This window comes from Vanellus vanellus (assembly GCF_965231255.1).
Source record: "Vanellus vanellus genome assembly, chromosome: 16".
NCBI classification, from domain to species: domain Eukaryota; kingdom Metazoa; phylum Chordata; class Aves; order Charadriiformes; family Charadriidae; genus Vanellus; species Vanellus vanellus.
The window spans coordinates 5302455-5421565 of record NC_138921.1 but is presented as its reverse complement, the minus strand read 5'-3'; the positions used below and the strand labels follow the sequence as shown (position 1 = coordinate 5421565).

The following is a 119111-nucleotide window of genomic DNA, read 5'->3' as shown; positions in this document are numbered from 1 at the left end:
CATCAATCGCTCATGATAAATCATAGATTAACTTTTCCTATTCAGCCCACAGCCAGCACTTCAACATCACTGCACCACTGTACGCACCAACACGAGTTTTGCCCACCCTCAGGCAGCTCAGCATCAGAGCCCCAGACCGCAGCACCCACTGAACCTCTCATCCCTCCTCACCCCAGAGAAGAGGGCAGAAAGCACGTTAGCATGCACTGGAGGCAGGGGACCCAGGCCAGTCTCACTCATGGCAGTGGCACTGGTCTCCCACTACCCCCAGTACTCTTGCACTGCTGCAGTCAAGTAAATCCAGTCCCTTCTGTCAGCCAAAAGATTTTAGCCTTAACTCTGACATTGCTGGCTTCTGCACATTAAGCCCTAATGTAATTTAAAATAAATGCTGCGGGCAGTTTTAAAAGGGACTAGATGAATATTGCTGTTTTTTTTTTTTTAAGACTTAAATGAATATTATGACAAATAAGAATAAATGGTAATTACATGTAATAAAGCATGTAAGATAAAAATTACACGCAGCAAGTTATAAACTGATTGCCAGAACATTCAGGAAACAGCCCTCTGCAGCACTGCGAAGCACACAGCTGTACGTACATACCGGCAAGCTGCACAGTGCCTCTTTCCTAACAGGATTTTATTTTCACTGTTTCTAAGAGAAGACAGTGACATACAAAACCTTTTAAAAACATATAAAACCATAATGGATCCCAGGATCTGTCTAATTCATTGTCACCAGTAGTGCAAAACCTGTATTGATTTTACCTAAGGATAAAGTTTTATGTATGGACAGCAGGAACGTGTTCTTGAAAAGGTATGATTCAACGTAAAAATATAGATTGTAAAGTATGTAACACTTATGCAAGAAAAGCGAGAGATGGGCCAACCCAAAATGCCCAATACCCTTCTCCGGTTTGGAAACTCTCCAGTTATAACAACTTCTTAGTAGAGATCAGTCAGTCTGCAAAGTGCTCCAACAGTTCTGAAAACGTGTAGGGTCTACCAAAAGCTTTCTAGTCTCATACAGCAGTTTCAGACTCCCGAGGGAAACAGATTATGAAGTATTTTTAAAACCAGTTATTCACCCACTGAACCAGACAATCTGCATTAATCTGCCAAATATATGCAGATACATCTACACACACACAATAACATTAAATGCTTCTGGTTTTCTTAATTGAAGCTTCTATATAATGGCTATTTCTCAGTCTAAAGCATCTCAAAAATTCTTAACCTGGAATCCACAAAGTGGTATGTCACCTCATTGCTCTAACAGCTACATGTCTAAATGCAACAGTTGCAAGGAAAAGTGCTAATAAAATAAGGCAACCTTGTATACAGCATTTCTACAGTCTGACTATAACATAAAGAAAGTGAAGAGATTGCATTGCTCACGTAGGTGGTCTGCGGGCAAGTACCTATATTCTCCTGTGTGTACAGTGCCTACCGCTCTGGATCTTCAGCCATAACAGTGGCGCCACGGATCTATAGAGGTACAAAAAAAAAACCAACAAATTAGAGCTCAGGCAATGAGTTTTAATCTGCTACAATATTTATAAGATGAGTTACAACATCTTAAAAATAAAAGTGGAAAGGAAATGGAAATGTCAGCAGACCTCTCACTAGAGTGCTCAATGGGGTGCAAAACACTACCTAACTCCGTGGTTCTGCTAACAAGCTCAGATGCCAGGCATCATACATGACGTTACAGAGCTCCGCGATTCCCAGCAAGGCTCAGGCAGGAGCTCAGAAATACTGCTCTCATGAGGCAGGATTGCGAGTTGTTGGCAAAGTGACCACACCCAGCAAGAATTTGGAGATGGAGAAACTTATGGTACTGAAAACTGCACCATGACCTAAGGCAGTGGCTCTGCTCCACAGGCATATCTGATTATTGGACGGCACCGATGTTCCACAAATAGCTCCCTGCTGAAATGCCGTTCTAGTTCACTGCTCGGCTCCACACAGGGGCACTGGGGACACCAAAGCAGTCTCAGAGGGCATCTCCCCAGTGCTGATGTTTAGCTGAGGGGACAGAGCTACCAGGTGAAGAGGAAATGCAAGGAAATTACCCCATGCTTTTCCCAGCCTTTCCCCAAGGCAGAAAGCCTCCCCCTTTGGTTGTCTTGGTAGCAGGGAAGGAGCACGCACCTTTTGCAGCACTCTTGCTGAGGCTCATGGAACTAAAGCAGTGGTACTACAAAGTCCCTGCCACTAACATCCTCCTCATCCCTGGAGCAAACAATCTTCCATCTCTACAGCAAGTAAATGTTTTATGGAGGGAACTGCTAAATGATAAAAGTCTTGGGGACAGGACAAGACACTGAAAAACTGAGAGAACAGAAGCAACTCCCAATTGACAGGGGAGGTTAACCAGCTCCCACATCACAGCAAAGGAAGCAGAGAAGCCTATGGTAGAGAGAGAGATGGAGAGTTTGTGGGCATCTGATCTTGGAAACGCTGTGACTGGCACTTACATGGGGCATGATGTTCAGATGGTGCTGCAAGGACAGACTGTTTCACAGGCTTAGGACTATCTATAATTTTTATTGTTAGAAACCTGGCAGCACCTCCCCCCCCAATAAAGTGTGATCAGTGTGCATCAGGGAGGAAAGGGGTTGTAACCAATGATAAGATCCGAGTACAAGATAGGAGTGGGTGTAGCTGAAGTGTGATGATTCTTTCCCAAACCACAAGGGACTATAATTTCAATGATACACCACAGTTTAAGGAGCAACAGAACTCTCTAGGCTGTCACTGTGTGTGTGAAAATATTCTACTATTTGTCATACTTCAATCATTCTCACAGAACCTCCCTCATAACTCAAAGGTAAAACATAGAATGAAGGGAGAAAGATTACACTGCCTGAATGCTGCTCAGCAGCAGTAGGGTTCATGCCATGAATTGTGGCAAAGTACACTGGATATCTATTCAGCAACAGGGAAAGATCCGTAAAACAAAGGGCAGTGATTTGTACAAAACCCATGAAGCTCTCTGTCCCTCATGGGAAAGGTTAGGTCTGAATACTGAAACCTATTTTGGACCACTGCAGTATATTTAATACCACTCAGCATTCACACACAGCTGCATGTTCAAAATCCTGTGCAGACATGAGTTGATAAATCCTCAGAACTCTCTGGCAAAATGTGCTATTTTCAAGCACTTGCTCATTTCAGAGTCCAGTGAAGAATAAGTGCTATGTCTGACTAAAAGATTATGGCAGTGTTTTCACTTGCCAGAATGATTCAGGGATATGCACAGGAGGCTGTGAAGCATGATCAGTTGTGGGGGTTTCTTTAAGTGGCAAGAACATGGTAGCTAATTGGAAGCAGCTTTAACTCTTCTTGAGCTGCTTCAGACCACAGTGTTTGCTAGTTCTGTCCAGATATAAGAATGTGTTTTCATTCTTTAGGTAATCAAAGGAAAGTAACCAGAACTCACAAGCATAAACAGGGAAACATGAAAAAGCCTGCTTATCAGAAGCTGTCACCAGAGAACCATATTGAAAAAAGGCTCTACATGTAAGAGGAAAAAAATCAAACCTATGTTAAGTAAATACTGAAAGTAAAAAAATCAAAACAAAAAACCCCACAATCCTACTAAATCTTCCCCGACCCCCACCCCCCCGAAGTGCTGAGAATTTGCAGCCTACAGATAAGATCAGAATGTAGATGTTCAGCATTTCTGGAACCACCCCGAAGACACCTCATGCTAGGCACGCACAATTAAGGACTCAGCATCGGCAGCCACATTTAAAAAATAAGCCCAGATCTGTCTTAACAAATGAATTTTTACTGCTCTTCAAACTTTACCAAAGTGGATTAGTTTGACTTAGAACTGGATTAAATCCCACTGAAAATGATTGATCTGAAACAATGACCTTTCACTGTAGAACATAACTTAAAAGACTTTGGGGATAAGACTAATGAAGTGCAGAGATAAAATGCCTTTGCCAACATTTTCAAAAGCGGCCTCTTATTTTGGGTGCCCTACTTGAGTTGCTGCATAAATGCTCGTTTCCTCTGAAAATGAGGCCCCTAGCAACCTGAACCTCCAGAACAAATGCATCCAGGCATCCATCCTTGAAGTTGCATCTCCTGACATTTGTCCTGAGTGGGCCTCAGATGTGCCCACTCAGTAACTGTGACAGCTAGGAGGAGCTGTGAATGCTGAAAGCATTGACACTGAAAGCAGGGGAATTCGCTTCTCATGTCATTAATCCTTTCTAGCACTGTGGTCAATTAGTTTTTCACCAGCAGCTGCCATGCAGATCCTCCATGCAGCCATTTCTGTACCACACTTCCAACTTAGAACTACTGGTAAGCAACAGTTCAGTCTCTGACCTTGCCAGTCTTAGGTCTGCCCGTTGACCTGCCAAGAGGAAAGCTGCCGCTAAGCAGCAGTGCTGGAAAATACGGACGCCAGGCTATTGGGAAAGTGTCCTTGTCACCTCAGGGACAGCTAAGTAACAGAACTTCTGAAAGTGCTCCTAGATTTCCGTCCCCTTTCTGTGATCCATTAACACATATCAGTACTGTTCTTTGGGCCCTTATATGCATTTTAAGACAAAAATGGCTTTGTTTTTTCTATCTAGGGCAAGCTCCTTCCTTTGATAGGCCATGCCATGTTGAGGAGGAGGAATGACAACAGCAGGTACAGCACATTCAGCTCAGGGCAGGTCAGCCACGTGCTTGGAGTGCTTCTAATTACAGCTCCAAGGAAGAACATCATAAACACATCCAGAGCTTGCTACATATGGTAGGATAGGGAAACAGAACATGATGGGGATGTAAATCACACCTAGGAAACGAGAACAAGGTAAGACGCAAACTGAACAATTCAAACGCCAGCCCAATGTGAACACAATAAAAAGAACTCCACCACACTGCCCTTCAAAGCCTAACTCCATCCTGCAGCACAGGCGAAGGCCAAACACAAAGCATCACTGATGTTCAGCAGAGATTCACTTGAACTCTTGCTCTACTGCACGGCTATGCAGCCCATCTGTTCTAGCTCACGGATGGGGAAGTAGCAGCCTGCCTCTGAACGCTGCTCAGCTACCTGTAACTCAGCATGGTCAAGTCCTCTGAGATCATCTGTAGGCACAGTTTGCAAATTCTTGTCCAAATGCAATCAGGTGCTCAAAAGTGTTTTGTGCAGATTCAATATCCAGGTGGCACAGGGCAAAGATGCTAGTGGGCCAGAATACACTGTACTTCAACCACTTGACTTTACATCTCTTAAAGAGGATTACTTTTAATCTGCTGGATTTCTCATATCAAGCTTTGAACCATCTAACATAAATTTCTAGAGAAGTGGTAAGTTATTCCATCTGGGAAATGACCTAGAAAATTCAATTGTCCTCCAGAGAACAACTGTGCCAAATTTGGAAATGAAATTCATTAAGTGAAGCGTAAGAGAAAAAGCTTTAATTCTGCTTTAGCTGCAAAGCCTTTTTCAGATTTAAGTTTGGAAAAGAGACTTGTTGTTCTAGTACTCCTTAGGAATTCTAGTGAATTGAGCCTCTTTAATTAAAAAGTCAAAACAACTGTGTTCTTGAACTATTAAAAATAACTTACAGGGCCTTAGGACACTGATATTGTGAACACAGTAGAACAAAGGTCAGTTATCTCCAAAACCAAAATACCTGCATTCGCTAGCATGGGTTGTTTTCTCAGAAAATAATCTATTTAATTGAGTGATAGGTACTTAAAACTTCTATATAGGTGGAGTAGCGTTAATCTAATCTTTATCATCTTCCCTGGCAGGGAATAGCACTAAGTATTTGAAAGGAACTGAAAATATGTCTTATTGTAAGAGGCATCGTTCCTCTTTAGTCCAACAGCAGGGAAACGTAACCACCCGGGCTTTCATCCACATGTACTACATACCACTGACTAGCTAAATCATAGTAATCATAGGGACACGTCGTATCATTAGGCGTGAGAAATAAGGTATCTTATTTGGGATCTCATAGAAAAATCTATCAAGATCCACTGTGAATTTTGCTACCGGGCTGCTGCTTCTGCACGACAGCTCTTGCAGGAGTTGGCACACGACGGTGTCGCGTTTTCTTTCCACCACAGGCCGGAGGGAAGACGCAGCTCTTGCCCACCGCACTGCAAACGCCCAGTAAATGGATTTTACGCGGCGTTGCGGGGATCGCGGTACCTTTCGCCTCCCGTCAGCAGCAGCGGCGGCGGGTATAGCCGGCTCCTGCGCCCGGAGGATTACCGTCCCCGCCTCTCCCGCAGAGCCCCGCGGCTCCTCAGCGCAGGGCCCGCGCTCGCTGCCCCTCCTCACCCCGCGCCGGCCGCCAACCGCCGCCGCGCGCCCCCTCAGGCCCCGCGCGCCCGCTCCCCTGTTGCTATGGCTCGGCGGGAGGCGGACAGCCAATCAGAGGACGGCAGGATATATTTGTCGCTGTTGCTACCGTCGCGGTGGAGCGGCGGACCAATGGGGAGGAAGCAGGAAGGAGGCGCGCGGCCGCCAAGGCGGGAAGGGCGCGTGGGCGGGTCTGTCACAAGCGGCGGCGGCAGAGCGGAGGGGGGCGGTGGGACGGGAGCCGGGACCGGGCCCGCCCGTCCCGCACGGCCTTCTGGGAGGGCCGCGGTTGCCCGGCGGCTGTCCTCGGCTCGCCCAAGGCCCCACTGCTGGAGAAAATAACCGCTAGCGGGTGCATGACCCATCCCAAAGACTGCTGCTCTCAACACAAAACCTCTTGACAAGAAAGTGGCCTTCAAGTGAGATCCGCCCAAATAAAGAAGTATCAGGGTCTCAAAACACACAAGCGTACCCAGGGCAGCTGGTGCTTGGGTTTTAATCTACAATGAAATACTGTGTATGAGTAATCACACCCTTAACTTGAAAAATGAACCCTGGAGAAAGAGTCATTCACAACCTTTATTGATTAACTTCATTACAAAAAGGTACTGGAGGGATCTACTTCTGTGTGCCTCAGGGCTGGAGTTTCAGCAAGGGACTGCCCCTTCTGCAATACGGATTTTAAAAACAGCAGTAATACTTAGGGGAAACACCCAAAAGACTGTCCAATGACTTGTAGTGTTAGTTTTGTGGTCTGCTCTGCTGCTCGTGCCCTAACGCTCACGCACAATTCTGTTTTTTCGTCTCCCAGAGAGGACCCAGGGCTCCCGCTGCCGCAGCGGCGCAGGACAGAGGAGCGTGCGAGGCGGCCTCCAGGCTGGGCTCTGTACGGAGAAGCACCAGGCAAAAGGCAGGAGCTGCGCAGGCTCCCCCGAGGGGCGAGCAGCCTCCGGCCACATACAGGATCAGCTCCACACTTGCTCCACTGTGTAGGAAACAGAGCTGTACAGGGCACTTGTCTGAAGAGGCCGTGCTCTCCTGCTGCCTGGTGTCAGGCTGCCGCAGACCCCTGAAGGGTGACACAACAGCCCTGGCAGTTTCTGTCCATCCACATCTGGGGACTGTAAATGGATCAAGAGGGTTTAGCAGCTCCCGCTTCCTCCGTTCATCCTTCTTTCCTGGGCAATTTGAGTTGCGGGGAGTATTAAATACCGACAACACTGGTATGCCTTCCCCCGATCCTTCAAGAACATTGACTTTAGCACTGAAAATTTTGCCGTGCTCCAGTTTGTGTCATCTGTGGCAGTACAGAGTATGGAACGCCCCGGTGCACCTAGCAGTACAACTGAAATGCAGGGATGAAAAATAGCAGTATTTTACCAGCGCTTAGCCGAGACCTTATTTTCCAGGCCTGAGAAAAAGTTATCCAATATCTACTGCTAGGCAATGTAACTAAATTTTACTCTTTTTAAGTACAGGAGCTTCATCTACCTTCATGATATAATGAAGGACTCAGATCTGACTGGTGCTACAGGTAGAAATATGTAACTGCCACAGAACTAGTGACGATATTCTTAGCATCTACAGTGCAGCTTCAGACTGCTCCAGTAAAAACCTACAATTCACAATGCACCTTTGATTTCTTTCAATCTTTTGCAAAATTCTCAGTAAAACTGTAACTAAAACAAACTTTGTAACTATTAGAAAAAGCCTTCATCCTTCTACATCACTCTCTCTATTCATCTGCGTGTCAAATCCCTCATTCGTCTTAAAAAAGGAAAAAGCCAGGAAAGGATGGGGCGTTTCCTGGGGGAAGCACAGACCCCGTTGAGCATCTCTGCAGGCAGGTCACATTCGTCCCCCCGCCGAGAATTCAAAGAGCAGCCATGCTGCCCAGAACGTGTCGCTGGTTAATGGGTCACCAGCTGGATCCTCCAGGACCTGAAAGACACAGGAAAGAATCAAAGCTTCACCACATACGATCTTTAACGATGCAGAGCCCCTTTGGGCAGATGCACAGCAGCACAAGGCTGCGCGATGCGAGGGAATGTCAGTGGCAAGGGCCGTGCACGTGAAGGGACAAAGTCCTTGTTCCCTTCTAAGTTCAGGCAGAGTCATCCATCTGTACAGCATGTGGGTGTAAAAATGACAAGCACAATCAGTGCACAATTCAACTCTTAGTAATTCAAAGAAGAGCAATTCCTTCCCCTTTGCCCAAGGCATTGGCTCCTATAAAAGCAAGTAAATGACACAGGGTAAGACCAGGATGAAATAATTAAGAAGGGAGTGATCACCTGAACAAGGAAGCTCTGTTCAGGGAGGGAAAGAAATGTCTCCAAAATGAATGAACTTTTTTTGTTTGTGTGCTTGTTTTGTTTTACTCTCATTTTAGCTCCAATGGGATGCCTGACCTACGAAAAGCAAATTGAAAGTGATGGGTGGACAAAAGGAAGTCTGCACCCCTGTTGTTCTGACACAGGAACCAAACATCTGCATATCCCTGCAACAAACCCAGGGCAAGTTGATTCAGCAAGAAACAGAGCGCCCAGGAAGTCTGTAGAAAGCTGTAAAATCATTTACCCATTCAAGCTCTTCCTTTTCCTGCAGCACACATTAAAATATGCAAAAATTGCTTTTCTGAATTCCTGAACTGAGTAATTGTTACAAGGATCTGAAGATGTCCCCTTTTGACATCTGCAGGCATCACACGGTATCCTGCTCCCCAGCCCACATTGCACTGAGTGTCATGTTTCTATACCACTGCAAAATCAGTGCAAGAATGCAAAATAGCAGGATGTACACTTCAGCGACAGACTGCATGCTCTAGAAATCTCAGAAAAGGCTCATTCATTATTAATGCCCAAAGCTTTCCTACTCATCTGGCTCACATTATGGCTGGTAAAAAGGCCACTTTCCAAGATACAGATCTTTATATCGATGCTTTCAAAGACTCAAAAGAGGTTCTGTTACTGCCCTCAGAGCTGCAGCCGCTTCCTATAATGAGGCTGGCAGATATGGTCTCCTGCTTTTCAAAATCTCTTTTAAAAAGGTTTTCTCCAGCAGCTTACACTGCAAGAGAAACAGAAACGGATGCTAACTGACTGAGAGACCAACGCATGTGAAGCCAAAAAATAGCTCAAGGTACAGTCTAGATAGGGCTTTCTTGGGTCCTGTTTGTAAGTAACACTTAATTCACAGATGCATTCCCATCCCCTTGAAAGCACCAGATTTCTAACATCTATTCTCTGCTGCCTTAAAATCACCATAAGAAGGCACACAGACTGCATCCAGCTCATGGAAGTAACTTCTTTTATCGCTTCCTACAATAACACTGCTCTGTGCACTGCTATCAGCCATCTTGGAACAGTGCAAAATCCCTTTTCCTCAGCAATAGCACAGGCTTGGAAATGAAAGATTTTAAGAGGTCTGAGAGAGCAGAGTCAAATTCTGCAGAACCCCTCAGAGGGGAGGACCCTCCAGCAGCCATCTTCCCGTTAGCGTCTTTCCACAGTGCTCAGTGAGCCCTCCATCGCTTAAAATTTAAATGACACTTTGGATCTGCACAGGTTGCCTTGGCCATTGTTTCAATGACACATTTAGTAAAATCAAGGTCTGATAAGCAATCCAAGTGGAAAAAACAACAAAACCACCTCTCCTTCTAGCATCTGCAGGATGCTACCCAGGGAATGCCCAGCTTGCTCTGAACTGGATTACAAAAGGTATGCTTAGATCAGACACATTTCATACTAAACACAATGTGAGATTTCATATCTCCTGTGTGAGAGCTACAGCCGGACAGTGTGTCTGGGGCTAAGCTCCTTGCTCTGAACATCAGGTGTGTCCTCTTACCTGGCTTTGTCCCAGGGCTTGGCTTTCTCCCATGCAGGGTGCAGAAACAGGTGGGCACTGAGGGTTGCCAAGCACAGCCTGACAGGAACTGCAGAAAATATGATACACAAATGCATTTGTATTTATGCTCTACTCACCAATTACTGTACTGTTTTGCAGCAGGACAAGAGGGGCTGCTGGCAAAATTATTCATTCAACAGAGTTCTGCTAAGTTGTCTACAAACCTGCCCCATTTCTCCAAATTGTTACGGCCTAAAAAATACAGATTCTGCACTGGGAGGACTAGCCTGACCAGGAGCAGTATACAGGAGTGACACGTCTATTTGCATCTGTCCTTATGCCTGCAAAACACTCGCCATAAACAAGGAGATGTCTACCAAAGTGTGTTTTTCCTGGAATGTATTTTAAAAACACAGATCTTAAGAGTCAAAACACACAAACGCGGCTTTAGACATAACCACAACACTGGCTATGATTCTGCTATAGCTTTTCAAGGCCGCCAGTCGGGAGTCTGGGGACATGGCTGCCCCATCCATACCTCCCTCGGGGGCTCTGCCAACCTCTGGAAAGAGGTCATGGTCTGGAGCACTGGGTCAAGTAGGAGACACTGGGTACCTGATGATGGGATGTTCTCTCCCTTCATCACCAGCTCAAAAGTATCTGTTCTCCAACAACACTGCCCGTACTACTCCCAGGAAGAGCGCAGGGCCATACAGCCCAGACCAAAGGTGCCAACTAATAAAGTGTAGGAAAAAAGTAAAAGAAACAGGGCAAGCATCAAGTTGCTCTTCCTTGGAATGTCCCCCAGATTCCAGCAATCAGTCTCAGGACTCCTCTGCTGGAGGCTGCATTCAGGCAACTACATGCACTAATGACAAATGGACCTGACCCCCTGCCCCGCCAAGAATTTGTCTCATCCTTTTTTCATAGCCCACTTACACTGACAAGCACAATGCCCTTAGCAACAAATTCTGCAATTTAATTAGGCAACATGCCCAAAAGTAGCCTCCTTTTGCACGTTTTGGACTTGCTGCCTGCCAGCGTCAGGGTGCTGGGTTATCCAGAGGGGAGAGCCTGACAGCAGGAGGATTCCTACCACTCTGAGCTGGAATCTCAAAAATGCAGGCAGAAGCAATAAGCTGCAATGACCGTCTCAGCATTGATGTTTTCTAAATCAATACGCTGGCTCATAAATGCAGTCTGTCTTGCTCCAGAGAGTTCAGCGTGCTTTTCTGTTTGAAATGTGAGGCACAAGAGCGTTATATTCTGCATGAGCCATTAGCTGGGCTACGTTCCACCTGTCCCAGCTTGAGGAGTGAAGAGGATACAACCCCACTATCCATAAAGGCGAGCATCTATTTGGTGTCCCACAGGGACTTCCAGTTCGCTAGCTGGATCAAACTCTCCTGTCAGGCAGCAGGAGCAGATGGAGACAGTCAGCTTCCAGCCTGGTTCCCCCTCACACTCCCACCTCACAGCCCTGTAGATCATCAGAGGTTTGGACACAGCCCAAGTGCGTAGGACTGACTGTAAAAAGCCTATGAAAGAAATCAACAGGAACTGTTCTAATAAGGCCAAGTCCTTTCCAGGTGACCACCTTTAAAAAGAGACAAGCAGATTAAGGGTCCTTCGGCTGACTTGTAGCCCTACCTCTGCACTTAGGAAGCAGCGAACCACAGGTGCTGGCAAGGCAATGAGAGCATAACACTAAATCCACTCCAGGTGGGGGACCTTGGATAAATAATTTCCTTCTCTGTGCTTTACTCTTATCTGTAAAGCAGGGATAACTTCACTGCCCTGTCTTTCCAAGATAGCAACACTCACTTGCCTTACAGCTTAAGCTGTTGACTCCTTCATGAGTCCTCAGATGAGTGATACTCACTGCAACATTATTGCTAAAGATGACTCTGGCGACATAATACTTCTCTCTAATCCAGTAACTCTGTTAGAGGGCTCTGCCTGATGACAAAGGTGATCCTCATTCATTGCCATGCACTGAGCAGTGATCTCACCCAAGACTACCCACGTGAGGTCTCCTGGCTCTCTAGAGAGACACTACAAAAAGGCCAAGATGAAATGGCAGCCTAAGCATCACTCATTTCTAAAGAGACTGCTGTTCCACACCATTCATGGCACTTTGAGGAGTTCAAGGTTTTGGGGGGAGCTGAACCAGGCCACTAAACAGGGTTCAAATAACTATATCCTCACCAGAAGGTGTCAACGAAGCAACAAGTCCTGCCTCTGCCAGGAATATGATAAAGGGTGTGTGGATTCCTGGCACAACTGACATACCCAACAAGGAGACATTCACCATAGATTTCTTCTACTGGCGGAACATATTTTAAAAATAAACATGAGCTCACTCTAGAGTCAGAACATGCAATTTTAAATCCAGCCAAAATATTACCAGCAAGCCTCGCTGATCTTTCATGATCGTTAGCCACTGTTTAAAACTGTGAATCCCAACACACAGAGTGAGGTGGGCTTACAATGCCCAGACCTGGGCTGCCCTCAGCATTTCAGAGCGAGGAGTCTGACATCAACGTGAACAACTTGTAGGCACCAAGCCGACTGAGAAACAGAGGTAAAAGGCAGAAATGCTTTTAGCAGGGAACTGGGAGGCAAAAAACCACTGATCTTTATCTCCAGTTAATCACTGCCTCCCCTTGTTGCTTGACAAGCCACAAAGCCTCTCTGTGCCTCTGCTTCCTCATCTACAAAGTGGGAATAAAACTGCTTCTACCTACCTCTAACACAGTACTGACAGTGTCACGCTCGCACAAAGGCTGGACAGTGTCAAGCAGAAGAGTTATGAAGCGGGGCTACTGCTCCTGTTCTGTCTTGCAGATCAGTAAATTTAAGGAACCTTGTCACGTCTGTTTGGCAGTGTTTATTTTTATGTAACATTATGGAAGTTGTATAACATATGGAAGATGGCACAGATTTTTGTTGTTTTGCATTCTGTTAATTTATCTCAAGTCCCAGAGAAAACCTGCGGTCTGAAACATTTGTTACAGGTGGAAAACAAAAAGACAGAACAGTGCCTATCTTTCTGTCTTCCAGTTTGGAAAGCCGCACTATGGAACAATCTTGTCATGAGGTTATGAAGCTACAAAAACTATTTTAGGATTAAGTACAGGCCCTACCAACCCACCCCACAGAATCAGCTCTCACTGCATCAGTATAGGTTATGATTTTCTGCCAAAAAGAAAAACAGGCAAATAACTTAGAAGCTAAACCTGCTTTAAAGAGGGGTTCATCTTTTCTGATGAGGCTGATCCTGAATCTCCTTTGTGCTACACTGAGACATATACACTTATACAGCATTTCCCATTTCCAGTGCACAGATATAAACATCTGCAAAACACGATGGACACAGGGAAAGAATCAGGCCCCTGGAATGAGATGCATCACCACATTCTTTCTGTAACCCTATTCAACAGGGGCATCACAACAAGGCTAGACCAACAGCATCATTGTTACTCCTGCCTTTAAGAAGCCCTGTGCTTTCCGCTCCCTTTACCTGTGGGGAAGAATAGATTCCAGGGTCCCTAGCTGTCCTTCTCTAAGGATGAAGCTTTCAACCTCTAAATCTGACTGCTGAATGATTCTTCCTGAACTGGCCTCAATACAGCCACCTTGAGGGACTCTGCTCAAGGGAGCTCTGATACCTGCTGAAATAAATGCTTGTATTAAAGACAATTACAGATAACATGACCCCAACCTCCAACCCAGCTACTCCTCTGCTCCTTGCTCCACATTCACCAGAGGCTGGGTGAATGGCAGTCACAGCACTTTCTGCTCTGTAGATGTAAAGCAAAAGCAAATGGACGTCATTTAGGTATCCTATCAAGCCTATTCTGAAGAACAAGGAGAAGAAAAGAGATGGCAGGAATGCTGAACAAGACTGGGCAGGAAGGAAACAGAGAGGGAGAGAGAAAGAATAACAGGAAGAGAAAGGAAAGTGAGAGCGCGTTGCTGAAGACGAGCACTGTGTCATAGTTAAGAAGTTCCTAGCCTCTGCTCAGGCAATCTCTTAAGAATGACAGGCATTTAAAAACCCATAAGCTTGCAAACTGACAAGGCAAGCAGACAACACCTGAAGGGATTCTTCCAACAAAAATGCTAAATGGAATCCACCTTGCTGGAAAAGTACTATCTTATGGAAGCAGTTACAGTTTAAGCACAGGAGTAAGAAAGAACGTCTGTTTCAACACCTTAAACCAACAGGTTTTCTCACTGAGCTACTATGGGAGTAGAACTCCAGAGCTCAAGGTAAGCTCTGCTCCCATTTGTCATGACATCAGAAAGCCACGCAAGTGAGCAAGAGTGTTTACAACAAAGGGAAGAGAAGCTTGAAAACTCTTAAGGTCAATGATCTGGGTGCAGTTTTACTGACCTTCTATACTTGGGGTCCACATGGAGCCAGAGACTCCTCTGGTGCTGCAAGGGGCCTGCCACATGGGCAGCTGTTCATCTGGGAAGGTAAAGGAACCACAAGAGCACAGGACAAAGTTATCCAGCTGGGGGATGGCATCAGTACTACTTGCTCCTTCTTTGGGCTGCAGGACAGCAGAGTTAAAGCAGGCTCCTGGTTCCAGCATGCCCTCAGTGCAAAAAGCTACAGGTTGTTCCGTGTTGTAAGTGGTCAACAAAGCCTTGCTTGTCCTCGCTTCATACAGCTCACTGCTCTGCATAAAGCTGTAATGATGGAGAAAATAAATCAGCCAGACATATTGCTTTGCAAAGAGGGAGGGAACCCCCAGCTAAACCTTTGAATCCTGCCCTTGACAGCTGGGAGATTAACTGCTGGGTGCTCTGACTGCCTGATGCTGGGCACGGACCGTTCCCATCCACGGAGTCAAGGCTCCTAAGTGATGTCCCCTGGGAACTGACATGAAAGTCAGTTCCATGAACAAGTTTAAAGGTTGCTTCATCTCTGAACTGTCCCTGTAAAGACTTTTTCATACATCACCTGGATTCCAGCATCTTTAAATATGTTCCTTCAGGAGGCTTATCCAGATCTGCAGCTGACTGCTCCCACCCTGGGTCACAGGGCATGAGTGTCATCTCCATTTGCTCAGAGCCGATGCCTGCACAAGATCCATCTGAAAGGTGCAGGCCGGGCAGGTGAAGGAACACTAACAGTTACTCCAAAAAGCAATGAAACAAATCTAATTTGCCCAATGCAGCAAGACCCTCTTATTCCCCCGGACTAAAATTTGTTCAAGATTCTGTGAAGGGCCATGGAACTACTGGTTTTTACTGGAGTACTGTCCTTAGCCCAGAATTTGAGAGCTAAAACCTGCTGCCTCCCATGTATTTGCTTTCATTTGGTGCCCCTTCTGAGATGGGCATCTCTTATCACCTGTCCTTGCACAGGCCTTATCAATGTTTGCTCCTTCTATGGAGCCAAACAACTCTCTAGCCAAACACTGAGGCACTCCACTGAAGTACAGTCCTCCAACGTCCACTTTATCCATCAGCATATAGACGCTGTTCTGGAGAAGGAATATCCTTCCCTTCCAGAGGGAATTTTAAATTGTTTTTCAGCTTTCTGGACCACATCCTAAGCCCATTAGGAAGTGACAAACCTGCAGTTTCTGGAGTGTAGGATCCTTTATCCTGCTGCTCCTTTGTGTGGTAAGTCAAAGCCCCCTCAGGACACAAGTTGTTGAGCTTTTCCTTACGAGGGAGGCAGGATTTTTGACGCCGTCGATAATTCGCAAACCAGTTATAGACCTGAGTTGGCTGCAGGTTCACATCCCGAGCCAATCCCTCCTGCAAACCCAGATGTAGGGAGAGATCAAGGGAAAAAGAATAAACCGCATCCAAATAATCAGGCTTCTCCCTTCAATTCCAAAAGCAGCCCAGCAAAAGAGCTTTCAAACCCAGAGGCATTTGTTCACTAGGTCTCTGATAACTCCACATGGATCCCATTGAGACCAATTTACAAACTCAAGAGTTGCTGGAAAACACACATTCCACCCTGCTCCCCTAGTCAATTTGTTTACTAAAGGAAACCATATACTGTTATTTTAGATTGCTATATGTAAATTTAAAACCTCACCAAAGTATGCTCTTCCCACAGAATGACAGCTTCCCATCCCTAACATGACACTAATAGGATAAACACTAATGCATTTGCCACATTAAATATTTCTCACAAACTGTGAGCAGTATAAACATCTGTATCATGTTCACAGAAAAATTTCTGCTGTATTAAACTTAAATAATGAGATCATGTAAGTGAAGAATGTATTGGGAAATTAATGCATAAGTGATCATCGTATCCTGACCTTTTAGGATTTAATTATGCAACTTCATTATGCACCCAACTCAGATTGGTTTTCTAAAATGAAAATTTGGAAGTTGTTGCTGCTTTGTGAAAAGGGTAAGAAATAAACCCTCTTCACATTGCAGAACTATTCACTAGTCCATCCTGCCTCATATAAAGAGGGTGTTGGAAAAATTAAGCACCGGCGAGGCAGACTTTAAAGTCTGAAGCCTTCACTTTGCAAGTTAGTAATCAACAAGGATTACTGAATTAATTCACGTCACTTTCATTACAGATGTGTCCCCGTCCAAATAAGGCGGATACCCTGTGTGATGTATGCATGTATCCTGTTTTGAAGTTTTGTGAATGTAGCTGATAAGTCAATACAAAATATATGCTGGTAAGCAAAGTGCAGTTTTATACAGGCTATAACGCAGTCAAGTCAGAACTATTTATCACTGTAATAAAGCTCTTCTGAGTGAGGGTTGTTTTGCTGCCTATGCTCAACCACTACAAAATCAGAACTGTTAAAAGCCCAGTGAGTAACTTACTTCCCCTGATCTTTTTGTCCAAAGCAAGTGAAATTACTTAGCATAAACTCAATGATTTTTTAAAGAAACCTTTAGGGAAAGATAAAATAGCAGGAATCCCAGCCCCACCAAGGCTTCTGAAAACAAGGATTTCGAATGAAACCAGTTATAGACCTCTGATCGCAGAGTTCTGCTTTTGTGTGACAAGGAGACTTGACTGGAAGTAGCATATCCCTACCCGCTGCTTCCTATTTGGATTTGTTGTCACCTCTGCAGCAAACCTGTGCAGTTGCTGGCGTACTTCATCTGAGTAGTTTCGATTCTTCAGACCTTCAGGACAAAGGGAAATAGGTGGAGGATTCCTGTACACAGGAGAAAGCAGGATTAAAAAGGACCCAAAAAGAGTCATTCACATTCGTGGGAATTTTCTCACGTCGCCACAAGTGGTCAAAACACCAAAAAAAACCCCCAAACTATCTCCAAGAAGCAGCCATCTTGAGATGCAAAACCAGCCTCTGCACCTCTACCCCCTGCATCTGATAACTACAGCAGAGAAAAACATTTCGGTTCCCCCACGCCGTGGTACCTCTTCCTGCAACGGAATTTCTGCAGTGGTGTCAGGAAATTCGTACGCTGTTTCTCCATAACCCTCTGGTAGTGAATCTCATGCCAAAGTTGCACCAGCTCCTCTTTCTCTTCTGCCTTGCAATACTAAACCAAAACAGTATGTAAGCAAACCCTTTCCAGATAGTCCCTCAGGCTTCCTAAAGGAGAAAACCCCCAACAACTAGAAATTTACTCAGAGATTCCTACTGGCGTGACAAAGCTGGTAGCATTATCCAAGTATATGGCTCACTGTACATTCTCCAATGTACACAGGGAGTTGCCTGCCTAATTCCTTCTTTTCCCCTGGTGAAAAGGGCTACATTATCAGATCTAGAGGCCAAAATTCACCCACCTTGAGTGGTGCCATCCAGCCTTCCTCATATCATCCCATCCTGGGAAGCCCTCTAAACCTGGCCTCCCCAAGGCTTTTACGTCCTGAGCCCTAAGTTTGTGAAAAACTCCAAGAACCACCACATTATAGAACAAAAATCCTGCTTTCACAAACTACATCCAGCCCCATAATCACCCAGTTACCGCTCTTCCCCTTGGCTGACTAATAGTAACTGCCTGTAGCAAAGGCTTTATCCTGTGTTTCAGGGTCAACCAACGCACACATACCACCTTCCACTGCCACACGGCAGCTGGAAATGCTCCACGTGCTGCAGTTTGGGTTCCTCTGCACCAGCAGCTCTACTGTTTTTCCAAATACTGAAGAAACAAAGAATACATCCCTACCTCCAGGAGTCTGCAGGCTGTGTCATACTGCCCGTTATGGATATGAACAGACACACAAGCTCGGACAACTTGGATGTTAGTGAGAAAATAAATCTTGTGTTTGCACCCCATCATGGCCTCAACCAGCTTCTCCAGACTAGGAGATGAGCTCCGGAGGTCCTGGCAAAGCTGTCCTGCGAGATCCAGCAGCTTGGCAGGTGGAGGATCCTTGTTTTTATTCCTGTTTAACATGGCCATGAACCGCTTCATCCTCACGTCCTGTTGGAAGCCTTTTCTATGCAATGCACAAAGTTGTGGTTAGATAAAAACTATTATCTCCTATTTTTAGCTTCTCTGGTATGTGGTTGTTTTTTTTTGTTTTGTTTTGTTTTGTTTTTTTTTTTTTTTAAAGGAAAGAAATTCACTGTGCTGTTAAAAGCAGCCCGAAGACCTCAAAACACTTAAAATAAAACTAGGCCTAAAGCAGCCCTGAAAGGCTAGAACCACACCAGGTCTGCCGTTGAGAAAACAGAGCTCAGAAAGATGCATTAAACTTGCCCCAAAGCTGGGAGGGTGAAGGAGGACGCCGAAGTAGGAGGGCTGCTGCGGGGAACCGCACACCGGGCTGGTCCCCGTGGTTGGGGACACTGGGAGGGCTGGCAGCCCTGCAGCACCCCGCACACACACATACCCCCGCACCCTCCACTCCCCTTTGGAGCAGCTGCCCCTGCACCCAAATCACGACATGAAGCTTTCTGTCCACAGCTCACCACTTAAAACTACCAGAACGTTAAGCCCAGAGACATTCAGGTGAAATTAATGAGGTTTTTTCCTCCAAAATGGCGTGGGGCAGACAGCGGTTACAGCAGTAACTCAAGTGACCGTCGGGGCTCTTTTTTCACCCATTTTCCCGGGGAAAGGAGCGGGGCGCGATACCCCCCGTGCCCGGCGGGTCCCTCCTCGGGGACACCCCACCCCCTGGCCTGGAGAAAAAGGCTGGAAAAAGTGTAAAATACCTGCGAGGTCGAGGAGCAGAGACACCCCGGCAGCCCCGGCCCCTCCCGAGGCAGCGGGAAACGCAGCCCGGGGCGCCAGAGCCCGCCCCGGCCCCGGCTGCCTCCGCCGCTCCCCGGTACGTGTCGGCCGGGCCCGGGGAGGGCCTTTCTCCCCCTCTCCTCCACAGCGCAGGAAAGGCCGCGTAGGGCTGCGCTCGGCGGGACGCTGCGCGGAGCCGACTCTGCCCCGCGCGGCCGCACGCACAGTGCCGCGGCCCCCGAAACCCCACCCGTGTCCGCGGCCCCTGGCGGGGGCGGGGGAAGAGGGGTGAGGGTTTACGGGTGCGGAGCCGCCGCCGGTGTTTCCCCCCCACCCCCGTCCTCGCACCCGCGGGGTGTCGCCGGGCTGTCCCTGCCCTGCCCCGCTCACAGCGCTCCGGCACTGCTGCGCTCACAGCTCCCTTCAGGGTGAAACCCCGTGGAACAGACGGCAGCAAGTTGCTTTCGTGGGAGAGAGTATTTTTTTAAGACATTAGTGGGGAACGGACACGCACCGGTAATTCTGACACAGCTGGATGAACTGAACAACGCGGCACACAGCTCAAACCCACCTTCTCTCGGTGGGTACTGGCTAAGAGCAGACGCATTATCCAGGCTCAGTTTAGGGGATAAAACTAAAGCAGCTGTGATTTTCCTTGAATCAGGTCCAAACACCACGGTGAATGTGCGAGCCCTCTTGCTGACTTCAGTTTAGCAAGGACAGATAACAGTAACGATCTCACAGCAGCAGTCCACAGCCCTCCCACGCACAGCGCTACTGGGAGCAGGTCCTGAACCCTCCCTGAATCCGCTCCTGAATAACCAGCTCAAACTGAGTCCACACACGAGCTCTCTCTGGAAAGACAAAGACTACATACTTAGCGTAGGCACCTTCCTTTTGTCCTTTTAGGGTACGTTGCAGACGTACCCTAAAAATCTGCTTGCAATCCCCCTTGTTTCTCCAACCAGCAACATCTTGTGTTCGGTTGCCCTCGATTTCTCCTTCAGCTTGACGCTGGCCTCAGAGACAGCAACTGCCTCCTTGCTCCTGCTGCATGACACTGTTCTAGATCCAGAGTTGGAGACAGAAAGTCCTGTATGCTTAAAGGACAAAGCTCCACCATTACACTTTGAGCATTTCATTATCATTCTGGACATAAGAAACAGTATTTCCATTTGGCACTTATTGTCCTTTACTCCCCAGTTCTGTATTGCTGTCTAGAGTTACAACAAAACATCAGGTCTCTCGATTTCTGCATTTTTACTTATTTACATGTACAAAATTTAACAAGTGTCTTGCATTTTATCTTACATATTCACACAACCAGGTACACCTCAAAAGGAAGGAGACAGGCTGCTGTCAGGCTCATCAGATGCAAATGGCACCAATCATTTCCAATGATGGTAAGCCGCTACCATCACACCCTGCGCTGAATGTAACTGCCCTTGAAAACCATTTGCGCGCTCCCTCCTTTACCTCTGCTCTAACTGATGTTTTGGCAATCAGGGACTGCAGCTACTTGAAACCAAGCTGAGGTCGGGTGATAGAAATTGGCAAGCCAAGAGCTCAGATTCTTTTTCCAAGGGCTTAATCAAATTCTGTTGAATATCAACAGCAATATTGATCAGGTCATCTTGGAGCCTCAAGATGAATCCAACAGAGAGGCTCTTTTCCTGTCATCCTTCACCTTTACTTCCTTGCCACAAGGTAAAGCTTCTAGCTGTCCCCCTACGAGGTACAACCCTACCTCATGGAGCACTGGCGTGCATCTTATCTAGACAGTCAGTCCAGAACAAAACAAGCCGGCTATCTTTGTTCCAGCAAAAGTCTGTAAAGTCTTTCAGCAACCGGTCAGCAAACTTCTCATCTCCAGTGGCACTGGACCGCCACGTTTTTGTCAGCATGGTGTTGTAGGCCCAGTTGTAGCCAATGCGCTCTTCACAGAACATGTTCTGGTTGGTGGAGCTAGTGGAGTTGCGCCGGCGTCGCTGCTGCCCACAAGAAAATTTCCGCTTGGAATATGGTAGCTGCAAAAACACTGTCCCTGGAGGAAACAGACAGGACTTTAGTCTTAGGCAGACCTAAGTCCCTACAACTGGTAGCTGATTCATTAAATTCTGAAAAGGAAACTGGACTGAGTTTCATTTAATTGCCTTTTAGCAATACACTTTTCCTCCTTTGCTTTTACATGCAAATAACAACACTGGGAGAGAGTACACTTAGTCTCACCTTTCTCTCGGTAGAAGGGAACGAAGCAAAGACTTAAGGCTCTGAGCCATCTTTCTAACTTCACATCAATTTCCATTCTCTTCTGCAATTTCCCAAAAGCTCTCTTCCTGTCATTGTCTTCACATCTCAGCAACCCCTCTGAACGTACTAAGTTATTTTACTGTAATATGCCATGCATGGAGCTTAGTTCGAAGTGCTGACAGATCACCAACACTTATGAAGAATAATAATGAGAGCAAGTGGATCCTAAATGCTTTATCTATCTCCCACACAGTGTGTATGGGTAGAGTTGCATCTAAAACTGACCTTAAGCACGAGAACAGAGCACTGACTTGTCCCAACACCTTTCCCTCCTTCTAGCTTCACATTTAATTACACTGCACTTGGAATAAGCTCTGCCTTATTTTCTTTTTTTTTATTTTTCCATGTCCTGGAAATAAAAGTTTCAGAGATGCAATAAAGCAAGATTTCAAACCAATGCCACTGATTAGCAGCAACACCTTCTGCTTTTCCTGCTGCCTCGAGTTTTTTGGTTTGTGTTGGCTGATACAGCTACTTGTCATCTGACTAGGAACAAAATGGGGACCAACATCACTGACACAAAACACAAACTGCCTGTAAAATGGTTCTTTTGTTTATAATAGCCTCCTCCTTGCCCCAATGCCTGCCAAATATTGCTCACCTGTGACATGGATATACTGGGGCTTGTTCTCAGCTGGGAAGTTGAATGCAGAGGCTGAGTACTTGTCTTGCACGAATCCAAACCTGGAGAAACAAACACCAGGGGAATTAGAGAAAAAAGGAAAAAAAAAAAAAAAAGCCACTTCAGCTAGGATTCCTTCAGCCCAAGGTAGGGGCACCAGGGAAAACCTTTCACTATCACAAAGGCTCCCTTTTCTTAAGACCTGAAAGCAAGGGGAAAAGGGATGAAGAGAGCTGAGCTTCTCCAAATATTCTCCGCCCCTGCTAGGCACAGTGTGAAAGCTTATAACTCCACACTGATCTCTGTCCTAACTCGTGCCGGAAACAAGAGCGCCAACAGCTCAACTCTGCAGTCTCTGACAAAACAGGGCAGCTGCACACAAATGAGGGAAGAGCGATAGTCAAGACAGACATTCCTTGGGTATGTTTCAAGCTATAACATAATTTTTTTTTCATGCTGGGCAATATTCTACGCAGAACTTCAAGCAGCTCACTTGACCATTCTTTGCTGTTTGGAGAATACTTGTATGTCTTCTGCTTTCTAAGCTCATGAAAGCTTATTTCTAGGCTAAAATCTATTTCAAAAAGCAGCCTCTCTATCATGAAAAAGACTTTGGCAGCAACACCGTAAAACAAACCGGCAGCTTAAGCAGACAAAGGGGTAAGGCTAGACAGTCTTCAAAGTTTCCAACAATTCCTTCTTAAAGTGGGTCCAACCTCCTATGTTCAACTCACATCCCAGTCCCCTGCCTATTAGCAATCATTTGGTTGTCATTCAGTTCAAGATTATGTTAAATACACACGAAGGAAATAACTGTCCCTTCTCAAGAAGAAATCTATTTACAGTCTAACTGCTTCTAACTTTGAATAACAGGGCACCTTCCAAAGGCGACGCCCGCCCTAGGAGAACAGTATGGTTTGCTAATGAATGACAGACTATCTACCTGCCCCTTGCACACACAGAACCACCTCCAGGCATTCTAGGTACATTTTAGTGCAATAATCTGCAAGCGGACTTCAGAGAGGCAGATGGCACAGAGCCCACACGACTCAGGAGTGACTGTTCAGCATAGGTCTTCACCCTATATTATACAGGGAGACACAACCTTTTTAGTCATTCTGCTCTGCACACACCTGTATGCTATCGCTTCCTGGAGGAGATGCATGCGGTCCCAGTATGTTTCTGGTTCGAAGCCTGAAACAAACAAGCAAACAGGTAACAATTACCCAGTAAAGCCACTTTATTTCCTTCTTTTTCAAGACTTCAGTTTTCCTCGGAAGACCCCTGCGCACTTTGTGTTTTCTAGCCATTTCTTTTAGTCACACTTTTTTCTGTTAGCTGTCCCTTGAATGCCATCTTGTTAGAGACGTGTCTCGTACACTCCAGTAGCAGATTCATCCCTGAATTTAGCTTTGGTGTCTCTTGAGATGAAGGAGATAAACATGATGGGGTGTGTGGGAGGGGACAAAGAGGCAGAGTGCGCTGCTGTGTATCATCACAGACTGCTCTGAAAATACTTAGTTCAAAGTCAGTGGTGCTACAGTGACCTCACAGCATATGGATTTGTCACTAATTGTTTTACGTTTACATCTGGGTGCTGGGTCAAGGGTTAACAAAAATACAGAAAACTATCATCTTTACTATTATAAAACAGAACCTTTTGCTAATTGTCCCTTCTCACAATGCAATTTTGCCCCTCTCTGCATGGGGACAGAGTTCTCTGATCTTTGAGCTTCCACCTGAGACTTACCACAACAGCGTCACTCAAAAGGGTGAGGTCACATTGCAGAAAAGGAGATTGCAGTTTCTAGCTCTTAATCTCATGTGCAAACACCCTTACTGTGAATGTAACCATGGCAACAAGAAGAGAGGATGGCAGTCCTGAAAGCCTAATCTCACTGAGGAGGAGAATAAACAAATGCAGGATACAAATGCAGAGCAGCTGTGGGCAGGGTCTACCAGCAAAACAGACTCTTACAATATAACATCACGTCAAACAGAATAACTGCTTGATACAGGCTCTGTAACAGTATGCAACGTTATGGCAAGAGAGATGACTTGGGAGACCACCTCTCCTGTGCCTTGGCACTTCTTGCTGCCAACTTCAAACACTGTTGCATGCGGATTCGCCTGCCAGCGCAGCTTCCCCCAGCACCGCCTTCCTGAGGGCGGCTGCTGAAATGTAAAAAACAGGCCCTTCACCCAGCTAATGCATGTCTGGTAAATGAGGTTCTTCATGTCAGCCACATGCCAGAAGGGACCTGCTTGCAGAATAGCATATCAAAGGGTAAAACAAAGAACATTTCTTACCATCAAACAAATGCTCACTACCTTCCTTCAACAAGCAGCTAATGTTGAGCGGGATGAACAACTGAGCTCGAAGTGGGTCTCCGTATAAGTAACTGGGCAACGCAAATGGCCCTTCCAAGACTGGAACTAGCAAGAAACCACAGGACGTGGCTTTCCGATGCCAACCCTGAACCTGAGAAAAGATTCAAACAATGAATCATACGACATATGTCAAACTGAAGAAGGGCACTTATGTGCATAGGAGCAACTAATTCCCCTAGAATAGATCAGACATGCTCAATTCTCCACAGGCTCAGCTTGCTTTGCACAGCAAGCACACAAGCGTCCTTGTAAGCAAAGCAGTACAAGCACAAGACACTAGGCTTTCCTTTTTTAAGTGCCACATCAATCAGAAAGCACTTTAAAATAGGACATTTTTCAGGAACTGATTCAGCCTACTTATCATCAGTGGCTAAGCACTGCTGCTTTACTGGAACAGTGCAATAGATTTTAAATAAAAGGAAAAACAATCACCTAGTGCTATTTGGCTGGGTGTGGTAAAACCTACAGAAGCTACACAAGGGAAAATAAAACAAAAAAAATCTAAAAATTAAACAAAGAGTGACACAAACTGCTTGCACTTTCAATTAAAGATGTTTTCAGCGAGTTTGGTTTTTTGGGGTTTTTTTTTTGTTGTTTGTTTGGTTTTGGTTTGGGGTTTGTTTTTTTTTTTTTAAGAAAAGCTAAAAAATATTGCTGAAGAGGAAGAACACATTGCCCAGAAAAGCCCTGTCATGAAAGCAATTCCACTGAGCTTTAGAGTTTTCAGGTTTGGGAAGAGAAAGAATGCAATGTGAAATAGATTCCTTTCCAAAGACCCAGCTTAAGGTTTGCCTAAGGGGGACTTAAATGTCACCTTGACCTGTACTGATCTCTGCATACTCTGCATGAAACCCACTAAAAGCAGGACACTATCCTGCAGACAGAATGACTATAGATAGCATGATAAAGGATGAACATATGCAGCAATGCTAACGACTATCAGTAAAAATTACTTATGGAAATAAGGGCAGATCCAGCCCACTGTCTCTCTCCTAACACTTCCCATCAATTTCACATGACAGTGTCCCCAGTAGTCTAAGGGGTACGGAGGCCAGAGGGGCATTACTGCGGCCACCCAGAACACTAGGACTCTTACCATCTCAAAAAGAACAGCTGCAGTCACTGCCATCCAGTGTAACTTGATTTCAAAGGCAGCATTCAAGGAGAAATTGCCATGGTAATAACAACTGCACCACTCCAACCGGTCAGTGCGGTTATTCACATCCACATCAAGCGTCACTGTCCGTTGCTCAGGCACAGTGGCAGCTACGCAGCCGAGGAATAGGGGTACATTTAAAAGATGCATTAGAGAGGGTGGGAGACAGGATGAAGAGAACAGAAGAAACAAGACAAGCCATTTGAAATGAATTTGTCCTCCCCACTCCTCCCCAAATATTTTTCGGGCTAGCAGAATAGTCCCAGAATGCCGCTCATCCCAATCACAAAAGACAAAAAGCTTAAGTACTACTCGTATCAGGGATCTGTGCCACAGAATTACTTCCCCAAGCAGTCAAAAGACATTTCAGCTGCAAAAACAAGACAGAACAAGGAGTCAAGCAGCTAATCAATAAGCCACCGGTGCCATAATTAAATATGGCTGGATAACATCAGCTCCTTCATACTCAAGATATTCCAAATTGGTTTTAGTATTTTTATATGCCCTCACTAGAAATCATAACAGGGTGCTGTTACACAGTGCAGGAGCATTCCAGGACCTTCCACAGCCAAAGGAGATCAGAAGTTAAACTTCTTGTTTCTTTAACCACATATCAATATCCCACATTACCGCACTGCTAAAACTGCACATCCAACGCTTTTTGTAAAAGCATGAAAAGTCAGCCAAGACTCATGCAGCAGCGTTAGGATCACTGCAACACCTTCTGTTGCTTTGCAGTAAGTGCTGGGATAGTGCCCAAGATCCAGGTCCCTTTGTGCCCTACACCCCAGCATCCCGCTGAAAGAAAATCTGAGCTATCAGGCAAGAGAGGAAGAGAAGCACAGAAAGTGGAAGTGACAGGGCTGGTGTCATACAGCAAGGCCAGGGATAGAACCCAGATCTCCTGACTTTGAGATCAAAGCCCTGCTACTAACCACGCTGTCACTTTCAACTTTTCTTTAGGCAAATACATATTTTCACATTTCTATAATGTTAAAAATCAGCACAAACCAAAGGGCTGCAATACTACTATTGAAAAACCTTTGCCTTTTTTTTTATTGAATGCATGAGGGATGGGTATTGTTATTTCTCGCTTAAATAGAGGAAGATGTGCACCCTTTTATGTGGTCAGCTTTTAAATGACCTTATAATTTAATGGCTTAATGGCGTTTAAAAAAATACAGCTGAAGTTCTTCCTCAAGGTAGATGGAAAGTTTCCACCTTCACTTCTACTGCAAGTTAGCTGGAGACAGTTTTCAAGGTTGTAAGAAAATCCTTTTTATTGCTATTACTGCACCTTAGGAACTGAAAAAAGAAAAAGAAAACCCCCAATAAAAATGGAAGAACATCACCCAGTTTTGTTTTGTAAATAAGATCCATTTTTGTCTTTGGAAAAATGTACCATCTGCAATTTCTGAGTTGGTCTGGTATTAGACAGACCACCATCTTGTGATTTTCTTTTTTTTGCTCCTTTTCAGTGGAATATCACTGTGAATACAATGCTTGTGGTTAGAAGGTTACGGTGCCAGTTTTGTAACAAAGTACGAACCCAGGTACCACTTTTTGTAATGAAGTGTGTTGGAAAACAATATCCCAAAAGCTGTAAAGCAAAAGCAGCTCTGTCAGGTAGATGTTGGTCATTAGCTAAGAGGTCAGTGACAACACCACAGTCCAGTGCGCCCAAACTAGCACACTGTGAAGAATGAGCTCCCTGCTCCCTTAGACTGTTTCTTTTTTCAGGTAATGCAGACTCCCCATTAGGGCTGGAGCTTCTCTCTCCACCTTGCCTGCAGCTGTAATTCACAGGCAAAGCACCAGGAACACAGTCCAACCAGATGAGCTCATCAAAAGGACCTTGAAAAATGATGAGAAATATCCACGTGTCTGAATTTAGAAGCTTCAGATTAAAACCACCTTAATTTTAATAGGATAAACTCTGGCTTCTGTAGCTCTGATTTTAAGAGGACTCACCTGCTTCCCAATTGTCTTGTACCATTGAGTATTTAACTAATGATTTATTCAGGAAATCGGAGAGGAGCAGGCAGGTTATTCTCCAGTCACAGACTACACTACATACATGACTACAATTGCTAGTGCATGCATTGCTATAAATCAAAAGGGACAAGATTAGGTATATCACAGGTCAGACTTCCACTGGGAATGGAAAGGGGACAATCATTGGGCAAGTGATAGGGAATTGGGAGGGATAAAGATTTTAGAGATACATGGAGCTTGTTCCAGAGCTCCCAATGCTTGCATGCAATTTTACGTCACAGCCTGACATTTAGGGAAGGTGGGGAGGGGAAGAAATCAAAACCACAACCAAATCAAAGCCAAGAGAGGAACAAATGAAGTCACGTGGACCAGAGGTCATCTGGGTTTAGTAAAGCTCCTTGCCTCAGATGAACTGGTAAAGTTTTTTTTTTTGGAATATTGTTTAGAAGAGGAACAGCATAGAAACATCAGTTAAACCAGTTCCTTCGTAAGAAAAAAGTTCCACACTGGATCTTTCTCCAAGCAACCATTATTCCTGGAATAACCAGACTGCATGTGAGCAATATGGAGGCATTTTAAATCCATCCAAGGACTGAAAATTAGTTGAATAGCAGAATGGAGATAATGCCAACTGAAATGAAAAAGGACAGCTACACAGGTGTGTAAGTACATCACATGCTGGGGGAACACATTCTTCCCCGGCTGGCGTTAAAGAAAAGGTAAGAGGGGCACTAAAGCACCTTTCTTTGCCATTTCCCCAGGTGCAAGCTTACTGAGTCTCAGACTGCTCACCTCACAAAAGAGGACAGATATAGAAAAGTGGTTTTCTTGGGCTAAATAGTAAGAGGAACAGGATCTGGCCCAAGCGCCTCCAGCCTTCACAGTCCGTTCAGGCTTCAGCTCTGGCCAATCATTGAGCTAATGAGGTTGTATACTAGCCAAGGCAACAGATTTATTGCGTGACAGGGAATAATATCTTGCATATGTTGGCTTCAGGGAATTAACCATTAGTTCAGACTTCCGGTCCTTAACACTATCCCATTTCTGATGCTGTTCGTCTTCAAACGAGGCTTTTCAGAAATACATGACAATTACTGTAACTTCAGGTTTAAGAGATGCTACACCAGCATGAAGTCACTTCCCTTCAGAATGTCAAATATACAAAACAGGAGAATAGCAGAATTTTCTTTTTATCCTTAATTGATAGGCCTTTAAAAGATGCAGCTAAATAAATCTGAAGTTGCAGTTCCATAGCAATGATTTTTCTTGTAATTTTAAACTGGGAAAGAGGAACAAAAGCAAGTGACTCAGGCTGGCCTGGAAACGCAACAAAAAGCTGACGCAGCAACACAGTCAATCACGCAGCCAGTATGTTTCACGGGCTGTTAGTGGTAGTCAGTGTTATACTTCACACATTACAGAACTTTAGATATTATAATGGTATCTTGCCCAGCAGCAAGATCTTCCATATGCAAACCCTACTGCTTCCACACTGCAGGGATCTTTTGTAGCTGGGCTTCCCAGACTTTAATATAAGGAATCTGCCTATACACGGCTCAGATTAGAGAAGTGCTGGAGGCTTCTCAGCTAACACACCTGGATCCCACTGTGGCTTTTGCCAAACGAGAAGCAATTAGGCACGTCACTTTAGGTGCAGTTTGGTTGCTCTGTTCTCACAACTTATCCCTCCACGCTCATCACAGGTTGTGAAGAGTCTCTCTAGACCCACAGGGAGACAAAGTCAATATTTTCCTCTCTGAACTCTAGAGGATATAGGGGGGACGGTCAGGAACAAGGAATATTTAAAAATACTTTTTACTGGATTGCAGAACTCAGAAGCAAAAATTGCTTGCTCAGCCAGTGAAACACACCTCCAGCATACGCGAACAAGTCCACGTGCAAGACACATGTAAGGCCAGCATGAAATTTGCAGCTTTATTGCTGGTCCACGTGAGATCATACCCTTGGCTGGCTGCTCTTCCCCTTTCAAACTATCCCCTTGAACTTCCCCAGCTGTCACCTGTGCTGTGCATCTACCTAATAGTGCAGCTGCCTGGCTCCGTCCTCCGAAACTGCGGCTAAAGGAACTGTGCCTACTTGCATAGGAGGCTGGGCGGCTGGGCAGCCAGGGCAGGAAAAACGCTGGGATTTCTGAGTGCAGGAGCTCTTCCGCCACAAACGCCACCTCAAACCATTTCCTCTGGAAGGCAGAGAAGTCATCCATGGCAGCTGTGTGCCACATAGCAGGCTGCTGCATGCCCACTGAACAAAAAGCAAGCGGAAAGACAGATCACAGTTAGAAACAAGTGTTCAAGACCAAGAAAGAGATGTAGTTCTTTCTGAAAAAGGGGAAGAAAAAAAAAGGTTATGTCTGCAATTCCCTTTTTAAAAAAAAAAAAAACAAACAAACAACAACAACAAACAAACAAACAACAAAAAGGCTGAGTTTCTTTGACTCTCTTTACAGCAGAGTTTTTGGTTGCTCCCACAGTGCATTTCTGCTGCAGCATCCGTAAGAATCAAGCACAGCTCGTGATTATGCAAAGGGATAATGAGGTAAGTCTTGTAATAACACAATGCTGACCTCGGTCTGGTTCTTTGTCCACAACAATCTTGTAAAAATAAAAGCCATAAATAAAGGTTCGTAAAGCTTCTCCAGATGCATGGACAATAAGCTGCTCTTCTAGCATTTTCTGAACAAAAAAAAGAGAACAGAGCAAACATGATAAAAAAGAAGTCACTCTTCCAGTCACATAAAAAGCTTGCTAGAGAACATTAGGAAATAATTTTCTTTTTCGTGACATCTTTTTGTCCAGATACGTGCCTAACGAGAATGTCAGCAATATTACCTCTTGATATTCAGTAAATGTAGCAAGTCCTTATCTCCCTGAGAAATTGCGTTTGACCTTTCCGCAGATGTCTGCCTTCCTGCCTTAGCCTGCTCTGGTTTTACAGATGGATTTATAGGAAGGTAAGGATTTGAAAACATTGTAGGCTCTCTGTTAATTGATATGGGATCTCAGCAGAGGAATGGACTCCAAAACTTTTCCAACCTTCTGCCCCTGACACAGTTCAATAGGGAAGAAAAAAATTCATGAACACAAGCAGCGTATGTTGCATAGTGTGTATACTTCAGCATCCTTAAAAGACAGGTCATATGCAGTTTTTATTACAACTTCATTTATCTAATTTTCAAAAGAAAAACCAAAACTAAAAGCAAAACAAATCACACCGTAGTGCCTCATAATTCTAACGCAAAGGACAGTTCTTGGTAACTACTAGCTAATTGGAGGTTATACACAGAACTGTCACCATATATAAGTGGAAAAAAATAATATATATTACTACTGAAGAGTACGCTGCTGTTTTGTGATAGGGAATCCAAAAAATGTCATCATTACCTCATATTCTGTTGAACACTGTTTTCAATACCTATCAATAAGAGGATTTTAATAAGGAATAGAAATTATTGCTGTTTTCCTCTACAACTCTACTTTCTTCACAGAGTGAGGTATTTCTGGCCCTTTGTATACCCCTTGATAGTTCTCTTACCTGCATTATGTCAATCGCCATGGCTTGGGTTTGCACACCTTCCACGTTATTCACCAGCCAGTGTACAACTTCTGCACTGATGAAACAGTACGGAGAGAGGCCCTTTTGTTCAGAGAGAAGCTGGATCCCTGTGCTGAATCACAAAGTCACACATGTTAACACGGAATGCTGGAGAGTTCTTTTACAAACCCAAAAATCGCTGCTGGGAAAAAAAAAGGCCGGGGGGGAGGGGGGTAAAGATACAGGACCAGAAACACACAATGCCCCCAGAGTGACATATCATCACCTTCTGGTAACAAAATGAAAAGCTGACACTGCCAGCACTTCAGTGTCTTCCTGAGAATTCTTGCTTTGACAAGATTCTGGGATTCTAACAATTGAAGTCTCTGCAGCAATACTTGTACCTCAATTTCTATTAAATTCCTTATTGGAGATCGGAACGGAATAACAAAAGGAAGCTTACAACTCCTCCACAGCTGACACGGAGCTCTCTTTTGAGTAACTCCATGCCTCGTCTCATCTTACAAAACATCTAGACAGATGTTAAGCATATTTATATTAAAAACTTACGTGGGGTGTTTCATGGCTTCGAGAATCTCTATTAAGGTGGAAGAGGAAGTCAGAGTGCTTGCTGAACACTGCTGAGAGCTGGGAAGTAAACAGAAGCATGTTCAAAAATCAAGGAAGCTGCCAGATTTGTTCAAATATGTACATTTAAGAAAAATGCTCTCTCTTTTCTTCCCAACAATGGCTTTTCTTTCCTTTTTCATCTCAAGAAAGACAACTAAAAGCACGAGACCTGTATTTTCCCCCTGAGGTTCTCAGGTCACGGCTATATTGACCCAGTGCACACTATATTATATACAGCCGTACTCAGGAGGAATTGAAAGCAATCAGTTTGAGGTTGGCTTCTTTTTTTACTGTAATATACAACCACAGGAAACAGGTGCTAATATAGTTTATTTTTAATGTTGCTTCCTCCCCAGCGTCTCGCCTCCAGGTTAGAACCTCTTGGATTTCATCAGCCTACTCGATCGAATCAGACCTGCAGGCCCCCCCCTTTGCTAAAACAGACAGAGGACAGATGTCAATTCAAAGCCTGTTTTTCCGCTAACAGATTTCAGAAATGGAATTTCTTCATTTCTTGAAGAATGAAACTCTTTTTGTGGGTGGGGAAATGAGGCCTCGTGTTCATTTAATTCTGGAAAACTGGGTTGCAAGGCTTATTTTACTACCATTCTTTCTGCATATGGAAATGCTGCATTAAGGTCTTGTGACAAGTGCCTTCTAGTGCTGACAGACACAGCACATCTTGCTCTCAGGTTTCTGTATAAGTGCCCATTCCTTGACACCAGAAAGGGGGATGTAACTGAACAGAACTGCAGTATAGCACCACTGTGCTTTTCTTACCCGCCCTCTGCAGCGCCAGCTGTGGCATACCCTTGGTCTGCAACATTCTGGGAGCTTCCCAAGGTCTGCGTGTTGCCCCTATCAGGTAACTGCCCTGTGTTTATCAATGTGTTGCCATCTGAGGTTGCAGGAACCGATTGATCTATAGAGACCTGCGAGGAGTAAACACAGCAACATCTTTATGAATGTATGATGTAATCTGTTTCCCATTTTCTCCCCTTTCCGCATCATCTGTACTTCAGCTCAAGTTAGTTAACAACAAGCAATACTGTAAGTCAAGCACAAGCAGACACAGAAAGGATAAATAGTGTCTTGCTTTTGTCATCGCTACTGAGCTACTGACAAACACAAAATTCAGATCCCCGTAAAGATGAGGATAACCAACCCAGCAACAACTGTGTTGAGAGAACTACTGGCAAACCAGCAACACCAGTCCCAACCTGACATTTTCCACTTGAGTGAATAACTGATTATAAACACACAGCAGACAGAACATGAAACTTAATCACTACAGGAAAGTAGTAAGCAGTTAGAAAAATAGTTTCAACTCTAACTCTCAGATGAAAATATGCAAATGTATCACACAATTCAAGTTTCATAATGCACAAAATCAGCTCATCTTCCTTCCTTTCTTAGGGTAGTATCAGGAGGCTGGTTGGCACCCACCCACACCTATGTCGCCAAGACAACAAGAACACTTTCCTCCCGCAGGAACACTTGCACTATTCCAACGGTAGACTGAATAGTTCACAAAAATTAACATAAAATCATTTCAGAAAGAACACGAATGCTGAAAGATTCAGCAAAGTACAGGCTGTAATTGCCATCTGTCATTAACACGTATGGTTTAGGAAAGGCATATTATATAAAAGCTAGAGAGGTGGGGGAGAGGAACACGAACAGCAGAGTAACTCAGCAACTCAAGCTGGTGTAAATATGAGGGCTGATCTGCCATGATGAATCCACAGCACATGCACAGCTAAAAATCACAAAGCTGGTAGGTCGACTTACATCTGATAATCAGACCAGAGTCCTTTCTTTGTGTCATTTCTCACATCCCAAAGATCTCTCACTCTGCAATGGCAGATGTCCCTTTTTGGGCAGCCAAAAACGCCAGATGCTCCAATGTGGAATCTACAGTCCCCAGAGCCAGCTAAATCCACTCTCCCCCCTCAGAGCTCACTTCAACCAGCAGTATTGTCTATGGACACACTGCGTTACTGCTAACTCCTAACTGGTGTTAAGTGTACAACTTCTGTCACAATGATTCTTTTAAATCAAGACGACACCAATATTTTCAGCGCTCAGTTATTTAAGAATCCAAGGACACAATTTGACTTGGACCTCCCCAGAGCCACCTGTCAGTCAAATACCACAGAAGAAATTTAGCCAAGAACGAGATGAGTAAGCTGTTGCCATTCTGTTTAGCAAGGGAAGATGGAAAACGAGTACTTACTGAAACACAGAAAGAGAAGCTTCAGTAGCTGACAAGACAGCACTGCAAAGGACAGTAAGGCAGGGCACACGAACAGCCAAAGCACATCACAAATATTGAATGGTGGAAGGAAAGAGTCACATTCACCACCACCAGCCGTTTTGTCCTAGTAATGCTGTGCATCTCCCTCTTAACGAGCAGGTCTGAAAACTAACACAGGTTCCCTACACGGCAAGCTCAGGACAAAAATGCTCTCGATCACCTCAGTTCAAAAGCCAGAGATGACAAGACCCCATTCAAAACTAACCTGTGAGTAGAAGGTTGAAGCCGTGCGTGGGCTGCGAACAAAATCCATAAAGAAGGCCCCATCCTGAAGGCATCAGAGGAAGTAGGCCCGTTAATGGCAACAGCAACAAGGAGTTGAAGAAAAGCAAATACAAAGTTGTGCAAGTATGAAATGAGCAGAAAGTATGAGGAGAATGCAAATCTCAAACAGACCCAGAACGTCAGGTGCAGCAGAATGCAGAGCATCAGGATCTACTCACACACATACCCTTACTTTCTCTCTCTGTAACAAGACATTGTTCTTCCTTAGCACAGATGCTTTTCCAAAGTTTTGAAAATCACACTGCTCAGAAGCCAACTGAAACTACAGCCTTCCCTCCACACTTCACAGCAGAAAGACTAAAGTATGTGGGTTTCCATCCCAAATGCACAGGTGAATAGTGATACAGAAACCTGTAGAACTTCATGTGTAATGACAAATGTCCAAAGAAGAATACGTCTTTTTCTCGTCTGTTAGTCACTCAAATGATAGAGGGAGAAGCAAAGAATCTCTTTTCAGGAAGCACACTCCTGTGTAATGACAAATATCCAAAGAAGAACATGTCTTTTTCTAGTCTGTTAGTCACTCAAATGATAAAGATGGAGAGGCAAAGAAGTTCTTTTCAGGAAGCACACTCTTCCTCTCAAATGCAGGTCTGGTACGGTGCAAAGGAAAGGGAAGAAAAATTCATCACAAAGATCTTCCCAACATTGTGTTTAATACTTCATGCACAATTAAATAGACACAGCCTGTGGTATGTTCCCCGCCTGCTTGCAAACCCTGGATGAATTTATCCCCAGCTGCTATTCAAAGATGTGTCAAGATTCTCTTATCACATAAGACAATGCAGTGGAACTCAACTAGATTTTCATTCCCTATTTGCAATTCTTCATTCTGTTCCCTAGGCAAAATATTTTGTATAGCCTGCAGTTGAGACCATGCTTACCTTGGTACGTACTTAAACATTTTCTGGAAAGAATCGAGACCAAGGTTACATGGCTGACAGTTCGTGCAGTGCAGAAGCAGAGCCCTGTATCCATAAGGGCAAAGACTTCCCCAACAGATTACGCATCAAGCTAATTCACTGTGTTAAAATCATACTGTATTGCCCACAAACTGACTTGTCCGTTCTACTCTTGAAACAGAGTAAAGGTGGAGCCAGTGGCTCAGTTTTGTTTTGGAATAACTCCAGCACTGAATAGCATCCTAGAAAAGCACTTGCTCCCTTGGCTGCTGACAGAGTGCACAGCTGTGACAATTTGTCAATACTTCAGCTGCAGTCTCTGGACAGCCAATAGACACACCCATGCTGGCGAGCCCTAAAGGGGTTGTGTTGTCCTGGAAACATGAGGCACACACTTGCTGATGTTTCCAAGTGAGCACAAAGTCATATGACAAGGCTACCTGTCCACCAGCATCTTTCCAACAAGTGTGAGCCATCAATTTGGAGATCCCAACTGCTCCTCTCCGAGACCCCACGCATCAATACTTGTTGGAGTGTTTCCTACTGTAGTGTGAAAGGCTTTGAGTTGACAATGCACTCCTCCAGATTCTCCAGCCAGCCCTCCAGAGAGGCTTTTGAATACAGTTACTTTTAAAATTACACAAGATCGCATTTGCTTATTAGCTTTGCTGGTAGCACAAGGTCTGCTACTTTGTTTCCAACACACTAGGGTGTCATTGCTAAAGAAGCAAATTTTGCCTTTTTCCCTCTGCCTGCAGAGAAACCAGACACAACATTCTTTTGTCTTGTGTCCTACCTGGAATTTTCAACAGTTTTGCCAGTAGAAAGAGATTGTCTACAATTTCTGTATTTAAAGATGGAAGTTTGATGAAGTTGACCTTCCAAAATGGTAGAAGAGGCCAACGCAAAGCCTGAAGTTTGCAAACATGCCTCAGGTCAGTTTCTGCACCTACTTTTTCCAAGCCTAGCAGGACCTGCTCCAGAGTCTCATCTGTGTTTTGGGAACACTCTCATTCTACAGATAGGTGTCTATTACTAAGATGACTACAGTTACAGGATCACTTCAACTAACGATATCCAGGCCTCCAGAATAACACAACACTTGTCCCTGGTGGTGGCAAGAAAGGGTGGATGTCGAACCACTAGCTGCTAGGAGAAAAATACCAAAAGAGATGGGCAAGTTGATAGTGGGGCATCTGAGAACTTTTTTTTTTGCAATACTTCAGCTGTTGAACCCAAAGACGCTTAAATGCTGTATCTTCATTCAGTTCCGTGTTACTTCTGCTGAAAGACCTTCATGCTAGAATACAGGAAAATAATCAAATATTTCTGATTAGACTTGGAGGTGGAGTTTCTGCTCTCCTGGCACTCACAGGACAGTGACAGGAAGGCTGAGGGATAGCACAGTCTTTTCTTTAAGTGTCTGAAGAGAGCGCCAGGAAGACAGCTTTCTCCAGCCTGGAGTCCAGCCAGTGAAGGAATGACATCTAAATCACTACTCAGGAACACATCCTCTCCTCTACGCAGACGCAAGTGACTGCAGTTCCTGCTGTTACAATTACACTGAAGCTTCACACAGTCACGGTCTAGAGCTTGATTTTGCTCTTAAAGACAGCCTTCATCTAGATGCAGACAGCACTGTAATACTAAATCTAAAAATCAAGCCCTGACTGAAATGTAATGCGCTACCAGAAAAGGAAATGGCCTAATTAACAAATACAATTTCAATTAGCAAACACACAGAGAGCATCCCAGGGATTTCATCTCATTGACACAGTATTAAGAACAGAAGGATGGTTATGCCCCAAACTTTTCTTATGCCCTTGCACACAAAGGCTTAAGGGCATCCCCAGTACAGGACCAGTCCTTGCTGGATTAGAGAGTAAGATGTGGTGTGATGTAGCCATGTGCTTACAGAAATCATCTTCTATTACTTGAGAAATTCTTACGCAAAAATAGCAGCCTAAGAAAGACCAGAAAGTCTTTACCTTACGAGGGCTGTCCATAAAGGTGGGTGTGATAGCAATGCTCCCACTCTCCGAAGGCTGCGCAGAGCTCTTCCCAGAAAGCATTGCTGCTTGCTGCTCCCCCAGGGTCCTAAAAGAACAGGAAGGAATCCAGAGTTTGTTCAAACATACTCTGTGTCAGCTTCCACTGGAAGGCAACTGTTGCAGAGGGGTACTACTGTATTTTCAGACATTGGCTTTCCCACACTCTGAAGCACAGTCATCCGATGTTCTGTGAGTACTGTTTACCCCACATAAAGAACATGGACCCTTGAACTTACTTAGTTTCATTATGTGTGTGTAATACTACCTTATCATTAAAAAAATATTAAAATCTCTATGTATTTAATAGCAACAATGTTTTAAATTGTGTTTACAGCATATCAGGTATTAGTATTCTGAGTTTCTTTGACCAATTCTAGATCAATACTGAAAAAGAACCTCAGAAGTTTCACAGGTATTTTAATAGATGTTATCAGCGCAAACAAGCTATTTTCTTTAGGCTATATTTGTTACCCAGTATTTATACTGAGACCACACAACTGGTGTGGTGTACTTGTGTACCTTTATGTCCCAGTTAAGCTCTTCTTATGTGAATACAACTGTACTGGCAAATCACAAATAGATGACAAATCTGATGTGTGATGGACTGAGGTGCTACTTAAAAAGATGCTCTTTCTAAATTACTGGACATTCACTTCTGTAGTCTCCATGTTCCTTTCTAGTCTTTGGTGTTTATTCTATTACTGAGAACATAATACAAGGAAGTCATTGGAAAAGCCCAGTATTTCCCCAGCCCTGCCACAAGGATACTAAAGATGCAGGACCCCACATCCCTTTTTTTGAGGCAAAGTTCCCCAAATCTGCTTTGGCCAGCCCAGGTGAAATACGTCGGAAGGATGTTTTAGAGCTCTTCACACAGACTAGTTGCAGAGACTCACTTCTGACTGGCTTCCATCTGCAGCAGAGCTGAGAGCGCTGAGGTTCCTTTCTTCCCAATGGGAGGCCCAGACTGCTCCAGAGAGTGGGTGGGAATTGGACCAGCAATCTGCAAGCCTTTCATGGCAGACCCTTTCTAACAAAGAAAAAATGAAAGCACAAACTTAGTCAAGCTAGGCTTAACTAGTAAGCAAGAACACAACACCACACGTCAGCAGGGCGTTATTAGGCACACTTTTAAAAGGGAGTTAAACCATACATACACATGAAATGGAACAGCCTAGTGTCTTGTGCAGATGCTATTCACAAAATAAAATGGATGTTACTTTGGAAAAGGTGGACTTGCTCACCCCACTCAGCGTGTGAACTGGGAGAGAATGGAAACTGGAAACTAACCAGTTTCTCATAGCTCTCTTGAAACTACTGTTCACCAGGAATTCACCCATATGGTTCTCTTTTCACAATCCTTTTCCTAAGTCTGCAGTACACGGCCAACCCAGTTGGAAATTACCAGCTTAACTACCTCAGAGATCCCTGTTTATCAATTATCTGCATCACAAGGTGCAGTAACGCGTCCAGGCTAACCATACCTGCAGCACAAAGCAATGCACATTTGCAAAGAGGTGGAGTCAGGCTTGCGGTAAGAGAACACCAGCTGAGGAAAAAAACAAGAGCACCAACAGGCTGAGGCATGGCTACGCTGTGCAGAAGAGCTTGGCTTCTCATTGAGCGACCTAGGTGTTCCGATTCTGGTTCCAGCCACAGCAGCCTGGGATACTCATTCCAGGGAAATTTAATTAGTTCACGAATAGCAAGGTGTTAACAAGGGGATACTATTTGAAATCTGAAATAGTTCATCAGTCAGCACTGTGCTTTTTGTACGGATTACCCATGCATACACACACATATACCCCCCAACTTGCTTAGGATTGTCTCAGAGTCTGTGTACCAACGCTTCATTAGATGGTTCAGATAAAACTCAAACTCAGCTTCTCACCCAACTAAAAGCTGACTCACTCGAATCATTCGATCAGATCGATGGCGTCGACGAATGCGGTTCAGACCCTCCACAAAGCGAATGAATCCATCTAGAAGCTGCCACTCCTCCTCATCAGATCGGGGCTTGTCACCGTACACATCGCAGTGCACTTCTCCTTCCATAATGCGCTTTGTGGCACTGATGCAGGCAGGCAGAAGCAGAAAGCGGGTTCTCCAAAATTTCAGTGACTCAATAAGGCTGAAGGAAACATGGAAGACAGGACAGAGTTCAGCACAGTTTCCTATGAAGGATTTTACATTAAGTTAAGCACATATCTGTCTGCTGTAAATTTCAGCAAGTATAGTGACAACCTCATTTTGCTATCCCTGAGTGACAAAGAGCAGATATGCAAAGGAATGGTCAGCAATGTGAGTATCACCGGGAAGTATTACAACATTGATATGCAGAAGAGAAAACAAGACTATCTTCAGAGTAATCACATCATAGAGGTATGCTTTCTTTTTTGTAAAAGATACACTACAAAGGCTTTTTCTCTAAAAATAAGCAAAGAAAAAAGGAATTTTAAAGGTACGCATTAGAGTAGGAGGCATTTTGATTGAGATTTGAAAAGAAACAAAGATAAAGACAGACTGGTTTTGTTGGCAGAAGATATCAAAAAGGCTATTGATACTAGTGGAGATAGTCCACATCACTAATAAGAAGCCCTGCTCTACATAGCTTAGGAGTAGGACTACAGTCAAGCTAAGCCTAGGACTCAAGCAGGCCTCCAACAGATTCACACTAAATGGAAGTTTTGAGTCAGATCCAGAAATGAGTGAGAAGCCAAGAAATGCATGTGTGGTACAAAATGCCATCATATTTCTTTGCATTTATAGCAGAGGAAAAAAATATTCATGATGAATTTTGTGATCGACTTTGTATCGAAGATTAGTTAATGCAACAGCAAGACAGAGTAAGATTCCTACAAGGCAACAGCTGCCAGCACCATACAAGTGAAAGCAGGCCAGTTACTCTCCCTGGAGTACTAAGCATTTGTGGGTTGAACTTGTTGAAGAAATTTCAGGTCAAAAAGGAAAAAAGGCAATTAGGACACAGAACAGCCTGGATGGAAAAGGAGATCTCACCTGAAGTCCTCAGAGCCAGCAGAGCAGATATACTGATCCAAGTAATTCCACTTGTATTCTTCTAGTCTCTCATGGGAAAATTCTACCCAGCAAGAGACAAATTCAGAGTCAGAGTGTGAGGGGCACAAGCTGTAAGTGTAGTTTATCTGAGCAGATTCGTACGGATACCTAAAAGAGAAAATGCAAACATAAATCTCAGCATCATCAATAGCAGAAGAGAAAGATGATTCTACACTATGTTCTTTCAAGCAAGTACAGGCAGCTGGAAAAGCATGTTCATGTGAACATTGGTAGCAAACTGCTCGGAGATACTCACTTTGGCAGGTATCGAGTCACAGTAATTATTTTGTCTTTTAATGTTACTTTGTGGAAAGTACGGCCCATACTCAGCCAGTACTGATCTTCTTCCTCAGGTCGATTTCTTGATACAAGACCTAATTGTAAAAACCAAAACACACCCCCTTTCAGCTTACTGCACAGTCAGAACATCATCAAACTGTATCTGTAGAAAGAGACTCCAGAATTGGGCATCTGAACTCAAGACAAACTACAAGCCATCTTTCAGGCCACCTTTTTAAAGAACATATGCACAACAAGCCTTCTGTTCTTACAGTTAAGATTTGCTAGTATTACAACCAAAGAAGGGCATTCACAATTCATGCACCCTCCATACAGATCTCCTCTAGTCAGGACAACTTGAGAACAGACAATATGAAGTATTGAGAAATTGGTGGCTATAATGGTAAAGCTGGGCTCCACTTTCACTTCCTCTCCGATTCATTCCTGGAACTAACCACTTAAGCTCGGTACTTTACCAATGGAGCCTTGCTGCTCATTCCCAAACCAGTGAATAAGAACCATATCCTATTCGTGTGTGTTCCTTGCTCTGCAAACACTGTATCACGCAGACTTGTCTAGAGGATATCCAGAAAAAAAAGTCAGAAGTCAAACAGTAAATCAGATTCTCTCAAGGGAATATGATACCCTCTTAAGCCACTCCAGTTCTCTGCAGTTTAACTAGGTTTAGCTGACTCATGGTTTCAGGACAATGAAGCTTTACCTGTCTACCTGGGACCTTCACAACTATTTTACAGTTAGGAAACTGCTTCTAGATACATACATTTAGGAGCTTTTGGTCTGTCACCTTCTAGAGAGGTGCCTGCCCTGCAGTCACCATGTGAATTGTGTTTAAGACGTATTCACCCAAATGGCACTCCAGCCATATTTCATTTCGGTTCACCATCAGGAATATGAGGGCAGTTTCTTATTACAGTTCAAAAATCCTGCACCTGTCCCTTCACGGTGCAGCTGAGCTGTTTGTGCTGCCCCAGATCAGGCTCTCTCCCAGCAAAGATTTTCATACAACAACAACAAAAAAAAAAAAGAAGAAAGAAAAAAAAAACCAGAGGGCTTCAATGAGCATCTATGCCCAATTCATAGGGGTTAGCGGGATTGGCAGAAGGAGAGAAAGACAAAAGACCGAATTATCAATACAAAGTGACTCACCTCGACTGTAAAGCGGACTGCTGCTGAGCGGGGGTGGCACAGTGGAGGCTGGCTTTTGCGGTTTGGATTGCACAATAATTTGATAGCCTTGCATGAGACGCTGACAAATAAACTCCTCAAACACCTGTTGGGCTGTCATCTGCACTCCTTCCTCATCTCTCCTGAACACAAAGGTTAAGGAGACTAGAATAAGGAAACTGACCACACACCTATTCTTAGCTCCGCGTTTCCTAATTGAGGATTTATGCCTGCACCGGGCCCTGTGCAAGTGGAGCCCTCTGCCTGTGAAAACCAACCTGCAGGAACAGGAGAGAAAAACGGGTACCTTTCTGTCTTAAATAGGTGATGATTAGCTGGCTGGCAACACTTCTTATTGCCTTTGAAAGCAGTATTGCAACTAGTAACAAATTTGCTTAGAACAGTTGTTCAACTTCCAATAAATTCACCAATAATCATTTTTACAGCATTTTGCAGAGAATCTCAGTGCAGTTCGCAAATGTTCAGCAGAGCTCAGAACTGCAAACGTGCAGGCAGTGCTCCACCCTCCCGCAGCGGGGAGTCTAGAGCAGAGAGAGATTAAAAGACACATCACTATGGCATCTTATTACAACTACTGCTCTGAACTTTGCTTTCCTGCTATAAAGGCACATTTTACATTTCTTTTAGGTGTTTCTTCATTAATCCTGCTATTTCCTATGTACTTCAATCACCCTGATAGTATTTTTGTTTTGTTCCCATAAAGCAGCAACATGAACAGGTCTTTCTGATGTCTTACAAGATCTGCAAAGTTTGAAAAACGTTTAAGAAGATGAGACAGCTTCAGAAAAAAAACAAATCAACCCTATTAAAGAATAGTTACCAGAGACCTCCAAGACAAGCTTAGAAGTTCTATTTATCCCACTATCACTATTTTCCACCAAGACTCTTTAAACTAAATATCCCTGAAAGTGAGGAAAAGCATCTTAAACACTGTGCGTACACATGCATTTTCTCACTTAGTGTTTTCAAAACACTTGCTAGAAAATAGATTAACAAAGATGATAGTTTGAGGTTGGTTTTTTTTTTTTTTGATTGAAACACAACAGAACAAGAAAGGAGATGTAAAATTTTGTATGCAAACAGTTTCTAACACAAAATCTACAGAACACAACACTGTCAGATGGCAACATCAGAAAATGTGCAAAGTTACCACTGAAAAGAGAAAACTCTAAGAGAAAAATCTATTCTGCTGCTAACTATGTTAGCACTTCATCTTTCTCTTGCACAGTCCCCGAAGTGTTCCTCTTCCATCAACTGCACCTTAAGCACTTTGATTCAATGCAAGTTACTTTACAGAGAAGGTGCTGGCCAAACCTGTCAATGTCAGCTTCTGGGAGGAGATCATAGCAACCCTCAGTGTAATCGTTCTGCAGACTCTGCCGGTCAGGGAAGTAGTCCGTGGTAAGAGGGAGACATGCCGGAGTAGTGAGAGATTTCCAGTCCACTCCAACTGTACAACAGAAGCCTGGCACTACGGGGGGAGCAGACAGCGTCAGAACTGCCTCGTTGTATCATTGGGGGGCAGACAGTGGGGGCATATATGGTCACCCATGAAAAAACAGGGTGCAGAGGAAGATGTAAGGAATGTGTAAAGAGGAAAGTTAGAAAGAATGAGGGACAAAAAGAGTTGGCATAAAGTCAACAGGGACAAAAAAAGGGGTGGAATGGGAAGAGAAAAGGAAAGTAGGACGGGAAGAAGGGAGGGAGAGAAAGAGACAGAGTTTGTTAAACAATGCAGTGCACATGCTAATTCAATCCCATCATGCAAATGGCATTCAAAGTTAATACATTTAATTTTCTGTTGATTGAAAGCTAGAGCTGACATAGCCACCGCTCTTCCAAAACTACAGTAAGTCAGGTGCAGTTACTCATTATTAATAAAACAGATCAACATTCCAAGTCTGAACAAGAAAATCAGACCAGCTTCGCATCCCAGACAACTGCAGAAGGAGCTGGGGATGAGGAGAGAAAGAATGACAGAGCAGCCTCTTTCTGGAATAGTACAACAGCAGAAAAGAGTATTTCTACAGTTATAAAAACAGAAGACAGATCCAGGGGGGTGGGAAGACCAGAAAAATAGTAACTTGGAAAGCAATCCTTACCCACACCCTTTCCTAGAGTTATGTTGCAGTTTTGAGATTACAGAGATCTAAAACTAGACATTGAAAAGCAAAAGCTAACTAAATTATATCAAGTCATCAGTTCACTACTGCACTACATTCTAACTTGCCTCAAACCATCTATATCAAGGTATTTGGCCAACTACTAATTCTTAACTTCCTGTCCTGTCATAGAAATCTTACAGACAGAAAGTTATTCTACTAGCAAAATGTTAACATTAATGGCAGGAGCACTGCCCAAGAAAGTAATACGGGACAGACCACTATAAAGAAAACGTTTTCTTAAGCAGTCACACACTTGCTTCTGTATTAGACGAAGGCAGCTATTTCTTAGTAAACAGTACCAAATTCAGAAACTGACTGTACTACTTCTGCTTCAACTAGCTGGTGCAAAGAAAACTTTTCATATTGAGAGGCAGATAAAAGTTCAACATCTTAAGCTTTTTGCATAATACTGTCTGGTAAGGAAAGAATTTCAAATGTAATACGACAACCAGTTTCACGTATTCTTAAGAGAGACAGAACTGCCATCCCAGTGAGAGAGACAGTACAGGGAGATCCTGCAAATTACTGCAGGGCAAAATAAACTACTGCCAAAAGCCCAGTAGGTTCCTCAGTTTCTTGCCTACCACCTCCTGATGCCTCTATATATGTACATGCCCTTTCCCTCCCTACCTTCCCACCTATGCAAACTCTTTTCCAAACCTTTCTCCTGCTTACTTGGATCCGGAGAGTTAGAGACAGCATCTTCCAAGGAATCCTTGTTCTGAGTTTTGAGGTTCATCCCTACAAGAAAGAAATATGCTTTTTATTTTAAGCAATTATGGACTTAACTTTCATTTCAAATAAAAATAAATCAAAAGCATGCAAATGTTTTAAGAATATGGCATTTCTCTCCTTGGAAAGAACTCAGGGTTCTGCAGAGCAGAAAAACACGAAGCCAACTAACAAGGAAAATAAAGACATCTTGGATGAAATTTGAACATCTCATTAGAAGTGTTCAGTAGCTAAAAAACAAGCAAAAACCACCTCCCCAAAATGGTGAAACACACCTTGAAAAATACATGCCATAAAAAAGCAAATAACAAAAAAAGAAGAGTCATCTGTAATCACTTAGCTTGCTAATCTCAAGGTCTCAGCAGCAAAGTATTTTTAAATACATTCAGTACCCCAAAACGGAATGTTTTTTATTGGTTCTCTCATTTTACGAACAAGGGATAAGTTAAAAGGAAGAATTTCATAAAACACAGGAGCAGCAAGAAAGGAAATCATAACAGACCGTTACCTGATGGGAGAAGAGAACCCATATATAAGATTCTAATTATCTAAGACCCTAAAGAGTCCAAGTAATTCATGAAAATCATGACATAGATTTACTCCAATTCCAACATTTTTAGGCATAAGCTACTAGTACACATTTCACCTCTCTGCCAGGGGGCAGGAAGGAAACAAAGCAAACAGTTCTTCTTGATTCAGCAAATAAGAACTACCTTTGCATCCCTTGCCAGCCTAAAAATTTGGAAGTATTAATTAAGCCCCTATTAATTCAGTGCCCCTAAATAGGCCCAATATATTAATTACAGACTGTTTAAAACTATCATGTTCTGAAAAGGCAGCAACTTCCATTATGTTTCAACTTGTAAGATATACCTTGGTCCATACCTCACTAAGAAAGAATAATAACGAAGTTTTTATTCATTGTGAAAGAAGATGAAATGATAGCTATTGAAGAGACGCTCAGGTTTTGAGCAAAATGCAGCTTATTTGGTTTATACTAATCTAAATAAAGACTAATAAGGTACGTAAGACGGATGAAAATTTATATTTAAGTTTTGATTAGGACTTAAGACGCTATGGTTTTTCTCACTGTCGAATGGACTTGTTCTATGCAGCCTATTAACCTGGAAAACAAATACTAAAACTACATCTCAGTGAACACTGAGCCAACATGATGCTATGGTATCCCTTGACCAGTTCTTCCTAGTCCTCATTTCATATGTCTGCTCTATTTGCATCAATATTTGTGCAGCTACAGTGAAACAATCCATACAGCAAAGAGAAACTCCAGTTACTCTTCATTTGGATCAGATCCCTGAGCTGGTTCATCATGTAGCTGTATAAACAGCTGATGTGGCACATGAGAGGAAACGAGCAGCTAAGGAGACAAGAAAAATTGCTGACGTAAAAGGCATTTATCAAAATACAAATTTCAGGAAGCCTCCATACATTTAAAAGGAGCCGTTTTTATAAAACTAGCTTATGTGGATTTATCCAGGAAATTGGTATCAACATCATAGCTGTTACTCTAAATAGCATTTACTAGCAGAAAGGATGGTTATCTGCTTCCATGATGATGCCAGTAAAACAGCAGAGGAGCTGGATCAAATTGACATTCATCTTTCACCAACTCTGCTGATGCCATCTGCCATCTAGTTAGGGAATTGCAACAAGATTTATTTGCTCTGAACGATCATCTACCATCTGCTGGACAATAAAGACAACATACTGAACGTCAATGTAAATAGATGGGGTAATTTTTCACTGTGAAGCCCACGTTGCAGCAAAACATGCTGTGGGCAGCAGAGGAGAACCAGACTCACTGAGAAATCATATTTTTTTAAAGAAAAAAACCAAACAAAAAACCCAACCCAACCCAAAAACCTAAACCAAACCACGAACTGTTTCATTTTATAGGTGATTCAAACCATAAGGGAGAAACATAAGTCAAATCACTGAGTCACAGTGTGGCAGCTACAGATGGCTGAGGGTGTTTAGTCAGGGAAGGTGCTCATAACGACTTTCATAAAGACAGACACAGATTAACTTCCACCACATACGTGATTTATATCCAGTCTACAGATACAAAAGACTTCCATAAAATGCAAGCATGTTTATTGCCAGGATATGCTCTGCATCTACATTAAGCAAGTTGTATCCAGCAGCTGAAATGCAGTTCAGCAATTGAGAAAGTAAACAAACTCTATGCAGAAGGCAGAAAAAAAAAAGTAAAGCAAGAAAATTAAATGTATTCAGATGAAATCCACATAAGGAAACAACAGAACAAAATTACTTGTAATGTAACTACATGAACACAAGACAAAAGAGACACAAGAAAACTAAGTCTGCTAACTTCAGGGCTCCTCAACATATGACCATAGGGGAAAACATAATTGTTTTCATCCAAGTGTAATTCAGAAGGGTGAATTTGTTTTAAAAAAATAACCTTTAAATTGGTTTTGAAAAAAAGAACAGAAGTCTTGAATGCTTTAGTCCAAAGGTGAATTTTTTTTTCCATGTGCCTATCTAAAAAGCACGTCCATAAAATCAGAAAGTAGGCTGCAAAAATCCAGACAGCACAACAGAACGCTTAGTGTGACATATTGTTCCAAGTACAGGATTCAAAAGAAATGTTGAGAATTTCCACTAATTTGGGTGTCTGGGTAAGGTAAGAAAGACAGCACTAATCTTCAACTGAAAGTACAGACATGTGTCTTCCCTCAAAAACATGATTAAATATTTTGGGTTGGGTGAATAACATTTAGTATAAGCAGCGCCATGTTCAAAGTGCTTAAAATCTGGAGAAAGTGCATTTGTAGATAAGGCAAGAAATGGTAGAAAACTCTGAATCCCAGAACTTAGCACGCAAAGTAAACCTGCTTTTTTACAGTTTCTCTCAAAACCTAGATACAAGCAAACTTCATTCTCTCCATCAGCTTGTATATGTAAAATATATAAATTCAAACAAGTTTCTTAATCCAAAGGGTGACACCTTAAGGCAACCCCACCCAGAAAAAAAAAAAAAAAGATTTCTGAACAATACCAGTGCACATTTTGGTTGGGTTTTTTTTTTTTTTTTTTTTGTGTCTGGACATCAGTGCTTTGTTATTAGGGAACAAGGCAACCGCCCCAGAGCTTATCATATGTAAACAATAATCCTTCTATGCTGAAGTTTATAAAACATACCTAGAGAAGTAGAGATACATTAAACAAAAACAAACGGAAAAACCCCAAACAACAAACCAACCCAATAAACAACTACACATCAAAAAGTCCCAGTAAGAGCATTAACAGATCACTCAACGTTGAAAGTTGTTTTCCCATTATTGATTCTTTCTCCTTTGTAATGCCTGGTCCACCCACCTTCCGTGACTTCTGGCTCTATTACTTTGTCACTGCTAACAAGGAAAGGCCTTCTCTCCTAACTCCATGCTCCATCACTGCTTTGTTACCTGCACCGTTGCTGCCAGCCAGACCGTTAGAGTACTCTTCTGTTCCGCTGAAGCTCAGGAAAGAGGCATTGTCACCTGGATGCCGAGAGCTGATGTGTCTGGGGAAAACCAAGAGCGCCTGTATTATACAAGTTTTCCTCACTCATGCCATTCCCTGCTTTTAGCAAGAGCTGATATAACAAATAACAAGTAATCAGCCTGCCATCTCAGCTGCGCCAGCGGTGAAACCACGCTCTTAATGGTGTTTGCTGAGATGGTAACAGGCACAAAAGCAGCACAGAGAAGGCTGTAACAATATTCCATATCTGTCCATACTGTTTGTTCTTTGCTTCTAGCAATAATCAATGCACTGTCTTTGCAGGACAGTGGAGAACCAGCTACTCATATACCTCCAGGAGAGGAATAAAACGTAGCTAGTTATTTACAGATCTGATTTCATGGTCTATAAAACCAATATTCCAGACTGAGCAAATTGCTTTGGATGAGTATGTCATCCACAGAGACCAAAGACATCAAGAAAATTATCAAGAATATGACACAAGAGACTGGGCTTAATGACAAGATACTTTAGCACACTAGGATGTACATATGCAGTAATAAAAAAGCAATATTTTTTTTAAAAGTAGAACTGGAGAACAAAGTTGGTGAGGATGATGTCATATTAAATTATGCAACACAAAGAGATTACAGTATTCTAAAGAACAATACAAAGTATAAGATAGGACAACAATTTCCCTGTAAAAGAAAGAAAAAAGCATGAAAAATAATTAAGTAGTGCAATTTCCTGAAGGAGTGCTTAAAGATAGCAGGAAAAAAAAAACAACTCTGAAAACGAAAAAGGCACAGGATACCAGCAGTGTCCTCACTCACCCTGGGCATCCAGAAACAATACATAACACAAATTTCTACAAGCACGCAAGAGGAAAGTTAATGTTGAAGTTAATGATGAAAAATGATGAAAAAACCCAAACTTATTGGCAATTCTAAAGTTGCCTAAGCTACTAAAATGCTTTTGGCAAACAACATTTAATGACGAGTGAAAAACATGGACAAAATGTTACCAATAAAAGAACAATCAGATAAAAAATGGGTAAGACAATATCTGGAGAGTGGAGAACAACTCTGCAGCTTGGAAAATGGCCTAAGTGAACGATCGCATTTCTCTCACTGTAAAAACAGCCTCCCCACAACCATGCCACATCCAGTAACACCGGGATCTTTTTCGCTTCTCAGAGCCAACAATTAATATAAGCTTCCAACACTGACCAAAGCTTCTTTTTTTTTAAAAGAACACTAGTTTATGAACACATTTGCATGCCATCCCTGATGTTTATGATGGCTGTATTTCTTACATGGGGAAGACAGGACTGAATGGGTAGCACTGAAATTGCTCAACAGTTACTGTGAGGCAAAGCTACGCTCTGTGCTAAAAAGCGTTCTATTCTGGGATGAAGGTCACAGCTATTGGGATAGTAAGTCACGAATTAAAGACACAGGCTTTTATAAGGCAATTTTGGACAATTCCATGAATGATGCATTGTACTGCTCGTACACTGCAAACTCTCTGTGATAACCTACCACCTTCCCCAAATTAGGAGAGGTAAACCATCTCCAGCCTTGCCAAAAGACCTTTATATCTCATAATAAAAGTATAAACTGCATACGTGGCATTGACACAACATATTATAGGTTGTGATCTTTAAGTTTAATAACTGTCTTACTGTAACATATATAAAATATTAAGGAAAAGGGATGTTTGTGTACAGTCTACACAGATTCATCCTAAGGACCTCACCTGCCGGTTGCCTCATGGTAAGCCAGCTCCAGCAGCTCAGCAGAGGAATGTGTCAAATCCTGCTGCCCATTGCCCTGCATTTCCGCCATATTCTGACGGGTTTGATGATGGATCTGGATAGCTTCTCCTGATGGACCTGCACAGTTACAGTTTGACCATTAATCACCACATCTGCATTGATGCCTCCGTTGCTTGTACCCTCCTTTTGTCAACACCACAGGCAATGCTGACTAATGGAAATTAAGAAAGCACGTTTACAAAAATCTTCAAAGACTTGAACCTCTGGCATCTTCTCTGAAGGCAGAAAAGCAGAATATTCTTTAAAATATTTTGGAGGGCCTACTTACAAGGCACTAAACAAATATGAGAACAATTCAGCATCTGAAAGTCAACCAAATTATAGTTATGATGCACTTCAACAGCTTCCATCTACTATAAGATTATTCCATACTACCTGATATGCTTCAAGTTTGCCAACAGATGGTAACATTTTCAGAAAGAGGATCTCCGATTTATCAAGCCAATACACTTAGTTCAGCCTCTGTTACAGTGCAGAGTACTTTAAGACACCAGAGGTCACATTGGTTCTCTTGTTTGGATAGCTCTTGGACAAGGAAAAAGTAACAGCAATTTAATATGCTGTGAAACAGACTTACCCACAGGAAAAGTGTGCATCCAGCGCCTCCTGTTAGATGTGAGTTTCATGGGCATGCGGGATGGGGCAAATGGGTTTATCAGCGCTCGCTGGGGTGTATATCCCCCAGGCCGAATGTGCAGCATGGATTCTGCACTGCCCACGTGGAACCTCCCAGGGGCACTGGAGTCACGCTGCTGAGACTCCAGCATGTTCTCAAGGACATCTAGAAAACACAACTTAAAGTCAACGTGAGATCACGCAGAAGCCAAGCAAAAGAGAATGAATTGCTTAGGGATATGAGGATTCCCCAGGGTAAGTGGGAATAAGGAGAACTGAGGAATAGGCAAGGAGAGAAGCTGAAAGGAATTTAAATATATTCTGCAAGTTGCAATGTAAACAAGAATCCAGACAAAAAAGAACTTTATTCCCTTTGCCATTACAGCATTGCTGTATACTGTGTCACTTTATACTAAATGATGTCATAAGGAAACCACTTGCTAAGTCAACTATGAAGAATTACTCGGAGCTTTAAGAATTCCTGAGAAATCAAAAGACTGACACACCAGAAACTTCAGGATGAGTACCGAAGACATATAAGAAGCTACAAATGAGCAACATATGCCTTTTTTGTAATATTCAGATTTGACCACTGAAATAAGGGATTACTTCAAGAAGGCACGGAACATGATTTCAGCTAGCAGTTTGTCATTAGTATTCAATGTAGAACACAAGTGCAGTTATTTAGAAATAGGAGAAATAAACCAGGTGACTAAGTGGCAATTACTCTGTTCAACAAATGGAAATCCCAAAGAGAAGGAAGGGTCTCATTTACCACTCTGTACTGCCAACTAGAACATGTGAAAAACTTCCAGTTTCTCTGACTCTTCCCTCCCCGCCAGTCCTATTCCACACACATCCCCATCCAGTCGCACACCTTCAGCTGGGTCACAAGACTATCCTTGAAACTAAAGGAGTAACAGAAATGCAAAAAAAAAAAAAGTGTATATTAACTGACAGCAGGGGAAAACACGAAAGGTAAATGTAATGTGAAGTACACTGTGTGATGGCAGTTCCACACCAGTAAATCCAACTCCTGTAACAGGATAAATATGGTATCAGGTGTCATACAGCACAACATGAAAAAAAAAAAAAAAAAAACAAAAACATAGAGAGCCTTCAGGGATAGATTTTACAGAAGATCAAGCAATTGCAGGAGGAATGCAATTTACCTAGAAATGAGCTGGGTTGCAAGATACTGCATACTGTCTGAGAACAAAATTAAATCAGAAGGGAAAAAAGGAGACTGTCAGCACTGCTAACACACCGAGATAGCTCAGCAGTATGGTGTCAAAAGAAAGGATCCAGAGAGTGACTATTAATGACAACAAATCCCCACAGAGAGAAGTTATAAGCAGTGTCCCCCAGGGCTCACTCCTAAGGCCAATTCTCATTTGACAGATTATAGGTGACCTGGATAATAAGTTACTTGTATATGTCCACATCTGCAGGCAGGCACAGGAGAATAGTCAAAGATTAAAGAAGGCAATAGACAAGGGAAAAGAGCAAATCGGTGTCAGGAAACTTCTATTTAGGACAAGGCAATAAAAAAAGCAATGGAATTGGACAAGGATAACAAAGGGAGAACACACAGCCAGCCATAGCTGGAGCTGTGGAAAAGGTGTACCATGAACGCTCATATAAGCTCCATCTCCCCTGCACTGGCCTGGCAGTGGCCAACACAAACTTCCATCTTCTCTCTCCCCTCTCACCATCTAAGGTACTTTCCATCTGTCTTAGGCTGACCTCTGGTGCTGGTATAGCCCAAAGAGCTGCTGACTTCACATTGGTGCAGATGAGGCCGTGGAATCATCAGGATGTTGGAGATCTTGCCCAGCGAGCTGTCATCAGAGGCCTGGCTCCTCACCTCCTCTGGGGGCAGCACACGGCTCTGCAGAGAAGGGCTGCAGGAGACGTCATAGGAACTAGAGCTCTTTCTGGTACGACTTTCTCTCTCCCTCACAGACCTGCTGAAAACAAACCGGTATGTCCAGTGATACGAAAGAGAGATTAATTCCTGGGTTATCAAGGGGCTTGAACAGGCCCAAGTCATGCAAGAGACTCAATACTCAATTGGTGAACTCAATAAGAGGACTATGAGGAAGCTATCACTATTTTTTTTTTTTTTTTACTATGTAGGTACGACATACTTTTGTGCATCATACAATAGAAGAACAGAACACTAAAATGCTTCCAGCGCAATGGCTGTGAAAAGAGCACGCTCAACTCTATATGCAGTTACAGACACCACACCAAGCTGGTAACATAGGTGTGGTCTAGAAGATACTACACCTGAGCGTACGGTGCTAGGAACACATAGGTATAGGGAAACTAGTCAGAATTATTAACTACATTAAACTGCATTAGCGTCTTCCAGCATAGATTTCTATGAGCTTCTCGTATTAACAACTGAGTCCACATGCAGTTTCCTCAGATTTAGGCAATGTTACTGAAAGGAAAGCAAAAAAATACTCCAAAACCAGTTCATCAATCCCATGTCCCTGAAAAAACACTAAAATTTATAGGTTGTGCAATGAATTTGGCCAGGACCTGAGAATAATTGGTCTTTCTTCTCAGACGCAAGGCCATTGAATATTTCAGAACCTGCACTCTGCTTCTCTGTTTCTTCTCTCATTCAGCAAGGCATCATTTTCAGGGAAGATTCCCTACCACTCTACGTTCAGTACCAGTGACTAAGCAGTGCATCAAATTATTATTATTTCTACAACTCTGTGCAAGTCTATTGTGCAAGTACTTTCTTACCCAGCTTGCAAAATCTGCTAGGAACTTAGCAAGGGAGACTAACTTCATTCTACTTCAGACAAAATTAAAGACGTAAGGAAAAAGTACTTACGCCTTTTCCTAGATCCCACAAACTATCTTAGAAATAAAATACCGGACAAGCAGCTTTTTGTTCAACTGTAAGACGTGAAGCTTAATTCTCCTTATATTTCTCAAAGCATTTTATGCAAGAAGAAATAAACCATAACATGGCTACTCTAGAACCAGTACTCTCACAAGCCACTTACCTGAAAGTGGTACAGCGCTGGGCTCTGGACGGGCCTGGCAGTCTGAACACCTGGGCATCATACCCATCATAATCTACCTGGATAGGCAAGGCATTCTCAGCATCTTTTGGAGCCCCTAATGCTGAAATAAAAATCATACAGCTGGAACCTCTTTCAAAAATGTTCAAGCGCAAAATGTGCAAGTTAGAAGTATCCAACCCTCACCACTAAGAAAAGTATCTATTCCACAAGCAATACATTTAAAGGCCTCATGATAACTGAGCTGCTCCAGCTGCTCTGTTCAAGTCGGTGCCTCTGAATCAGGGTTGCTGAGGCCCTAATATCTTCCCCTGTATATCCAAGACATTAAATGAATAATCAAAAAGTCAATCCTTGTATGAACAGATGCCTCAAGCTCCCTCACAAGGGAACTGCACGTTTTAAAGCATCTTTGAAAGAATGGACAGTACATTTTAGAATGTACACCTACTCAAAATGAGGTGGTATTAGAAGAATGCAGACTTCCCCCTCTGCAATTCTGTGGTCATAGCACTGACAACATCCCAAGCCGGTGAATGCCCTCCTGTCCTACTCCCACGAACAGTACCACTAGCACACCAGCGTGATACCTTCTATTCCTCTAGCCTGGTGACAAGCAGCAGGGACAGAAACTCACCCCTCCATATTAGTTATTTGCCAAGAAGGCAACTGATATGTGCACATTAACATCACAGATAACGACTATGTGGTTTTGATGGTTTTCTGCAACAATTGTCCCTTCCCATATCTCATCAGTAGTGTTTTTGCTAAAGCGTCATTGTCTTCCTATCACTATTCATTAGTTTGGGAGTCAGTGGGAGAGATCATTCCAGAACAGAATTACTCACAGGCATCTCGGTTATTTTTCGCTTTCTCAGTCAGTGGCTGGAGGGTCCAACAAAGGAAGTGTGAAGTGACAAAAACAATCCAAAACAAAACAAGAGAGTGCAAGAGAAAAGACAAGAGAGAAGGGAGACAGTCAGCATGTTCTGAGGAAATATGCCCCAGTGTAATCAAGCAAAGTTTATCCTGCTGAATCAGCGAGGCAGCTACACCACTTCAGAAGTATTAAATACTGATACTCTGCCACAAATCTGTGTGAAAAACACATCTTTGTCAACACCTTTCCACGTCTCCACAGAGTTCTTTGTTACAGAACCTCAAACCAGGACAAGAATGAAACTAATTGCTATGGTGGCTAAAACATTTCTCACCTAGTTTCATCCTAGATAGGAAAGACCTACAAACCGGTACCTCATTCACCATCTCTACAACAATCATTACAGCTTTGCTTTCGCTGTCTTTTAACACAGAAATTTAGTTATAGCTGTTGGAATACTTGCTAGAAAGATTCTGATGCTTGGCTGAGAAAAGGTATCTGACAAGCTAGTTAGAAGAAAAGATAAATCAGAAAGATACCTACTTTTCTTCCTGCCAGCTTGATCCGTGGAGTGAAGCTGTTACACAGGAGCTGGCTTTTGGACGTGTAAAAACTGAAAGGAAAAACAGGGTAGCTCAGCTGTCTTCTAAGACTTGAACATAGTTGGTTAGCTACAGAGCAAACAGCCCGTGAATTTGAGCTATCTGGTAGAGGGAGAAAAGGGGATACCTTTCTCTGCATAAGACAACATATGGAAAATACTGACAAATGGTTAACCTGAGAGAAGCTATTATTTTCTTAAAGACCAGCCTGTGATTCCCATATTGTCTCAGCATAGACCTCTTCTTAATATGCTTACATCTGCATTCCCCAGTTCAATTCCTCTTTCTACAGAAAGGTATCCACTTTCTATACAGTACTGTGCAGTTTACACGACTCTCTCCCATATTTACACTACAGTAATGAATCACACAAGCTGCTTGAAAACCATAGACCTCCTTCCAAAGTATTTGAAGTAATTTATTCATTAAGATCTGTTTCTTGTTATCTGAATCTTTTAAATCCTACCTTAGGCTTATAATAAGCTTTCAAACACCTTTTTCCTCTACAGCAAAGATCAGATGCCTCCCAGCCACTCAAAAATACTGGATAAAAGCAACCCATGAATGGTAAACAGCCAAGACAGTCAATTAATGCATGCGGATAAAATGGCGTATTAAAAGAGAGTAAAAAAGATAATCCTACAGCAGAACAAGGACTGAGGAGGTAGTTTTCATCCTGAGCCCTGATCTCTATGTGTAGGGAAAGAAGAGAGAGTATTATGGCACAGAATGTTTAACAGAAAGCAGAAAGGAAACCTACCATGTCTTGGAGCAAAGCAAAGTTAACACTGAGCCTCAGTGTTTCTTGCAACTGTTCCAACATTTATACATGTTATCTGCATTTTCTCTACTCGTAACTGTTCATTTGGGAAGTACTTGTTTTCACTAATAACCAATCTAGTGAAAGTGATTATATTTTTTGTTTACATTCCTGACTTCCTTCAAGCACAGCTAAAGGCTAGAACTAAGTTAGCTGGAAAGCGAGCTTAAGATCAAGACCTCTTCCTCTGCAAACTGCCTGTCATGTCTGATATGTTGCATTAATGCCGTGAGTTCTGGAAGAACACTCTTAGTTCTGCAAGACTATTATAATATATGTCTTTGCATCACAAGGAGAGCAAAGGAAATAAATAATGAAAGAAGAAAGACAATTCAACAGATTATGAAGAGGAAAGTGAAGCAGAAGCGTTTAACAAAGGTTGATAGAGTTCACCTACCTATGGTTTATCCAGTGTGGAATATTGTAGTCATCACCCAATCTGGAGTCGCCAGGTCCACAGCGGTTATGGAGCTGTAAAAGTGATTCAGAGGCATAGCAACTAGTTATGTCTACCTAGTCACAAGACGAGTTAACATTTCTAGTAGGAGCAGAAAGAAGAGAAAAGAAGCATGCATTACCTTAAAGAGTGGTACAGCATGCAATGGTTGTTCTCCCATGCATACCAGGTCCACACCTATCCCTGTAAAAAAAGAACAGTAGAGTTCAGCTGCCTACCAAGCAGGACTGATATGCTAAGCCAAAACAGATCATCAATTTGAGCTGAAGGCCCAATTTGTATTCCTATCAGATTTTAAGATGTACTTATATTGAAAAATGGTAGTTAACAGTCCTGTGGTATGGTTACAAACCAACAGTACCACTGGGGATATAAGAAATGTTTCTTCTAAACCAATTCTAAACTAATGCAAGTCATGCAAGATTATCCTTTAAGAGGAAGGTCTGCATGGACAGATGAAGCTCTCCATCACAAACAAAAGAAATGAGATGCCTGTAAGTTCTCCAAAAAGCTGCCCATTTCAATGTGAACTGCAGACACAAGTCTTCCAGTTGTAACCCCTCTTTCCAGAGCGCACAAGTTACAATAGATACTTTTTCATAGCAAGGAAGGGGTAGCGCTTTTCCAAATACATTTCTTTGCCTTCATAAAGATTGCACAGTATTGCTACTTATTTACCATTGTCTATCATCCGCTGTTTGGTTAGAATCATAAGGAGTCGATCAACTTCAAATACGCCCACACCAGGTGTGATAACCACAGACATCTGGCCAGTCCGATCAAAGTTCCGGTTTATGTAATGCTTGTCAAACACTAAGAGAAAGAATTAGGGAATACTTTAAAATTAAAAAGATGCTGGAGTTTGGTTTTTTTTTCCCCCCCCAGAGCAAGGGAGGTGACTCTCTATTAACAGTGGTATTAAACAAGTTTCCACAAAGCACATGCAGGCATGAGAGTGCTTGTGCACAGCCTTGTCCAATCAATACATGTTAAAACTACAGGAGAGAGAGGAGTTAGGGCAGAAAAAAAGATGGGAACCAGATGCATAAAAAGGAGTATTTTTTTCACATGCTTAGTGTTTCCTTTAAAACATCTCAAAAAAAAAAAAAAACAACCTACAACCAAAACCAAACCAACCAACAAACCCCCAAAAACCCCAAGGTAAAGTGCATTGCTAATCATTTTAAATAACATCCTGTGTTCCCTCCCATTGGAGCAACAAGACAGCCATTAAGGTGACAGAATGACATGTGATGTACGGAATCACAAAAAGCACATCTCCGGAGAGCCTTTCCAGCCCATCAAATCGATCTCCCTGATAAAACAGATGAATCAGCTTCACCTAAATCACATTTGATTTAACCTGATTTTGAAATGCTTCCATAACTTGAAATTTCAACTTCTATTTCAAGAGGTTCTCATACAGATACACAGCTAGTAGAAAAAGTTTCATCCCAACCCTGTAAATGGCTCCCGAAGCCTGAAATACTCAGGCTTTGAGCGCCACTGGTTTTCCAAAGATGCACAAGAAAATTTCTTCTGAGGCTGAAAATGACAACTTAACCACCTAATACTTCCCTCCTCTTCACAGTGTTAATGAGCAAGCAACAGAAGTCCATACTCATTTATTGGCAGCTGCTTTCATAGTTCCTCCCCTGTATGTTTTAATCCATTGTTCATAACTTACCATTGAATGAAAGATTTATGGCCTCCAGGTAGTTCCCTTGTGCCGAAGTAGAATTGTAACCTGGAGGAAAGCCCTCTGGACAAGCGTTCAGAAGGAAAAAAAAAAAAAAAAAAATCATCTCTGTACAGATGAGCTTTAAAAAAAAAAAAAAGCAGCCAAAACCAACAAAAAAAAAATCACAGAAACAAACAACAAAATAAAACTGCATTTGTAGTAAATCATATCACCCCAACAAATTACAGGAAAAATTGGTATTGGTATATCTAACAGAAAGACCCAAACAAAATAGCCAGCCAGGAAGTACTAAGAGTTTACAGACAAATTAAAAAACAACAACAACAACACAACAACAAAAAACCACACAACAAAAAGAAACCAAAAAACCATGAGAGAAATAGAGAAATGGGTAAAAGCATGGGAAAGAAGGATTCTTGTACCTGCTTGCTCTAGTCGTACCAACACAGGATACTGGATGAAAAGCTTTTTAATGGTCACAAGCAATGAGGTCCACTCTTCTCGTCTCTCATTCTGAACTACAACTCTAGAAAGAGCACAACTTAATGAGGATCACGAAGGGAAGCTATGAAGAGGAAGTGAGAAGGGATGAACAAACTATATAAAAAGGACTGCACAAAAAGGTGTTTCTGCTTTCTGCTAGGCAGTACATTAGAACTACTGCATACCTGTTGCAATCCCTAAGGTGTAGATGCACACACAAAGCTGGGCACACCCCCAGCCAGAATAATCTCTCACTTCTAAATGGGTGATCAACATTGTATGTCAAATAGCATCACTGTTCTGCAAAGCAGTAGAAAAGCCCTAGCAGTTCAAAAGTCCCAGTTCAGAATCAAACAACAGCTTCGACAGCTGCATCTGTTGAGACCATCAGCCAAAGAGCTCCAGTACCTAACTGGGAACACTTATGGTTTCGGCAATGGTACCATCTGCTCTTCAACTACTCAAAAATGTAAAGATCTGAAAAATACCCAAGCCTTACGCAAAAACTACTCCCAACACTACAGAACTTCTATGTTTATCAGCAATTCCAATAGAGCACAGACAACACAATATTCACATGCTGACTTAGCAAATATGGGTGTGCACTCACAGACGGAATGAGGAATACTCATCGATTTTCTGACAGTTTCAGACATGGATGTTTTTCACTATCTTAATTCCTTGCAAGGTCCTACAGTTAATAATGTGATATTCTCCACATGAGTTGCACGTACACTGTGAGACAAGAGGTGAGAGAACTGGGAGGAAGACATACTTGTAAAAATCTTCATAAAATCTTCCCTCATGATCCTGCCGAATTGATGCACGATGCGTTTCCGGAAACTCGTCTGAAACAGAAGCAAAAGCGCATATTATCCTATGCGCTTGTATAGAAATGACTCATCTTTTCTGGTAAGAAGCTGATATTTCCATTAAAAAATACCCTAAACTTTGAGAAATATTAGCTCTCCTACACAATATTAAAATTGCTTTTAAAACAATATGACAGCTCGAGTATGATGAGGAAAACCTGCCATATATCCTTCCATGTAAGATTTTCACTGCAGTACTTTCATAAGAATGGCCGTGTATCCACAGTGCTTGGTAGGGAATACTTTGGATGTCAGCATAAAAAAAACAGGGGGAAAAAAAGTCACTGGCAGCCTGTGACCAACTTTCAAGAGAGAAGGAGATAGATTTTAAAATAGAAACATGAAAATACAGAATTTACATACCTATAGATTTTGCTTCGTAAAATGTTCTAGAAAATAGAACCACTGTCACTTCATGGCTGCAATTCTTCTCCTGTTCAAGAAGAAGAGTTGAAAAAAGAAAAGCTTAAGGGTCACATCCAGTAGAAAATTGTGTATATACACATATAGTAATACCCTCCTTCCCCTCACACCTAGGATCAAAAGTAGAAAAAAGTAGACTGCTATATTAATATACCTGCATGAGTGCTGCATACACCTTTATGAAATAACATAATGCTCTGTCCTGTTAATTCTGTGCATTAAACATTAAATGTGTGTTCACATTTAACAGGAGCACTCTCCACTAGTCTCTAAAGAAATTCCTCTCTATAGTTGCCAAGATACAAGATTTTTGTTTAATAAAATAAAGACAGTTGACTCAATCTGCTTATACATACTCATGGCACTTTGATATTCTTATTTGTTACTGTTTAGAAAGATACCCCAACAATTCCGGAGAAATAAAAAATTAAAACTTCACCAACCAGTTACAGTGCTAATGCATGCAATGGAATTAAGCTGTAAAGAGCACACTGGCCATACCCGCAAAAGGAAAAGCTTGGAAAAGCCCTGTGAGCCCCAGCATCCCTCAGGCCCAATGTGGTATAGTAGTATTAAAAGCAAAACAGGCATTTTACAGACAAGTCACACAGTGCTCCTAAAAACTCTCCAATGGACACAATGCACAATGAAAACAAGACAAACCTGTTGGGCACGCTCCTGCCCTCCTTAACATTCAGGATCATCATGAGCTGCACGATGCATGTACGTTAAACATCTCAGATTCCAGACTTTTGCCTTGTCTAGCTATTCTTTCAGTTTAGGTTGCAGATTTTATATATATGCCTTTTTTGAGTACCGATGTGGTTCTCTCAAGTCAGTGGAAGTCTGCTGCAGGACTGCTAACTGGTCTGAGCCAGATCATGCACCGAGACAGGAGACAGCTCTGGGTTGTTCAGCCATAAGAGGTAGTGAGGCTTTATCTGCTTTTGAAGCAGCTCACTTTCAAGAAGCTTGCACGTCATCAGTGGCCCACATACTACAACTTAGAACCCCCTCACACTAAAAGATAGCAGCACTAAATAGATTACACACTGTGCCAGGGAAATATTCAGAACAGAGTCCTAGAACAAATAAAAGTGTGTAAAACTGACTTGTGCATTACTGCACAAGCACAAACAACCGCATCACACATTTAGTGACTTTAGTCCAGTCAGAGCCTCCACACAAATTGTATGATACCAACACAGCAGATACAACAGATCAGTATTGGGATCACATGGCACATATTTGACTTAATGAAGACCTGCAGTAACCACTCTTTTGATACCCAGGAGCCACCTCTCATAGTCCTGTAAATCTTAGCACTGCCTGACACAACTCAGGTCTCCCTCAAACTGGCACATCGATGGGCTCATTAAGACGGCATTGTTTTGTTCTTTCAGAACAGGATGAACTCAAGCAGCTATTTACCTTCCACTTTGTGAAGAGGTCAGCAAGGAAACCGTTCACAGCTTTCTCAAAGTATAGATCCCCTGCAAAGTAAACATCTCCAAAGCATCAAATAACAGCAGTTACTTCAACTATGGGGTATATTTAACCCCGAGATTCTAGGACAATTATTTTTATCAGAATCAGAGCAGCTATGTGCATAATGAATGCTAATATCGCTAAAGCACAGATGATAAAAAGATTAAAAAACTTGACTATGTTTCAGAGGATGTAAACAAGAGTCTTACTGTCAAAAGGATCTGACCTTTAAATTCATTTTTCCAACACACTCGCAGCGTGCTGGGAAAGCATCTGTACTATCTTTTAGGCATAGTACACACAACTGATCCCCTGCTCAGTTTTGAACAGTTGCCCAGTTACATATGCCTAAACACATGGTCAAAGGAAGTGGTAAGAGGTTTGCTAATGAACTAAGCCAGAAAAAACTAGGACAATGACACATAAATGACTCATTCTTAATGCCTAAAGTTTTAATACTTCTGAGCTGACTCTACCTGGGCTAAGGCAGTGTTTTTTCTTCCTCACTAAGCGAAAGTCAAGAAAAATCTAAAACATCAAAGTCCTCTTTGCACAGGACTTCCATACATTTCTGGTTTCAGGATTCACACAGGCTTGCACCGGTCCTCGTCACCAAACATGCTTATATCCACAGAAAACCTTTCCAAGGTTCATAGTCAGTTGGCCTGCTTGATTTCATCACTCAGATAATGGCACCCAGGCCCGACACTAAGGACAGGAAAATTATGGAATACTCAGGAGACAGAAAAGCCTGGCCCTGCAAGTAAGGATCTAAGAAGGCACCACAGCACATCTCAGAGCACTGCCTAGGCTAAAGGCAGGATATTTTAGTTTTATAGTAGTGGCAGTTTTCTCGTAGGGGCAGAAAGGATAGCTGCTGCTATCCACATTCACAATCAGGCAGGTCAGTTACCTACATACCATAAATATCAAAATCCCACATTTCACAGCTCATCTGGATAAAAATATAAACCATGGCAGAAGTGGAGCGGAAGACCACCTGCAAAGGAATGAAAGATCTTTAAAACAAGGTACATTCACTAAAAAGGCCAAACGCAGAAGTTAACTACAGAGCAACTTATATGACTGTGCCCGCTACATCACAGGGAACTTCCCCTCTAACAAGCTGGGATTTCAACAGCCTGAGTAATTCCTAGTGCTGCCAGCGCAGAGGAGTTGAAGCTTACTAATCATTCATTCTCCTGAATTTATTGCCATTTTTCACCTTACAACACAGCCAATCCAAATGATCCATACCAATCTGTACACAAGACAGAATTACAAGAAGCCTGGCAAGTAAAGGAAGAGAAAAACCTCCTTTCCCCCTTGCTCCCTGAAATCTTACCCGGGTGTCCTCACTGATGTATCCACAAGTGACTTTCTCACTCTTTACCCAGAGTTCACCTGCCTGCGCCCTGGAAGAAAACGAGTGCAGAATATTTGCTAACCAGAGTGAATATGAAGATTAGAGAATCAATATTTGAGCAAACAAGGGATGTACTAAAATCTGCATTCAAGGATGACTTGGAGACAGAGTAGAAATTTATTTGGTTAAAACTTGATTTTAATCCAAAAGATGTCAAACAGCTGTTTCCCTCTGCATCTGCACATTTCCTTGCCCCTTTGCCATCTCAAGAGCAACTGAAGCAACCCTCATCTGAACTATTAATACATCTTGGGAAGGGGGGGAAACATTATAAGAGGTGAAAGGAAAATTATTTGGCACTCAGAGGCTACAAGTGTAGCTTTCTGTCCTATTATTAGTTTCTTCCACTGCAAATCAGTTAGAAGCCTTCCTCCACCCCATGGTGCAGACAGAATCTATACCAGTGTCAAGGATTTTTCAGAGAAGATCAGATACTCTGGACTCTAATCTACAGTCATATGTAACAGTAAGCCCTCAGAGGAGGCACTGACCTGATACCCGCAAATTCAACTTTTTGGGTGACGTATGCACATGTGCTGACCTAAGAGAGAATAGTTACAGATGTTAAGAGAACAGTAGGCTCAGAGTGAGCAGACCAATTTACAAAAAAAACCCAAACAAAACAAAACAAAAACATTCACACTCAAGCACCTGACTTCTGCCATAAAATCATGAAAACCACTGAGCATATTTACTACTATCTCAGCCTACAGAACCTCTGCAGGGGACAACAGAAAATCATTTCTAACACATGTGAACTTTTATTGGGTTCATTTGTCTAATTTACTGTACTTAAAAGAGCCAAAGATTGCACTTCAGAGATACAGAAACAAAATCTTCTAATAGTTGCTTATTGAGTGGTACTATTGGAGAGGGGATACATTAGCATACTTCTACTTGAAAAACATTTGGATTCAATTCCTTCCAGACGTAGTAAATCGTTAAAATTCAGAACATAAGAAAAAAAACTCTCAACAGCATTTTCAGTGCCCAGGGCAGTAATTAACATTACTGCAGTGGAGTAGGAAATAAGATTATTTTTTTCTGCAACGTGTTTACATCCATTTCTCCAACTCTGATGTACTGCTTACAGCATAACTTCAGCTGCTGACACTGGTCTCAACCTCAGGTTTCTGTATGTTGTAAAACACCTATTTTCTTTTACAGTGAGCAAAGAAAAAGGCAGGTAATTCCCTCCACCCTACACATAAGGACAGTAGTAGGCCTTACCAAACTTTTCTTCAGTCGCCACATATCCCCGCGCCCAATATACTGATCTTTAAAGGTCAGCTCCACCAAGTCCAAGGTCACCTCCTGGGAAACAGAAGAAAAACAGTGCTTAGGTTTTACTTGCTGTTTCTAAGTAGTGCCCTTCAATCTGTTCTGTTAAGAACCAAATGTTACAGGGACGGCCATGCTAAATCACATCAATACTCTTAACAGATGCAACATAAAAGGGAAATCCCATCAGAATAACTGCCGAAGTTGGGCATGTACCTGGAGCTACTGTGAGCTGCAAGACACAATGTGACAAGAAAAAGCCCAAGGACTAAATCTGTGCTAGAAGTCTCAGTGCAAATTGGAAGCAAAATTAAAACAAATTACTTCCATTGTTCATGACATCAAGAAAGCCTCATTTCCTGCAGACTTTTGTCTTGTGCTGAATATAAGCTCTGACTGAAGGTCTTCTGATAGTTGGGACATTTACAAGAGATGCCTTTCTTACAAGGCTCTCTGGTGTCAAATAATGCAAATCCATGCCATGGCTCTTCTTTTGACTAGGCCACTTACTGTTTCTCTTTACTCTGCCTGGTTATCCTGAATTTCTGGAATGTAAAGAGACTTGGAATTTCTAAATTTCTATCAAGCTGTGTTGAAGCTGGTCCACAGACTTCAAAAAGAGAGGAATTGTAGGCAGAGAAGAAAAAGACACAGAACAAATAGTTGAATTGCCCAAGCCTCATTCATTTTCTTATGAAAGAAGGCTAAATACCTTTCGATAAGAAATAAATGCCTTTTTTTCCAATACTACTGTAGATAGAAACTCAGAGGGCTTTGATTTGAGCTAAGTGAAGGGACAGGTGGAAAACAGTTGCAAAGCCACGCACCTTTGGGTCAACAACATTCACATGGACATCCTGGTACGGCCGCAGTCGGAACACTTGTGCAACTGTCTGATCCACACTTATAGTTTCTGTCACAAAAATGAGAAAGGACAATAGAGAAGTGAACATCCCCAAAAGGCTTCAAGTGGTTTACAAGTACAAAATCAATACAGTGAGATAGTCACGAAACACTTAGGGCCTCAGCTAAAGACAACCGCTTCTTTCAGCTACGGCCCAATTTAAGAGTCATTCAATTGAAAGCAACCATGATAATTAACCCTAAACTTTGAGTTTAATTCCTGCAAGAACAAAAGATATAAAGCTAGTCAGAGAATGCAGAAACAAAAATTTAAGGCTAAAAAGCCGATTTTGTTTAAACCATACCTCACATAACTAAAAGCAGATTTAAAATTGGCTATTCATTTTCTGATAAAATTATAATCCTTCCATTTGTAAATAGACAAAGCATTGATTTTCTTAAAAAGTTAAAATATATACATTAGTCAATCACAGGTACAGCCCAATCACATAATCTTTGCCTCTGATTTTACTATGCATAGTATGAGTCTAGAGTTTTACCTTTCTGCAAATCTTCCTTAAGTGACTTCACTTGTAGAAGCAGGGGACTAGCATGCAAAAAACAAAAAAGGTAGACAAGCTGAGATACCAACAGTCTACACTGGTAAATCACTCTCTCAAAACTATTTAGTAACACGGCACATGGGATAAGCTAAAGAGAAACATTAATATTTTCTAGAAAGTTTCATGTATCACCCTCTCTGCCTGTCACCTTGACTTGTTCTTTACACCTATTATAATTATAAAGTACTCTTTAGGTAAAGATGACACTCTAAATGAGAAAGTAAGTCACACAGGAACTTCTCAGAACCTCATACAAATGTACTCCTACTTTTCAGATACGGGCTGCGGGATGAACAGCTTCATATAAGAAGGTTTATGTTTTTATAGCTGGCTGGGAAGTTCTAATTTTGCCTAGGATAATACTATAGGATGGAAGAATAATTATTAGGTAACAGCAGCTCTATGAAGAGGATAAAGACATTTTAGAATGCACATTCAGGTGCTACTTGCCCATTGAAAGGTCAGCAAACTACCACCAAACACAAAGAATTCCACAAAATTCAAGGGAGAGCTCCTGCTGAAGTTATATTCTTTACTTTTCTTCAGGCAGAAAAAAAAAAAACATAGCAGCATTCTTAAACAAAGTTATATCAGCTCTAAAAGCCTCTCACTCTAGAAGCCTCTGCACATGAACACACCCTTACAACACTCTAACCACCCCTGATACCAGCAAAAAGAGAATTCACCTGTATTCATCATTGGGATGTGCAATTTCCACAACGTCCCCCAACTTGATTTGAAGAAATACTTTAGGATTCACCACCAGTTCATCATCTACAAGACACAAATGAATGAGGAAAACTGCCATGAACAGGTATATACCAAATACAGATGCCTGTATGTTTGTACAAAACAGATTACTTAATACACTAGCCCAGGATTACCACGTCAGCAATGCATTATATTCACTACATGGCAGTGCTCCTATCCAGCCACTTCAATCTGGCCACTCTTGTGGGCAAAAACTTTTCTTTCAAACCACAGAACTTTCACAAAAGATTTGTTCAGCAAAAAGTGCCTTAATTAGGCAACTAGAATAATCTTTGGTATTTTTCCTTAAACATCAGCAAGAAAGCAGATAGCTATGGAATCTTAACAAGCTTTATTAACATACTATGGTTTTAAGTCTAGAAGTAGGGAACAATCAAATAAATTACATTCTTCTCAGTAAACTGAAACACATCGACATGCAGTCATAAGTCACTGACTTGTCTGTCACTTATTAAGAGTGACTGAAATACAAAGTCAAAACGAAAGTGACACAAGAAAAGGGGAAGAGGGAGAATAAAGCAATTGTAATTTGTAGGTGCAATCTCATTCTGTTCTGACAAATGCAATTTTATTTTGCTGTTATTTTGCTATTAAAAAGAGCTTTCCAAACTCTTGGTGGTATTACTGCTTATCATGTCAAAGTTCCATTTTCACTGTTTGGTTAAAAAGATCAATAAATCAGTTAATTGCTTTCAGTTAAGTGAGTGCTGGCCTCACTGTTATGAGCCAGGTGATACTGACCACTGCCTCCAAAACCCTTCTTATGTATGACAAGCTTGTACACCTTGTTGGTTCTCATCTTGGATTCCAGCTCTTCTCAGCTGCTTTGAGTAAAACCAGTTGAAGACATCTTGCATATCTAATATGGAAATGAAAGCAAACACAGACCTCTTGTCATTACAAAACCATTCTTTATACTCTATGTGTGAACAAAGGATGCTGTACCACCACATAGCCAAGAATGCCACACCTGAAAGGCAGGTACATTACAAAGTTTAATAAAGGTCAGACTAAAAGTTTAATAACAACCTCTTCTACCAGCAGGCCTGTCAGAGAGCTAGTACCACTCCCTAAAATAACTTTTATATTTCAAGGATAATTTCTGAATCTTTTGTTAAATGCTTTAAAATGAATACCCAGACTTATGCCCACTGCCAAATGTATATTCTGTTTTTGTCATTCTACCTCTTTCACACGTCTTTTTCACACGCCTTTCAAAGCTGCTGGAATCTACAGCCACATGATTTCACACCAACAGCAGAGCTGTACCCAGCAGAGGGCAGCGCTACAGCCGCAAACACGCAAGTCTGAAGCGCTGTTTTGCATGACTTTTTTTTAACTGCATCAACTACCGCATTTTTTCTTGCCACTTTCATTTAAAATAAAGCGTATTTCAAAGGAGGACCTTTACTTTTATAATTTTCTCTTTTTAGAAGCGCCTTTAAACTGGAACAAGGTTTTCTTCATAAAACTATAGCCACGTTATTAGATTAAAATATAAGCTCTTCTACCTATAATACATTTGTTATAACTGCACTCTTCCACCAAATCAAAGCGCAGAAGAACCTGAAAGTAGTATGTCTTTCAAACAGACTAAAGCTCGCAGATGTGCTTCTCAGAAAGTCAATTCCATTACCGAGCTATAAAGGCACGGTGAAAAAAAAAAAAAAAAAGGCACGTCCAAAATTTGTTAAAATAAACTCTATAAACCCTTCGAACTTGGAATTGACGTAGGTGCGGAAGAAGCAGCCGCTCGGCTGCAGCCTCTGGCGGCAGGACTCGCCCCGACGGCGCCGCAGGTGAGCGGGGCCGGCAGCGCACTGCCCCACGCGGGTGACCCGGAGAGCCAACCCCCCGAAGCGACCCCAGCCAGCCCTCCCCGGCGGCGGCAGCGCCGGCGCCCCTGCAGCCCGGGTTTAGACACTTGAATTACAGGAGTAAAGCAAGACGCCCGACATTCCCCCCGCAGCAGCTGCTAGGGGCGGTGCGGCAGCGACAGGGGGCGGCACCCTCGGGGGGCCGGAGCCCCAGGGGAAGGGGAGCGGGGGGGACTCGGCCGCCTCAAAGCTGCGGGCCGCTCCTCGGCCGCCGCGGGAGAAGCCGGCCGTCCTGCGGCAGGCCTGGACGCAGGCCCGCCCCCTCCCGCGGCCGCCGAGCGGGGCCGAGGGACGAGCGCGGGGCCCTGACCTCCCGGTCCCGTGTCCCCCGCCGCCGGACCGGCCGCCGCGCCACCGTCCCGACAAGGCCCCTCGGGCAGCGCCCGCCACTTCCGCATCCGGGGCCGCCAGGCCAGCACGCGTGCGCCACGTGACGCTCACCACGGAGGCGGGTGAGAAGGAGCGGGCCGGGCGCGCTGAGGGGCGGGGTTACCGTAACGGCCGGCCGGGCCAGGCGCGCGGCGCGGCGCGGCGCGGCGCGACGTGACGCGGCACGCGCGGGCGGGCCCGGATGAGGAAGTGATGTGACCGGGGAGAGGGCGGGCGGCGCGGCGCGGCGGGGCGGGCAGGAGCGGGGCCGACGGCCACTGCCGCTGAGGTAACAGTAACGGGAGCGGGGCTTTGCGGGGGGGCTCTGCGGGGACGCCGACCGCTTCCGCCGCCGTCGCGCTGCGGGGGTTGGGAAGGAAGGGGTGTCTCGGGTGCGGGCCCGCCTCTTCCGCCGCCGGTTGCGGGTGGGCGGCGGCGCCCCGGGACGAATAGCTGCCGGGGGGGGGACTGGACGGGACGGGACCGCCCGGCCCTGCCCTGCCCGCGGGCGGCGCGGCGGGGGCTCTGCGGGGCCGAGCCAGGACCGGGGGCCGCGGGGTCGGTGGGGCCGTCGGGCACCGGCGGTTGCATAATTACCGAGAGTGGCGGCCTCTTGGGGTCGCCTCCGGTGGCGCCGCCGCTGTCGGGGGTCTCTGTCCGGGACGAAGGAGAAGGACTCGGGGCCGAGTCTGCCCGCGCCGCTGCCGCGCTTCCAACAAAGGGCCGGTGGGTGCCGAGAAAGGGCGTCCGTTTCCCGGAGAGGGCTGTTGTCCCGGTGCGGCCGGCGCCGGTGGAGCCTGTGTCTTTATAGGCCGGTGTCGTTCGCGGAGCGGGAGGGATCAGCGCTCGGCTGATGCACCCGCGGGTTAGTAAACCGAGTAACTGACGCGTCCGTCAAACCTGCCTCAGCCCCTTCCCGTGTGTCCCGGCAGCCTCAGGAGCCGTGAGGCCGCAGCCTCTCACGACAGGGTTTGGTTCCACCACAGCGCCGGTGTCGGTTCAGCGGGAGCTCCGCTCCAAAGCGGGCTGCCGGGGCTGGCGAGGGTCCCGAGGCCGGTAGCCGGGCTCTGCGGCAAAGCGGTGCTGGCACAACGCATCCTGCACACGGCGCGTCGGGTGCCTGCATCCGAGAGGCTACAGGGCACGGTGTGGGATGGATCATGTCTTGGAAAGCGCTCCTTCGAGGAAGAAGGCAAGAAGAAAAGTTGTTGTTTGTTTGTTTGTTTGTTTTTTTCCAAGGATTAGAAACCTAAAAAATTCACAGGAAAACAAGTGATGCTTCACTTTCAGCTAAGGAGTAGGATGTCAAAGACAAGCCGTAGCAATTTGCTTTGCAGTCCCTTCAGGTTTTGCAGCAGATGGGGGTGTATCTGTGGGGAAACGTTTGAAGGTGGAAATGAGCCTTGGGAATGGCAATTTGTCCATACACTGCTTTTGTTAGTGAAACATTTGTTTAGATACTCAAACGTTTCTCAGCTCCTTTCTTAAAAAGTTATTTGGAAGTATCTTTCTTTAACATATATGCTTGAATCTTGAAGAATGAAGCTTTTCTTCTAATCTAGAGATTAGTCCTACATAAGTTGATTTAACATTGCTTTTATTTTTAGGGTAAACTGTCAGAAGCTCAGGACGACCGATCTTCAGCTGCCCCGATGCTATCATCTGGGGTGGAATCTCTTCTTGATTCTTCTGCGTCGGCTGTGCTAGAGAAATTGTACGCTGGGCTGCCAGAGAGCAGCGGCACTGAACACATGGCCTTATCGGAGCCTTACGGGGGATTAGACGCAGAGGTACCAACACCTGCGCTAGCACGCAGCGACAGCCTGTCCGCTCAGCATCGTAGGACTTTGGGAGGAGAAAACTTTTGCCAGAAGACAGAGGATTTGGGTGATATGCTGATGGTGATTTCTCATGGGCCAGCAGAATCCCATCCTGAAGAATTACTAGAGACTGGAGGCCTTGAAGAGGATGAAAAAAACAAAAAAAGAAGTTTTAGGAAACTAGACTGTTCTAGGGGTGGATACCAGAACGAAGATGAAGAGGCACAACATGCTGAGGAGTGTCATGCTGAATGCTGTGCTTTAACTCCTGGGGAAAGTTGGTCAAAACAAGTAAGCAAAGGCAAAAATTCATCCCTGTGTGGTATTTTGAATTTAGCGTTAGAGTGATGAGCCAGAGGACTTTGTCCGTGTGCTTTCCTGTTACTTATCTGTGTCTTCTGGCACATGTGTCGTTATTTGGATTATCATGGGTCCAGTGACAAATTAGACTGTTCTGCAGTAGAGGAGCAATATTTTAAAATATCAAGTTTTTCATTTTCTTAAATACCGTGGGACTGGTGTGAGGCAGGTATGTAACAGAACAAAGCACAAAACTGACTGGTCACTAAGAGAAGAGAAACAGCTTTAAAAGCTCCTTGCCCCGTATCTGTCTTTTGTGCGTACAGCATATTCTGCAGTACCGGCATTCCCAGTCAAGGTACTGACTGACCACTAAATAATAGTTATTGCAGTCTGTTAATAGTGTTATAACGCTACAAGGGGATCCACTTTAGTATTTTGGTTTTTAATCTAAAAATGAAGATTATTATTCATTTTTATGATTGTTGTTTGTACTTAGCAAGGAAATCACTGTGGGTTTCCTTTTTCAAAACAAGACACTCGCATGGTCATGGCTTTTTTTTTTTTCCCTCTCCTCTAACAAACACCGATGATAAAAATGTTATTTCTAGGCCAAGGCTTGCTGAAAATGTGCCAAAGAATACTCTATTAAAAACACAGTAGTCACAAAATTCTCTATTTAAAAATGAGATTTTTAGTGACTTTCTGGAACAGTTTCCTTTAGTTTGTAAATAGCTGTCACACACACCAGAAGAACGTAGGGGAGAAAAACAGTATTGTGACTGAACACGTACCAGCCAGGTGCACAGGTGTGTGTTTTATGTTAATTACTGGGTGTTGCATAATACTGAAATACTTTGTGGTTTTACCTCTGGATTTTGCTATCTGTTTGATTGATTTGAATGTTTGTGAAAATAACATTCATTAAACTTTCCACAGTCATTCAGTTATCCAAGATGAATTTTCACATATTTCAAATTGCAAGTAGTTTGGTTGGGGGGGTTTGGTTTGGGGTTTTTTTTTGTGAGTAGAGACCTAGGTCGTCTGTGCCAGGGTTTGTGTTTCTGAGCCAAGGGCAGAAGTGGTAAAGGGCAGGTTCTAATAAAGATCAGAAAAAGCATGCATCTTACTAGAGGTGTACAGGAATGGTTTGAGGATGTGAGAGAGACTTGGAGACTGGCTTACTCTTCTAACTCAAATTTGCCACAGTTTGGATTGTAAGCCACTTACCTTTTAGCTGCTTGCATGGCAAGACCCCATTGCTGCTAAATACAGATCTCTTCTGGGTGCATCGTTGTTTAATGGTGAGAGGATAGTGATGGATAGGATCAGAAAGGACTGACAAGTGCTTGTGTGAACCACTTGCGACACAAAGCTGCCTCTGTGCAAGGGCTGATGTGTTCTGAGGTTTCTTGGTGGTTTTCTTGTTCAGAACTAAGCTAGCTGAGCAGGTACAGCCTCTGGAACATGCTAAACGTTTCAGGAAATTGATCAATCTCCAGTGATATTTCTGTTGTGTTTCAGGAGGACCCTCACTTAAACCAGCATGAGGTGAAGTCTTCGAGAACCTGTCGCACTGAAATAACGGGACCTCTGAAGAGCACAGGTGCATGTTTTAGTTGTACATCCCTATCTACCCCCTGCTTCTTTCCCAGGTTACTTTTTGTTGATTTAAAATTGATGAACAATTGTAGGATAGCTCATTTATTTTGCTATACAGTAGAAACTATTACCCTGCATAGCTAGAGCAATATGGAAACTTAATCCTCTGCTTTTTCCTGACAGCGTGTTTACTTCCCTGAAGGCCTATTATGTAAAAGGCGTATTTTAGTTATTTAATTCAAATACTTATTTACCCCAAAGCAGAAGGTGGTGTTAATAGCAGATGTTTTGCATTTCCTTATGTTTCAAAGCTGGATTATATGAAAGCAGTAATAGCAAAGATGTGAAAAAGTATGACTCATTTTCTAATGTTTTAAAAAATAAAAAGTGCAGAATCCAAAGGAAGAGGACAACAAAACTAATTCTTAATTTCATTATGATCCGTAATCTTTTAGCTCCAAATACTGTGGTCACTTTGCCTGCATCTTTCTTTCTCACTCCATGCTCATAACTCAAACTTGGACTCAGTTGAAGAATGCCATCTAGTCTTGGTCCTTCGTAGAAAATATGAAAAAGATCTGTGGAAGTCTGCGCAAATATGTTTTCTGTAAAGTTTTGAATATGAAGATATTCTAACAGCAACTGGAACTTCTTTTGAATTAGCAGCTTCTTCATGATTTTACAAAAAAGTTTATTAATTATCATAATTGCTTGGACAGAATGAGATATGCATTGTCTTCCTATGGGTGACTTGCTGACAAAAATGCCTTCTAGGAAGAAGAAATGGAAATGGCCACTCAGTGCACAGCCGTGCAGATAAAGTACCCAGCTATGTTGGGCTTTGATGTTACAAATAAGTATTGTGAATGTTGGCCATGACTTCATGTGTATTGAGTTCTAGGACCTGCATTGCACCTAGCTCTGTATTAGAAGAATCTGAAAAGTACAGGTCTTTGGATGCCTGCTGCTCATGGGGAATGTCTGTATTGAAAAGGACTGCATTTGTTACATTAGGTTTGTGGTGGGGTAGTTAGTTTGGCTTTTCTTCTAAACACTTGTAGTAGAATTGTTAGCATCAGTTCTCACTTTTAAAAACATTTTGGTAACCAACACGCTACATGATATTGTGTACCATACTAAAAGGAGCATCGTAAGCTGAATGCCTTCTAAATTTAGTATATGGTTCTGATTTGCTTTATTTTTTCTTATGCAGAAGAAAACCAAGCAAATGTTCAGGTGACAGCTGAAACTCCGCCAAAGCTCACTGAAGAAGTACAAGGTATGAAGGCTGATGGGACTAGGATATTTAGTAAAGCAGGATACAGGAATGACAGAGTGAGTAAAGGTCCTCCACCTGAGAGCAATGATTGCCCAGATGTAGACACAGTCATGGCCAGAGCTGGCGTTTCAGAAACCAGCATGTTAGATTTTTTAGAGCCTTTAAAAGTCATGGACATTGATTCAGCCACAGAGCACCCACAAGAAACAAATGAATATAATGGGTTGAAAGCCCATACTGCCATGCCAGTGAGAACAGGGGCTAATATTGTATCTGTTTTGGAGACTAGAGAAGAAAAGTTACCCAGACGAAATCCTGTTAATGAATTCAGTACATCACTCGCTAATTGCCAGTCTTATCAGCAGGATGAAGAAAAAAATGCTTATGACTTCTGTACTGGTCCTGTACCTAAACATAATGAACGTCATAGGTTGTCATCAGTAGAAAGTTGTAGAATGCTCTTCACAAAGAGTTCTGAAGCTTTATGTTCGGTTCTGAAAAGCACCTGTTATCTGGACTTTAGAAATATGCCACTAGAAAACAATAGTACTGCAGTCCACGGAATTACCAATGGAACCCCCAAAAAGTATCTTCCCAAAAACATTGAAAGTCAGACTCCTTATGATCATGGAACTGGGTTTGTAGAAAATCGAACCTCCACATCCGTACCAGTAGAGCAGGTCTCAGTGGTAAGGAGTGAAGGATTATCTAGTGCTAAAATTGATCAGAGGGAAGTAGGTGCTAGTATAGGTAAATCATACAGCTCTGAATTTGAAGAGGCTGCTGAAGTCCGGAGAAAAATTGCCGTGGGAGATAACGTTGAAGTTGGTAGCTGGCCTGAAGCTCAAGAGGGTGCTAATTCTGAGCATTGTCATTCTTCAGTTTTTAGTTCTGTTGCTTCATCTCCTGAGGAGTTCTCAAAAGAAAAATTAAAAATGGTCCCATCAGAAGGTGATAAGTTGAAAAAGGACCAGTCGCAACTCTCTGTCAGTGATCTATGCAAGAATGATATAAAAGAAAATAGTCTGTTGATGGAAATGCGCAACGTTGCTTCCCATGAAATTGGACAGACAGACGTATGCTTTTATAATACCTCCAGCAAAATTTCTCCTCCTAGTAGCCACAGCTGTCTGGATCTTAGTACCAAGCTAGAAAAAGATTCACCTGAGGCACAACTGCTTGAAAAGGAACCTGAGAGTAATACAACATCAGAAGAGTTGGCTGGCAGTTTAGTTGAAGCTACAGAAGCTAACAATAATGACAGTTTGTCCGGTGGCAAAGAAACTAATTTGATTTATACACTAAATGTACCTCTACCTCCTGTTGCACAAAAATCAAGAGAACCTCATCATAATGAGCATCCTCCTTGTACTGCTAATGAAGTTTCAAGCAGGGACAAGGCTTGGGATAATCTATCTGGAAAAGAATCAGTTGGTGCTTCTGGAACAACAGAGGAACAAGTCACTGAAATTGTGCTTCATAAAGACAAATTCAAGTCTTCAGTAAGTTCCAAGACTTTTCATAACCCTAATATGACAAGAAGAATTTCCCAAAAGAACACGAAGTCTTCAGCGGGAAATAGAGAGTGTGTATTCACTGGTTTAGAAAATGAACATAGAGAAACATGGAATTGTAATAATCAGAGTATAAAAGACAAGTGTACAGCTGCCAGTAATTCCTGTATTTTATCAGGGAGCACACATGTAGATGATGTTCTCCCAAACAGTTATTTTAATGTTGAGGTTGATAAGAAGCTTGAAGGCAATGATAATTTGGAAGGAGAAGCTTCAGCTGGATATAATAATAAAAAAGCAGTCATCTTTCCAGAAGAACACTTCCCTTTGGCGTGTGGATCTCTTCCTTGTGAAGGTGACTGGGGCAACAGAGGTGTAGATCTGCATGGGATAAACGACATTTCCTCAACAAAACCCATGTTTTGGTCAGCTTATACTGCAGAGAAGTCTACTGCTACCTTGGTAAGAGATGAGATTTCAAATAAGAATACGGAGGTTGTGAAACAATTTGATCTTTGTAAAGTAACAGATGCCATTGAAATTGTTTGTGACAGAGATGAGGCAAAAGAACAAATTGGCATGTGTGCTCTCCAATTTGATAAAATAAGAACTGTGGATTCTGCAAAGGCTCCTGAAGGCAATCAGAGAAATAAGAGTAGTGAACAGCTATTAGTCAGATACTTGAACAAAAAATCCTGTGTTCCTAATTTTGGATTTTGCAACTCTCCAGTATGCCCTAAGAAGAAAGAACTAGGCACACATGAGAAGAAAGAAGTGTTGTCACTTGCAGCTAATCCCTCCGAGTATAGCACTTCAATCAGCTATACATGTCCATTACTCAAGAACACCAATATTCAAACACCACGTGCGGGCCAAACAGAAAAGACCCTTCATCCAATGGAAAACCAGTGTCTTGCATGTCAGAGTGAAATTCATGGCCCAGGCAGCAAGCAACATTTAGAAAGTTTAAACAAACCACCAATCACTGGCTTACAAACTATGGCTACTTCTGTGGAAGAACCCAAAATATCAGTTGGCTCTAGTCAAAGTGAAGAGATACTTATAAAAACAGGGGACGACCTGCCTCCGTTAGTTCACAAATATGCAAGACAAGACAGTTTTCAAGGAACACTGAAAGCGAATGTAGTGGATTTGGACTCTTTAAATGGTGTGAGAAATGAAGACTGTTCAGCATACGTGGGCTTCATCAGTGGTCTAACTGAGGAGAAGGCAATCGAACTAAAAGAACACAAGAACAAATGTGAAAGAGAAGATAAAGGAACTCTTGAAGAAAGCTTTTCTGATAGCAAATCACATTGCTCACAGAATGCTTGCTTTATCAAATGTGCAAAAGAGAAAGCAGAGCTATTGTTTGTAGGAAACAGAATGCAGGAGTCTTTGCCAAAGATGAAGTGGTTGGTGGAGGACCGGGAAAATGCAGTTAGTGCCCAATTTTTGCCCTTCTCATCAATCCATGGGAGTCTGTCACACAAGCCAGAAAATATGAATGTTCTTTCAGAGACAGAAACAAAAAAAAGTCTGAGAATAAAATCTATCATAAATAACTCTTGCCCACACTTAACATTTGAGCCTGGTAAAGAAACTGGTCCTCAAAAGTGTATAGGTCCATCCCATTTTGGAAAGTGTGACATCCAAGAATCTTTTAATGAGACTCGGGCAGATTCAGAAACACCATTGGGTCTGAACTTGGGTATCTCTCTGCCTGAGAAGGAAAAGCTGTGTATGTCATCTGAGAATACACAAATAGATAATCGTGATTGGTCTTCAGCTGAAGTTCTTAGCAAAGATTCTTCAGTGACAAAATTTTCTGTAACAATGTCTGTTAAAAGAAAAGGCAGCAATACTGAGATTTCATCTTCAGAGAATGAAACAAACCCTATCTTTCTGAAAGGTGCAAAAAGCTCAAGAGTTTGTGCACACAGCAAGGAAAGTCTGAGAGAGGAGGGGCATAGCATGCTAACTGTAAAAGACATGGATGTGACCTCACCAAAAAGTACTCACTGTGGAGAGAAGTTTAAGAATTTATCTGTAGAAAAGAAAGTGGGAAGAGAAGTAGCCCCTGGAAGAAAGTTGCCCAAAGAATCTTTACTTGATGGAGAAGATTGTCTGTGGGCCTTGTTAGAAGATTCAAGAGAGTCTGGTGGCAAAATAGCCCATCTCAGTACTGAGAATTATGAAAAGGTTTTGGAAGAAATCCCAAGATCTACTGTAAATAATCTTTCAAAAGGAAGAAAAAATGCTACAAAGCTCGCAAACTTAGCAAATACCAGTCTACTTTCAGAAACTGTGCATGATAGTCAACCTGAAGATGCGTCTGACGCAGACACTTCACCAAAATTGCAGTATAGTACAACACCCACATTTTATCCATGTATGAGTATACTATCAAACACTTGCAAAGAATCATCCCCAAACTGTGTGGATTGCAGTGAAGTAGGTGTGCCTTACAAATTAAATGCGCAGAGCAAAGGTAATATAAAGGAGGTTACAGGCAGCCAGGACACTATACCAGCTCATTCAGTTTGCAAGGAAAATGAGGCTTTAGGTTCAGAGAGACTTGATAAAATAGAGAAATGTCAGGTACTTAAACAAAAGAAGTATGAGAAGATGGAAGTACATCTGTTGGACAAGGCACAACAAGAACAGAAGTCAGAATATCAAGAGAAAGCAAAAATCACACTGCAGCCAAGTACGTCACACAGTTCTGAACTCTTATGCAGCTCTTCAAATGAGTTGGTGGCATCAAGAAATATGAAGTTTGAAGGTCCTTCAGAGGAGATGTTTGCTGTCAGAAGCAGTGAAAATAAACTATGTAGCACTTTAGAAGAAGTCAAAAGGCCAAAGATTACCACAGATATTATTCGTTCACAGTTTTTGAAGACTCAGGATTCAGAAATAGAAAACCTGAACCTTAATTTAGGGTATGATGGAATCCCTGGTGCCTTTGGAACTACAAATAAACTAAGAGGACCTCTTCCATTAAAAAGACAGCCTGGAAGGATGTGCAAAAAAGTTCCCACATTGTATCAGTTAAAAAACGTAAGAAAAAGCAGAAAAATTAAAAGTTCACCTTTTTTTGAGATTCCCCCAGAAATATTCCCTAAGCAGGAAAACACACTTCTCAACTCTTTGTATTTTCCATGTAAACCACCGGCAATGGAAACGGAAAGAGCCATGAGATTTGTCCATATGCCAAGGCCGAGGGCCAAGAGGTGCAGTTTGTTGAACAGCTTGAAATTTAGAAAATGTACCAAAGAACCAGCATTGTTGAGCAAGCTGTCTGCAATGGCTAGCAAACTCCTGGCACCTGTCAAAAGCATCCGTAACTTAGAACCTCTGCCATATTCTTCTGAAATTCTTCCAGTGGCTGAGAGGTACAGCCAACGTAGATCTAAAAATCTATTGGAAGCCTTTTCTTGCATTAACAGGAACTTACACTCACGCTGGGCTGACAGCTGGTGCACCAAGATGTTCAGCTTTCAGCCTTTGGCACTTTATCCTGGAGAATCTACCAAAATACTTTTTTCAGACTTGAGCCACAAGCCTCCAGCCTCTTTGTTGGATACCTCAGTTTTCCCAATTTCTTTTCACATAAAATTGGACTCCAGTCCTGTGACAGACCTCACAGGAATTACATCCTGGCACTCTGTACATCACAGACCAGTTTTGGGAGACATGCCAGCATCTCCATCAAAGTGGACTTTCTCTTTTCTCCTGTCTCAGAGACCTTTAGATACAACAGTTTTCAAGGAAGAATCTAGTCTAGATAACAAGCTGCATTCCTCTCTCTCTGTAACAACCCCGAGGGCTGTTGTCCTTCATCCTGACCGTGGAAGAAATGCCATGGCTGAAAGAAGAGGAGGTTGTTCCATGCTTGGCCTTCACACAGTGTTAGCACTTTCCTCCCCTGGATGTTACAGGATTTGGACAAGAAGAAGAAACTTAACCAGTCATATTCCTACCATCCAGAGACTATTTATATCACAATTCGCACAGGGTTTGAAAGAGGCAAGGTATCCAGCTTCTGTATCAGATGACCTCGTCTCTTCATTGCCATACTCATTGGGCAGGGTATTATCCATATGGAGTCAGCATGGTCCTTCTGCCCATCTCTCCGAAATCACTTCTCTCCATTCCAGTCACTGCAAGTGGCAGCCAAGTGTGGGCATCGAGAACAGGTAAAACCCATCAACTTATTTCTGAGATTAAATATGTATAGGGTATGTACTTGCTCCTTTTTGGGAGGGAGAGGGTAATTGCAGCTTGCATTGGAGGGTCAGTTTCCCCTGTTCCAAATCTGCACATTCAGCTCCAAAAATGGCTCAACGTGGAAGATTCTTTCCTATGGAACAGTCTGTTAGCTGAATTTAAATATATTTGCCTTCACTTCTTTAATACTGTCCTGTTTTGGCAGAATGGCTAACTCTATTTTCTTCTCCCTTGCAAAATATACACACCATGCATCAGAATATATAATGCAGAAAGGTGAGCTACTTCATTAGGTCTATTCAGAGTGACTGCAGAACAACTGGATTTCTGAGGTAGGAAAGTTCTTTTCAGAGGTCTGAGCCACAAGTGCCACTTGGAACCACTCTAAAATGCTCAATATCAGGTTAGGAAGAATCCTAAGGGGTGGGGGGTGGCATTCACTTAAATTTTGAACTGTATTCCATGACTGTTCTATGCTGATTGAAACCTCTTTATGTATGCTGTGCCTTTTGATAGTATGTGCTCGACATATTGTTGGCACAGTCAAGTGTAGCTCCAGTTCAGGTTGGTAATGATTTTGTGTGTGTGTGTGTGTGTGTCATTCTCATTATGAGTGGAAAGAGGACTGAAATCTACTCCGCATATTTAAATTTAACTTGCTATGGGGATTGAGATCTTTTTACTAAGAAACAGAATAAGAGAAGAGGTTCCTAGCTGTGTCTCAGGATTTTTGCATGCTCTTGAACAAAGATTTTGCCCTTAATGCCTCAGTGACATGGGGCAGTGAAGTCCCCGATTTTATAGTCCTGCATAGGGTATAGGCTCATGAGCACTGTGGAAAAGAAGATTTGACTAATTCTTTAGTTGCAGTCTCTAGAGAATTGTTGAATTTGGCTTATCTTATGTCATAGCTTGACATACGTATAACCAAAAATCTTGCCAGATAACTAATGCTGCATTTTGTATAAAAGTTTAAGTATATCACTTGTTAATAGAAATTCTAATGTGTATGAAAGGTGTGAGTGAGCTTTTGAAAGTACTACTCCATTCTGGGAGTTATCTGCACTAAAAAAAAATGAAGTTGAATAATGGCGTAGAAACAACTTGGCATCACATTCTATTGGACCTGCATTCTTTTTCATTTCATATGAGTCGATATATCAGGCTGAATTTTCTAATGTACAAATTAGTACTCTGGAAGTAACCATACCAGTAAACTACAGTTTGAGCACTAAACTTAAAAATAAGACATTGTTGCCATTCTTTAAAAACAAAACAAACACGTTTTTAAAACTTAGTTCCGTGTATGAAGTGAATTTGTTATTTTGTATTGTTGAGGCATATTATCCTTGGACTGGGAGATGAGAGCTGACTTACGCTTTCGAGTTTTCTCCCATAGTTAAGTCTACAGACTTCTAGGCAGCTTGTTACAGCATATCCATTTAGCTAAAGTATGAGGATTTAATTCCTTGACATAAAGGGTACTTTGAAAACCAAATATTTTGCTATGAAAGATCTTTAGCCCAAAGGGAGAGAAGCCAAATCAAACCTTATCACTTCAAGTGGAAAAATAACCCCAAGTTAAAATAGCCTAAAACTCAGTTTGTTTTTTCTTTAGAATATCTTACAAATATGTGTATGAGGTAGGCTTAATTCTTCTGCCCTACTTGGATTTTCTCAAAAGTGAAGTTGTTATAGCATGCAGTAATTTGAAAAGAATGTTTGCCAAAGTTTAAAGCGCAGCAAATAAATTCTATTCCTAAAACAGTTATGCAAAAATTAATATTAAAGGTTTGGCTGTAAAACAATGTAAAGAACAAAAAGGTAACATTTTCAATAGTTAACACCATTTTAGATTCCATTCTGCTGAAGATTGATAGCCTGTTCTCATCAAGTAATAATTCTTCTTTTAGTAAAGGTATTAAGAGGAACAGTGACAAAAAGATAACCCAAGGTCTCTGCAGACCATTTTCTTGTGGAAGAGATTTGTCCTCTTTAAAATATTTCATTCATTGTTAGTGTTTTTAATAACCAGGAAAACAAGACACTAGAAGTAGTTCTCCTGTCTAAAAATCTTTTTCTGTCACTTCCACTGCCAGTTATAAAGCATTCTTTAAGTGAAATCTTTTTTTCTAATTAATGCTTATTTGGATTCAAAATTTCTAAAGTGTTTTTTCTCTCCCTGTATTTTTTTTTATTATTATTATTGCATAAAACAGTTAGGTCTGCCTCTAGCACGGAGGAGCCTGATGCACTATTGATGCAGGTTCCAGGGGCGTTGGGATAGTGGGTGGAATATTGAGAGAAACAAAATGTTATAGTTCTGATATTAAATGCCAAACACAAGAAATGGATCTTTCTGACCTCCTTATATTTGGACTTCACTGTGCTGCCAGAATGGTTGGTTTTCATTTGTTTTGTAGTATTCCAGTATGGCTGTATCTTCTGTGCTTTACAACAGTGAAGTACATTTAGCTGTTAGTTCGGGAGAATAGCAAGTACAAGATTTGCTGTTTAATGCTATTAATAGTGTGGGCACAAAACCAAAACTTAACATTAAAGGACTTATAGCTGCTGTGCTGACTTTTATGCCATAGAATTATGGTAATTACCAACCCTTATGGAGAAGCCTTTGGTTATTCCAATTGATTAAGAATATTCAAGTAAGATTGTAGGAGTTAGAGGCAACAGGGAGTTAATCTTATGCAAATCTTTCCTTTCACTTGTTACTGTTGCCACTATGCACTTTTTTTATTTAGTAGCCAAATCCTTCAAGGGTTTTGGTTACTTTATAAAACTGGGGGCTTTGAATGAGGAATACAGACTTTCATAGAGATAATTACAACTTTCAGACTAATCCTATTGCTCTCTTTCTGTACTTTTATTTCCTTTTCTCATCACTACCACTTTTAAGTGAAAGTAAGACTATTTCCCTAATAAGTTGTCAGTGAAACTTAGTGGACTAAATGGCAGATGTGGCTTACTCTTGCATCGTTTTAGTCTTTCATTGTCATTCCTGATATTAGCATTTTTTGTCTTACAGTCTGGTTTATACTAATAATTTTTCCCTCATCTTTTTATAATGTAGACCTAATTTCTGTCTGTCTTTTTTTTGTGGTGTTTTTTTTTTTTTTATTATTATTCTTTTGAACCAGCTATGCCGTGTTACCGCACTTACCTGTACAGAGTATGGAAGCACTGCAGACTGCAGGTCATGAGATACGGTGAGTCTCTTGGATTTTGATATTTATTCTGTGTAGTGGGACCATACGTTTTCTTAGAAAGGCATTGATTATGTCATTTTGGCTTTTAGCTTTTGGCAGTTCACTTTCTGATTAAAATGTTAGTGAAGTAAACTGACTGGATCATGTAAGAGAGAAGTGTGGAGGGGCATTAATGCAAACACCATGTAGAACATGAACAGAACAATTCTGTTACTTTCAGACATGTTGTGCCACTTATTATGACATTAATATGTGAAACTATAGAAGTTTGTTTCCTTACTTGGATATGTGTTCTTTCTGTCTGAGCCAACTGGACATTAGGTGCTGAAACTTCCTTCTATTCTGTGTTGGGATGGCAGATATAAAAGCCATCTTTTAAATTTATCTGTAAACAAAAAGTAATAAATTAATAGTGGTGTCAAAGAAAATTGCTGGCAAAAAGGAGGATTAATCACTTTTGATCAGTAGTTACTAAATAGAGCTGTAACCTGTTTAAACCCACTCTTTCCTTTTTGTATAGTTAAAGTTACATGTTCAAATACGCTGGCAGTTTATTTTGTTTCAGTATCAATGTGGGCTGCATGGTTTTTGGCTGTATGTATGTACCAGAGAAAGTGTTCGCTTACTTGGGCAATTTCTGTCAACTGCATTGCTTATTGTGCCCATATTGCAATTTAGGGACATCACCTGAGAGCATGGAATGCTATTGCAGCATAAATTGGGCACTAATCTACATATGTTCTCTTTTTTCTCTGTTACAGTCTGGAAACTTCATTCCCTCTTCTGTTACCAAAGTCTTGCTCACTTCCAGAATCATTGCCATCTCCCCGGAGGCTTTCAGCATCAGAGCTCCATGTCTGTGCTCTTGATGAAGCTGATGATTCCATTCCAGCCTGTCTTAGATCCCAAGATGACACAGAACTGAAAAAAGTGAGTTCATTTTAGATTTTAGATATCTCAGAATCTTGGTTCCCCAAAACTTGAAGCTGCTGCTGCTGAATATTATCTGGTAACTGTTAAAGATGAGGAGAGAGAAAACAGGCTGTTAGTCCCAGTCTGTGCTGCTTCTTTCTTTTCTTCAAGCAGAAAGGTGTAAAACCAAAAAGGAATGTTTATCCTATAGATAATGTATACTCAGGGAATTCTGTTGACTAGTGTGGTCATTATTTCCTTCATTTTACTTTTTTTTTTCTTTTTCCTTTTTCTTTCTTAAGATTGAGCCAGAAAAGAGGCCAAAGAAAGTCTCACAGATCCGAATCAGGAAAACTGTTCCTAAGCCGAACCCTAACCTTACTCCAATGGGACTACCCAAACCAAAAAGGTGAGCAGTATCTCTTAAATGGACTCATACTAGCTTCTGTTGCTTACATTGCCTGCATAATAATGTATTAATTTCAATAAATGCTTCTCTTACCACCAGTATTTTATACCTTACCAGTTGAGTGATATCTGATGTATTCTTCCTTCACAAGAAAAGATTGACACAGCTGTATCAACTGTTTAAAAGACTGAAGAAAGAAATTGGTCTTTGAACATAACTTTTTTCAAGTGAGAAAGGATAAATAAAGGACAATTGGATATGAACTACTGACTGGGTTTTAGGCAAAATGTGAAAAACTAAGCTGCAATGGAATGATTTTCTAAAGAAGTAGTTCATATCGGAAAGCATATTGAAAGCAAGTCATTCTACAATGCAGTGAGATGAAGTGATCCATTAGGAAGTTCTGTTGATGCAAATTATGTTGGAGTTATTCACAGTCCCTTCTTTGTTTGTGGTATATGATCTTAGGGAAGCATTAGTTCAGTGTAGATGTGGGTAATCACAGTGCCAGATATTGATCAAGCTTTTCCAATCAGTCATCTAGTATTTTGTTCACTTCTGTCTTAAAGAGAAGGGCCAGCTTTGACAAAGGTATGCATTTCTTCAGAGATCAGCTTGCTCATTAAGTATCAATAAATGACTTTTAAAATCAGTCTCAAGAGACGAAATGTTAATCTGCTAAACTCTTAAGTCTTTCTTAGCTTCCACAAAAAAAGTGACCTGTGAAGGGATTTCCCTTTCTTCTTTTGAGCATTGTTATTTCAAACCATAATAGAATGCTAGAAGGAACATTGACCTCTGCAGAAATGGCAAATCTTGACCCAAAGCTTATAAAAACACTGTATGAAATTAGGTACTTAATGACCTCATTTTTCATTCCTCCCTCTCCCCAGTTAGAATCTAAGTCTACGTTTTAAGATAAAGCATAATTAGTTAGCGTTGAAACATAGAACGCAAACCATACTTGTTTCTAGAAAATCTGCTTGTTGTGAAGAGAGGTGGTTTCCAAAGTCTTCTTTCTTGATTGATTTGTTCATTACTTTTTCAGGCTTAAGAAGAAAGAATTTAGTTTAGAAGAAATTTACACAAACAAGAACTATAAGTCCCCTCCTCCAGCCAGGTTGGTTCTGCTTCCTAATGAGAAAACTAAGACAAGTGTAAATTACTTAGGCAGAGAGAGTGAGAAGATTAAAGATGTCTGAAAGCTAAGAGGGAGATGATTTTTTTAAAATTGATCTAGTTTAAAGTGGTAGAGGAAGTTAATTCAAAAATAGTACCTCTTACTATTTGGATGGAAAGTAGTGAAATAGAATATGAACTAAGAATTTGCATCTGTTTAAGTATGGATTTGTATATTTTTTCATCTACTCATTCATTCCAGCCTCCATCCAAGCACCGTACTTACTTTTTCAAAACTCAAAGGCAACTAAATTATTCTTTAAAATACTAAGAATAACTGCCCATCATCAAGTATATCATGGTTATCAAGACCACTACATTTTTTAATGTTCAAATATGTTTAGTCTATAAAGTCAAGATTCTATAATTGTACTTTTGAACTGAAATATGTATAGAAAGAGATTCAACCCAAATGTCTATGCACCAATAACAAAGTAATGCTAGTAATGCTAGTAATGCTAGCAGTAATGTGTGGCTGTAGGAGGTGTAAGCTGTAGATGGGTATACATTACAAGAGGTGTTATGGGACTGTAAAAATGTAAAAGTTAGAAGTGTGTTTACTTGGCTTATGAAATCCGCCAGTCTCTCTGTCCTTAACTGCTTCTTGAGTATTCATGAGTTCTGTCCTTTGCTTTTATCAGGAGCTTGGAAACAATATTTGAAGAACCCAAGGAGAAAAATGGACGCTTGATCTCTGTCAGCCAGCAGAAGAGAAAACGGATTCTAGAGTTTCAGGACTTTACTCTTCCACGGAAAAGGAAGACACGAGGCAAAATCAAAGTAGTGGGTAGTTTCACCCGAGCAAAAAAAGCTGCACTACAGAGTGCAGAGTTAGATGCTCTTCTGAGTCAGAAGCTAATGGACCTTGAAGCTTTTTTTGCAAAGGAGGCTGAGCAGGAGCAGGCCTCTAGCGTCTGAGGAAGCCATTTAGCTGAAGATGGGCCAATCAGCTCCCTTAGCATTTTAGTCTCGTTGGGAGAAATCTACTGACTTCTTCATACATTACTCTACCACTCTGTTCTAATAGCTGATGATCAGGTTTTGGCTGTGGTCCTCTTTAAGGTGCTATTTTATTTTATTTTAAAATGCTATTGGAGGGATTCATTTAGGTCCCTTTTTGAGTGTAACACAGCCACATACAGTTTACCATTCCTTCCCCAGCCTCTGGAAATTACTGCTAATATTTAAACACCTTTTGGGGGTAGAGTAGGAGTATAAAGGAGGAAGCAGTGCACCTTCAGTGATGCTAGAGCTCCGTACTCCAGGTCATTTGCACATTCGAGTCTGCTGTTGTTACTGTAATGGCTATTTTGAACAGCCTGACAGAAGAGATATGGTGTTTGATAAAGATGAATTCTAGCAAACACATTCTTGATACACCACTAACTTTTTAATAATTAAAAGTAGCTGTCTGGGTTTGCTTTCAATTGTTTCTTCCTTCTGTTTACCTAGAAGGTTCCTTCTGAGTTTCTGTGCCCTTCCTGGCTTCAGGCACCAGAAGTCCCACATGACTAGACTTTAAATAATTTGCACTTTGTATATGTTTCTTTATTTGCTGCATGAGGACACCTTTTAACATGATCGAGCTCAAAAAAAGGTAATATTTTAAGAAAAAATTGTGCTCAGTACTAATTTTCCCTAATAGTAGATTTTACCTACTTGGCTGATGTCAACCTCTTTTCCAGAGGAAAAGGTAATTAGCCCATGAGGATGTTAATTTGCAGGATACATAGGTAGTAGAGGTTTTTAGTTAACTGAGCTGAGCTGCTATATGCAGGGAACACCAGCAAAGTCTTTGAGACTCATTTTTAAGTGATTTTAATTCTAGTACAAACATCAACTTGATTTTAATGCCAACAAGAAAATAATTTTTTTACCATTTTAGATTTACAATTCATGGAGCTTATAATTAGATATTCTCTGTACAGCACTGTTGTACATAATAGCTAGTGTTGTACAAAGAGCCTCCTAGCATGTGGAAATTTTTTATTTTTTGTTACGTAAGGCCATTTGTAATTATCTGATGCAGCACTGGGCAATTTCTCAGCTATGCCTTTTGTGGGAAGAGAACTCCCTTCTGGGGTAACTTCTGTTACACTTACTTGAAGCATAATTCAAAATGAATGCTAGCTGCTGTTCAGGTAATTTCTGTCCTTTAGTGCCTATAGAAGTTATTCAGGCAAAGAGGTCGTTGTTGGGATGCTCAAATTTGATGAGTCTGTTCTTTCTTTCCCTTGTCACTTGAAACTTGCACTTTCTTATTTACCTACCCATATAATAGAGTTTCTATTTACCTTCAAAATGAGCAAATATCTAGTGGGTGGGTATTTTTAACAAAGTCCCAATAAATGCAGGACTGAAAATACCACCATTATCTTCTGTCGTTCTGCCACTTCTGCTACTGACCAAAAGGAAAACTAAAAATTAACAAGCAATCAGTTGAATTCCAGAGCTTTGAAAGTAGAGAAATTGAAGAGGATTATTACACTAAGTGTGCCTGAGTCTTGAAAGAAATGTAATCTGGGCTTGCTCTGCTCCCAGTTTATACGCCAGGATTCCTAGTAGTTTACACTCTTATTTTGGAGGCTATTATCTGTAATCAGGAAGGCTGAAGAAAAGAGGCATACACACTTAAAGTAGTGGTGTTTGGGTTTTGAGGGTAAAATAACAAGGCAGGCAAGCTTTGAACATATTGACGTACTATTTCAGCAGCAAGGTCTGGTTAACCTGTTTGGGCTGCTGGAGAATGTTTTAATTGATCCTCTTTATTTTTATAAAAAGATATCCCTAAAAAATAAAGGTTAACTGCCTTTTAAAAATGTTTGAAAGTTTCCCTATAGTGGTTTATTAGCCCAATTATTGACTGGTTGGAAGCTGTAGCAAGAGTGAGATATATATTTTTATGGGTTTATGCTATAGAATGGGATTATTATACAGCGTTCATTCACTTTCTGTTAATACAGGAGGCTTCTAGGGCTATGACACAATTGAGCTGTAACCTCACTGGGGCTTTTAAAGAAAAAAGGATGGGGGGGAGGAAACTTGGGTCCAGGCAAAGTTCAGACCTCTAATGTGCTTCAAAATGTGGAATGTGTTGTGGTTCTCCTTTGGGTTGTGGGGGTTTCTTTGGTTTTGGGGACTTTTTTTGTCTGCTTCCCTGCTCTGTCTTGTTTCTGATTGCATTGCAATAACATTTCTTAGCTTTCTTTTTAACAGCTACAGCAGAGACAGCAGAGCAAAGAAAACACTCCATTCTCTTTTGTTTACAATAATTGGAGGAGTTACAAAATGATGTTACAGTTACCTAGCTTGCCCCAGACCTTAGTTTGTGGAAACCCAAATAGACAGCATTATTCTGTTTTGGTTTAGTATTTGTACGATGATAGAGATGTAAGTTAATAGAGGTGAAGCATCTCTTCCTCCCCTCAGGCATACAGGTGTCAATCATGATTGTGCACTTTTTCATTTTTTCCTTTCCCACCTCTGTTCATGTTTATAGCACTCGTGGAACAGCCTTGTTCCTTGTGGCTGCTGCTTGTACACTGGGAATAGTGATTGTGCAAAAGCTAGGTATTTCCCCCTCTGAGCTGCTTCTGTCCCAGATAATTGGAGGAAAAGTGTACAGAGGATGCATCTTTTTGGGTCTTGCATACTTCCCTAGCTGAAGGGTATGTATGTACACTTGCCTCTTCATAAAGTGAACCCGCTCCAGTGAGGGGTTTTTTTTGTATCATCATGGAAAGACATAGTACGTATTGCTCACAAAATGATGACAAGAGCAGCTTGAGAAGAATTGCTTTTGCAATTCTTTTTTGCAATTACTTTTGCCATGTACCATCTCTTAGTAGTAAGTTTTGGAGATTCAGGCAGCTCTTTGTTAAATTTGCTGATTATGGGAGACAGAAAGATCACTTAAAAAAAAATTATAAATAAATCTTATTTTCATCATGCTATGACTGGAGCAGCTGAGGCTACTTAATGTATGCTACAGCATTTGCCTGACTGGCCTTGTGGCTGCATACATTTGAGTTCTGATGCTTGCTGGATATGATTTTCTGCACGCAGTTCTCATTTATTGTATTTGATTTGAGGTGGGCCTTTGGTATATTATGTTCCAGGTGCTCTTCTAGAATATGGATGGTAACTGTGGATTAAAATTTTATATGATGCTATCAAGTTAACAAATAGCTCAATGAGAATTTGTACACTTGTGCCATTAGCCTCCATCATGCTCTTGGCATTTTGTTTCTGTTCAATATTGTGTGAATCTAAAATTTTACTGTTTCTTTTGTGTGTGTTTTTAATTTATGGAAATAAATTTTTCTGAGACCCTTTCAGTTCTTTTAAGGCCTTCTTTAGGCTTGTATCAGTAAATATGCATGATCTTTCTGTTTTGCTTACATGGGGGGAAGAGGTCAAATCTCCAAAGAGATTAACACCGTTAAGTAACTGGGTGGGCTGTTGGTGAGGCATGGAGCAGCAATTCTGGTCTTGACTCATCCGTAGCCATACTTTAACAGAAACAGACCTGGGGGCTTTTAAGCATGATCCTAGCTACTATTCTTAGCGTTGAGGTAGCATCCATCTCTTAAGGTAGTAGAATAGCAGGAGCCAGACAGAGCAGACAGTTCCTGCTAGATTCAGAACGGAGACATTCAAAGCTGAAGCAGGCTGCTGGTTTATGTGCAAGGCATCAGACTGATGCTTTTAAGCCTAAGCCTGAAGCACAGGAATATCAAAAAGGCCTATCAAGCATCTGTAACATCTATGCCAGAAAACAACTCCCCTGCCCCTCCAACCCATAAAATCCTGTGTATAACCCAGATTTTCAATTTACTGTTCAGCTGCATGCTGGTTTTGGCAAAACTAAGCTGGTAGATGCATTTCTTCACTCTATTGTCATAACTTCCTTCTCTGATTGAAGTGCAGTGTTACGTGGGTCCTGCAGATGGCATGTAAGATGCAGTAAAGAAAGGAAGGGAGCACCTCTGAGACCTAAACAAGCATCCTGCTGTTCCCCTGCTGCTTCAGGGCTACAGCTTGCTGGCTGCAACACAGTATATAAGGATTTTGCTCTGTTGCAGTACTGGGATTTGATTCATTCACTGTTTACCTCTCCCTTTTTTATCTGAAAGGTAGATGAGTTTGGACTTGCATTTGATTAGTTAATGTCAAACAGTGGGACAAATGAGAGAGAGAACAGTCTCAGCTAAGATGCACTGAATCTAAACCCCTTGCTACTGATCGGAGTTCAAATTTTTTCTTTCTCAGGGAGTGAAAAGTGAGAGAAGAGGGGCGATTAAGTCAAACAACAGGAAAGACAAGCTAGGCATGGAACCAACTGTTTAAAACCAGGTATTCTTAGCAGCATTTTACAACTGAGTACTTTACTGCTGCCTCATTTCGTTGGTTTTGGTGGAGGGTTTTTTTTTTTTTAATGTTTTTTCCTTTATATGGCAAATACATTGACTTTATTCTAGCTGGCCTGTCTTCACTATTTGCATCTCATTTATTGCTAGCTGAGGTTAATACAACTGCCATATAAGCAGCAAGAACTGGGAGTTTTGGGGTGAAGGATATTTAATTTCTTTTTTGTGTTTGTCTAATTAAAAATCTGCGTGGGAGCAGAAGCTGATAACACTGTTGCAAACTGAAGTGAGCCCTGCCCATGAAAAGCCATCTACTCTCAATCTTTACGAACTAACAAGCAAAACAAATAAGTGATTCATTCTGCTCAAAAGTCTTCATATCATGTTTGGGCAGTTTCTGCTTATAAAACCAATGCTGTTTAATTGATAAATCATATTTTGACACTTCATAGAATCATAAATTTAAAGTGTCAAAGTATTACAAAGTAATGGTTGAAGTTTTTGACAAGGATGAATACACGTTGCTTTCCTTCACCTTAAGGCTGCAAGCATCCAGTTCTGATGGCTATAAGATGCCTTAATACATTAATTTGTGACAGAAAAATGTTTTGATTTACTAATATAAATCTTTGGTTAAAAAAGCAAATACATTCTTCCCAGTTAAAAGCAGAAAAGACTACTGATTCTGATAGCAATTACATATACAACCTATAGCATATATGTGTATTCAGCAAGGACTATCTAGCTGCAGTCAAAATAACAGATACAGCATAATGCTGCAACTACTAAAATGTCAGTTGACTTTTTTTCCCATGAAAACAGTTTAAGACAAGCAAGGCAAACTGCTACCAACTAACCTGTGCCACTCATGACAGTCTGTATTTTAGTCCATGGTATCGGCCCTGCTATTTCCACAAAAATGCTGATTTCTCCATAGCAGTTGTACAGAATTGCTGATCCTAGTTGTGTGCTGTGGGTTATGCAGACTAGCTTGCGCTGTTCCACACGATGCCATGCTCCAAACGTGAAAGGGGTGACATATGAGTAGTATTACATTATCATAAAACATAAAATCTGCTTTTTTTAAAAAAAAAAAAAAAAAAAAAAGACGAGATTATTCAGCATACATTTCTAGAGATGACTGTTTCCTTGCTGATTGCTTTGGATATGTCGGACTTGCATATTTCCTTGTTTTCAACGTTGATGGTGATGTATGTGCCTTGCAAAGCCTCTGTATTAGCTGTCAGCTTGATCAGGATGCACAGATATCCTGTTTGCAGAAGTCTAAGATGCCTACAAACCAGTAAGAAAGTATACACTTAAAGATGCTATCAGCTTTAAAAATAACAATTTTTTCAGATACTATTCACTAAAACAGCAGAATAGAGGTAAAACTCCCCTTTTGAATTTCAGTTCTGTAACAACTTAGACTCATAGAAGCCTAACTTACTGTGTAATCTTCATTTACTTCAATATAATTTTCAGATCCAAAACCAGCTTGACCCTGGCTTGTAGACAGTTTCTGTTTTAGTTTCTGTTTAGCTAAATGCATACTTCATACAGCTTTCAGTGGAAAATAATGAAAAACCCATCCCTTAAGTTTATAAAGGTTTTGCTCTTGAGTTCTCTAGTGCTCTCTTTTTAAAAAGGAAATTATTTAAATTATTTTGAGGTTAATTCAATAATTAAATACAAAAGTTCTTATCTTTTTCCCAAGTTTGGCATATCCAAATGAACATTATATTCCCTTTTCCCAGAACCGATGTTTGGAATTGAAGGGAAAAAATTCAGAATGGGAATAAACCAGTCCTATTTCAATAACCTCTTATTTGCTCTAAAATGTATTGTTTTTTTTGTTCCTGCAGAGCTCCAATTTCAGTGCCTTTGGATAGGATTTATAAGAGGCTCTAAAAGAGCTCCAAACACAGTACTCCTTGGAAAATTTTTACTAACAAGATTATGTAGAACATACTTCTCCATTCAGTCTAAACAAAAATAGCTAGGCACAGGCAGCTTCCTGCTTTGCATTTTTCTCTTAACCCAAAATTAAGAACTTGACTTTACCTGCAGGTGTACAATTAAACACTGATTCTGCCAGTTGAAAGAAAGACACTCCAAGAATTTCTTGATAGCTCATGTGACTTGCATGAACAAGGTACTGAGTAGTATCTTTGAAAAGCAGATCACTTTCACCATACTTCCACGACTGGAAGAGATGGAATTCAGAATCCAGTTTGCTTCCCAGAGATTCCTAAACAGAAAAGAAATAAGTTCCACAGCTTGGATCATAAATAGCAAGGTTAAGCTGGTGACCCTCAGTTTTATAGCAAGATCTAGCAGAAAAAAGGTTCCACTTTCACCTAGCACTGTCCTTATTTGTACAAAAAGATGAGGTTTTGCGGTGGCTTATTTCTCACCAAAAGTATGACCACTGCAGAATGGCAACTGGTGCCAAAATGCCCCTTTAGAGAATCCAAATAATTATTTTCTCAATCTCCTCTGCACATTCTTAATTCTTTCATATTGGACCCAAAGGCACTTTATGTATTTATTACTTTTTGATCTTGAAAGGGTTTTCAGCAGTTGTATATAACAAAGGATATCATGCTAACTTTCTCCCTGTTATCTTCCTTACCTGGGATTTCATTAGAAAGTCATAGATTTTAGTGACAGTGACTGGTCGAGTCATAACTGTGCTGGGGGGAATGGGGCCCAGGTTACAGCCTGCCCATTCTGTGACTGCAGCGCGCGTTCCATCTGGACACAAGAGTTCAAAGTCGACAGGGGTATAACCTTTTGCCCAACCAGAGCTGTCCAGATCTGAAAAGAAGATGAAGTGAAAGCAAATCCTTTTCAAAAATGGAAGCAGAAGACAGGGTGAATCTCATGCAAAATGTTAAAAACTGAGAGGAAGAGGTTTAGTCAATATGTTCAAAACAAATGCAGCATGCTATGAGGTAATTTATTAGGAACAGGGTAGTGTTTTCACTGAGGAGACAGGTCAGCAAACTTAAGCTGCACCTATCAACTAAAAATTAGAGTAACATCAAGGCATACGAACAGCTTATCGTGCCTCATCTTCATCTGTAATTAGATCGCTTTCTGAAAACAAAGCAATTCAGCCTGCATGTCCTGCGCTTCCCCAAACAAACTGCTCATGGCTGCATGAATTCCTGTGGTTTCCAGGCCCTTACACCTCCACTTGATTTTAGAGATTCCTCTCTTAGAAAAGTCTCTTCTGTTACTGAAATTGCCTAAATTAGAATTTCAGTGTGCTTAATCAGGCTGAACAAAATGGGGGTTCTCTTTCTCTTCACCTCTATAAAAAGGCAGCAGATTTTGGCTGTTAGAGCAGTAGGCATAATTTAAGAGATTGAGGGGATTTAAGCTACAGTAACTAAAACCATTTTCATCAACAAAATCCAATTGCTAGACTGTTGCAAAGATCAGTATTTCCCAGAGGAATTTAAACACTCCACAGGATAATAATGTTGTTTCAGAAACTGTGAAAATAATTTGCACTATTTTTACCCATTAAGCTATTTGGACTGTTTATTCTATAAGTGCCTGTGAAATGACATGAGGAAGTTTCCATCTCACAAAAAAGCCATAGAACATCTTCCAGCACAGCCTCCAGCATTGCCTTTATTGCCCTTAATTGCCGTTTTCATTCTTGAAACTCAGCTTAAAAGCAATAGGTACATGCACTATGGCTGCCTATGGGAGAAAGTCTGGTGGGAAAAGTCACTTGCTTTTTAAAGCTTTGGAGCTTTCCAAGAATTAGTGCAGTCTCCAAGGATGATTGCCCCCCCAAAACACACCTTGATCTGTGCACTTAGTGATTCTTCCTCGTTCCTCTCTAAAACTGAACCATATCTGAATTTTGAGCTTTACTGGAACACCCACGTGCAGGAAGGTTCTTGCAATTTTCCAATCACAAACACAACTTCATGGACCTAGATTAAACCTGTAAAAGCTGATCCTCATGAGTGATGGTTGCTGTGTGGGAAGTAACTGATGCTAATGAACATTCTCAAAGGAAAAGAGAGTATCCGCATCTCACTCTGTATGTTCTGGAGTAGGTTAGAGTGTTCCAGGAAAGCTACATCTCCAAAGCTTCTTCCACTGGGATTGCCAACTAGGCACCTAGTACAGGAGAAAACCCAAGAAATTATCAGAGACAGCACTACACGGTGACGGACATTTGAACACTCAGCTAAAACAGCAGTAGCTGGAAGTATCCCCTTCATCTATAATTACTTGGTTGTTATATGGAACAAGTCAATGATGTCAGTATAGATCACAGCACTCATGTATTTGATAAGACAATCCCTTCCATCCCTTAAAACAGCTCCCAAGTCAAAAGTTGTGGCACAATGTCCGTGCAGCCTCACCTGTGCGTAGCCAGGAAAAAGAATGTAATTCAACTAAATGCACTATATATACTCTATAAGAGTGCTTTCACCTTTAATACTCTTCTCTGCCTCTGCTTCAACTATGTGTTTTTTAATATCGGCAGTCTACTTAATTATCCCCAGTACCCTACACTGCTTCTTACCACATCACCTCTGCTATCTGACCTTCAAATTACCTTTCATCCCTCCTCTTTAATGAGTCAGTACCAATGCTCTAAGTGTTACATGTTTGGAAGCATTGTCTTCCTCTGGAAATGGTTTCATGACTGTTTTAAATCACCAGTCAGCTGAGCATCCCATAGCAACTGCAACCAAAACAAAATACATGCTAGCAAAAGTTTATACAGCTAGTTGCTTAACTAATACAAAACAAAAAACAAACAAACACCAAACCCTCAAAACTCCAAAGAAAACGAGCAGCAAAACAAGAAGCCAATTCTGGCTACTGCTCTGTATTTCTGACTCTGACAAAAGGCTTACCTGAGTGCTCCCATATTGCCATAGTAGCGTTCGTTGTGACTTGCAGCACATCTGCTAGATACTCGAGCCCCTTCCACCTCACTGTCTCCAATGCACACCTTGCACAGGTTTCCATCTGCTCCAGGCATGCAGCCCTTCCAAAAGTAATTCTGATAAACTGAGTAGAGAAAACTGAGGTGAGATTAGGGCAAGGTATTCCAAAGGCTTTTCATGCATGGGAAAAGACAGGTATGGAATCCCATCCTAATAGCTAGCAAGAAGAGGCCTAGAGTGAAGAATCACACATAGTCAGCTAGGAGGAAGAGCTGCTTCAACACTCTCTGCCACTGCAATCATCACCTGCTGGTCAAATCCTCATGGCTACATCTCCATTTTACTCCCAAATCTGGGGCTTCAGATTTCCATGGTCTAGTCAACAGATAACCCAGAGCAGACCTTACCAGAGCCAATGTCACAGTTCTCAGTATCATTCTCCAGAGCTCCCACTGTGTATCTGGAAGGAAGCAACCAGCCTCCAGGACTATACAGGTGACTGTGGCAGGATCGCCTTCCCCTAAGGTTACGGATGTTAATCTGTTTGGCATTTTTCTTAGCTAAGGCAACAGCATAAACTGGTGGCGGTGCTGTAAAACAATGACAACAACCAGTTATACCAATAAGTATTAATTAAGTATTCCAGACAGGTACAGCCCCCCTCTTCCCTTCCTTATCCTGTCATGATATCTTCAGTTACAGCAGAGGATCTGCATTCTTTGCTTAGCCACAAAGCTCTTGTCCTAGCTGCCCAGCATTATCTGTAAAGCTCCTACTGAACACACACAGCAATTTCTTTCCCAAATCAACATGCAAATACATTCCTACATAAATCCTAGAGGCAGCCTCAGGAAAACCTAAGCCTTTTGCCTTCTCAAAGTTGTTCTTTTACCTTTGTGCTCAAGATGAATTCTTTTCCCCGTTTTCTCCGTGCTCTTAGCAGCCGGGGCACAATCTCCCCCTGGAGAGGAGAGACAACCGTTAAGGATCTTGTGACTGCTGTGGTTCCTATTACATGGCAGCACCCCACCAAAAACCTTGCAATCCTCTTGAGACATGTCAGCATCTCTGTCCCTTTTACAGAAGAGATATAATAAACAGCCAGACCAAATGCTAAAGCCAGTTAGTGGAAGACCTGGGAAGATGTTTGGACATTTATATTATTCCTGCTTCCATCACAAAATGTCACAAACTGTGAAATTTAACTAGATTTTTAATGGTACTTTTCTGTTTCCCTCCCTTATGCTAAGGTCACGTGAGCACTTACCATAACATTCTGCAGCTACAGGCACCAGTCCACATCTCCCTGCAATGTAGACATGGGTTGCGTCCAGGGTGACAGCATCAGCCTCACTACTCTGCCAACAGCATTATAGAAAATAACAAAACCAGGATTTGCATGAACTGTGTAACCAAGCAACTGTATTTTCCTGCTGGTTGGAAATTCCCCTGCATAAATTCCCTCTCATTCCCACTGGTTCCCCTAGTCTACAAGCTGTTTTTCCTCTTGTTCAGCTCAGACAAGGACATACACACCCTATACCGTTTATCATATACTCTTACCAGACAGTCTCCTACCTTGATCATTTCAATGCATTTGGTCATGGAAGTTGCTTGGACACAGACTAATGGGTCGGATTTGATGCTCAGTGCCCACTCCTCACATTTGTGAAGCTCAGCATCACTGATGCAGCACCAGCGCACAACACTGTTGTCCAAAGAACTCCCTGCATTAGAAGGAAGGAGCACAGTGAGATCAGGTCACCTATGCACCAATCTGTTCTTTGCTAAGGGGACATTTAAGTCTATGCACTTGTGCCTGGCAGGGGGGAAAAACATGGAAAGAGAACTTTTTCTTCCCTTTCCTTAGCTACAGTCCTCTGGAAGGCTTCTCACCTTCATGGCCAAGTCCCTTAAGGAGAGCTACATAATCCAGACCAAGGACATAGGCAATCTCTAGCCGCTCCTCAAGAAGCTGCAAGTGTTGAGTGGCATCTCGGAACAGCAGGTTCTTTCCCCCGAAGGGTGCTGAAGTGAAGAGTTCAAACCTGGCTCTTTCCTTTCCTTTTCGCCCAAAGAGGCGCTAGGAGAAGAACAACACTTTTAATTGCAACAAATGTGCTCATCCTTCCAGTAACAGGCAGCCTCATTCTCCCCTCCCTTCATATAAATGGTTTGTAACATAGCACTCAGGGTTCCATCACACTGGGACAAAGCCCACAGGTACTGCAGTGAGTGGATGATTCCAGTCCTAAAAGTATTATAACATTCACTTTTTTGAATAATTTTTCCCCATCTTAGTTATTCCAATGTATTGGGATGTGCTCAATGTCTTCTACCCTGGAAAGGCAACTGAGGGAGTACAGCTGAGTGAGAAATATTTGTGATAAAGATCAGTGAGGTAAAGGGGTGCAAGATATCTTGTTCTTTATGATGGGGAAGCACCATGTGCAAAGTAGCTTTATTCAGCCTGGTGGTACTGGAAGAGAAGAAAGCACTGAGAAGTGTACGAGGAACGCTGCTGCATAGCCACTGCTATGTGTGGGGGAACACAGCTAAGATGTGTGTTAAGTCCACTGACAAAAGCATGTGAAGATCTCTCAATAAAGAAGAGATTTTGTACAACTGCTATCTGCCAGAATCCACATGACAGCACAAAGCCCACTGTCTGCTGGACTATTTTAAGGGCTGGATGGCTTTATAAATTCTTTACATTTGTATTTAAATATGCATCTCAGGTTGAGATTCAAATGGATTCCTGGATGTCAAAGCAACAGATACTATTTCTAAGTTGAGAAAAAGAGAGGAACAAAGGTGAACCCTGCCTGAACCTATGCATCTCCCTCAGCTACGTAAGAATTCATGTAAGTTCCAGGGCAGGATGAACACCATTAGCCATTTTCCAGTTTGGGTGTCATTGCATCTTCTCTGTATTTACTTATTTATTCCTAGCCTTCTACAGAACACTTGAGAGAGAAGTAAAACCTTCTTCCAGAAGCCAATGCAGGATTCTTCCCCAGAACAACCAATTTTTAGTCCCTTTTCACAGTAACTATACATTTCTCAAGAAAGAAGGCAAACTGGGTAGTAATCTCCACACAAAAGTGGAAGAAAAACCTGTGTCTGGAGATACACAGATGATAATATCCACTCACTTGGATCATGGTAAGAAATTTGTTGGTGATCTTCTGGAAGTTGTGGCGGGTGACGATGCCGCGGCCAGGCCCCTTGCCCAAGTTACAGGTGCTGTATTCATTCAGCTCAGCTGTAGTCCCATCAGGACATAAGAGTTCATATTCCTGTTGTTCTGCCTCTGAACCAAGAAACTCATGAATCGATGAAATGAGACACGACGTGGCAGCAGGCACAGAAATGGAAGGTAAAACATTTTTCAGAGGAGGTTGCTCAAAGTTTATTCAAGCAGCACAGTGTACCAAGCACACTTGGGAAAGTTGTCGTTGATATGCTCTTCTCTCAACAAAGAGAGGGACCTCAGCCAGAGGTACTCCAAAATACTCTTTGAACTGTATCTCTGTAAATATGTTTGTTTAAAAGTATTTACCTGCAAATACTACTGATAACCACCTTCAAAAACGTCGATACAGAGTTTGACTGAGTTTAAAAATACATAACAGGTATACGGGAACTGCACATTCTAGCAGATCAATACACTGAATTTTAAAAGGAATCGTATAACTGACAGCTGCATCAGAGACTTCAGGCTAAAAGCATCACCTGTATAAAAATATCTGTCTGCTCCCATTTTAAAAATCTCCGGAGAGCAATTACTGTTCCCTTATTCTTTCCTTTTCTGTCTCCTTCTGACTTGTGTGCAGAGCCAAGAAATACCCCAGAACTACTTGCAGGGATTGAATTTTCCCTGGAAACAACAAAAATAAAGGCCTATCCCCCAAACTCCCATGCAGAAAAGCACAGCCAGAGGTTAAAAGGAATCTGAGTAGTTAGCATTACCTGTGGCACTCATAATTGTTAGATGATCTAAAAAGGCAACATCTGCCACTCCGTTCTTCAAGCACCTGCAGGAAGACAAATGCCATCCTATTAACATGTCACCTAGCTTCTCCTCCCTCACAAGTCATTTTCCCCCAAAAGTAAATTCAGTACCAGTATCACAGAGCTCACCTGAAGGCTCCCTCAGAGTCATAGAAGGGTTCGCTACTGCTTGTCTCACAGAAGTGGTTCTTGTCTCTGACATAGGACTTTTGTCCTTGGCAGAGAGCACACAGTCGAGGAGCAGCAACACCAACCCCAGGGATGCAACTTGCATTGAAATACTCACTGATTACTGCAGATGCAGGGGGGGAGGAAACAAAAAGGAAGAAAAAAGTCAAATGGGAGAAAATGGAAGAAAGAAAAGGGGCCAAATATATCATGGGCATAACTAGGACTGTGGTGCTTTAAAAAATAAGTAAGTAAATCAGCAAATGCAGCTTTATTGTCTAACCTTCAAATTTGAAGCATTTGCTGGAAACAGTGATCAAATTTTACTTAGTTGAAACCATCCTTGTGCTGGCTAGATATTGCAAAGATTTGTTCCCTGTTGCACACAGAACACAAAGATTTCCTGTTTGGGTAACAATTTTGCTGCTTTGAGATCACTAGAGAAGTTCTGAACAGAGCTAAGAGCTAGTATCAGAAACACTGCAAGAGGATATCTCACCCACAAAGCCCTTCAGTTTCCACACAGCTCAGTTCGTTCTACATCTGCTTGCATTTCAGTCATTTTTGCTGAGGGCAGAGGCATAGCCCTACGGCTCCTATCACCCACCTTGGCTCAGAGGTTGCGCCTCATCCCAGGAAGGATCATTTCTTGCAAGGAGAAAGCCAAATGGAATATTCCAGCCTGATGTCCATCTGGCTCCATTGTGGCAGCTGCGTACACCTCGTAGCCTCTGGATATCCAGAGTTCCTCGTTTGGCAATGGCCACAGCAAACACACAATTTCCTGCGACAGGACAGAAATAACTAAATCCCAATTCTGCAGCTTCCATCTGTGAACAGGAGTTCAACTACTTCTGTGAACATAGCTAAGGAAAAAACAACAAATCTCAGGCATATGAACCATGCTAGAAACTTTACCATATAGTGGCTACATGGCACCTCATCAAATTGAGCAATGCAAGTGATGTGCAAAGCAAGAACGTAAAAATCTGGTGGACAAGGCTTACAAGATCATCCAACTCCATCACCCAATGCAATTGCTTCTCAAGAATTTTGAACATTTGTATCACACTGTTTAGGTATTGTAAGGGAAAGAACTCCTATGTGTTATCCTCAGAACATACTTACCACGTAAAACATATCAATTTGACTATCATTTCATGGTTCTTCAGACAAAACAAAATTCACTTCTGTTCTTATACTGTCCCCTTATTAGTCTCTTCCTACATCCATCTGCTAATCTGGCTTTCTTCTCAGATTTATGTCCCACAAGTATTTTCTACCGTATGCTTGACTTTGGCTCAGACTTATTTATTCTTGCCCTATAAATCATTCATTGCATAGACTGTCCAGGTCTGCCATGAATGAAGAGGAATCTTAACAAGATTCTCCACCTCATATTCTTGTCTCCTTAGGGTGAGAAAGAAAGAATCAATTCATGAGAGCAGCTAATCTCTTAAGGAACCACTAGTAAACCTTCAGTTACAGTAGTAAAGAGCATGGTATATGAATTGACACAGATGGAATAAAACCCTTCTTATTCCCTGCAAGATGTAGAACTCCAGCACACTAGTGCTGCGGGCAGGGGTAGATGCAAACATTTTGTCATAGTGACAGTGTCCCAGACAGAAAGTCTCCTAGATAGAAAGCACCGCTGGTATTTTGTTCATCACTAAGCATTTTAGAAATGGTTGTTAGTCACCTCCATACTCCTATAAAGTTAAGGAAAACATATAGACTTTTTTCAAGAATTCTTGAGCTTTGCCTTTCATTGCACAGCAATGTATTAGTCAAATCAGAAGTACAGCTTATTCTTTTGCTTTATGAACCTACCTTGTTCATAGATCTCCTTCGCCACCGCTGTCAAACCATACAGCTTTACAGCAGAGTAAACATCTCCAGCATCCAAGGAGGCAGCATCTGCTTTATTCACCTTAAAAACAACAGCAAAACCCTCAAAACAAGTGTGTTTACAGGGAAACAAACACAGCAGCTTCATGAGCAGAGTTTCTGCCTGAGAAGTAGTAACCAGTGGCTTTAACAAGCATTTGCATTGTTTTTAATTGTATCTCTGCTGCTAAACACGGTGAAATGTTAGCAATGAAGGCTAAGTTACCTTCAAAAAATTACCTCTTCTTTTCCAGTATCCTTTCTCACCTTTTCTTTGGTCCTTCGATTCCAAAACCACAATTCTGTAGCCAAATGAAGAAAAAGGCAACCCCTATTTCTTCCTACTGCCCCCCCGAAGACCTCAAATCTTTCTAAGAGTTGTGGCTGTAATCTTTCCATAACCACCCAGAAAATGGAACTGAAGTCTATTAACAAAGATCGCAGGACTGAATGAAAAGTTGAAATCAATTATTCTGTGAACCAACAAGAAAGGTTTTCTTTGTTTTGTTTTGCAGGTCAGATTTGGACCTATTGAAGGCAACCGGGACTGAATGAAAACAGAAACAGAAATTCTCTGTCCCACCCAAGTTTTAGGTATGATAATGAAATTATTCTACAGCAAATGCTTATCTTCCTGGTTCACTAGTGATTTTTTTCAAAGCATACAGCATTATGAAAATGTAATTTCAGAACTGGCATAGAGCTTACATTTACAAATGGTCTGATGTCTTATTGAAATGAAATATTTTTATATGAAAAAAGGCTTTGCTCTTTTATTTCAGAAAAGATTGACTAGGGACTAAAAATAGTAAGGAAGAACGAGAAGAGAAAATATTACTTATAGTCAGAGTAGGACAAAAAACCACGTGCAATGGGAATGCTTTGAGCAAGTTTTAATTTAATAGCTTCGTTTTGTCCATTTATTTCCAAGCAGCTTTTTACTTATTTCCTGGACATTCCAAGGACATTAGCTAAAATAAAACAGTACATCTGGTAGAATGCTCACAGGTTTTAATGATTGCCCCTCAAGCTACCATATACTTTGTCGTATATGAAATACCATCATTTCAGTATCATTTTATTCTCCCATGGTTTCAGTTTACCAGTTACTTCTCAAAAAGAGAATTTGGATTCAAAATCAGTTTTAAAAATCTCCGTGAACTTACCCTGATTTTATCAATGCAGTCATATGTATTGTGTGCTCTGATGCAAGAAATCCTCGCAAACGAATTGACAGTAGCAAGGGGCAGCACGGCCATAAGTGCTTTGGACAGTTCAGCACACTTTCTCTGTTCTAGGTCAGAAAGGGTGCACCATCGGAATTTCTTCCCTGTAGGATCAAAAAAGAAGGCAAGATTTGTAGGATTTAGTAAAAAAAAACTCTCAATTTAAGACCTCATGGAAGAGCAAGGCTATTTTCTTTTATTTAATTTCACGTCTCACACTCACATATCCACGTACTTACAGGCACCCAAGAGATGTGCCCAAGCAGTATGACCAAGACCACTTTTGCCCAACATGGAATACAATGAATGTTTGTTGTTGAGTCTTTAATATAACTCTTTGCTTCCTCTTGACTGGCAGCAGCAAACTAGGTTTTAGGTGGATTTTTTCAAGAACCAACAATTATTATGGCATGACCTTTTGCTTCAGAATCTTCCTTGCTTCATCCTCCACGAATCTAAGGCAACATTGCCACCCAAAATGAGGAAACAAAGGCAAGGACATCTTTATGGCTATGGTCTATTTTCCTGTTGGGATAGCAAGAGGAGGAATGGCACTTACAGTGTAGGGTAACCTTGTTACCGTCTTCCTGTTATCAGACTGCAGTTTTTCTCTTAACAAAGGAACTGTGATGTGACCTTATCAGAGCACAGACCTTCTACTATTGATGTAAACAATGCATTCCCCAGGGTTTATCAGTTTTACTGCTGTGAATTGTGTCCTTGGTTATCAATACAGGCCATTCTTTTAACCTTTGCTCTGCTGTTTCCTCTGGTGCTCTCACACACACATATTCCTGTGCATAATTTATCCATACCAATCTTAATATTTTTGTTACAGAGTTCTAGAAAGTCAGAACTAAGCCTGCAAAAGAACAAGAAGCATGGAGGGAGGATGTTGGTAGGAGATCAAGTTGCTTTAGCTTTGTTGAATTTAGTCTTTTGAGAGGGGATTGTTGCTTTTTGAAGAGACAATAAGTGGTGTTCCAAGTTCCAGCTGTCTCACAGCACTGAGCTCCATGCTTTGTTAGAAGAGCATTTCCCACTGAGCTCCATGCTTTGTTACAACAGTATTTTCCCCCTATTTTCTTTCCAGACAAAGATTACCTGATTTAAAATAGTAAGACCCCCATTGGAGCTCCAGGGTCAGAAAACCTTAGATCAGAAGTATGAGAAGTATTAAAATCTCAAGTTCACAACTAAATGCTACTTTATAATAGAGTTAAACCAAATCCCTCAACCCCGGAAGTGAGGACCTGGGACTATTTGAAATTACAATGCCAATTCTGTGACTAGGACCTTCTTTTATTTTTAAACAATGTACTATCTAAGCGTAGCCTCAGCAATGACAAGTAATTTGCATTTCCCTCAAGAGAGAGAGGGTTATCTTCCATGACAACACTTACCATGAAAGACAGAAACTAGGGACAATTTGGTTATTGACAATGAAGAATCATGTACTATGTTAAACAGAGTATTGAATAAACATTAACAACAAAATCCTCACGATCCTACCTCTTCCAAGCAGGAAGTTAGTAAGAATTATCTTCATTTCTGGATGCCAAAGAAAGAAATTACATAAACTGCACAGGAACACTCTATAAATTTGTAGCAGAACTGAACCATTCAGTTGTCAGATCTTTTTCCAGCTGAAAACTAAGTAACCAATAAAAACCAAAACAAAACAGTGCCGGCAGAAAGAAGGAAGATGCAATTAGAAGTGGAGGAGAAGGTGAAATCTCCTTTTCCAGGGGAAATTGGGGGTTTGGTTGGTTTAAACTGACTAGGAAACTACATCCTAAGTAGTCCAGACACGTCAACAAAATTTTCTCTTTTGCTTTAGGCTCTAATTATTCCAGCTTGGATGTACTATGACTTATTTTGTATTCTTTCTATGAAATGCCTTCTACACTAAAATATATCGTCATATACATCTCAAGAAGATACTATGCATTTACAGAGAAAACAAAGTGATTATTATATATAAAACCAGCATGCAGTTATGTAACTTGAGAGAATTTTATGCCATATAATGAAAACCAGGACTGAATGCATAGAAAACACTACAACATCTGTAACATTGTAATTTCCAGATGTTTAAGCGTTTGGCTCTCTGGAAATCTATTAATATTAAAAAAAATATTGCCTGGAATAAATAATATTTATAATTAGAACATTAACGTTTTTATTTCTTTGAGCATAGCATCACATTAGTATTCTACTTGTTTTGACGTTAACTCAGTGCAATTCCAAAAAGAACCAGTTGTGGTTTTAGAGGGGAGCAGCTAGAAACACACTGATTAATTTTGACATTGTTAATGAGTACGCAGATTGCAACCATTCAAAGAAAACAAACCTTCACTGAATTGCTAAGAAACTAGTGTATCAAGCTGCTTCAAAACTAACAGGGTCACCATCTGCCAACGATCAAACAGGAAAAATACAGGCAAATGGAAATCACAGGCACAGTTCTAGCTGCAACTTCTTTGCACAGAAGAAAACAAAATCAAAGCATATATTAGAGTTTGTATCCTGTTAACCCGTCCAGAAGTCACATTTCTCTTTCCCCCTCTGCATCAGCCTTACCTGAAGACAGCAAAGTGAAGATGATTAGCACAATTAAAATCACTGCCTTCATGATTACAGCAGTTCAGCAAGGATCCTCTCTCAATCCCGACGCTCTGCCTTCTCATACCAGGAATTCCACAGTGATGACCAAAGCTTCTGGAAGATAACAAAGGGGTTTTAGGCATCAACAAGGATAAACCAAGATTTAAGAAAGAAAACAGTCAGAGGATGGTATATCCTTGTATGCAAAAGAAAAAGGGACAGTGTCTTATTCCCATCCACAGAGGGAAAATATCCATGCGTTTTCTGCTTTGTTAGGAACATAGGAAGAATTGTAAGCCTTTGTTTTTGAAATAAATTGTGCTACTCCTTTTTCAAAAGGCAACAAAATGCCTTTGGGAGATAGGTAAGACTTACAGTTATCTTACAAAAAAGGTATCTAAAGCTAAGTTAATTGCCCAAACTGCTGAACATACTCTCTACAGAATACTGAAGGGTCCTTCTCACCTTATTTTTTCACCTGGTTTATCTACTGAGTCATTTTAAGCAGAAAGTAATCCTATGCCTCCCTGAAAATTCAGAACACAACTGTGACGCTGTTGACTTTCTTGACTCTCTTCATTCCATTCTAGCACAGCAGTCTCATCCAAGCTGGCTTATTTCCCCGTTTTCTAATACTTAGCCTGGAGTATTACCTCTTAATTACTCTATAGCAGCCATGATTAACATCATTAATTCTACATCAGGGGAAAAAAAATACATACATATATATGTATATAAGCAGAAGTGTGCATACTGAACTCATCTCATGATGCATAAAATATTGCTAATATGGTTTCATCTTTCCTGTTCAGGAAATAATTGACTATTCCTATAGTCCTCAAGAAAGAAAGTATTTTTACTAGTTTTGTTTTCCTATTTCATCTTATGGATTTTCTTAGTAGTTTCTCTGCTTCATGTATTCTTGCCAATACTTTTCCCAGATTTGTTTTGTTGCCTTATGTACTCTTCCTTAGTGATTCACCATCCTTATTCCCCACTTGCTTCTTTTGCATTCACATACATGGATTCCATTGCTTATCTCTGCATTTCATAAGTTCCCTCACTAGGTCTGCAACATTTGTTGAGGTGTTATGCCTCCCACTAATCCAACCACAGAAGGAGTTACATTCCTAACCCCTTCCTGCACTCCCTGAACAAATGTTCTCAAGTCCTAAGATCTCCGTTCTCTCATTTGCTAAGAGAACAACTGTGGTATCATCCCACCCTTCGACTTGGCTCACCTGCACAGGCCTAGCACAGCTCGGTACCCTTTGGGAAGTATGTTTTATTCCTCAGTGAATGCAGTCTATATAATCTTTTGATATAACATATTATCAATGTTAAAAAACCCCACCAAATGTAAGAACAAAACACATGACAAAAGTAATTTTAAAATAGTTAAAGGACCACATATTTACTTTTAATTCCAGGGAGAAAGATTAGATCAGGACAGATCATTAACCAGTTCAGCCAATGTCAGTTAATATACACTATAAACAAGTGTGTGTCATTTAACTACACTTTAACCTCTGAATCACTCCTGAATCACTTCTGGGGAAACTTGTCAGTCAGGCCCACCAGCAGGGTGCAGTTAGACATCAGAGCTAATGGCTCTTGCAATGCTTGTAGCAAATCACCTAACAGGATAAAATCCCACCTTCTTTGACGTTTTACTTACTGTCAATCCTACCATTATGTTAGCTTAGGATATATGTACATCCCAACAACTCAGTCAGATAATATTATTACTATTACATGAGGGCTGCATCTGGATCTCTGCCCAAATTTTACATATTTAAAAATAGAAGGCTTTCACTGTATTTGTCTAAGATACTATACAGATACTATGCTGCTGTCTGTGGTGACGTTAAAAAAGCAGAATGACATAAACATGTTGTAGACTTTGTTTAGGCCTGGTCAGGAAAACAAACAAACACTAATGGCTAATGTAAAGCAATCACGTCAGCTGAGAGGACTATGTCCTAAAGCACTGAGGATGCTTAAACACAGCAGCAGGACTCTGGAATTCTTTTCCTACTGATTCACCCTATGAAACTACCCCTCTACCACCATCAGAAAATGGTAATTAGTTACTTCCCAGTAATGTGGCAACTATGCATCTATGTAGGGATGCATCTAAGAGGGTGGAAACCAAATAATCTCTACAAAATCCCCTTTGTGCTGCTAGGATCCAGGCAAGGGACACCAGAGTAGGAACAGATGTTACTGTACTACCCTGCCCGACATCTCACTTGCAGGAACTGCATTATGTCTGTCCCATGTCTTGTCACCCCCAGTACAATCCCTGCCCTGACATCGCTGGTGCTCCCTTATCTGTGGTCAACAGCAACACTGGGAAGCAGCTGAACCCCAACTGCTTCAGCCTCAACTCCCTAAGATGCAGTCCTCTGCTCAAACCGTACCTCCCCTTGAGGAACAGCTTTGTCCTCATACCATACCCCCTTTGTGGAGCAGCCTTGTTCCCATACTCTCAGGGACAACCCTGTCCTCACACTACATCACCTCAGGGACGGCCCTGTCCCCACATCATGTCCCCTCAGGGACGGCCCCGTCCCCACACCACACCCCCCCAGAGAACAGCCCTCACCACACACCACATTCCCCTTTGGGGAACAGCCTCGTACCGATGTCCCCATTCCGTATGTCCCCTGAGGAATGGTCCCGTCCCTACACGCCGTATTCCCTTCAGGTAAGGACCCCTGCACACACCGGCCCCTCACACCGCCTGCCCGCGCCGGCCCCGCTCTCACCTCAGCCGCGGCGGCCCCGCCCCCCGCCCGTCTCCCGCCCTTACGCGCGGGACGCGGCAGAGGAGGTGGTGGCGGCGCGGGAAGATGGCGGCGGCCGTGGCGCGGGGTGGCGTGGCCGTGTTGTGGCGGAGCAGGTACGGGTACGGCAGGGCGGGATGGCACCAAGCTGCCCGGCGGCGAGCGGGCCGGGGCCGGGGCCGTCGCCGTCTAGCCCCGGCAGAGCTGGGGGTGAAGCGGCGGCCGCTGGGTGACAGCCGGCACCCCGGGGGCGGGGGGGCGTGAGGAGGAACCGCGCGGTGGCCCGGCCTGCCCCGGGCCGGGGGCCGCAGCCGCCCCCTTCTCTCCGGCTGCCTCGTTGGCTGACGTTTCCCCGCCGGGCTGAGAATGCGGTTGTTTCTGCTGCCTCGGCCCTGTCCCCTGGGGCATGTGCGACGAGTCTTGTCCTCCTGGAAAGAGAGATGAAGGTTTTACGTTGTTTTTTTTTTTAAGGAAGAGAAGTGTGTGGCGGTGTATGATTTTAGGTGGGTTTCCCGGTCGGCGGTTGTCAGTGTCTCGGTGCCGAGCAGAAGCCGGTGGCAGCGGCAGGGCTGCCCCCGGGGTTACGTAACCCGCGCGCCGTGAGGAGAGGGCCGTCCCCCACAGCGAGATCCTCCGAGGGCTGCTGCTTCTCCCAGCAACGGAAGGGCTTCGCCAGCACTGTTGCCACGGCTCAGCTCTGTGTCCTTAGAACACACGAACCCCTTACTCCTTCTCCTCTCTCAAAAGCTGGAGAAGGCACCGGAGTGCGCTGTTACCGTCCGGCCTCGGTGCCGGCAGCAGCACGGGATCCCGGCGGTTCCTGCGCCAACAGCCTCCGGTGGCGGCAGAGGCAGGAGGCCAACGCTCTCCTACACGCTCGTACCCATCAAGGTCAGGCTCTCAGGAGCGGGGCAGGTGAGGCTGACAGTAAACTGTTCAGTCTTGGCATCGTTACCCGGTTTTACACAGGTTTCAGAGCATGGAGGAGACTGTTTTTCCCTTGTTAGACACCAAAACCAATTTTGGTGAGAGCTCGGGGTCTGCAATTAATTGTTGCATCCTCGCTCTGCGGTGGTCTGTCTGCTGAAGATCCAGGTCCCGTCTGCCCCGCCAACGTGAACAGCTCCGGCGGAGCCAACACAGCTAGTTTTGTTCTGGCTGTGCATATTTATTTTTTCTTTTAGGTTATTATGTATCACGACTTAATATATGCCCTGAGAATACTAGTTCTTTAGGCTGTGGCTAAGTTTTAATTTATTTGGTTTTTTCCCTGACATTTTAGGGTTCTAAAACTTTTCTGGCAAATGTAAGTCTAGTGCTAACCAGATTAGTTCTTCATTTTTTGAATCCCTTAGACGCAGCCCACAGGCTCCCAGCTTCCTGATGGGCAAATACTCCTTTTACCCCAGGTGTTTTAATGTGTTGTAAAGCAGGCCTCGTAATACTGCAAATTAGTGTAGGTCTGGTGTATGACCTAAGTGGATCATCTGACCTCGTTGTTCATGATAAAATTACATCATGTTGCTATGTAAAACATACAGGTTCTGCAGCAGCGTAGGACGCTTCTTCGGTCTTGCTAAGCAAATAATATTCTGGAGATGATGCAGCAGCGTGGCATGTTTAGCACCTGATTACAAGAATCTGTGTTTTGGGGAAGAATTGTCCTGCCACACTTGAGTTAATACAGTGCTTTTAATAGAGACCATGAAGCTGAAGGGCAGCATGAAGTATTAATGACCGTGTTATGGGCGATAAGTGAGAACTATAATGATTTGTCGTTTGCTAACGTTAAAACATTGTTAGCAGGTGTTTACTGGTATCATTATGTGACTTCTGGACAAATCTGCTATTTGTAGACTCTTCTTCTAAATAAAGAGATAATATCTGTTTGTAACTTGGAAGATACCTGAAATTAATTCCTAAAATTACTAATAATAATTTCCTGGAATTGAATCACCCTAAATGATGCAATAGCTTGTAAGCTAATGAAGTAATTCTGTACTTGGTGTGTATCTGATCAAGAGCAGATGAAAGGTCAGAGAGCCGAATGAAGACATCCCGGGAATGAGTGGGTTGCTCAGAGATCTGCCAGACCTGCTTCTTCCTGAGAGACTGAGCGTGTTGGTGTGAGAGCACTGCCCCTCTCTTGCCCTGCCTTGGGCCTCTGATGGGTCTAACAGCAGGATGAGGTGTTGCCATGCCATGTTCAAGTACTTGTCTAAATATACTTATTTGCAGGCTTTGAACAGGAATAGTTCTTGTACAGTTGGATGGATCCTATTCAAATTTATTAAAACATGAAATGAAATATTTCATATATTAAACATATGAAACATGTTGGTTGAACCTTCTCACTGCATTGGCCAGTTATAAGTCTATTTTATGTGTTTTCAGAGTGGCAGAACCACTCGTGTTACAGTTCACTGGTGTACAGAGTGGTAAGAGAAATTCTAAAGAAGAGCTTCTTTGCCTGGCAGCCTTTTTACTTTTCCAGCTATACTAATTGGTCTAATAAATTATATTACTTCTTCATAGAATCCATAACTTTTCTATGTACTTCTCCCCACCAGCATGGCAAGGAAGGAGATCCATGAACCCATTCATAAGTGTCTCTTAAGATAGCCACTGTTGTACGAAGTTCCTAAATGACCCAGCCGTGTAGCAGCCTGGTGGAGACGCAATAATCCCAAGTGCTAAATGATCATTACAAAATTCACCACTACATATGCAAGCAGTCTGTTTTAATCAGCATAGCCGAGTTCAGCTTTGCCCATTATAAACATTACCTTTGGATGGAAGTACATACATGTTAGCCATGTTGTTACAGAAGATTATGCTGCCTATATTATGTACTTTCCTTCTAAGTAGAGCAATCGTTTTAAACATATTTTTTTTTCTTCAGCAAAATACAGGTAATTTACTGACCTTAAAGGAATTGTTTGTATGCTGTTGGATGAAAGTGGTCTTTGTTAAACTGGAAGCAGATTTAGAGACTAGTAACTCTCATCAGTTCTAGAATTGCTTATTTAAAAAAAAAAAAAAAAAAAAAGGGAAAAAACCCCCACCAAATAGATTACTAAACATGTAGGCCAGGGCAGTGCATAAAACAAGATTAAATTAGATGATATTAGGATATTGGCTTGCTTTTTTTTAAAAAGACTCAGGTTTTATACACAATCACCAGCATTTTAGTGCTCCAAACAAGCCAAGATAAGATACATAACGACAACATAAGCTGTTGCCCAGAAAGGGCTATTGACAAATCAGCACTTTACAACACTCAGTATTGTATCACTGTTACAGTAGAATTAAGCTCAAGGAATATATGTCAATATTTGGTAAGAAAAATAAAAGATGAAATAGATGCAACATTAGATAAATATCTATAGGAGCAGTTGGATATTCAGGCACTTTTGTTTTTAGGGAAGGAATAGGCCAGAAGGGAATAGGCTTAGTGGGAATTTTATGTTACTTTGAGGAGACTTTTCCCCTCTATGTTATTTACCGTCTGAATATAAGATTATCACTACATTGAATTGGTTACATTTGCATTATTAAACATTTGTACTTAAGCAACTGTTTCTTGTTTGTTGTATTTGCAGTTTGCTGACTAGCTATAAATTCCTTACACACGAGAGCCTATGTGTTAGAACTGGAATCTTATGGAAGCAGCCACCTTCCCGGACATTTTTCAGTGGTAAGTGAAGGCTTGTATCTACCCAGTGTTTTTAAACTCAAGGTTACTCAAAGTTAGGCAAATTATGGTCACATCTTGGTGAATATGAAATTCTTCAGATTAAAGCAGAAGTGGGAGTCCAGCATCAGAGACACACACACCCCATTATTTTTGTTCGCTCTCATGCTGCTGTGTTATACCTCTGTGTGTTTATCAGAAAGTAACAGGTTTTTTTGTTATTGTGACATCTGCTGCTCTAATGCTCTCTTTTAATGTGCCTCCTTTGAGGGTATTTGCCTTTATTTAAGTTTCTTCGATACTTTGACAATCATCCTTTTCACTGGGATTTTCACTTCTGAAGAAACCTGTGTAACAGGGCCATCAGCAAAGGAGCTGGGATTATGAAGTGAATGGCTGCTAAGTTTTCATTTTCTCTCTTGCTCCCCTCCCTACCCCGCTGAGGGAAGTTTATATTGGGATCTGTTTCCATCTTCCTTGGCAATATATGTTTTTTGACAAGTTTGCTATTTAACTAATAAGTTTGAACATTGCAGTAGTTGGGCAGCTCTGCATCCTTTGTGTGTGCCTTATTGTATCTAAATACAATACAAATGCACCTTTCTTGTATCACATCCATCTCGGCACACTAATGAATCAAGCTTTTTCCCTGGGAACATTTTTGTACAACTTAACAACATACTGTAAACTAGGAGCTAGTCATTTAACAACAGTGTCACTTTCTTGGCTTTGTCAGGTCAGCTGTATGCAAAATGAGGTATTTCATGTTACCCTGTACTCGCTACTCTCAACAACAGAACAAAACAGGGTATTTTGTAAAGCAAATTTAATCAGATAGATACTAATAACAGGTGCTAGAGGAAGGAGGATTCTGGGGAAGAGCATATATAGTGGAATCTCTTTACTTGTAGCTTTTAAACTTTTCCAAACATTTAATTTTTTTCTAGTGAAGATGATCTTTGTATAGCAGATTAAAGCCCATTAACCATAGTTTTGTTTTTCTTCATTATCTTCTGCAATTTTCTTAGTCTTCTGAGGAGTCTACAGTTGAAAAATTACTTTTTTTAAAAAACACAATACAGTTTAGCAGAAAGATTCACGTAAGGATGGTGTTTTTATATTAAAAAATCCACTTTAATGAACTTGCTGAGCCAAGTGTACCTCCCACACCTACATTGTATCATTCTCCTTCATTTTGAAATTTGAAACTTTTACATCGGTTTAATGGTTTTGCATGTCCTGTGACCTTTTTTAAGTGTTCTGTTGCTCTAGAGTGTTTCTAGCAGCACAGCACAGCTGAGTAGCAGGCCAGGCATGTTTCTATCAATCTTTTGCTGGACAGTGTCATGAAGGTGATGTGAAAGAGTCTGCATGGACGTTGGCAAAGAGATTGTTGTAGTGGCATAGTCATGAATAATGAGCCTGACAGGTAAAATGATATGCCTTGTCAACATGGAAGCCAGTGAAATAATGTTAAATGTGAAGTGAGTGACTCAGAAGGGCAACATCAAGCTTAATATAATGGCTAATAAGAAAGTAAAGCACATACCAGGTGGGAATTTGTTGAAAACTGTTCAACTCTGCTACCTGCTTTGTAGTGCAACTTTTATCAGCTATTCACCATGAGAAGTCTGAGGAATTCAGACTTCGGCAGTTTCACAGGCCTGTAAGAAAGAAAAGGTACAAGTATCCTTTTATATTTCAATCCGTACTTGTAATTTTAATAAATTGGGAAATCACAGTAGGTTTACATGAAATGTTTAAGACCTGATCAAAATGATGCTTGTACCTGGAGTTACTGTGGCTGGGTAACGCTGTGAAAATCAAATGTTATTGTTTGGTTTTATAAATACTTGTTTGTAAATTTGTAGCATATGTGTTGTCATATATTAGTATAACAACTGCATACAGTCTTCAGTTTTTGTTTCCTTGCCAGCTGAGGTGTTGATCCTATTTTCTATAACCATTTCTTTGAGTTAACTTGCCTGTCCAAATCCTTTGTCTGGCATGTCATATATGGATATTTCGTTATTGAAAAATATGCTTACACAGATTAATAGAAACAGCAGGTCTTTGTTGTCTAGAAATGAAAGTTAGTCCCTACAGAAAGAAAAACCCTAGGAAGCTGAGATGCATAATGCAAAACTGTTGATCACATGAAAGAAAGGGGCATTTGAAGTTAGCTTTGAGTTTTGAACAAATTAACCTTTGAGCCAGCCGTTTTCCAATCTGTAGATATTTCAGATTCTGATTTGGATTTAAACCTAGATGACTTGCAAATGATGCCATTAGGAAGAGAATATAGCCGCTCTTTAGTTTTATCACTACCCCTTATAACTGCCGCCTCTAAGTGTTTGTGTCCTTTCCTAGAAGAAATTCTTAATTTGGTGAGAGTAACAAAGCAATGTTTATATCATTGCATTTGATTGCATAGACTAGAGCATGCCTTCGATTATGCAGTTTGCTTTCTCATCCTGCATCTTTTAATGTTTCTGAGAGAATAAGTTTTTTTTATCTGTTCCAGAGAAGGAAATTGTTATTTTCTTTTTATTCTTGTTTGCTGAATATACTTAATGTTTAAGGGAAATATGAAACAGCTTAGCCTTATCTGTAAGGAGTTCAGGTACAGAGTTCAAAGCATCTAAAAATATGTTACTAGTATATTAAGCCCTACACCTTTTTCCTCTTGTCCTGGAATTACTTCTGCTGGCTCATGTGCCAAGACATGAGCTTTCCTCACATGCTCATGCTGCTTGCCAGAAAGCTGCAGTACTGTTAGTATCATTAGAGAACATGATGTTCAGCTTAAGTCTCTGAACAGCACCCACTGGCTGAGCATGGTATTGTTGCCAGAATCAGTAACTAATGTTTTTGTCTTGTGTGAGTTTCATTCATATCTGAAAGGTGTGGAATTTTATTTTGTCAGGGAAAAAAAAAAGGGTGAACAATGACGTGTTCGATGCCTTTGCCCGTGATCATGTTTTGGATACCAGTTACAGAAGTGCTGTTTAATGCTGGAGATGGGGAAAAGTCAACTCTTCGCATCATTTATCAACAAATTAATTTGCTGTGGCTTGTGGAACATCAAATGGTTTGGTCTCTAGCACAGGAAGAGGAACGTTCACATCGGTGTAATCAATAGAGGCTCTTGAAGCGGAAACAGCCTCTCCCTGGACACAAACCAGAAAAGCTGTTCCCACTGCAGGGTTTTGGTCTGGGAATTTGCAAAGCTCTGGTGAAACAGCTGAGCAGCTTTGCTAACTTAGAGCCAAAGATGTGGTAGGAAGGGAGTTAAAGGCTTTAGGGCTAGAGAGTATTGTTAGTCTCTGTACAGACATTTCTGTTGAAATAGTGATGCAAAGTTGAAAGGTTGTAGAGTCTTTGTAAATTCAAAATAAATAAAAGTCTGTCTTTATAAAGTTTTCTTTAGCTGTTCTAAATGATACCTGTCCTTTACTGAGCATTGCTCTGTAGGTTAGAATATTTTTACCCTAACTGTGGTTAGGGTAGAAACTTAGTAACTGTAGTTGCTGCCTTGTTCATTTGTTGATTGTTTTTTTCCCTAGAAAATAAGATTATTTTTTTCAGTAAGAATAGAGCTGTTCTCATATTATGAATTTTAGGACACAGTTCAAACAATGTTTTAAAACACATATGTAGGAAAGAAATGGGCAAAAATACTATTTTGGTAAAACAAAACGTGAGCAAGAATTACTTTTCTTGAGCATCTTTTTACAGCATCATGGATGAAGAATAGCTGAATGCTTCTAATCAACTCTCCTACTCAGAACTAAAGCTTCCCAGATTGCTAAGCAATTACGCTTTGTCTCTATGCGTGCCTAGAAATAAAGTTGGTGCTTGCTGAATTCTTTTGGTTGTTAATGCATCCTTTCATAGTCAAACCCTAAGCCTGAAGTCGATGGAACAAGATATACTCCATTGTTTTTGATTCTGGCTCATCCAGTTTAATCATTGTTGTGGAAATGACACCAATCAGTATCTGAGAATTAATTCCTTTGGGCATTTTCTCTGTCCAGTAGTGACTTATGCTTATTGCTAAGAGCCTTCAGACTGACTAATACAGATAGTAGAAGCACAGTCTAATACTTACTTAGTCTGTTCAGCCTGAACATATTCCTTTTCTCTGAAAATTTGGCAAGGGAAATGCTTCCCACCACCGTGATTGCCCTGTGCAATGTGGTGACCTGTATTACAGCAGAAATGGGCCTAGTATCCTGTTTACCAAACCTACACTAAAGCAGGTCGTCGTTTCCTTCTCTCTTCGTTAGCTGGACAGTTTGGGAATTCCCGAACTATAATGAAAGCTTTAATGACTGAGAAACATGAAGCTCCATAGTACTACAGATAGATCCCAACAACAGATTATTCTGTATAGTAACAACATAGAAGATCTCCTATTTGGAAAGCATGACAGAAATCAAGAGGCAAAGTCACAAGAAGCCCAGTCCCATGGTGGTTTCAGGCAGCTCATTTTATATATTTTTGGGGGAAGAGTGTTGGGGGAAGGGGGATGAGGTTAAAAATACAGATGACCAGTTAGTGTTTGCCAGCCGAGTTTCAGTAACTTGGTAAGCTGCAATAACTGGAGTACATAGGAGCATCTATAGATACCTTCTGTGTCACAAATTTCTGATCACGTTTTCATCATCTAAGCTGACATCCCTCACTGCACATCATAGCTTTTTCTTTACTGTGTGGTTACTGTCTTTCCTGAAGTCTGTTTTTTTGTGTTTTTTTTTTCTGTTACAGATAGGAAGAAGCTTCATACTGCTCCGGTAGGGCAAGTCTTCCGCCTGCGCCCCTTCCATATTCTGGTAGCTACAGGTGGGGGATATGCAGGATACAAAAAATATGAGGATTACAAGTTAGAAGAGCTGGAGAAGAGGGGCATAGAGGTGCCTGTGAAGCTTGCAAGTGAGTGGGAGGTAAGAAACTTGGGGCAATTTTGCTTCTGCTGCATTTGATGCAAAGTTCCTTTGTTTTCATTCCAAGAGGGGAATGTTTAATTTGTCCTCTACTGCCAATGCATTTTTAACAAATTGTGGAACTAAAATTTCTGTCATTCAAGTAACTATCATTTTGGCTGAAGTCAATGTCATGATGCATTTGGAACTGCTGGTGTCTCCTCCATCTTTTTGTATGGCTGACACTTACATACTTGTCAAATCAGAGGTAGAAGGGATAGTTAATCAAGTGATTGTATTATGTATTTTGAATAAAAAGATGTTTGGTAGGCATCGAATCATTCAGATGGAAGTCATGTAGTCCAACCCTCCTGCTTAAAAGCAGGGCCAACACGGAATTCAGACCAGGTTACTCAGGGCTTGTCCACTTGAATCTTAAAAATTTCCAAGGGCAGAGATTCCACAGCATCTCTGGGCAGCCTGTTCCAAGGCTTAATTATCCTCGTGGTGATAAGTGTTATCCTTATATCCAAATAGAACCTTCCCTATTTCAATTTATGGCTGTTATTTCTCCAGCTCCCTCAGTAAAGAGCCTGGTTCTGTCTTCTCATTAACCTCTTCTTGGATGTTGGAAGACCATTGTTAGGTCCCTTCCTAAGTCTTCTCGAGGCTAAACGAGCCCAATACCTTTAGCCCATCCTCACAGGCCATGTGCTGCAAACCCTTTGCCCATGCTGCTGCCCTTCACTGGACACGCTCAAGTCTATCAACATCTTTCTTGATCCTCAGAAAGATGGACATGGTATTCCAGATGTGGTCTAACATGCACAAAGTAAAAGGGAATGACCTTCCCTTGACTTCTGCTGCTCTGTGCTGTTGGCTTTCATCACTGCCAAGGCATGATAAGGATTCATCTCCAACCTGCTGTCCACCTGTGCTCTGAGAGCAGAAGGCATGCATCTGCGATGACTGATGGAGCTGTGGCTCTGCTTAGCGCAACGCATTTTCTCATTTTCCCCACCTTGCATTGCAAAGCAGCAAATTAAGTACATTATACAATTTATGGAATTAAATACAGAAATCAAAATAGGCAAGACTAAAATTACATATCATAAAATTCAAAAAAGATTCAGTGCTGAGGGTTTTTTTTTGTCCTAATAGTTCTAGCTACGGGTACAGCTTGTGCAGTAGTTGCAGGGTATACCTTCTCACTAGCTGCTCAATCTGTGCTACTTTTGGCATTTCACTAACTACTTCTATGCCTTATATACTTTACAAGGAAGCTGAGATGAAATTAATACACAGTTAATAAAAATCCACCTGTTTTCTTTGTGAATATATAGTAAGACCTTTTTTTCATAGGTAACGCCTAGGTCTGTAATGGCACTTGCTGATCCTGAGGGATTTTTGCCTTTTCTTTCTGGATTCCAAGGAGTTTAGAAATTATTATGGAATTGCAGTATGTGTATCAGACTCATAGGTCAAATATGCATTGCAGCACTGAAGTAAGAAATACTTCATAACTTCCTATAACTGTTGTATCTCCTTTGAAATATTAAGTATATTGTACAACTCCATGTTAGACAATTTAAAGTATATGTGGTATTCTTCCAAACAGCCAGGTGAGTGCCTGCCTCAGTCCTGTTTCTGAAGGCAAGGAGTTAAAAATTGTAGGATTGTGTAGGAGATGCTTGAGTGTGACCTTTAGCATCCCAGTTTCTTTGCATTCCTGAGCACACTGCCAGTTTGAGAGTGGTTTGGCCACATGCCTCTGGGGGACTAGGCTGGAATACCTTAATTATTTTCAGGAGTGACCCAAATCAGATATGATCCAGACAGCCCAGATGCTAACAGCTTAGGCTGTCATAGCTCCTGAGGAATTTGTCTGTAAATCTGTCTTCTGTATATTCTTTTCCTGCTGAAGCTTATTTCAAACATGTTTTATGTTTAAAAAAGAACTGGTAAGTGTCTGTGGAGTATTTATGTTAAAAGGCAATGTCAATTCAATTTTGATGCTCAAAGACAAATGTTTTTTGTTATTGTTAATACTTTTAGGTATGAAATTGGGTAATCCCCTTATTAAATTTGCTTTCTTTCATTATACTGATATGCTGGTT

The 119111-nt window shown here is 41.8% G+C and overlaps 4 protein-coding genes across 4 annotated transcripts; 1 reads left to right on the top strand and 3 right to left on the bottom strand.

The window, feature by feature from the left end:
* Nucleotides 1–6899: 6899 nt before the first annotated feature.
* Nucleotides 6900–19455, bottom strand: ANHX (anomalous homeobox). The gene is made up of 9 exons (XM_082491616.1): nucleotides 19321–19455; nucleotides 18326–18599; nucleotides 17571–17695; nucleotides 17223–17346; nucleotides 15772–15958; nucleotides 15153–15285; nucleotides 14577–14878; nucleotides 10178–10265; nucleotides 6900–8269 (listed from the first exon to the last, which is right to left on the bottom strand). Exons 2-9 carry the CDS (start codon nucleotides 18572–18574, stop codon nucleotides 8239–8241), a joined length of 1239 nt encoding a protein of 412 aa, XP_082347742.1. The 5' UTR covers nucleotides 18575–18599; nucleotides 19321–19455; the 3' UTR covers nucleotides 6900–8238.
* Nucleotides 19456–20519: 1064 nt separating this feature from the next.
* Nucleotides 20520–67678, bottom strand: DEPDC5 (DEP domain containing 5, GATOR1 subcomplex subunit). The gene is made up of 42 exons (XM_082491500.1): nucleotides 67411–67678; nucleotides 66585–66672; nucleotides 65836–65882; nucleotides 65260–65345; nucleotides 64382–64465; nucleotides 63643–63692; nucleotides 63071–63140; nucleotides 62647–62725; nucleotides 61669–61730; nucleotides 60178–60247; nucleotides 59718–59790; nucleotides 58882–58985; nucleotides 58445–58519; nucleotides 57436–57570; nucleotides 56879–56940; nucleotides 56698–56771; nucleotides 55422–55491; nucleotides 54847–54883; nucleotides 53981–54101; nucleotides 52698–52921; nucleotides 50914–51117; nucleotides 50258–50393; nucleotides 48463–48560; nucleotides 44954–45019; nucleotides 43428–43611; nucleotides 42075–42235; nucleotides 40885–41002; nucleotides 40569–40736; nucleotides 39462–39681; nucleotides 38447–38580; nucleotides 37488–37596; nucleotides 34518–34580; nucleotides 32776–32927; nucleotides 31936–32013; nucleotides 31366–31498; nucleotides 30398–30506; nucleotides 29851–30075; nucleotides 25759–25928; nucleotides 24582–24753; nucleotides 23405–23465; nucleotides 22251–22333; nucleotides 20520–21383 (listed from the first exon to the last, which is right to left on the bottom strand). Exons 1-42 carry the CDS (start codon nucleotides 67466–67468, stop codon nucleotides 21088–21090), a joined length of 4809 nt encoding a protein of 1602 aa, XP_082347626.1. The 5' UTR covers nucleotides 67469–67678; the 3' UTR covers nucleotides 20520–21087.
* Nucleotides 67679–69133: 1455 nt separating this feature from the next.
* PRR14L (proline rich 14 like) lies at nucleotides 69134–87016 on the top strand. The gene is made up of 9 exons (XM_082491858.1): nucleotides 69134–69204; nucleotides 70523–71026; nucleotides 72560–72641; nucleotides 73851–79629; nucleotides 82816–82884; nucleotides 83646–83814; nucleotides 84099–84205; nucleotides 85254–85325; nucleotides 86026–87016. Exons 2-9 carry the CDS (start codon nucleotides 70568–70570, stop codon nucleotides 86300–86302), a joined length of 7014 nt encoding a protein of 2337 aa, XP_082347984.1. The 5' UTR covers nucleotides 69134–69204; nucleotides 70523–70567; the 3' UTR covers nucleotides 86303–87016.
* A 4907-nt stretch (nucleotides 87017–91923) lies between these two features.
* On the bottom strand, nucleotides 91924–105614 carry LOC309678621 (serotransferrin-2-like; the record flags this gene model as incomplete). The annotated part of the gene is made up of 18 exons (XM_082491720.1): nucleotides 91924–92046; nucleotides 92818–93004; nucleotides 93389–93573; nucleotides 94817–94899; nucleotides 95649–95805; nucleotides 96089–96271; nucleotides 96574–96642; nucleotides 96949–97039; nucleotides 97260–97408; nucleotides 97578–97764; nucleotides 98837–98994; nucleotides 99654–99718; nucleotides 99825–99987; nucleotides 100471–100647; nucleotides 101697–101796; nucleotides 102920–103083; nucleotides 104492–104530; nucleotides 105563–105614. 18 exons carry the CDS (start codon nucleotides 105612–105614, stop codon nucleotides 92006–92008), a joined length of 2250 nt encoding a protein of 749 aa, XP_082347846.1. The 3' UTR covers nucleotides 91924–92005.
* Between the last annotated feature and the right edge of the window lie 13497 nt (nucleotides 105615–119111).

What these genes read in the sequence shown, in the direction of transcription:
- ANHX (XM_082491616.1), bottom strand. Translation starts at nt 18,574, where the DNA reads ATGAAGCGGTTCATGGCCATGTTAAACAGGAATAAAAACAAGGATCCT. An exon ending in ATCCAAATAGGAAGCAGCGG is followed by an intron (nt 15,959 to 17,222) that starts GTAGGGATATGC and finishes CTGGGTTTGCAG; the next exon opens with GAGGGATTGGCTCGGGATGT. An exon ending in AAGCCCTGGGACAAAGCCAG is followed by an intron (nt 8,270 to 10,177) that starts GTAAGAGGACAC and finishes TGTGTCTTTCAG; the next exon opens with GTCCTGGAGGATCCAGCTGG.
- DEPDC5 (XM_082491500.1), bottom strand. Translation starts at nt 67,468, where the DNA reads ATGAGAACCAACAAGGTGTACAAGCTTGTCATACATAAGAAGGGTTTT. An exon ending in CTCTAACTCTCCGGATCCAA is followed by an intron (nt 43,612 to 44,953) that starts GTAAGCAGGAGA and finishes ACAACGAGGCAG; the next exon opens with TTCTGACGCTGTCTGCTCCC. An exon ending in TGGCGATTGACATAATGCAG is followed by an intron (nt 30,507 to 31,365) that starts GTAAGAGAACTA and finishes TTTTTTGTTCAG; the next exon opens with AAAATGCTAGAAGAGCAGCT.
- PRR14L (XM_082491858.1), top strand. Translation starts at nt 70,568, where the DNA reads ATGCTATCATCTGGGGTGGAATCTCTTCTTGATTCTTCTGCGTCGGCT. An exon ending in ACTGCAGGTCATGAGATACG is followed by an intron (nt 82,885 to 83,645) that starts GTGAGTCTCTTG and finishes TCTCTGTTACAG; the next exon opens with TCTGGAAACTTCATTCCCTC. An exon ending in AAGTCCCCTCCTCCAGCCAG is followed by an intron (nt 85,326 to 86,025) that starts GTTGGTTCTGCT and finishes TGCTTTTATCAG; the next exon opens with GAGCTTGGAAACAATATTTG.